At 34.4% G+C, this 143,413-nt stretch overlaps 7 protein-coding genes and 1 long non-coding RNA gene across 20 annotated transcripts; 3 read left to right on the forward strand and 5 right to left on the reverse strand.

Moving 5' to 3' along the window:
* The first annotated feature begins 33,008 nt into the window (after positions 1-33,008).
* On the forward strand, positions 33,009-44,147 carry LOC145943779 (mitogen-activated protein kinase 15). The gene is made up of 11 exons (XM_083051600.1): positions 33,009-33,301; positions 34,420-34,639; positions 34,794-34,924; positions 35,274-35,449; positions 37,052-37,191; positions 37,304-37,496; positions 38,235-38,375; positions 38,740-38,831; positions 38,910-39,038; positions 39,725-39,903; positions 41,161-44,147. The coding sequence occupies exons 1-11, from the start codon at positions 33,212-33,214 to the stop codon at positions 41,800-41,802; spliced, it is 2,133 nt and encodes a 710-aa protein (XP_082907726.1). The 5' UTR covers positions 33,009-33,211; the 3' UTR covers positions 41,803-44,147.
* Positions 39,858-74,798, reverse strand: Gr10 (gustatory receptor 10). 10 transcript variants are annotated; one of them, XM_083051614.1, is made up of 10 exons: positions 74,107-74,796; positions 72,699-73,593; positions 71,504-72,278; positions 65,141-65,283; positions 62,697-62,869; positions 59,939-60,134; positions 58,865-58,968; positions 57,038-57,161; positions 55,157-55,329; positions 45,237-47,775 (listed from the first exon to the last, which is right to left on the reverse strand). In XM_083051614.1, exons 3-10 carry the CDS (start codon positions 71,794-71,796, stop codon positions 47,386-47,388), a joined length of 1,596 nt encoding a protein of 531 aa, XP_082907740.1. In that variant the 5' UTR covers positions 71,797-72,278; positions 72,699-73,593; positions 74,107-74,796; the 3' UTR covers positions 45,237-47,385. The 10 variants fall into 10 exon arrangements, with proteins under 10 accessions (XP_082907745.1, XP_082907744.1, XP_082907743.1 ...); XM_083051612.1 differs by having other exon boundaries at positions 71,504-72,344; XM_083051619.1 differs by lacking the exon at positions 45,237-47,775 and adding an exon at positions 39,858-39,978 and having other exon boundaries at positions 71,504-73,593; positions 74,107-74,792.
* Positions 74,799-75,278: 480 nt separating this feature from the next.
* LOC145943791 (uncharacterized) lies at positions 75,279-81,119 on the reverse strand. Its single transcript, XM_083051625.1, has 7 exons — positions 81,025-81,119; positions 80,078-80,521; positions 79,126-79,274; positions 77,909-78,201; positions 77,754-77,822; positions 76,944-77,042; positions 75,279-76,412 (listed from the first exon to the last, which is right to left on the reverse strand). The coding sequence occupies exons 1-7, from the start codon at positions 81,036-81,038 to the stop codon at positions 76,359-76,361; spliced, it is 1,122 nt and encodes a 373-aa protein (XP_082907751.1). The 5' UTR covers positions 81,039-81,119; the 3' UTR covers positions 75,279-76,358.
* A 2,852-nt stretch (positions 81,120-83,971) lies between these two features.
* On the forward strand, positions 83,972-88,897 carry LOC145943777 (uncharacterized). Of its 2 annotated transcripts, none has more exons than XM_083051596.1 (5): positions 83,972-84,214; positions 85,063-85,292; positions 86,066-86,348; positions 86,554-86,737; positions 86,852-88,897. In XM_083051596.1, exons 1-5 carry the CDS (start codon positions 83,976-83,978, stop codon positions 88,433-88,435), a joined length of 2,520 nt encoding a protein of 839 aa, XP_082907722.1. In that variant the 5' UTR covers positions 83,972-83,975; the 3' UTR covers positions 88,436-88,897. The 2 variants fall into 2 exon arrangements, with proteins under 2 accessions (XP_082907722.1, XP_082907723.1); XM_083051597.1 differs by lacking the exon at positions 83,972-84,214 and adding an exon at positions 85,842-85,858 and having other exon boundaries at positions 85,171-85,292; positions 86,003-86,348.
* A 791-nt stretch (positions 88,898-89,688) lies between these two features.
* Atpsyndelta (ATP synthase, delta subunit) lies at positions 89,689-90,835 on the reverse strand. The gene is made up of 4 exons (XM_083051637.1): positions 90,701-90,835; positions 90,355-90,476; positions 90,067-90,264; positions 89,689-89,989 (listed from the first exon to the last, which is right to left on the reverse strand). Exons 2-4 carry the CDS (start codon positions 90,472-90,474, stop codon positions 89,822-89,824), a joined length of 486 nt encoding a protein of 161 aa, XP_082907763.1. The 5' UTR covers positions 90,475-90,476; positions 90,701-90,835; the 3' UTR covers positions 89,689-89,821.
* A 27-nt stretch (positions 90,836-90,862) lies between these two features.
* Positions 90,863-101,864, forward strand: LOC145943803 (uncharacterized). Its single transcript, XR_014426578.1, has 4 exons — positions 90,863-90,939; positions 91,038-91,099; positions 101,452-101,677; positions 101,763-101,864. It is a non-coding gene; the product is annotated as an uncharacterized LOC145943803 (long non-coding RNA).
* On the reverse strand, positions 93,761-96,575 carry Prdm13 (PR/SET domain 13). The gene is made up of 3 exons (XM_083051844.1): positions 96,331-96,575; positions 95,452-95,711; positions 93,761-94,650 (listed from the first exon to the last, which is right to left on the reverse strand). Exons 1-3 carry the CDS (start codon positions 96,573-96,575, stop codon positions 93,761-93,763), a joined length of 1,395 nt encoding a protein of 464 aa, XP_082907970.1.
* A 1,706-nt stretch (positions 101,865-103,570) lies between the features above and the next one.
* Positions 103,571-110,034, reverse strand: Rsph3 (Radial spoke head protein 3). Of its 3 annotated transcripts, XM_083051745.1 has the most exons (11): positions 109,927-110,034; positions 108,379-109,262; positions 107,612-107,692; positions 106,340-106,421; positions 106,093-106,266; positions 105,860-105,988; positions 105,571-105,774; positions 105,254-105,416; positions 104,989-105,075; positions 104,650-104,829; positions 103,571-103,703 (listed from the first exon to the last, which is right to left on the reverse strand). In XM_083051745.1, exons 2-10 carry the CDS (start codon positions 109,158-109,160, stop codon positions 104,654-104,656), a joined length of 1,878 nt encoding a protein of 625 aa, XP_082907871.1. In that variant the 5' UTR covers positions 109,161-109,262; positions 109,927-110,034; the 3' UTR covers positions 103,571-103,703; positions 104,650-104,653. The 3 variants fall into 3 exon arrangements, with proteins under 3 accessions (XP_082907871.1, XP_082907872.1, XP_082907874.1); XM_083051746.1 differs by lacking the exon at positions 107,612-107,692; XM_083051748.1 differs by lacking the exons at positions 103,571-103,703; positions 104,650-104,829 and having other exon boundaries at positions 104,990-105,075; positions 105,198-105,416.
* Positions 110,035-143,413: the final 33,379 nt, after the last annotated feature.

A 143,413-nucleotide genomic window follows, 5' to 3' on the forward strand; every position in this document is an offset into this window, starting at 1 on the left:
TTACGTATATTAGATCAAAAAGTTTGTACGCTGGTATGCTGATGGTACCATCATAATGTGCAGTCAATGTAATGATAAAATATATGAAAGAATAATTTTTGGCTCGCTTTAAACAATTGAAAATTAAAATTTTTAATCCGCGGATCCCATACGGCGCGGTTTCATTTTACGATATTAGATCAAAAAGTTTGTACGCTGGTATGCCGATGGTACCATCATAATGTGCAGTCAATGTAATGATAAAATATATGAAAGAATAATTTTTGGCTCGCTTTAAACAATTGAAAATTAAAATTTTTAAACCGCGGATCCCATACGGCGCGGATTCATTTTACGATATTAGATCAAAAAGTTTGTACGCTGGTATGCTGATGGTACCATCATAATGTGCCTATAATATATAGTTGAAATATATACAAGATTAATTTTTGGCTCGCTTTAAACAATTGAAAATTAAAATTTTTAAACCGCGAATCCCATACGGCGCGGTTTCATTTTACGATATTAGATCAAAAAGTTTGAACGCTGGTATGCTGATGGTACCATCATAATGTGCATATAATATATAGTTCAAATATATACAAGATTAATTTTTGGCTTGCTTTAAACAATTGATTATTAAAATTTTTATACCGCGGATCCCATACGGGGCGGATTCATTTTACGTATATTAGATCAAAAAGTTTGTACGCTGGTATCCTGATGGTACCATCATAATGTGCAGTCAATGTAATGATAAAATATATGAAAGAATAATTTTTGTCTCGCTTTAAACAATTGAAAATTAAAATTTTTAAACCGCGGATACCCTACGGCGCGGTTTCATTTCACGTTATTAGATCAAAAAATTTGTACGCTGGTATGCTGATGGTACCATCATAATGTGCATATAATGTATAGTTGAAATATATACAAGATTAATTTTTGGCTTGCTTTAAACAATTGAAAATTAAAATTTTTATACCGCGGATCCCATACGGCGCGGATTCATTTTACGATATTAGATCAAAAAGTTTGTACGCTGGTAGGCCGATGGTACCATCATAATGTGCAGTCAATGTAATGATAAAATATATGAAAGAATAATTTTTGGCTCGCTTTAAACAATTGAAAATTAAAATTTTTAAACCGCGGATCCCATACGGCGCGGATTCATTTTACGTATATTAGATCAAAAAGTTTGTACGCTGGTATGCTGATGGTACCTTCATAATGTGCATATAATGTATAGTTGAAATATATACAAGATTAATTTTTGGCTTGCTTTAAACAATTGAAAATTAAAATTTTTATACCGCGGATCCCATACGGCGCGGATTCATTTTACGTATATTAGATCAAAAAGTTTGTACGCTGGTATGCTGATGGTACCATCATAATGTGCATATAATAAATAGTTCAAATATATACAAGATTAATTTTTGGCTTGCTTTAAACAATTGAAAATTAAAATTTTTATACTGCGGATCCCATACGGCGCGAATTCATTTAACGTATATTACATCAAAAAGTTTGTACGCTGGTATGCTGATGGTACCATCATAATGTGCAGTCAATGTAATGATAAAATATATGAAGGAATAATTTTTGGCTCGCTTTAAACAATTGAAAATTAAGATTTTTAACCCGCGGATCCCATACGGCGCGGATTCATTTAACGTATATTAGATCAAATAGTTTGTACGCTGGTATGCTGATGGTACCATCATAATGTGCAGTCAATGTAATGATAAAATATATGAAAGAATAATTTTTGGCTTGCTTTAAACAATTGAAAAATAAAATTTTTAAACCGCGGATCCCATACGGCGCGGATTCATTTTACGTATATTAGATCAAAAAGTTTGTACGCTGGTATGCTGATGGTACCATCATAATGTGCAGTCAATGTAATGTTAAAATATATGAAAGAATAATTTTTGGCTCGCTTTAAACAATTGAAAATTAAAATTTTTAAACCGCGGATCCCATACGGCGCGGTTTCATTTTACGATATTAGATCAAAAAGTTTGTACGCTGGTATGCCGATGGTACCATCATAATGTGCAGTCAATGTAATGATAAAATATATCAAAGAATAATTTTTGGCTCGCTTTAAACAATTGAAAATTAAAATTTTTAATCCGCGGTTCCCATACGGCGCGGATTCATTTTACGATATTAGATCAAAAAGTTTGTACGCTGGTATGCTGATGGTACCATCATAATGTGCAGTCAATGTAATGTTAATATATATAAAAGAATAATTTTTGGCTCGCTTTAAACAATTGAAAATTAAAATTTTTAAACCGCGGATCCCATACGGCGCGGATTCATTTTACGTATATTAGATCAAAAAGTTTGTACGCTGGTATGCTGATGGTACCATCATAATGTGCAGTCAATGTAATGATAAAATATATGAAAGAATAATTTTTGGCTCGCTTTAAACAATTGAAAATTAAAATTTTTAATCCGCGGATCCCATACGGCGCGGTTTCATTTTACGATATTAGATCAAAAAGTTTGTACGCTGGTATGCCGATGGTACCATCATAATGTGCAGTCAATGTAATGATAAAATATATGAAAGAATAATTTTTGGCTCGCTTTAAACAATTGAAAATTAAAATTTTTAAACCGCGGATCCCATACGGCGCGGATTCATTTTACGATATTAGATCAAAAAGTTTGTACGCTGGTATGCTGATGGTACCATCATAATGTGCCTATAATATATAGTTGAAATATATACAAGATTAATTTTTGGCTCGCTTTAAACAATTGAAAATTAAAATTTTTAAACCGCGAATCCCATACGGCGCGGTTTCATTTTACGATATTAGATCAAAAAGTTTGTACGCTGGTATGCTGATGGTACCATCATAATGTGCAGTCAATGTAATGATAAAATATATGAAGGAATAATTTTTGGCTCGCTTTAAACAATTGAAAATTAAGATTTTTAACCCGCGGATCCCATACGGCGCGGATTCATTTAACGTATATTAGATCAAATAGTTTGTACGCTGGTATGCTGATGGTACCATCATAATGTGCAGTCAATGTAATGATAAAATATATGAAAGAATAATTTTTGGCTCGCTTTAAACAATTTAAAATTAAAATTTTTAAACCGCGGATCCCATACGGCGCGGATTAAATTAACGTACATTAGATCAAAAACTTTGTACGCTGGTATGCTGATGGTACCATCATAATGTGCAGTCAATGTAATGATAAAATATATGAAAGAATAATTTTTGGCTCGCTTTAAACAATTGAAAATTAAAATTTTTAAACTGCGGATCCCATACGGCGCGGTTTCATTTTACGATATTAGATCAAAAAGTTTGTACGCTGGTATGCCGATGGTACCATCATAATGTGCAGTCAATGTAATGATAAAATATATGAAAGAATAATTTTTGGCTCGCTTTAAACAATTGAAAATTAAAATTTTTAAACCGCGGATCCCATACGGCGCGGATTCATTTTACGATATTAGTTCAAAAAGTTTGTACGCTGGTATGCTGATGGTACCATCATAATGTGCGTATAATATATAGTTGAAATATATACAAGATTAATTTTTGGCTCGCTTTAAACAATTGAAAATTAAAATTTTTAAACCGCGAATCCCATACGGCGCGGTTTCATTTTACGATATTAGATCAAAAAGTTTGTACTCTGGTATGCTGATGGTACCATCATAATGTGCATATAATATATAGTTCAAATATATACAAGATTAATTTTTGGCTTGCTTTAAACAATTGATTATTAAAATTTTTATACCGCGGATCCCATACGGGGCGGATTCATTTTACGTATATTAGATCAAAAAGTTTGTACGCTGGTATCCTGATGGTACCATCATAATGTGCAGTCAATGTAATGATAAAATATATGAAAGAATAATTTTTGGCTTGCTTTAAACAATTGAAAAATAAAATTTTTAAACCGCGGATCCCATACGGCGCGGATTCTTTTTACGTATATTAGATCAAAAATTTGTACGCTGGTATGCTGATGGTACCATCATAATGTGCAGTCAATGTAATGATAAAATATATGAAAGAATAATTTTTGGCTCGCTTTAAACAATTGAAAATTAAAATTTTTAAACCGCGGATCCCATACGGCGCGGATTCATTTTACGTATATTAGATCAAAAATTTGTACGCTGGTATGCTGATGGTACCATCATAATGTGCAGTCAATGTAATGATAAAATATATGAAAGAATAATTTTTGGCTCGCTTTAAACAATTGAAAATTAAAATTTTTATACCGCGGATCCCATACGGCGCGGATTCATTTTACGTATATTAGATCAAAAAGTTTGTACGCTGGTATGCTGATGGTACCATCATAATGTGCATATAATATATAGTTCAAATATATACAAGATTAATTTTTGGCTTGCTTTAAACAATTGAAAATTAAAATTTTTATACCGCGGATCCCATACGGCGCGGATTCATTTTACGATATTAGATCAAAAAGTTTGTACGCTGGTAGGCCGATGGTACCATCATAATGTGCAGTCAATGTAATGATAAAATATATGAAAGAATAATTTTTGGCTCGCTTTAAACAATTGAAAATTAAAATTTTTAAACCGCGAATCCCATACGGCGCGGTTTCATTTTACGATATTAGATCAAAAAGTTTGTACGCTGGTATGCTGATGGTACCATCATAATGTGCATATAATATATAGTTCAAATATATACAAGATTAATTTTTGGCTTGCTTTAAACAATTGATTATTAAAATTTTTATACCGCGGATCCCATACGGGGCGGATTCATTTTACGTATATTAGATCAAAAAGTTTGTACGCTGGTATGCTGATGGTACCATCATAATGTGCAGTCAATGTAATGATAAAATATATGAAAGAATAATTTTTGGCTCGCTTTAAACAATTGAAAATTAAAATTTTTAAACCGCGGATCCCATACGGCGCGGATTCATTTTACGTATATTAGATCAAAAAGTTTGTACGCTGGTATGCTGATGGTACCATCATAATGTGCAGTCAATGTAATGATAAAATATATGAAAGAATAATTTTTGGCTCGCTTTAAACAATTGAAAATTAAAATTTTTAATCCGCGGATCCCATACGGCGCGGTTTCATTTTACGATATTAGATCAAAAAGTTTGTACGCTGGTATGCCGATGGTACCATCATAATGTGCAGTCAATGTAATGATAAAATATATGAAAGAATAATTTTTGGCTCGCTTTAAACAATTGAAAATTAAAATTTTTAAACCGCGGATCCCATACGGCGCGGATTCATTTTACGATATTAGATCAAAAAGTTTGTACGCTGGTATGCTGATGGTACCATCATAATGTGCCTATAATATATAGTTGAAATATATACAAGATTAATTTTTGGCTCGCTTTAAACAATTGAAAATTAAAATTTTTAAACCGCGAATCCCATACGGCGCGGTTTCATTTTACGATATTAGATCAAAAAGTTTGTACGCTGGTATGCTGATGGTACCATCATAATGTGCATATAATATATAGTTCAAATATATACAAGATTAATTTTTGGCTTGCTTTAAACAATTGATTATTAAAATTTTTATACCGCGGATCCCATACGGGGCGGATTCATTTTACGTATATTAGATCAAAAAGTTTGTACGCTGGTATCCTGATGGTACCATCATAATGTGCAGTCAATGTAATGATAAAATATATGAAAGAATAATTTTTGTCTCGCTTTAAACAATTGAAAATTAAAATTTTTAAACCGCGGATCCCCTACGGCGCGGTTTCATTTCACGTTATTAGATCAAAAAATTTGTACGCTGGTATGCTGATGGTACCATCATAATGTGCATATAATGTATAGTTGAAATATATACAAGATTAATTTTTGGCTTGCTTTAAACAATTGAAAATTAAAATTTTTATACCGCGGATCCCATACGGCGCGGATTCATTTTACGATATTAGATCAAAAAGTTTGTACGCTGGTAGGCCGATGGTACCATCATAATGTGCAGTCAATGTAATGATAAAATATATGAAAGAATAATTTTTGGCTCGCTTTAAACAATTGAAAATTAAAATTTTTAAACCGCGGATCCCATACGGCGCGGATTCATTTTACGTATATTAGATCAAAAAGTTTGTACGCTGGTATGCTGATGGTACCTTCATAATGTGCATATAATGTATAGTTGAAATATATACAAGATTAATTTTTGGCTTGCTTTAAACAATTGAAAATTAAAATTTTTATACCGCGGATCCCATACGGCGCGGATTCATTTTACGTATATTAGATCAAAAAGTTTGTACGCTGGTATGCTGATGGTACCATCATAATGTGCATATAATAAATAGTTCAAATATATACAAGATTAATTTTTGGCTTGCTTTAAACAATTGAAAATTAAAATTTTTATACTGCGGATCCCATACGGCGCGAATTCATTTAACGTATATTACATCAAAAAGTTTGTACGCTGGTATGCTGATGGTACCATCATAATGTGCAGTCAATGTAATGATAAAATATATGAAGGAATAATTTTTGGCTCGCTTTAAACAATTGAAAATTAAGATTTTTAACCCGCGGATCCCATACGGCGCGGATTCATTTAACGTATATTAGATCAAATAGTTTGTACGCTGGTATGCTGATGGTACCATCATAATGTGCAGTCAATGTAATGATAAAATATATGAAAGAATAATTTTTGGCTTGCTTTAAACAATTGAAAAATAAAATTTTTAAACCGCGGATCCCATACGGCGCGGATTCATTTTACGTATATTAGATCAAAAAGTTTGTACGCTGGTATGCTGATGGTACCATCATAATGTGCAGTCAATGTAATGTTAAAATATATGAAAGAATAATTTTTGGCTCGCTTTAAACAATTGAAAATTAAAATTTTTAAACCGCGGATCCCATACGGCGCGGTTTCATTTTACGATATTAGATCAAAAAGTTTGTACGCTGGTAGGCCGATGGTACCATCATAATGTGCAGTCAATGTAATGATAAAATATATGAAAGAATAATTTTTGGCTCGCTTTAAACAATTGAAAATTAAAATTTTTAAACCGCGGATCCCATACGGCGCGGATTCATTTTACGTATATTAGATCAAAAAGTTTGTACGCTGGTATGCTGATGGTACCTTCATAATGTGCATATAATGTATAGTTGAAATATATACAAGATTAATTTTTGGCTTGCTTTAAACAATTGAAAATTAAAATTTTTATACCGCGGATCCCATACGGCGCGGATTCATTTTACGTATATTAGATCAAAAAGTTTGTACGCTGGTATGCTGATGGTACCATCATAATGTGCATATAATAAATAGTTCAAATATATACAAGATTAATTTTTGGCTTGCTTTAAACAATTGAAAATTAAAATTTTTATACTGCGGATCCCATACGGCGCGAATTCATTTAACGTATATTACATCAAAAAGTTTGTACGCTGGTATGCTGATGGTACCATCATAATGTGCAGTCAATGTAATGATAAAATATATGAAGGAATAATTTTTGGCTCGCTTTAAACAATTGAAAATTAAGATTTTTAACCCGCGGATCCCATACGGCGCGGATTCATTTAACGTATATTAGATCAAATAGTTTGTACGCTGGTATGCTGATGGTACCATCATAATGTGCAGTCAATGTAATGATAAAATATATGAAAGAATAATTTTTGGCTTGCTTTAAACAATTGAAAAATAAAATTTTTAAACCGCGGATCCCATACGGCGCGGATTCATTTTACGTATATTAGATCAAAAAGTTTGTACGCTGGTATGCTGATGGTACCATCATAATGTGCAGTCAATGTAATGTTAAAATATATGAAAGAATAATTTTTGGCTCGCTTTAAACAATTGAAAATTAAAATTTTTAAACCGCGGATCCCATACGGCGCGGTTTCATTTTACGATATTAGATCAAAAAGTTTGTACGCTGGTATGCCGATGGTACCATCATAATGTGCAGTCAATGTAATGATAAAATATATCAAAGAATAATTTTTGGCTCGCTTTAAACAATTGAAAATTAAAATTTTTAATCCGCGGTTCCCATACGGCGCGGATTCATTTTACGATATTAGATCAAAAAGTTTGTACGCTGGTATGCTGATGGTACCATCATAATGTGCAGTCAATGTAATGTTAATATATATAAAAGAATAATTTTTGGCTCGCTTTAAACAATTGAAAATTAAAATTTTTAAACCGCGGATCCCATACGGCGCGGATTCATTTTACGTATATTAGATCAAAAAGTTTGTACGCTGGTATGCTGATGGTACCATCATAATGTGCAGTCAATGTAATGATAAAATATATGAAAGAATAATTTTTGGCTCGCTTTAAACAATTGAAAATTAAAATTTTTAATCCGCGGATCCCATACGGCGCGGTTTCATTTTACGATATTAGATCAAAAAGTTTGTACGCTGGTATGCCGATGGTACCATCATAATGTGCAGTCAATGTAATGATAAAATATATGAAAGAATAATTTTTGGCTCGCTTTAAACAATTGAAAATTAAAATTTTTAAACCGCGGATCCCATACGGCGCGGATTCATTTTACGATATTAGATCAAAAAGTTTGTACGCTGGTATGCTGATGGTACCATCATAATGTGCCTATAATATATAGTTGAAATATATACAAGATTAATTTTTGGCTCGCTTTAAACAATTGAAAATTAAAATTTTTAAACCGCGAATCCCATACGGCGCGGTTTCATTTTACGATATTAGATCAAAAAGTTTGTACGCTGGTATGCTGATGGTACCATCATAATGTGCAGTCAATGTAATGATAAAATATATGAAGGAATAATTTTTGGCTCGCTTTAAACAATTGAAAATTAAGATTTTTAACCCGCGGATCCCATACGGCGCGGATTCATTTAACGTATATTAGATCAAATAGTTTGTACGCTGGTATGCTGATGGTACCATCATAATGTGCAGTCAATGTAATGATAAAATATATGAAAGAATAATTTTTGGCTCGCTTTAAACAATTTAAAATTAAAATTTTTAAACCGCGGATCCCATACGGCGCGGATTAAATTGACGTACATTAGATCAAAAACTTTGTACGCTGGTATGCTGATGGTACCATCATAATGTGCAGTCAATGTAATGATAAAATATATGAAAGAATAATTTTTGGCTCGCTTTAAACAATTGAAAATTAAAATTTTTAAACTGCGGATCCCATACGGCGCGGTTTCATTTTACGATATTAGATCAAAAAGTTTGTACGCTGGTATGCCGATGGTACCATCATAATGTGCAGTCAATGTAATGATAAAATATATGAAAGAATAATTTTTGGCTCGCTTTAAACAATTGAAAATTAAAATTTTTAAACCGCGGATCCCATACGGCGCGGATTCATTTTACGATATTAGTTCAAAAAGTTTGTACGCTGGTATGCTGATGGTACCATCATAATGTGCGTATAATATATAGTTGAAATATATACAAGATTAATTTTTGGCTCGCTTTAAACAATTGAATATTAAAATTTTTAAACCGCGAATCCCATACGGCGCGGTTTCATTTTACGATATTAGATCAAAAAGTTTGTACTCTGGTATGCTGATGGTACCATCATAATGTGCATATAATATATAGTTCAAATATATACAAGATTAATTTTTGGCTTGCTTTAAACAATTGATTATTAAAATTTTTATACCGCGGATCCCATACGGGGCGGATTCATTTTACGTATATTAGATCAAAAAGTTTGTACGCTGGTATCCTGATGGTACCATCATAATGTGCAGTCAATGTAATGATAAAATATATGAAAGAATAATTTTTGGCTTGCTTTAAACAATTGAAAAATAAAATTTTTAAACCGCGGATCCCATACGGCGCGGATTCTTTTTACGTATATTAGATCAAAAATTTGTACGCTGGTATGCTGATGGTACCATCATAATGTGCAGTCAATGTAATGATAAAATATATGAAAGAATAATTTTTGGCTCGCTTTAAACAATTGAAAATTAAAATTTTTAAACCGCGGATCCCATACGGCGCGGATTCATTTTACGTATATTAGATCAAAAATTTGTACGCTGGTATGCTGATGGTACCATCATAATGTGCAGTCAATGTAATGATAAAATATATGAAAGAATAATTTTTGGCTCGCTTTAAACAATTGAAAATTAAAATTTTTATACCGCGGATCCCATACGGCGCGGATTCATTTTACGTATATTAGATCAAAAAGTTTGTACGCTGGTATGCTGATGGTACCATCATAATGTGCATATAATATATAGTTCAAATATATACAAGATTAATTTTTGGCTTGCTTTAAACAATTGAAAATTAAAATTTTTATACCGCGGATCCCATACGGCGCGGATTCATTTTACGATATTAGATCAAAAAGTTTGTACGCTGGTAGGCCGATGGTACCATCATAATGTGCAGTCAATGTAATGATAAAATATATGAAAGAATAATTTTTGGCTCGCTTTAAACAATTGAAAATTAAAATTTTTAAACCGCGAATCCCATACGGCGCGGTTTCATTTTACGATATTAGATCAAAAAGTTTGTACGCTGGTATGCTGATGGTACCATCATAATGTGCATATAATATATAGTTCAAATATATACAAGATTAATTTTTGGCTTGCTTTAAACAATTGATTATTAAAATTTTTATACCGCGGATCCCATACGGGGCGGATTCATTTTACGTATATTAGATCAAAAAGTTTGTACGCTGGTATGCTGATGGTACCATCATAATGTGCAGTCAATGTAATGATAAAATATATGAAAGAATAATTTTGGCTCGCTTTAAACAATTGAAAATTAAAATTTTTAAACCGCGGATCCCATACGGCGCGGATTCATTTTACGTATATTAGATCAAAAAGTTTGTACGCTGGTATGCTGATGGTACCATCATAATGTGCAGTCAATGTAATGATAAAATATATGAAAGAATAATTTTTGGCTCGCTTTAAACAATTGAAAATTAAAATTTTTAATCCGCGGATCCCATACGGCGCGGTTTCATTTTACGATATTAGATCAAAAAGTTTGTACGCTGGTATGCCGATGGTACCATCATAATGTGCAGTCAATGTAATGATAAAATATATGAAAGAATAATTTTTGGCTCGCTTTAAACAATTGAAAATTAAAATTTTTAAACCGCGGATCCCATACGGCGCGGATTCATTTTACGATATTAGATCAAAAAGTTTGTACGCTGGTATGCTGATGGTACCATCATAATGTGCCTATAATATATAGTTGAAATATATACAAGATTAATTTTTGGCTCGCTTTAAACAATTGAAAATTAAAATTTTTAAACCGCGAATCCCATACGGCGCGGTTTCATTTTACGATATTAGATCAAAAAGTTTGTACGCTGGTATGCTGATGGTACCATCATAATGTGCATATAATATATAGTTCAAATATATACAAGATTAATTTTTGGCTTGCTTTAAACAATTGATTATTAAAATTTTTATACCGCGGATCCCATACGGGGCGGATTCATTTTACGTATATTAGATCAAAAAGTTTGTACGCTGGTATCCTGATGGTACCATCATAATGTGCAGTCAATGTAATGATAAAATATATGAAAGAATAATTTTTGTCTCGCTTTAAACAATGGAAAATTAAAATTTTTAAACCGCGGATCCCCTACGGCGCGGTTTCATTTCACGTTATTAGATCAAAAAATTTGTACGCTGGTATGCTGATGGTACCATCATAATGTGCATATAATGTATAGTTGAAATATATACAAGATTAATTTTTGGCTTGCTTTAAACAATTGAAAATTAAAATTTTTATACCGCGGATCCCATACGGCGCGGATTCATTTTACGATATTAGATCAAAAAGTTTGTACGCTGGTAGGCCGATGGTACCATCAAAATGTGCAGTCAATGTAATGATAAAATATATGAAAGAATAATTTTTGGCTCGCTTTAAACAATTGAAAATTAAAATTTTTAAACCGCGGATCCCATACGGCGCGGATTCATTTTACGTATATTAGATCAAAAAGTTTGTACGCTGGTATGCTGATGGTACCTTCATAATGTGCATATAATGTATAGTTGAAATATATACAAGATTAATTTTTGGCTTGCTTTAAACAATTGAAAATTAAAATTTTTATACCGCGGATCCCATACGGCGCGGATTCATTTTACGTATATTAGATCAAAAAGTTTGTACGCTGGTATGCTGATGGTACCATCATAATGTGCATATAATAAATAGTTCAAATATATACAAGATTAATTTTTGGCTTGCTTTAAACAATTGAAAATTAAAATTTTTATACTGCGGATCCCATACGGCGCGAATTCATTTAACGTATATTACATCAAAAAGTTTGTACGCTGGTATGCTGATGGTACCATCATAATGTGCAGTCAATGTAATGATAAAATATATGAAGGAATAATTTTTGGCTCGCTTTAAACAATTGAAAATTAAGATTTTTAACCCGCGGATCCCATACGGCGCGGATTCATTTAACGTATATTAGATCAAATAGTTTGTACGCTGGTATGCTGATGGTACCATCATAATGTGCAGTCAATGTAATGATAAAATATATGAAAGAATAATTTTTGGCTTGCTTTAAACAATTGAAAAATAAAATTTTTAAACCGCGGATCCCATACGGCGCGGATTCATTTTACGTATATTAGATCAAAAAGTTTGTACGCTGGTATGCTGATGGTACCATCATAATGTGCAGTCAATGTAATGTTAAAATATATGAAAGAATAATTTTTGGCTCGCTTTAAACAATTGAAAATTAAAATTTTTAAACCGCGGATCCCATACGGCGCGGTTTCATTTTACGATATTAGATCAAAAAGTTTGTACGCTGGTATGCCGATGGTACCATCATAATGTGCAGTCAATGTAATGATAAAATATATCAAAGAATAATTTTTGGCTCGCTTTAAACAATTGAAAATTAAAATTTTTAATCCGCGGTTCCCATACGGCGCGGATTCATTTTACGATATTAGATCAAAAAGTTTGTACGCTGGTATGCTGATGGTACCATCATAATGTGCAGTCAATGTAATGTTAATATATATAAAAGAATAATTTTTGGCTCGCTTTAAACAATTGAAAATTAAAATTTTTAAACCGCGGATCCCATACGGCGCGGATTCATTTTACGTATATTAGATCAAAAAGTTTGTACGCTGGTATGCTGATGGTACCATCATAATGTGCAGTCAATGTAATGATAAAATATATGAAAGAATAATTTTTGGCTCGCTTTAAACAATTGAAAATTAAAATTTTTAATCCGCGGATCCCATACGGCGCGGTTTCATTTTACGATATTAGATCAAAAAGTTTGTACGCTGGTATGCCGATGGTACCATCATAATGTGCAGTCAATGTAATGATAAAATATATGAAAGAATAATTTTTGGCTCGCTTTAAACAATTGAAAATTAAAATTTTTAAACCGCGGATCCCATACGGCGCGGATTCATTTTACGATATTAGATCAAAAAGTTTGTACGCTGGTATGCTGATGGTACCATCATAATGTGCCTATAATATATAGTTGAAATATATACAAGATTAATTTTTGGCTCGCTTTAAACAATTGAAAATTAAAATTTTTAAACCGCGAATCCCATACGGCGCGGTTTCATTTTACGATATTAGATCAAAAAGTTTGTACGCTGGTATGCTGATGGTACCATCATAATGTGCAGTCAATGTAATGATAAAATATATGAAGGAATAATTTTTGGCTCGCTTTAAACAATTGAAAATTAAGATTTTTAACCCGCGGATCCCATACGGCGCGGATTCATTTAACGTATATTAGATCAAATAGTTTGTACGCTGGTATGCTGATGGTACCATCATAATGTGCAGTCAATGTAATGATAAAATATATGAAAGAATAATTTTTGGCTCGCTTTAAACAATTTAAAATTAAAATTTTTAAACCGCGGATCCCATACGGCGCGGATTAAATTAACGTACATTAGATCAAAAACTTTGTACGCTGGTATGCTGATGGTACCATCATAATGTGCAGTCAATGTAATGATAAAATATATGAAAGAATAATTTTTGGCTCGCTTTAAACAATTGAAAATTAAAATTTTTAAACTGCGGATCCCATACGGCGCGGTTTCATTTTACGATATTAGATCAAAAAGTTTGTACGCTGGTATGCCGATGGTACCATCATAATGTGCAGTCAATGTAATGATAAAATATATGAAAGAATAATTTTTGGCTCGCTTTAAACAATTGAAAATTAAAATTTTTAAACCGCGGATCCCATACGGCGCGGATTCATTTTACGTATATTAGATCAAAAATTTGTACGCTGGTATGCTGATGGTACCATCATAATGTGCAGTCAATGTAATGATAAAATATATGAAAGAATAATTTTTGGCTTGCTTTAAACAATTGAAAAATAAAATTTTTAAACCGCGGATCCCATACGGCGCGGATTCATTTTACGTATATTAGATCAAAAATTTGTACGCTGGTATGCTGATGGTACCATCATAATGTGCAGTCAATGTAATGATAAAATATATGAAAGAATAATTTTTGGCTCGCTTTAAACAATTGAAAAATAAAATTTTTAAACCGCGGATCCCATACGGCGCGGATTCATTTTACGTATATTAGATCAAAAATTTGTACGCTGGTATGCTGATGGTACCATCATAATGTGCAGTCAATGTAATGATAAAATATATGAAAGAATAATTTTTGGCTCGCTTTAAACAATTGAAAATTAAAATTTTTAAACCGCGGATCCCATACGGGGCGGATTCATTTTACGTATATTAGATCAAAAAGTTTGTACGCTGGTATCCTGATGGTACCATCATAATGTGCAGTCAATGTAATGATAAAATATATGAAAGAATAATTTTTGGCTTGCTTTAAACAATTGAAAAATAAAATTTTTAAACCGCGGATCCCATACGGCGCGGATTCATTTTACGTATATTAGATCAAAAATTTGTACGCTGGTATGCTGATGGTACCATCATAATGTGCAGTCAATGTAATGATAAAATATATGAAAGAATAATTTTTGGCTCGCTTTAAACAATTGAAAATTAAAATTTTTAAACCGCGGATCCCATACGGTGCGGTTTCATTTCACGATATTAGATCAAAAAATTTGTACGCTGGTATGCTGATGGTACCATCATAATGTGCATATAATGTATAGTTGAAATATATACAAGATTAATTTTTGGCTTGCTTTAAACAATTGAAAATTAAAATTTTTATACCGCGGATCCCATACGGCGCGGAATCATTTTACGATATTAGATCAAAAAGTTTGTACGCTGGTAGGCCGATGGTACCATCATAATGTGCAGTCAATGTAATGATAAAATATATGAAAGGATAATTTTTGGCTCGCTTTAAACAATTGAAAATTAAAATTTTTAAACCGCGGATCCCATACGGCGTGGATTAAAATAACGTATATTAGATCAAAAACTTTGTACGCTGGTATGCTGATGGTACCATCATAATGTGCAGTCAATGTAATGATAAAATATATGAAGGAATAATTTTTGGCTCGCTTTAAACAATTGAAAATTAAAATTTTTAAACCGCGGATCCCATACGACGCGGATTCATTTAACGTATATTAGATCAAATAGTTTGTACGCTGGTATGCTGATGGTACCATCATAATGTGCAGTCAATGTAATGATAAAATATATGAAAGATTAATTTTTGGCTCTCTTTAAACAATTGAAAATTAAAATTTTTAAACCGCGAATCCCATACGGCGCGGTTTCATTTTACGATATTAGATCAAAAAGTTTGTACGCTGGTATGCTGATGGTACCATCATAATGTGCATATAATATATAGTTCAAATATATACAAGATTAATTTTTGGCTTGCTTTAAACAATTGATTATTAAAATTTTTATACCGCGGATCCCATACGGGGCGGATTCATTTTACGTATATTAGATCAAAAAGTTTGTACGCTGGTATCCTGATGGTACCATCATAATGTGCAGTCAATGTAATGATAAAATATATGAAAGAATAATTTTTGTCTCGCTTTAAACAATTGAAAATTAAAATTTTTAAACCGCGGATCCCATACGGCGCGGTTTCATTTCACGATATTAGATCAAAAAATTTGTACGCTGGTATGCTGATGGTACCATCATAATGTGCATATAATGTATAGTTGAAATATATACAAGATTAATTTTTGGCTTGCTTTAAACAATTGAAAATTAAAATTTTTATACCGCGGATCCCATACGGCGCGGATTCATTTTACGATATTAGATCAAAAAGTTTGTACGCTGGTAGGCAGATGGTACCATCATAATGTGCAGTCAATGTAATGTTAAAATATATGAAAGAATAATTTTTGGCTCGCTTTAAACAATTGAAAATTAAAATTTTTATACCGCGGATCTCATACGGCGCGGTTTCATTTTACGATATTAGATCAAAAAGTTTGTACGCTGGTATGCCGATGGTACCATCATAATGTGCAGTCAATGTAATGATAAAATATATCAAAGAATAATTTTTGGCTCGCTTTAAACAATTGAAAATTAAAATTTTTAATCCGCGGTTCCCATACGGCGCGGATTCATTTTACGATATTAGATCAAAAAGTTTGTACGCTGGTATGCTGATGGTACCATCATAATGTGCAGTCAATGTAATGTTAATATATATAAAAGAATAATTTTTGGCTCGCTTTAAACAATTGAAAATTAAAATTTTTAAACCGCGGATCCCATACGGCGCGGATTCATTTTACGTATATTAGATCAAAAAGTTTGTACGCTGGTATGCTGATGGTACCATCATAATGTGCAGTCAATGTAATGATAAAATATATGAAAGAATAATTTTTGGCTCGCTTTAAACAATTGAAAATTAAAATTTTTAATCCGCGGATCCCATACGGCGCGGTTTCATTTTACGATATTAGATCAAAAAGTTTGTACGCTGGTATGCCGATGGTACCATCATAATGTGCAGTCAATGTAATGATAAAATATATGAAAGAATAATTTTTGGCTCGCTTTAAACAATTGAAAATTAAAATTTTTAAACCGCGGATCCCATACGGCGCGGATTCATTTTACGATATTAGATCAAAAAGTTTGTACGCTGGTATGCTGATGGTACCATCATAATGTGCCTATAATATATAGTTGAAATATATACAAGATTAATTTTTGGCTCGCTTTAAACAATTGAAAATTAAAATTTTTAAACCGCGAATCCCATACGGCGCGGTTTCATTTTACGATATTAGATCAAAAAGTTTGTACGCTGGTATGCTGATGGTACCATCATAATGTGCATATAATATATAGTTCAAATATATACAAGATTAATTTTTGGCTTGCTTTAAACAATTGATTATTAAAATTTTTATACCGCGGATCCCATACGGGGCGGATTCATTTTACGTATATTAGATCAAAAAGTTTGTACGCTGTTATCCTGATGGTACCATCATAATGTGCAGTCAATGTAATGATAAAATATATGAAAGAATAATTTTTGTCTCGCTTTAAACAATTGAAAATTAAAATTTTTAAACCGCGGATCCCCTACGACGCGGTTTCATTTCAAGTTATTAGATCAAAAAATTTGTACGCTGGTATGCTGATGGTACCATCATAATGTGCATATAATGTATAGTTGAAATATATACAAGATTAATTTTTGGTTTGCTTTAAACAATTGAAAATTAAAATTTTTATACCGCGGATCCCATACGGCGCGGATTCATTTTACGATATTAGATCAAAAAGTTTGTACGCTGGTAGGCCGATGGTACCATCATAATGTGCAGTCAATGTAATGATAAAATATATGAAAGAATAATTTTTGGCTCGCTTTAAACAATTGAAAATTAAAATTTTTAAACCGCGGATCCCATACGGCGCGGATTCATTTTACGTATATTAGATCAAAAAGTTTGTACGCTGGTATGCTGATGGTACCTTCATAATGTGCATATAATGTATAGTTGAAATATATACAAGATTAATTTTTGGCTTGCTTTAAACAATTGAAAATTAAAATTTTTATACCGCGGATCCCATACGGCGCGGATTCATTTTACGTATATTAGATCAAAAAGTTTGTACGCTGGTATGCTGATGGTACCATCATAATGTGCATATAATATATAGTTCAAATATATACAAGATTAATTTTTGGCTTGCTTTAAACAATTGAAAATTAAAATTTTTATACTGTGGATCCCATACGGCGCGAATTCATTTAACGTATATTACATCAAAAAGTTTGTACGCTGGTATGCTGATGGTACCATCATAATGTGCAGTCAATGTAATGATAAAATATGTGAAGGAATAATTTTTGGCTCGCTTTAAACAATTGAAAATTAAGATTTTTAACCCGCGGATCCCATACGGCGCGGATTCATTTAACGTATATTAGATCAAATAGTTTGTACGCTGGTATGCTGATGGTACCATCATAATGTGCAGTCAATGTAATGATAAAATATATGAAAGAATAATTTTTGGCTTGCTTTAAACAATTGAAAAATAAAATTTTTAAACCGCGGATCCCATACGGCGCGGATTCATTTTACGTATATTAGATCAAAAAGTTTGTACGCTGGTATGCTGATGGTACCATCATAATGTGCAGTCAATGTAATGATAAAATATATGAAAGAATAATTTTTGGCTCGCTTTAAACAATTGAAAATTAAAATTTTTAAACCGCGGTTCCCATACGGCGCGGATTCATTTAACGTATATTAGATCAAAAAGTTTGTACGCTGGTATGCTGATGGTACCATCATAATGTGCAGTCAATGTAATGTTAATATATATAAAAGAATAATTTTTGGCTCGCTTTAAACAATTGAAAATTAAAATTTTTAAACCGCGGATCCCATACGGCGCGGATTCATTTTACGTATATTAGATCAAAAAGTTTGTACGCTGGTATGCTGATGGTACCATCATAATGTGCAGTCAATGTAATGATAAAATATATGAAAGAATAATTTTTGGCTCGCTTTAAACAATTTAAAATTAAAATTTTTAAACCGCGGATCCCATACGGCGCGGATTAAATTAACGTACATTAGATCAAAAACTTTGTACGCTGGTATGCTGATGGTACCATCATAATGTGCAGTCAATGTAATGATAAAATATATGAAAGAATAATTTTTGGCTCGCTTTAAACAATTGAAAATTAAAATTTTTAAACCGCGGATCCCATACGGCGCGGTTTCATTTTACGATATTAGATCAAAAAGTTTGTACGCTGGTATGCCGATGGTACCATCATAATGTGCAGTCAATGTAATGATAAAATATATGAAAGAATAATTTTTGGCTCGCTTTAAACAATTGAAAATTAAAATTTTTAAACCGCGGATCCCATACGGCGCGGATTCATTTTACGATATTAGTTCAAAAAGTTTGTACGCTGGTATGCTGATGGTACCATCATAATGTGCGTATAATATATAGTTGAAATATATACAAGATTAATTTTTGGCTCGCTTTAAACAATTGAAAATTAAAATTTTTAAACCGCGAATCCCATACGGCGCGGTTTCATTTTACGATATTAGATCAAAAAGTTTGTACGCTGGTATGCTGATGGTACCATCATAATGTGCATATAATATATAGTTCAAATATATACAAGATTAATTTTTGGCTTGCTTTAAACAATTGATTATTAAAATTTTTATACCGCGGATCCCATACGGGGCGGATTCATTTTACGTATATTAGATCAAAAAGTTTGTACGCTGGTATCCTGATGGTACCATCATAATGTGCAGTCAATGTAATGATAAAATATATGAAAGAATAATTTTTGGCTTGCTTTAAACAATTGAAAAATAAAATTTTTAAACCGCGGATCCCATACGGCGCGGATTCATTTTACGTATATTAGATCAAAAATTTGTACGCTGGTATGCTGATGGTACCATCATAATGTGCAGTCAATGTAATGATAAAATATATGAAAGAATAATTTTTGGCTCGCTTTAAACAATTGAAAATTAAAATTTTTAAACCGCGGATCCCATACGGCGCGGATTCATTTTACGTATATTAGATCAAAAAGTTTGTACGCTGGTATGCTGATGGTACCTTCATAATGTGCATATAATGTATAGTTGAAATATATACAAGATTAATTTTTGGCTTGCTTTAAACAATTGAAAATTAAAATTTTTATACCGCGGATCCCATACGGCGCGGATTCATTTTACGTATATTAGATCAAAAAGTTTGTACGCTGGTATGCTGATGGTACCATCATAATGTGCATATAATATATAGTTCAAATATATACAAGATTAATTTTTGGCTTGCTTTAAACAATTGAAAATTAAAATTTTTATACTGCGGATCCCATACGGCGCGAATTCATTTAACGTATATTACATCAAAAAGTTTGTACGCTGGTATGCTGATGGTACCATCATAATGTGCAGTCAATGTAATGATAAAATATATGAAGGAATAATTTTTGGCTCGCTTTAAACAATTGAAAATTAAGATTTTTAAACCGCGGATCCCATACGGCGCGGATTCATTTAACGTATATTAGATCAAATAGTTTGTACGCTGGTATGCTGATGGTACCATCATAATGTGCAGTCAATGTAATGATAAAATATATGAGAGAATAATTTTTGTCTCGCTTTAAACAATTGAAAATTAAAATTTTTAAACCGCGGATCCCATACGGCGCGGTTTCATTTCACGATATTAGATCAAAAAGTTTGTACGCTGGTATGCTGATGGTACCATCATAATGTGCATATAATGTATAGTTGAAATATATACAAGATTAATTTTTGGCTCGCTTTAAACAATTGAAAATTAAAATTTTTAAACCGCGAATCCCATACGGCGCGGTTTCATTTCACGATATTAGATCAAAAAATTTGTACGCTGGTATGCTGATGGTACCATCATAATGTGCATATAATGTATAGTTGAAATATATACAAGATTAATTTTTGGCTTGCTTTAAACAATTGAAAATTAAAATTTTTATACCGCGGATCCCATACGGCGCGGATTCATTTTACGATATTAGATCAAAAAGTTTGTACGCTGGTAGGCCGATGGTACCATCATAATGTGCAGTCAATGTAATGATAAAATATATCAAAGAATAATTTTTGGCTCGCTTTAAACAATTGAAAACTAAAATTTTTAATCCGCGGATCCCATACGGCGCGGTTTCATTTTACGATATTAGATCAAAAAGTTTGTACGCTGGTATGCCGATGGTACCATCATAATGTGCAGTCAATGTAATGATAAAATATATGAAAGAATAATTTTTGGCTCGCTTTAAACAATTGAAAATTAAAATTTTTAAACCGCGGATCCCATACGGCGCGGATTCATTTTACGATATTAGATCAAAAAGTTTGTACGCTGGTATGCTGATGGTACCATCATAATGTGCCTATAATATATAGTTGAAATATATACAAGATTAATTTTTGGCTCGCTTTAAACAATTGAAAATTAAAATTTTTAAACCGCGAATCCCATACGGCGCGGTTTCATTTTACGATATTAGATCAAAAAGTTTGTACGCTGGTATGCTGATGGTACCATCATAATGTGCATATAATATATAGTTCAAATATATACAAGATTAATTTTTGGCTTGCTTTAAACAATTGATTATTAAAATTTTTATACCGCGGATCCCATACGGGGCGGATTCATTTTACGTATATTAGATCAAAAAGTTTGTACGCTGGTATCCTGATGGTACCATCATAATGTGCAGTCAATGTAATGATAAAATATATGAAAGAATAATTTTTGTCTCGCTTTAAACAATTGAAAATTAAAATTTTTAAACCGCGGATCCCATACGGCGCGGTTTCATTTCACGTTATTAGATCAAAAAATTTGTACGCTGGTATGCTGATGGTACCATCATAATGTGCATATAATGTATACTTGAAATATATACAAGATTAATTTTTGGCTTGCTTTAAACAATTGAAAATTAAAATTTTTATACCGCGGATCCCATACGGCGCGGATTCATTTTACGATATTAGATCAAAAAGTTTGTACGCTGGTAGGCCGATGGTACCATCATAATGTGCAGTCAATGTAATGATAAAATATATGAAAGAATAATTTTTGGCTCGCTTTAAACAATTGAAAATTAAAATTTTTAAACCGCGGATCCCATACGGCGCGGATTCATTTTACGTATATTAGATCAAAAAGTTTGTACGCTGGTATGCTGATGGTACCTTCATAATGTGCATATAATGTATAGTTGAAATATATACAAGATTAATTTTTGGCTTGCTTTAAACAATTGAAAATTAAAATTTTTATACCGCGGATCCCATACGGCGCGGATTCATTTTACGTATATTAGATCAAAAAGTTTGTACGCTGGTATGCTGATGGTACCATCATAATGTGCATATAATATATAGTTCAAATATATACAAGATTAATTTTTGGCTTGCTTTAAACAATTGAAAATTAAAATTTTTATACTGCGGATCCCATACGGCGCGAATTCATTTAACGTATATTACATCAAAAAGTTTGTACGCTGGTATGCTGATGGTACCATCATAATGTGCAGTCAATGTAATGATAAAATATATGAAGGAATAATTTTTGGCTCGCTTTAAACAATTGAAAATTAAGATTTTTAACCCGCGGATCCCATACGGCGCGGATTCATTTAACGTATATTAGATCAAATAGTTTGTACGCTGGTATGCTGATGGTACCATCATAATGTGCAGTCAATGTAATGATAAAATATATGAAAGAATAATTTTTGGCTTGCTTTAAACAATTGAAAAATAAAATTTTTAAACCGCGGATCCCATACGGCGCGGATTTATTTTACGTATATTAGATCAAAAAGTTTGTACGCTGGTATGCTGATGGTACCATCATAATGTGCAGTCAATGTAATGATAAAATATATGAAAGAATAATTTTTGGCTCGCTTTAAACAATTGAAAATTAAAATTTTTAAACCGCGGTTCCCATACGGCGCGGATTCATTTAACGTATATTAGATCAAAAAGTTTGTACGCTGGTATGCCGATGGTACCATCATAATGTGCAGTCAATGTAATGATAAAATATATCAAAGAATAATTTTTGGCTCGCTTTAAACAATTGAAAATTAAAATTTTTAATCCGCCGATCCCATACGGCGCGGTTTCATTTCACGATATTAGATCAAAAAATTTGTACGCTGGTATGCTGATGGTACCATCATAATGTGCATATAATGTATAGTTGAAATATATACAAGATTAATTTTTGGCTTGCTTTAAACAATTGAAAATTAAAATTTTTATACCGCGGATCCCATACGGCGCGGATTCATTTTACGATATTAGATCAAAAAGTTTGTACGCTGGTAGGCCGATGGTACCATCATAATGTGCAGTCAATGTAATGATAAAATATATGAAAGAATAATTTTTGGCTCGCTTTAAACAATTGAAAATTAAAATTTTTAAACCGCGGATCCCATACGGCGCGGATTAAATTAACGTATATTACATCAAAAACTTTGTACGCTGGTATGCTGATGGTACCATCATAATGTGCAGTCAATGTAATGATAAAATATATCAAAGAATAATTTTTGGCTCGCTTTAAACAATTGAAAATTAAAATTTTTAAACCGCGGATCCCATACGGCGCGGATTCATTTTACGATATTAGATCAAAAAGTTTGTACGCTGGTATGCTGATGGTACCATCATAATGTGCCTATAATATATAGTTGAAATATATACAAGATTAATTTTTGGCTCGCTTTAAACAATTGAAAATTAAAATTTTTAAACCGCGGATCCCATACGGCGCGGATTAAATTAACGTATATTAGATCAAAAACTTTGTACGCTGGTATGCTGATGGTACCATCATAATGTGCAGTCAATGTAATGATAAAATATATCAAAGAATAATTTTTGGCTCGCTTTAAACAATTGAAAATTAAAATTTTTAAACCGCGGATCCCATACGGCGCGGATTCATTTTACGATATTAGATCAAAAAGTTTGTACGCTGGTATGCTGATGGTACCATCATAATGTGCATATAATGTATAGTTGAAATATATACAAGATTAATTTTTGGCTTGCTTTAAACAATTGAAAATTAAAATTTTTATACCGCGGATCCCATACGGCGCGGATTCATTTTACGATATTAGATCAAAAAGTTTGTACGCTGGTAGGCCGATGGTACCATCATAATGTGCAGTCAATGTAATGATAAAATATATGAAAGAATAATTTTTGGCTCGCTTTAAACAATTGAAAATTAAAATTTTTAAACCGCGGTTCCCATACGGCGCGGATTCATTTAACGTATATTAGATCAAAAAGTTTGTACGCTGGTATGCTGATGGTACCATCATAATGTGCAGTCAATGTAATGATAAAATATATCAAAGAATAATTTTTGGCTCGCTTTAAACAATTGAAAATTAAAATTTTTAATCCGCGGATCCCATACGGCGCGGATTCATTTTACGATATTAGATCAAAAAGTTTGTACGCTGGTATGCTGATGGTACCATCATAATGTGCAGTCAATGTAATGTTAATATATATAAAAGAAGAATTTTTGGCTCGCTTTAAACAATTGAAAATTAAAATTTTTAAACCGCGGATCCCATACGGCGCGGATTCATTTTACGTATATTAGATCAAAAAGTTTGTACGCTGGTATGCTGATGGTACCATCATAATGTGCAGTCAATGTAATGATAAAATATATGAAAGAATAATTTTTGGCTCGCTTTAAACAATTTAAAATTAAAATTTTTAAACCGCGGATCCCATACGGCGCGGATTAAATTAACGTACATTAGATCAAAAACTTTGTACGCTGGTATGCTGATGGTACCATCATAATGTGCAGTCAATGTAATGATAAAATATATGAAAGAATAATTTTTGGCTCGCTTTAAACAATTGAAAATTAAAATTTTTAAACCGCGGATCCCATACGGCGCGGTTTCATTTTACGATATTAGTTCAAAAAGTTTGTACGCTGGTATGCTGATGGTACCATCATAATGTGCGTATAATATATAGTTGAAATATATACAAGATTAATTTTTGGCTCGCTTTAAACAATTGAAAATTAAAATTTTTAAACCGCGAATCCCATACGGCGCGGTTTCATTTTACGATATTAGATCAAAAAGTTTGTACGCTGGTATGCTGATGGTACCATCATAATGTGCATATAATATATAGTTCAAATATATACAAGATTAATTTTTGGCTTGCTTTAAACAATTGAAAATTAAAATTTTTATACTGCGGATCCCATACGGCGCGAATTCATTTAACGTATATTACATCAAAAAGTTTGTACGCTGGTATGCTGATGGTACCATCATAATGTGCAGTCAATGTAATGATAAAATATATGAAGGAATAATTTTTGGCTCGCTTTAAACAATTGAAAATTAAGATTTTTAAACCGCGGATCCCATACGGCGCGGATTCATTTAACGTATATTAGATCAAATAGTTTGTACGCTGGTATGCTGATGGTACCATCATAATGTGCAGTCAATGTAATGATAAAATATATCAAAAAATAATTTTTGGCTCGCTTTAAACAATTGAAAATTAAAATTTTTAAACCGCGGATCCCATACGGCGCGGATTAAATTAACGTATATTAGATCAAAAACTTTGTACGCTGGTATGCTGATGGTACCATCATAATGTGCAGTCAATGTAATGTTAAAATATATGAAAGAATAATTTTTGGCTCGCTTTAAACAATTGAAAATTAAAATTTTTAAACCGCGGATCCCATACGGCGCGGTTTCATTTTACGATATTAGATCAAAAAGTTTGTACGCTGGTATGCCGATGGTACCATCATAATGTGCAGTCAATGTAATGATAAAATATATCAAAGAATAATTTTTGGCTCGCTTTAAACAATTGAAAATTAAAATTTTTAATCCGCGGTTCCCATACGGCGCGGATTCATTTTACGATATTAGATCAAAAAGTTTGTACGCTGGTATGCTGATGGTACCATCATAATGTGCAGTCAATGTAATGTTAATATATATAAAAGAATAATTTTTGGCTCGCTTTAAACAATTGAAAATTAAAATTTTTAAACCGCGGATCCCATACGGCGCGGATTCATTTTACGTATATTAGATCAAAAAGTTTGTACGCTGGTATGCTGATGGTACCATCATAATGTGCAGTCAATGTAATGATAAAATATATGAAAGAATAATTTTTGGCTCGCTTTAAACAATTGAAAATTAAAATTTTTAATCCGCGGATCCCATACGGCGCGGTTTCATTTTACGATATTAGATCAAAAAGTTTGTACGCTGGTATGCCGATGGTACCATCATAATGTGCAGTCAATGTAATGATAAAATATATGAAAGAATAATTTTTGGCTCGCTTTAAACAATTGAAAATTAAAATTTTTAAACCGCGGATCCCATACGGCGCGGATTCATTTTACGATATTAGATCAAAAAGTTTGTACGCTGGTATGCTGATGGTACCATCATAATGTGCCTATAATATATAGTTGAAATATATACAAGATTAATTTTTGGCTTGCTTTAAACAATTGAAAATTAAAATTTTTAAACCGCGAATCCCATACGGCGCGGTTTCATTTTACGATATTAGATCAAAAAGTTTGTACGCTGGTATGCTGATGGTACCATCATAATGTGCATATAATATATAGTTCAAATATATACAAGATTAATTTTTGGCTTGCTTTAAACAATTGATTATTAAAATTTTTATACCGCGGATCCCATACGGGGCGGATTCATTTTACGTATATTAGATCAAAAAGTTTGTACGCTGGTATCCTGATGGTACCATCATAATGTGCAGTCAATGTAATGATAAAATATATGAAAGAATAATTTTTGTCTCGCTTTAAACAATTGAAAATTAAAATTTTTAAACCGCGGATCCCATACGGCGCGGTTTCATTTCACGTTATTAGATCAAAAAATTTGTACGCTGGTATGCTGATGGTACCATCATAATGTGCATATAATGTATAGTTGAAATATATACAAGATTAATTTTTGGCTTGCTTTAAACAATTGAAAATTAAAATTTTTATACCGCGGATCCCATACGGCGCGGATTCATTTTACGATATTAGATCAAAAAGTTTGTACGCTGGTAGGCCGATGGTACCATCATAATGTGCAGTCAATGTAATGATAAAATATATGAAAGAATAATTTTTGGCTCGCTTTAAACAATTGAAAATTAAAATTTTTAAACCGCGGATCCCATACGGCGCGGATTCATTTTACGTATATTAGATCAAAAAGTTTGTACGCTGGTATGCTGATGGTACCTTCATAATGTGCATATAATGTATAGTTGAAATATATACAAGATTAATTTTTGGCTTGCTTTAAACAATTGAAAATTAAAATTTTTATACCGCGGATCCCATACGGCGCGGATTCATTTTACGTATATTAGATCAAAAAGTTTGTACGCTGGTATGCTGATGGTACCATCATAATGTGCATATAATATATAGTTCAAATATATACAAGATTAATTTTTGGCTTGCTTTAAACAATTGAAAATTAAAATTTTTATACTGCGGATCCCATACGGCGCGAATTCATTTAACGTATATTACATCAAAAAGTTTGTACGCTGGTATGCTGATGGTACCATCATAATGTGCAGTCAATGTAATGATAAAATATATGAAGGAATAATTTTTGGCTCGCTTTAAACAATTGAAAATTAAGATTTTTAACCCGCGGATCCCATACGGCGCGGATTCATTTAACGTATATTAGATCAAATAGTTTGTACGCTGGTATGCTGATGGTACCATCATAATGTGCAGTCAATGTAATGATAAAATATATGAAAGAATAATTTTTGGCTTGCTTTAAACAATTGAAAAATAAAATTTTTAAACCGCGGATCCCATACGGCGCGGATTCATTTTACGTATATTAGATCAAAAAGTTTGTACGCTGGTATGCTGATGGTACCATCATAATGTGCAGTCAATGTAATGATAAAATATATGAAAGAATAATTTTTGGCTCGCTTTAAACAATTGAAAATTAAAATTTTTAAACCGCGGTTCCCATACGGCTCGGATTCATTTAACGTATATTAGATCAAAAAGTTTGTACGCTGGTATGCCGATGGTACCATCATAATGTGCAGTCAATGTAATGATAAAATATATCAAAGAATAATTTTTGGCTCGCTTTAAACAATTGAAAATTAAAATTTTTAATCCGCCGATCCCATACGGCGCGGTTTCATTTCACGATATTAGATCAAAAAATTTGTACGCTGGTATGCTGATGGTACCATCATAATGTGCATATAATGTATAGTTGAAATATATACAAGATTAATTTTTGGCTTGCTTTAAACAATTGAAAATTAAAATTTTTATACCGCGGATCCCATACGGCGCGGATTCATTTTACGATATTAGATCAAAAAGTTTGTACGCTGGTAGGCCGATGGTACCATCATAATGTGCAGTCAATGTAATGATAAAATATATGAAAGAATAATTTTTGGCTCGCTTTAAACAATTGAAAATTAAAATTTTTAAACCGCGGATCCCATACGGCGCGGATTAAATTAACGTATATTAGATCAAAAACTTTGTACGCTGGTATGCTGATGGTACCATCATAATGTGCAGTCAATGTAATGATAAAATATATGAAAGAATAATTTTTGGCTCGCTTTAAACAATTTAAAATTAAAATTTTTAAACCGCGGATCCCATACGGCGCGGATTAAATTAACGTACATTAGATCAAAAACTTTGTACGCTGGTATGCTGATGGTACCATCATAATGTGCATATAATGTATAGTTGAAATATATACAAGATTAATTTTTGGCTTGCTTTAAACAATTGAAAATTAAAATTTTTATACCGCGGATCCCATACGGCGCGGATTCATTTTACGATATTAGATCAAAAAGTTTGTACGCTGGTAGGCCGATGGTACCATCATAATGTGCAGTCAATGTAATGATAAAATATATGAAAGAATAATTTTTGGCTCGCTTTAAACAATTGAAAATTAAAATTTTTAAACCGCGGTTCCCATACGGCGCGGATTCATTTAACGTATATTAGATCAAAAAGTTTGTACGCTGGTATGCTGATGGTACCATCATAATGTGCAGTCAATGTAATGATAAAATATATCAAAGAATAATTTTTGGCTCGCTTTAAACAATTGAAAATTAAAATTTTTAATCCGCGGATCCCATACGGCGCGGATTCATTTTACGATATTAGATCAAAAAGTTTGTACGCTGGTATGCTGATGGTACCATCATAATGTGCAGTCAATGTAATGTTAATATATATAAAAGAAGAATTTTTGGCTCGCTTTAAACAATTGAAAATTAAAATTTTTAAACCGCGGATCCCATACGGCGCGGATTCATTTTACGTATATTAGATCAAAAAGTTTGTACGCTGGTATGCTGATGGTACCATCATAATGTGCAGTCAATGTAATGATAAAATATATGAAAGAATAATTTTTGGCTCGCTTTAAACAATTTAAAATTAAAATTTTTAAACCGCGGATCCCATACGGCGCGGATTAAATTAACGTACATTAGATCAAAAACTTTGTACGCTGGTATGCTGATGGTACCATCATAATGTGCAGTCAATGTAATGATAAAATATATGAAAGAATAATTTTTGGCTCGCTTTAAACAATTGAAAATTAAAATTTTTAAACCGCGGATCCCATTCGGCGCGGTTTCATTTTACGATATTAGATCAAAAAGTTTGTACGCTGGTATGCCGATGGTACCATCATAATGTGCAGTCAATGTAATGATAAAATATATGAAAGAATAATTTTTGGCTCGCTTTAAACAATTGAAAATTAAAATTTTTAAACCGCGGATCCCATACGGCGCGGATTCATTTTACGATATTAGATCAAAAAGTTTGTACGCTGGTATGCTGATGGTACCATCATAATGTGCGTATAATATATAGTTGAAATATATACAAGATTAATTTTTGGCTCGCTTTAAACAATTGAAAATTAAAATTTTTAAACCGCGAATCCCATACGGCGCGGTTTCATTTTACGATATTAGATCAAAAAGTTTGTACGCTGGTATGCTGATGGTACCATCATAATGTGCATATAATATATAGTTCAAATATATACAAGATTAATTTTTGGCTTGCTTTAAACAATTGATTATTAAAATTTTTATACCGCGGATCCCATACGGGGCGGATTCATTTTACGTATATTAGATCAAAAAGTTTGTACGCTGGTATCCTGATGGTACCATCATAATGTGCAGTCAATGTAATGATAAAATATATGAAAGAATAATTTTTGGCTTGCTTTAAACAATTGAAAAATAAAATTTTTAAACCGCGGATCCCATACGGCGCGGATTTATTTTACGTATATTAGATCAAAAATTTGTACGCTGGTATGCTGATGGTACCATCATAATGTGCAGTCAATGTAATGATAAAATATATGAAAGAATAATTTTTGGCTCGCTTTAAACAATTGAAAAATAAAATTTTTAAACCGCGGATCCCATACGGCGCGGATTCATTTTACGTATATTAGATCAAAAATTTGTACGCTGGTATGCTGATGGTACCATCATAATGTGCAGTCAATGTAATGATAAAATATATGAAAGAATAATTTTTGGCTCGCTTTAAACAATTGAAAATTAAAATTTTTAAACCGCGGATCCCATACGGCGCGGATTCATTTTACGTATATTAGATCAAAAAGTTTGTACGCTGGTATGCTGATGGTACCTTCATAATGTGCATATAATGTATAGTTGAAATATATACAAGATTAATTTTTGGCTTGCTTTAAACAATTGAAAATTAAAATTTTTATACCGCGGATCCCATACGGCGCGGATTCATTTTACGTATATTAGATCAAAAAGTTTGTACGCTGGTATGCTGATGGTACCATCATAATGTGCATATAATATATAGTTCAAATATATACAAGATTAATTTTTGGCTTGCTTTAAACAATTGAAAATTAAAATTTTTATACTGCGGATCCCATACGGCGCGAATTCATTTAACGTATATTACATCAAAAAGTTTGTACGCTGGTATGCTGATGGTACCATCATAATGTGCAGTCAATGTAATGATAAAATATATGAAGGAATAATTTTTGGCTCGCTTTAAACAATTGAAAATTAAGATTTTTAACCCGCGGATCCCATACGGCGCGGTTTCATTTCACGATATTAGATCAAAAAGTTTGTACGCTGGTATGCTGATGGTACCATCATAATGTGCATATAATTTATAGTTGAAATATATACAAGATTAATTTTTGGCTTGCTCTAAACAATTGAAAATTAAAATATTTATACCGCGATTCCCATACGGCGCGGATTCATTTTACGTATATTAGATCAAAAAGTTTGTACGCTGGTATCCTGATGGTACCATCATAATGTGCAGTCAATGTAATGATAAAATATATGAAAGAATAATTTTTGGCTTGCTTTAAACAATTGAAAATTAAAATTTTTAAACCGCGGATCCCATACGGCGCGGATTCATTTTACGTATATTAGATCAAAAAGTTTGTACGCTGGTATTTGGCTGATGGTACCATCATATTGTGCAGATAATGTACTGTTGAAATATATAAAATACGGCGCAAATTCTGTAACGAAGAATTATACTAAGTGCGTATTAAACGAAAAAATTTGTACTCTCGAATCTGTTTGATATAAAAGTAATCTGCATAAAATGTACTATTAAAAAAACAAGCCATGAATTCTATGCTTTTTTTAGAATAGTTAAAGATGAAACTTTGTAGCCGGGGACCCTACACTGCGCGGACTTATATTATGTATATTATATAAAATAATTTGCATGCTCGTATTTATTTAATATAAAGAGCCAATAATTTATCGCTTGTTTATTTCAATAGTACGTTGTTTGCAGATTATTTTTATACCAAATAGATACGAGCGTGCAAATTATTTTATTTGATATACATAATAAAAGTTTGCGCCATATAGGATCCGCTGCTACAAAGTATCGATTTTTAATATTCAAAATTTATTGCTTGTATACTTTGATAGTACATTGTATTATATATATAAATGTTATATGCAAACAATGAAATATATTATTCGAGTTTTAAGTAGTAAACATATTAATTGTATTATTATTTGTAACATTTTTAATATTTACAACATATTTTTATTTTAAAATTTAATTAACAAATTAACGATTTAATTATCTGATTTCTGTCAAAAAATGTTAATCAAATTTAAACAAATTTTATATAAAAATATCATTTTTTTTTATATAAAATCGAGAAATGGCGCGCGCGTAGCGCGCGTTTGTGTTGTTCTAGTATTAAAATAAGATATGAAAAGAGAGAAGAAGCATATGTTAGATATTTATCTTAATTAATCCCTGAAGCTAAAAAAATACTTTCTGTTTTATTGTTACTGTGCGTATCCCTTATTATTATAATTAAGTATATATATGAGATCTGTGTGTACTTCTTACATCTCTCGCTTTTTCCTACTTTTATATATTTTCGAAATGTAATGTGTTTTTCGTGTCTTCAAAATCGTATATGTTACGTTTCGTTTCAATGAAAGAAAACCTTTACAGATGAGTCAGACCTACACGTATCGTATATACACGCACCCCGTTGCCACCGGGTTATATTGAAGTGCGCGGTTTCTACCGGGTGAGCGCAACGCATCGTTTGACAGTCACGCGACATTGTTGGCAGCCGTGGACACGGTAGCCTCGGCAACAGACATCAATTTCGTAAACACAAGCACGCATTGTCGTCTGCCGAGGGTTTGCATGAAAAAAAGCCGCCCGCCCGATGTATGAAGATGTGAATGCACCGCGACGGCTCGCACTTCCTTCCGCGTACGCCCGAATTCACCCTCGTGCAAGAATCTCGCGTCTCGCCTGGGATCGCGTCATCGGCGACCACCAGGTTCCGTCGTCGGCGCCGTTTCGACCATGTCGGGGAAAAAGGCCGTCGAGAAAGTCTCCGAGATTGATGCTCACATTAGCAAACAGTACGACATCGTGAAGCGCCTCGGCAAAGGGGTAACGTTATTCTCTTTCTCTCTTCTTTTTCTCTCTTTTTTCTGTCTCTATCTTCCCGCTTTTTGCCTCTTTCTTGCGCGCCTCCAGGGAAATTTGCACATGATGAGTGTGGTCGCGAATTTGCATCTTTTATCAATGAAATAAAGATTTGCGGTTTCATATAAAATGATAATTTCGCACATCGGAAATTACATTGTATTTTATTTCCACATATTGCGACGAGTAATTTTTTTAAATATGTAAATTGTAGGAGAGACATGTATATAGTTGTGCGAAATGCATATATATATATAAATATTTCAGACATAAATGACAGTTTTTTTTATTAATTGGAAGCAAGATATAATTTTATCTGCATTGAGATTAAAGATTTTTGTTAAAAATAATAAACAAATTATCTCTTATTTTATCAAAATTATTTAGGACTACACATTGCTTTTTTATATGCAATCTGCTTTAGACTCAAGCTTCATCTTTTTCAAGCTATATCTGTATTAAAATTTTTTTATAACCAGTACCTTGAGGAAAAAGATTATTAGCACATGTATGGTATGATACTCAACGATATAAAAAGTTTAATTAAAGCTCTGCAGTTCGCGAGGAATATCAATAATCGTCATGACTGTCTTTCTTGCCAGGAAAAGTTGCAGATCGATAGCGATGCGGTTAAAAGCCGTCGCCGTCGCAACGATGACAAACGGATCATATGGTACCATAAGTCGATTTTTGTCAGATACACACACACATATTCCCATGTATTTGTGTAATTTAAAACCTGATGGCAGGCTGCAAGGCAATCTCATTTATATCGTAATAATGCAAATTGGCATAATGCAATATTCATACGTTGCGGTTGTGTACTCATATTTCACGGCATAATCACTATTTGACAGAAATCATTTCCAATTATGAATGTACAAAAGATACAAAATGAGAGAATGAAAAATCCGATAAGACAATTACGTTAATGTACATTCCTTCAAGTTCTTTTCTATAGGAAATATAGTCTTCTAGGAAATATAGTCAATTGAAATATAGATAGAGTTTAAAAGTTCTTGTTCATTTCTTGACGTAAAGATTTCCTTCAACGTAATCATAACGTATAACTTTTTTTACAGGCTTACGGTATAGTATGGAAGGCGATCGAGAAGAAAAGGAAGGACACCGTCGCGGTGAAGAAGATCTTCGATGCCTTCAGAAACCAAACGGATGCTCAGCGCACATTTCGCGAGATTATGTTTCTACTGTCGTTCGCCAATCACGAGAATATCATAAAGCTGATCGGGCTCCACAAGGCGAACAACGATCGGGACATTTATCTCGTTTTCGAATATATGGGTGAGTTTTACTTGGTACGAAGAAATTGCACACACACATATAATACACATATATACACACACACACACACACACACACATATACACAAAAATCACATTATGTGTACCGATTCTCAGACTTTTAGTCTAAAACACATTTCGGCTCGTTTCTTCAGAAACTGATCTCCACAACGTCATTAAGCGGGGCAACATTCTCAAGGACATCCATAAAGTCTTCATCATGTATCAACTCTTTAAGGCGATCAAGTATATACATTCGGGCAACGTTATCCATAGAGATTTGAAGGTGATGCCGAGTTTTATGATTTCAACACCGTAAATTAAATAATAAAAAAGTCTTAAACTTCCTTGAACTTTTGAATTCTTGAAAGAGAAAACAACTTTACAACATTTTTTAATTATAATTTCAGTAAATTTGTTAAATGTACAGAATACATTTTTTAAAAACATATTTTTTAAACAGAAAAATAAAATAAAGGATCCTTTATTTGGATATAGTGGAGCCTTATCTCCATCATAAAAAAAATTAAAATTTGTGAAATATATTTTCTTTTCACTTTTGCAGTTTCATTACATCAGTTTCTTCATTTTCACTGCTTTCGCGTGTCGAGTTTTACGTTATCTTTTTATTGCAGCCATCCAACGTGCTTCTGAATGCACAATGTCATTGCAAGATCGCAGATTTCGGTCTAGCAAGGTCGGTGACGCAGATCGGTGAGGGTGACGGCGAGACTGGAAGCGATCCCACCCTGACGGACTACGTCGCCACTCGGTGGTATCGCGCGCCAGAAATTCTCATAGCTTCAAAGAGGTACGTTTATTTAGCTTACGCATTTCCCTCGACGCCTTCTCCCAGCGTTGCTGACACGTTTATTTCCCTCTGACATTTTTATGATCTTTCGCGTTCAGATACGTTTCGAGTAAAACTCTCTCGCAGGACGTTCACAAACGCCATTTTAAAATAAAGTTATTTTTTTTTTTTTGTTAAAAATATATGTGTATATTTTTCTGTGCAAAATTTAAAAATTTTTTAAATATTTAATTAGTAATATACATGTATATCGTGCGCGCGTTATACGATAGCTTGCAAATTAGCATTCTATTCTAATTTCTGTTTGACTGATTATAAATCAATCTTTTGATCACTCGTCGTATCGAAAAGATTAATTCAGATAGTAGATTCTAAACTTAATGTGAAGTATATATTCAAAGTTCCTGATGGATATTGACACCTATAACAAACTGATATTTAGAGCTTTCAATCTGGTTATAGTCTTAAAGTACTTTATGCATCAGTTAAAAGCCAAGATTGTGGGTATTACAGTAAGCTCTTGGAATTACCAAAAGTTCTTGACTAAGAAGTTAATCTTGAGACATAATTTATAAGACTTTGGCGGATAATAAAGTACATATTTTGATCAGGTTGTCATAAAAATACATTCAGGTTGTTATGCAAATACATTGTGTCATTTAAGAAAAATTATGTGAATAAAATTTTAGTTTTATTTAATCGAGAGAGAAAGAGAAAAGGAGAAGAAAGGCATTACAATTATTAATTTAAACATAATCTAATTCATCAAAAAGGAATAAAAATATAAAAAAGTTTAAAATACTTTAGAACAACACAAGCGCGCGCTATGCTTATATATTTTGATAATACATTGGTTACAGAATATTTTGGTACCAAGCAGACACCAGCGTACAAATTCTTTAATTTAATATACATAATATAAGAATGCGTCGCATAAGGGTCCGCGACGACATAGTGTTGACTTTTAATATTTTATATAAGACGAGCCAAAAATTTTCTCTTGTATATTTCGATAGTGCATTGTTTGCAGAAAATTTTGGTACCAAGCAGACACCAGCGTACAAATTCTTTTATTTAATATAATAAAAGAATGCGCCAAATAAGGTTCGCGGCCACATAGGCCCATATTCTAGATTTTCTTTTATCGATAAAAGAAGATCCAGTATATGGTTGACATTTAATATTATAAGACGAGACGAAAAATCCATCGAAATATACAAGCGATGAAATTTTGGATAGTCTTTAAATATTAAAAAAACGACACTGGGTCGTTGCGGACACTAGGCGGCGCATATTTATAAAGTATTATAACTTATAACATATTATATTACTTACAAAATATTATTTTAATTTTAATATGCTGTGTAAATGATATAATATATTAAATATATATTTTTATATTCTTATATATAATATATACTTTGCCCGCGATTAATATTTTTTGACAGAATATATATATATATATATATCGAGGATATATGTCTCATATTTTTATTTCATAAGTGCGCAGACTTTAACGTCAGCCCTTAAATTTTCTAGGTTTCTTTTATCTGCAAAATTGCGGGAATCAGATTTTATTCGCGACAATACGAATGTTCTCAGGTATACAAGGGGAATAGATATGTGGTCTTTAGGCTGTATTCTCGGCGAAATGCTGCTGGGGAAGCCGCTCTTTCCCGGTTCATCGACGATAAACCAAGTCGAAAGAATAATGGCGACCCTGCCCCCGCCGACAGACGAAGGTAATTTTTCCCAGAGCTCTTTTGGTAGTAAAGAGATAAAAAAAAAAAAAACGAGAAAAAGGAAGAGAAAAAAAAAGAAAACGGCTGCACTACTTGCGGATTATTTTTTCAGATCTAATATCGGTCAGCGCCGGTTACGGAACCAATCTGTTGGAGAAAACACCTAATGGTCCTAGAAGAGCTCTAAAAGATTTACTGCCAGAAGTGTCGGAGAAAGCTTTGGATCTTATCAGCAATTTGATAGTCTTTAACCCTACACAACGGCTCACCGCCGTCGAAGCGTTAGAACATCTCTACGTCGCCGAGTGAGTGCATTTGTCATATATACATATAATTTTGAAGAAGCTAAGTAAGTTTAAAGAAACAAGAATTTATTTATTTTTTTTGGTAAAATTAAATTTCTTATTTATGCAGAATTATTTAATTAAAAAAAAATCTAATTAATCTTTTCTGATAGTCGATTGCTTGTAATTTGTTATTTATTGTTTGTAATTTATTATTTGTAAACGCATGCAAAGAGCATAAAACAATCATTTTTCTCAAAGTATGAAATTTCAAATAGGCTTTCATTTTGCTACATATAAGAAACATATTATTATTCTGTCATATTCGGAGGTCACACCTATATTATCTTACTTGACAATTTTTAACGCGAGGCTAATAGCTCTTCACGCAGCGAAGGATTTTCCGTTCCCGTTATTTTTGTCATTATCTTTTATTAGAGAATCATTTGCATACAGAAGTTATATGAAAATATTGATTTTCGATAACACGGGGCAACGAAAACTTTTTTAAAGAACAGTTATTGGAAATGTGTTTCTTTCTTTGGATTCTTAGAAAGAATCTTTCATACAAGAAAAAATCTCATCGATCTTGAAATATCTGGATTAGATCTTTCCGAATAGAATTCTCTCGCGAAAATTTCGCGTTTAATTTGTTTGTCTGTATCTTTGTGTAGTTTGTATTTTTATTTGAACAAAGAGAAAGAGAGAAAGAAAATGTAAAAGCACGTCTTTCGAAATGAGAACTTTCCTTTTCGATAGTTTTCACCGAAGGGGAAACGAACCGGAGAGAGGCTCCAGCGTTATACCGCTGCTGAGCGATGATGTGCAGCTTTCCGTCGACGAATACAGAAATAAGCTTTACGCGATGATGGACGAAAAACATAGGAAGCATAAGAATATGTGAGCATATACACGTATACTTATACGCGCAATCGGTGTTTATTATCTCGCGTAATCGAGATCATATTGCATTATTAAAATATGCTTTTAATGATTTTCACATTTACATCTGATTTAGTTTATTAGTTAATTTAGTTTATCATGAAGCATATAGCATAGCACCTTTAACGTGATTAAGAACTCATAAAAGAATTCAATTCTCTGGATGTATATTGAAACTCTTCTGTCTCTCGTGTTACAATTGATTCCCAGTTTGCTTTCAAAGTTTCATTTTAATGAATATTCAGATACGGAAATTATCGCGCAATATATCTGCATATTTCGTATATTAAAAATTGTTATCACGTCGACAACTTTTTCGCAGGTCAAAGTCTAGACTACGACGATTATCTGAAAGTATCTGGAAGGAAACCGGTAAAAGTAATCCGGTAATTGGCCAAGGTGACGCGATTGTCGGTAAGAGAAATACATTAATTAAATAATATTTTTTTAAATTTATTGTAATCTTATTATAGCGATTTCTTTTATCTTCAGCGTGCCCGTCATTGCTAAATAGGAAGACAATCAGGCCGTCTCAAGGCGATAATACTGCGCGCGTTACGAAAACACAGATAAATGTTACGGCGCCGGTACAAGAAACTTTAACAAATTCCCGACATAATGGTAAGTATTTCACAATAATGACATTTTATAATTCATTTTAAAGCCTCTCTCAAAATCATTTAACTTAAATCGCGCCTAATCCAATTTCAAACAAGTTTATTTACCGCAGCGCGATACCTTTTCTTATTCTAAACGCCTACGCGCGATTCGAAAGTTTCAATTAAAACAAATAGCATTTTCCTGAACGGACTCAGGAAAATAGATTGCTCTGATTATCGTTCAACATCGCACGATCACGTCCGCCCACGTAATTTCGCCAAGTATATACCATCGTCCTACATATATATCGTTATCTCGTAAATCTTTTCTCCGGCGTGCAAAGACTCCTTTTGCACTTGTTTTTTTCGATGTATATACGAGATGACCCAGATATTGCCGTATTATCCTTTTATCCACGTATTGTTTGCTCGGAATTAATTTGTACTTAACAAAGTTATCAATTTTCAATTATTATTGAACGACAGAAAAATACATTTTGTAGACGCGATAATATCCACCTCGGGCGATTCTCGTTGCTTCCAATTAATTGCTCGTTACATCTCGAATCATTAATTGTTACGAATAAATATGGAGCTTATTAATTGGCGTGTGTCTGTAACACTGTCGAAACTGAATTCTGCACTCGTCAGATATTATTATCCGCTTACAAATAAGTTTCCATCTCTGCATTTGCGGTCGATTGACAGTCAGGAACGTAGCAACGCAGTACGCTTGTAACTTGACAAACAGCAGCCTGAGAAATGTACCTCCAGCGGCAGCCAAAAGCTGTTTCTATCTTAATCAGCAGCAGCAGCAGCAGCAGCAGCAGCAGCGGTCGCAGTTGTCAAAGTCCCAGCGTTCCATACAGTCTGATCAGATAACAATGGTGAGCGTAATCTTGTAATTCTCTCATTTCGCTTCTCTGTCTGATTTCGGTGTTTGCTCTTTCGCGCTTCACCGTCTTCTCGCGGTTCACATTATGCAAGAAGGTAAACGGAGAATTCTGTTATTACAGGCTACATGTCGCGTGGGATTTGCGTTTAGTAGGTACTGTAACTACTGATCCATGCATCACCTAACAAATTGCATGCAACTCTAATTTATGCATGTTGTTCACCGCGCTTCGATACTCGTTTACGAGTGAAACCCTTTAGCTTCGCAGTAACGTGGTCATCAAAACTTACACGCAATTAATAGAATTTTGACAATTTATTTATTTCAATATGAAAATAAATAACGATAATGATAAATTTACATTTCTAACGCATTAAATACTATTTCGTTGTATTAAAAAAAAAATTCTTAACGCTGAAAATGCTGCGGTCCGTTTTGATGGCACATTATTAAGCGCGAGATTAAACGCGCCGTGTTCCGAGCCTTTGTCATGCATATAAAGAAGAAAATGACAACATGCAGTTTGTCATACTTATCTACATGTTTCCTAGAACTGCAGATACGTAGACGCGTTTCATATCTAACGTCGGTATTCTTTTGTTTAGTAGCGATAAAAATTTATGATCGCATTACCTAGTAACTGAAATAGCAATCGCACTCTTGTATGTCTGACAGATATGTACTATTTGCAAAATCTCCAACCGGCATCATTTTTCTACTTTATGTTAATGATGTTGGTATGCTTGCATATCGTACCAATATTATATAGAAAGAAATTTATCATATATATGATAAATAAATAATAAACATATATATATATTATATATTAATTTATCATATATGTATATATGATAAATACATAATAAAAATATATAGACATTTTTTATCGTATATGTATAATGATATACTTGTCAACTTATACAATCGTTCACATTTTTGTTGATATATGAAAATTATTTTACTTTCACGGTGCACATGTTCGAGGAAAAAGCAATTTAAAGGAAGGTTTAATACATTAGTGCTAACGCAAACTTGGAGTTTGCGGTAAATGCGAGCTATTATCCGGAAATCTCCCGCGTCATCTGCTCGTCCGCTTCATCGCACACCCATCACACGCAAGCAGACCCGCTAATTACCTTATATCAAGGCCGCAGCGTCGCCATGTATCGCGTGCGTCGCGATAATGATTTTCGCGATACTGTGCGCCTGATAGGGGTCTGTCTCCGATTTGAAAATTGTCCAATTTCAGCGCGGTGCCGGAAGCAGATTGAATCAATTAGCGGTATCGGCACCTCGCGCCAAACTGCGACGGGCCTGTAGACAGCAGATCTTCGCTCATGCACCGAGACTTCTCACCTCAGCGACCGCTCATTGCCGCGGCGACCTAGATCATCGACCTAGAACGATACCGGCGAAGTCAATCAGGATCGACGAGAGTCCGAAAGGTATCGGGCAATCGCTGATGCCCAACAACATCACAAGACACTTTGCGAGGACGAGGACCGGAGGAATCAGCAGCCCGGAGTCGCCGTATGTCGTCAGTCATCATCAGACCATCCGCAACTACCTAAATCAAACGATGCCATTGCCGACGCAGCAGCATCTTCGTGAACGAAATCGCGTGTCCTGCCAGAACAGGAGCAACCTCGTCGATAGATCGTGCACCAGTGCGGATACCGAGACGATCAACAATCGTGTGAAAAGCGCGGCACGCAATCAGGTGAGCCGGTTACAGACGAGGCACAGTTTCGATAGTGGCTGCAGCTTCCAGAAGAGATCGTCGACGACGACGTGCGACAGAGCGGGGTTTCTGAACAGTCACAATCAGAATCACGGCGTGATAGCGGCGTCGATCTACAAGGATCTCTGTAACGGGACTGTAAACTGGTAAGCGTGCGGTGGGCGAGTTTCTCTCATGGAAGAACGAAAATTAGACGAGACAATCGCGTGACGATCGCTCTGCTTCTTCTTCTCCGACGAGATCCCGCGGGATTCGGGAGCGAGATGCGTGAAAGTTTCGAGCATGTACACGAGTCCTTTCAGTGGGATTTCGACCGCGAGGATACGATTGAATGTCCCGAGGACTTTTGTGGAGAGTTTGCAATCGTATTCAGCGAGATAAATTTGCGGTTCAAATCTCTCTCTCTCTCTTTCTCTCTCTTTCTCTCAATTTACGCCAGAGGAGATACAAAACGTGTAACGTTTTATGTGGTTTCCTATATGTTTCCGTCTCTAAGTCCCTTTTCTAAATCAATTTTTTGACAATTACAATTTATATATTTGATAAACCAACTTTTCTGGTAAATATATATATAATATTTTGTTTTATAATTTACTAACTGCAATATTGTAAATAATAATTTTACAACAAGAGAACAAAGAGAAAAACTGTCGGAATTAATAATTTCGCGATAAGAAACCGACGATCGTCGCAAAGAGCTCTTTCGTCCAGAGTTCGTTCGTTCATCATGTAAGAAACAAGCCGCCTCGCGCGAACGAGTAAGGTTCCTAAGTAAATAAGCAAATTTTGCACGAAGTAAATGAATAATTAATGCTATCAAACCGCGCAGTCGATGCTTCGGGCATGTTCTTACGGGGATAATCGATCGGCCAAGAACGGCCCCATAAACATCAAAGTTCGGAGGCAAATACGATCTGTAAGGCTACTACGACTACCTCAACTTTTTATACCGCGTAAAATATTGGAATAAGGGAAGCGGGAGATAAGCGCCGTGAAACATTCTCTTTCCCCTTTTCGATAACGAAAATGCGACAATAACGAGATCAAATAAGAGATCGAATTCTTTCTCCAATTCCGGAAGGGAAAGAGACATTCATCTTAACAAAGGAAGAGCAAGGGTAAAGTAGAGGGCAGAATTCGCAGAATTCACTCCGTAGAAATTCGAAAAACACGTAGGAGTGTAGGATATAAGGTAAACGCGCGCACAATGCAAGTCGATTCATGTGGGGCCATATAGTGGAATGCGCGCGTGACACACATTTTTCTATAATATTTTATTTATACGACGCGGATATATATGTGGAACACGTATACACATACACATATACACGCGATATCCGTCGATTTAGTATACAAATCTCATTGTACTCATTGTACATACTTGGTGTCGTGGTACTTTTTTGTCAGCGACGCTCGACAGCGTTCAGACTCTCGTGTATACTATACGTGTCGTGAGAGAATAAAGTTTTAGTAAAGAAAACGAACATGTCCAATTATATCCAGTTATATATTATAGGATTAGCTATTTTCCCAATCAATCAATTAATTTTTAATCAAAGATTTTACACCTTTGATTATAACGTGTGTTTCATATATATGTATATGTGAAGAGAGCGATTGTTAAAGGTTCTCGGGTTCCTGTTTAACACTGTCAATTCGAAATCAATTTAAATTCAAAATTATTCTGTTCGGATTCAAATTTTCGCGTTGCACACGCGATCGGAATACGGGCTCATGAATATTGCTATTAATTCCAATCCCTATGGGATAGATCGTGTGAATCGAGAAAGCTATTAGAGACTGCAACTGACATCTCAGATCTGAATTACTCGGCCGAGACTAATTGAGTTCTCTTTATCCATTGAACCGTCAATAGCTTTCCCCGATGAAGAGAGAGTTACGTCCGTCTTTTGTTAAACGAAAATCGGATCCGTTTTCATTTTCCCCCGGACGTGTGCGAGAACGCTAGCTGGACGAGGTTCCCATCATCTGCAAGATGAGCTTAGAGGAGAGTGAAAACGGATCTTGTCTGCCTCTCGTCTATGTTCCTCGCTAAGGGCATTTCATTGCATGATAATATACACATCGACTTCTTTTTTAGCCTTTTCGCTAAAATCCATCTCTTTTCCTTCCTTTGATATCTTCGTCTCATGGAGAGATATTCCGTACATATGCAAACGCATACTGCTCATATTATACCATGAGTTCATTTAAAGGACCTATCTTATTTTTCTTTTAATAATTACACGTTCTTTCGAGAAAGTTTTTTTTTGTAAAGAGCAGATGAGTTAAACAAGAATTTTCTTGGAAAGTCACGCATTCATAATTTGCCTCCCTATCAGCGTAAAGTGTATACAAATATTTTTATAGTCTTTTAATTTTCCTCATCTTTAATCTTTTAATGAAGTGAGATAACTACACACTTGCGCATAGACGAAGTTTACGAGTTTTTATCGTTAATGTTGGCATTTAAAATATTCCCCAGCCCTTCTCACTATTCACGAACATATAAACGAGCTGTTTTAATAATTTATCTATTAATTCATAGATAAGATTTTTCTAAGATTTTCTAAATCTTAATAAAATGCAAAATTTTCTACAAATTATTTATCAAATAATTTTATACGCATCAACAGATGAAACTTTGTTTTTTTTTATTAGCCATTAATAAAATTGACTCCTTGACCTAGGCAATATACGATCGGAGGATATAGGAGAGATGTTTCAGAAAAATCTATATACAAACTCTCCACATATAAAGCGTCTCTTTACAGCAAACTACCGGATCGTTCTCTGTGCGCTTTATAAACTGCGATCTAAGTAAACCATCGTTGCGGTCGGTCGAGTCGCGCTAGCTTCCGACGGTTTTCAACCGTATTTCCTGTCGTACCAATTCCGAGGCTCCAACGACTCGGCGTGGGTCGGCGTGAAAGAGCTGAAACATGAGAGATCCTCTCGGTCCATGCCTTGCATGCCATCCACTGAGGCGAGCAAAATCCCGAGCTATTTCATATTCATGCTGTAAACGCTACGCCTTCATATTCTGCTTGTTTTCCACCAAGCTCATATCCTCTATGTCACCGAATCTCTAAATAATCAGATCATAAAGAGCGTAAAAAAATTGCTCCATCCACCTGCTCACTCTTTCGTGACAATTATTATTAATTGTCGCACATTTACGAATCTCATAGCGTCTTATCAAGAACATTTATCGATGTGTCACGATAAAATCGAGCTGGTATAGGAAAAAGAGCGCCTTGATAAAAACCGTCATAAAATTACCGAATTGTTTCAATGTCACGGGTCATTTAACAACCGGAACTTTGCGAGGGGTAAATGCTAATGGAGGTAATAAAGACGGAAATCGAAAAGATAAAACTTCTTCCGTTCTTTCCGTTCTTAGCTTGAGTTTTCCTATTCTTAAGGAAAAAGTATATAGTCATAATTGTCGTTTTTTAAACATAACATAATTAATATAATTAAGTCTCTCTTCACATTATTCAAATGCATTTTGCGGAAATAATATGTGCTAGAGGAAGACTTTTAATAATATTTTGAATTTTTGTAGGCATTTTTCTAAGAGTTGTGACAATGGAAAATATTAATGTATAATTTACTCGACACAATTTATCCAACAATTTTCAGCCATTTTTTATTGAAAATACACGTAGATATAATTTACAGCGTTTGAAACCCGCAACCTTTCAGTAGTTACAATTCTAGCAGCCCTTCGATGTATCGACCTTCGCCAGGCGAAAGGTCAAAGATTTTCGACGCGTAAAGAAAGTCTCATTTTAATGCTTTATTATGACTTATCGAAATTTCCAAGTTGGTTAATTGAAATACGTTCTGTTTTATCATGTGTCTTGTCGCGTGAAGGAAATTCATTTGCGACGACCAAATATTTACAGAACGCACACACGCGATGTGTATTATTGGCGAGGTGTCTTCAATAATTCCCCGTAGAAAATTGATCTATCTGGAATTAAAGTGGTAGTCTCACCATTAACGATAACGAGCGCCAGACAGTCACCGACGCGTTTCGAATCATTTTATTTTATTCCTGTACTCCCTTCTTTTCCTACTTTTACAACGTACTTTTCTCCCGTCGAGACTTCTCAAAGAGCGATTAATTAATAGTCGTCCCATCATTTATCAGCGGTACTATTATATGGTATGTATATAGGGCTTCCGACTCGCCATTCTCTTTTTCCCGCAGCATTCTAACAGCTATTATCAACTAAAAAGCTCGTTCTCGCAGTATCAAACGATATCTCGCACGCTCTCGTGAATCATTCATACGTAGTTGGTGAAAAAAAATCATTTGCAGTAAAACGATCACGAGAGACGAGGAACGATACGCGCGACATTGGTTTGCGATTGACACATATCTCCTTGATTTAAATATTCCTGGCGTATATTGTGTTAAAAAAATATGACAAAATATTCGCCTTGCGTATCTAGCCTCCTAGAGAGTTTACGCAGAGAAAAATTCATATTTGATTTGACGATTCCGCAACAAACTGTGCCTTCACTTTCCCACTTTAGTGCCAATCTACTCCGACACGTATTAGGGACAATTACAGCTGATTATCACTGATGATGACAAATAACGAAGATGTACTACATACGATAATCACGCTAACAGTGACTTATGATTAATTAACGCTAACGAAAATGCTATTAGCACATACAGTTACACGTATGTTCAACACGAAATGCAACATGAACAACATGAGCAGATAAGCTTAATAAAATTTTATGCTTATGTTTCAAGCGAGACAGATATTTCGCGCTTCAGTAGAAAAAATGCGTTTTAGCCAGACATATGTATATCTCCATGTACCGAATTGCCGAGGTGTCGTATATCGTATTAGAATACAGTCATACCATGTTTTTCACTCACAGAGCAATTTTGGAGCCCTTGATATAAAGTTATCGTAGGCTCTGTCTTTCTTTTCGAACATCAAGTTTGACTTTATGTTCGAAAAGAACGACAGAGACTTTAATCTCTTGTTTCTAAACATAAATTTTTCGAATACTTTGCTGATTCCTATTTTAGAAGATATTAACAAATAAGCCTGTCACGAGAAGTTGATTAATTTTCGTTCCGTTTGGTCCCATCGAATCTCAATTCATAACTCTGCAAACTGTATATCGCAGTCAGTCAGAAATAAAACTTCAACGAGTAGTCAATAGAGTAGAGCGCATTTCACGTTCGTTGCATATATAACGCTTGATAGCTTTCGGTTCATTGTGTTCGTAGCTATAACTATCGGAACATACAGAAATTTCTCAGGAGGATACATCCCCTATAAAATTGTATCACTTTTGCAAAATTGAATCTCTTGCGAGCACCACGTTTAACGTCGTATACGTGATACAAGTGGTAATCTTGGTAAATCCGAGAGACTTCCAACTTGTGCGAAATGAGACTTAATTCACTATTTATTTACATTAAATCTATTACGAATCATCGTGATATCCGGCAATGTGTGCGATGAAAGCGCAAGGCCAAAAATTCCCCGATGAAATAAACTTGAGATTAGCGTCGTAACAAAAATGATTTTCTCGTCATATATTACGTATACACAATATTATGCGAATATATATATATATATATATATATATATATATATATGCACATATTTAGATACATCGCAGAGGAATAAAAATCGTACATAAAAACATGTAGCGTCGCGCATCCGGTTATCCCTTCGAAACCCCTCAGGTTCAAGGACAAGGACGTCGCTCGTCCGTGGTGCACAGGGTGCTCGGCCGGGGTTGGCTGGTCTCCAACCCGTTGTTCTCGTCATACTTTCGCTGCTGGTCTCGCCTGAGGTCGGAAATTTCCGGCGGATTGACCTGCGGCCGCGGCGCGTCGCGGATGCTCCTCAGCATGTAGCAATGCAAGTGCGGACTGTGACGGCTGTAGAAGGTGTCGTAGCCGCTGCTGGACGTCGCGGTGCGTCGTAACGCCAGGACGGCGTTGCGATTCCCGCGCATGGGAATACCGCAGCCGCATCCGGGCAGCATTCTTCGCTGATGCAACAGACCGCGACGCGCGCCGCCGTTGACAGCCGGCACGCTGCATCCACCGCAGGCGTCATCGATCATCGCGCTCTGCAACAGTGCCAAAGACCGATCGGCTTTCGACTACGAGATCCTCGCGAGAGATGAAATTGATGGCCGCAAGAGTGTCAGCTCGCGTCCAGCCGGATTAAATTGATGGAGAAGAAGCGTCGTTGTGGATTTGTACAGTCGATATAGCTGAATGAAATAAGAATCTTACGAGAAACAGTAATTGTGAAAACCATCAGTTTGGGACGAAGCAGAAAAAATGACGCGACTTTCCTTCACCCGTAATTAATATACGTCGAGCTGCCTAATTGAGCGGATAGATATTGAGATACTCCTATACTTACTACTAGAATTTCGCGTCGATAATGCAACGTGAATTGTGCTGCATAGCTGTATTATAATTCTATTATCTTGATCCATTTATGCGGTGAGGTCACACCGGTATAGCTCTGTGATTCAATAATAATGCTCTCGCTTTACGTCGTGCATTTATGCCGCCTCATATAACGTCTTTATAGCTTGTGGATTTATTTGAGAGATTTTGGAAGCAGATTTTCCCAGCTCCTAATTCTTAATCAAACATCAGTTAAAATCCGACCATTAATTAATCCAGATTTCATTATGGATAGTAAACCGATGGATTGCATTAAGCGTTCAGTATACTCATTATCGCTTTAATGATTTTATCGAAATAATAATAATAATCAGGATGATCGTAATATAATGCGAAATTGATTATGATTAATCAAATAAGGGCAACTAAAACCGCGATCATACGTCGTTACGAAATTTCGTGAATTTTTATTTTCTTTCGTATATTCGATGAATGAATTTCCTTGCCGGACGAGATGCTGCGACTCGCGATACAAATCGCGTCGCGTAAACTTGTCACGCGCGCGCTATAATTTCGCATGCTTACGCGGGGAATTCATATTGGGTCACTTGATGGAATCACACGATACTCTTGTGCGTACCCTAGTACGTGAATTCGTAAATTGCGCGGGGTTACTCGCCGGTCATATAAATTCCATGACGGAGACACCCTCTGTATTTCAGAATAATCCACCGATATTGGATGCGTGCGTTTATCCTTTGCCCAATTTCACGTGCAAACGTGTGCGCGAATGTATATGTTACCGTAAAATGCCTCGTGCATATAAAAAGTGCATGAATATGCGACGGGGGACGCATGACAACGTTGGTCCGAGCTTTCCTCGCGCACCTGTATTGGACGATGTATAAATTATTTTATCACGACATTCGATAACGAACTGCACATACACGTTGTCTAATTGTGAATTTAATTAACAAATTTCAAGCGCTTTGTGTGGAATAATTTATTGTAAACATTTTTGACATTATTGTTACATGGATGTATGCACGCGAGTACAAATTGCAGTTAATCGCTCGCGTAATTAATGATCGCGGAAAAATGCACTTGTAATTATTCCCGATTGAATTTGATGCATTGTCGCCCGTGATCGCTGCAATTGGGCGTCAATCATATACTTCATATTTCACGAATACGTGTAATAAGCACGATTTATGTGTTTATATTGCGGGTTTACAATCCTCGTTTCGAGATTTTTACAAAAAAATCAAGGCTGACAAGTTTTATTGCAATTTTTGTTTAAACCGCATCATCGAATATTCTCTCGTAATCCATATGCATCTGTTGCGCTCGTGCATATATCGAATTGACGCATATAACGCAAGAATTTGTCCATATATATATATATTTTTTTTTTTTTGTTTAGGTCTGACCTTTTTAAAATAAATTTTGAAGGAAACTATTCATGTAAAAACGCAGACGCAGATCCTATTTTATTATCACGTAGAAATGCTATATCTTCCCCTTATTATAAATGACTGTTTTAATTCCCGTTATATAGAAGTTTTTTTACGACGATATACATAACTACATTTTTTTCAATTTCGTTATATATCTCTTTTTACGGAAACGTTGCAGTGGAACCGACTTTTAGCCGAAGCCGTATTGCATATTTTCAACTTCGCTGGAGTTAAGGGACTTCATCCAAACCCCAACAGCATCTCTCCATTCACGGAAAAATTCCATCCCAATTTCCTGCATTGCTCAAATTTATGAAATAACAAAGAACATAAAAAGTATATTACATAAAAAAATGAAAATTTTATCTTTCGTAGAATATATATTTTAACTTTACATTATTTTTATACGCTCTTGAATATGCACGATAAATTAAAAAGAAAATAGTGAAACATTATATCATTTATATCTAATATATAACAATAATTGTATATATAATACGTATGAATATAAAAACTTGATAATACAGAACTCAGATACAGAAAAATATCTCTTATTTGTATTTTATAATTAATATAACATGACATATATATATATATATATATATATATATATATATATATACATTAATTGAGATGCATATAAAATTCGAGGTGATAAATATTATGTCAGATGTATATAGGAAAATGGGAACATAGTTAATTGTGTCCCACGGGGTTGAATAAACTAACAATATGAAATATGAATACGCGATTCTGGCGTATATGGAATAAAATTAATAATTTGAACAAGTAACGTATAGCAATATATAGAATTTGCGAATCTCTCGTGCATATATGTACTCAAGGTACAATATTGCACGTATATATACGTATTGCGTGCCGTATTGGTTTTTTTATATAAAAATATGAGTTGTTTATTTCAATCGACTTTTTTTGTAAAATATTAACTTTGCAATATAACGATATTTTGCAAGCCGTTGTTATGAAATGTACATATATATGTTCTGTATAATATCCGGTAGAAATTAGGGAAAATACTGCGAGATTTTTGAGCTTTTAAATCTTTCGAGAAATAATTTAAATTTCATAATTTTAATTGCTCTTTATAACCAGACATGTTTTAAAAAGAAATGTTTATGAATTGCGCGATGAAAAGCGGACGAATTTTTGAAAAGCTCGAATTAGTTTGGCCGTAATAAAAATATGTTCGAAATATTGCACAGACAGTACTTATATAGCAGAAAGTTTGAATTAAGAAAAATTAGACTAAACACTTGACGTGGAATGAAGGACACGTAACAAAAATATTCCGTATTTAACTGCGCATTGCTTTTTTGCTTGGTATACGCGGTTCTCTCGCGTTGTAATATAAATGGATTAATTAACTTGAGTTTACTTTACTGTTATAGTTTAAATACTTGAAATTCCGGCCGGAAATTTTTGTCTCGCTTATCATATAGGTCTCTCTTATGTACGAAAGGAAGTAAATTAAATCTGGTTTCAACAGCAAATTTGCCTCAAGAAAATAAAAGAGCTGTAAGAGGAATTTTACAATGAGAGCAGCTCTTTGAAAGCGAGTACCATGGCAATCTGTTTAGTGCAGAAAGTTACACTTTGTAACGGAAATTCTAATTGACACCAAGAAAGAAATAGGCGTGAAAAAGTATTAAAATTGAATTGTCCGCTTAAAAAAAAAATCCGTTATAAAATCGCGGTATTGATTGCGGTTTTACGCGTGGAATTTCAGAGATTCAATAGCGTATAGCAAAAATATTCGTTATAGTCACTGTAATTTATTGCGATAATTGCAAATATGCTACTTTTATTTTATCGAATTACAAAGGTAATTTCATTAAATTATAGGCAGGAAGATAATCAATTATAAGAGTATTTTTGTGTCGCCAGTGAAGAATAAAATTAAGCAATTATTGTAAACGACCCAACTGGCTTAATTGATCTTTATTAATTCGATATCATATATAAATATACAGACCGCCTGTATATTTATCCTGTCTATACTTGTCTATATATTTATATATGATATCGAATTAATAAAGATCAATTAAGCCAGTTGGGTCGTTTACAATAATTGCTTAATAATCAATTATGTTATATAATTTAATATAATTTAAATTAGTATTATAAAAGAGAGATTTAGGATATCATCTATAATATTTTCACGCATTATCATTAAATTTTGGTCTCCGATCTAAAATCTTTAACTTGTTGTATAACTTAGTTTTTTGATTGGATATTTAATTCTAATGTTTAAACAAAATAGAATATCTTAAAATATTATATATAATATTATATATTATATATATATCGATAATATTTTAGCTTCCAGTAAACATATTATCGTTTTTAAATAATAAGCTATTGAAAATGAAAGGGTCGGCTTTAAAATCTATATATTAAATATTATCGAGATCATTATTCATATATCGTGAGAGACTTTCAAGTCAGACGCTACACATAAGGTGTAAGAGATTAGTATCCGATACTTTGCAAAACGGATTATATTAAATCTTTGTTAAATATCCCAGCCGATATTCCAAAACGAACAATTCAAAAAATAATTAAAATCAGTCAAGTTAATAATTTAATCACAATATCGATTCTATCGAATTTTAATTAAGCAGCTACTCTTAAATTTTCTCGCAATAGATTATATATACGCGAAAATTGAATACAAAATATATTTTATTATTCTTAATTTGTTTCCCAAAAAATTTCAATTATATAAAAATTACATAAATAACAAAAGTTATTCATCTCTGTTTTATGTTATGTTATTTGCTTTATTATTTAATATTGAGTCTCAGTTTTATTATTCCCTCGCGTTGATAATTGCAATAATTATAATTATACACGTACGTTTGAGACAGTTCGGAGAATTAAATATACACACGATTTCTATCACTGCTTATCATCACGATTTTATTATTATAATATACCGGCTACACATCTACTACATTTTTATAAATAGTCTTAATGTATGACACCACGAAAAGATCGATATTATATCCAAATATATACAAATTATATATTATGTCCTCGATAAGTTTGAGTTCTTACTGGCCTTGTATAAGTTTTTATTACATCGCATTACCGATCTGGCGATACAATATTTATTCAAATGTTATAGTTAACTATTAACTCGAAAAACTTACTTCTCACCGAATTTCTGAAATAAAAAACTGACATAAATCCACGAAGAGAAAACATCTTAGAGATATTACCGCGAAATTCGATTTCTTTCAGTTTTATTTCGAGATATGATCGTGATGAATAAGTTTGAAAGATATAAATTTATGACAAAACGATAAAAGAATTTTTTAAACTCAGTTCTTGTAAAGCTCTGTAAAGCAGTACATCTCGAAATAAGAAAAAGTAAAAATGTTCATGGCAAGAGCGCTGTTATTAAGTTTTTCATTGCTTTGATTCCTAGAATTTCATCAAGAAAATTGGAGAAAGGGAAAATATGTGATAACATATTTTCACAAACATGGGACTTTATAAGGACGGGCTTTAAGAATTGATTTGTCGTAAATTAAAAAAATGGTCTTCTTAAAGCAGAAAATAACTGTATATAAACTATTTGCGAAAATCTGTAATCTCAGATTAACTTCAAATTTATATAGTCTTTTCTTTTAAAATTATTGTAATCGCGCGAGTATAAAATAGAAAGAGAAGAATATAAAAAAGCTCAAGTTATATAACATTATTCATTTAAATAACGTGCCAGTGGAAGGATTCATTTGCCATTTATTCTATCCATGGTAAAGGTCGCATTAAAGATCAATTTAAAAGTTGTGTAGAATGCACACTGAATTTTCTCTCATTTTATCCATCGGTCGACAACAGTCTTTAGCAGAGCAGAAGCATTCAACTGGAGAACAATTGCGAGTTTAATGTTTTAATTGTAATCGTAGCACTTCGTAATCGTCATTGCGATATAACTTATATTGAATGTGGGATGTGCTTGAAGTAAGACGAGAACGCACTTGCATCTATTTGGAATAAGGAACTTGCGATGAAGTATCCTACTTGGCGCAAGTTCAGTATTCATTATAGTTAAACGATTATTGCCAACAGGCATATCAAACATACGTTAATTAGCATTTCAGATCTATCTTCAGTCTAGTTAATTATGACGTATTGAATATAAACCATCATTTATTCCACTACAAAGCTTCACACAAAACTTAAGAGATTGTTATTATTTCATTAAGAGAATGATATATATATAAAATTTAATATAATTTATAGTATTGCATTTACATCTCAGTTGCTTGGTATTAAACATTAGAATATAATGGGGGAATAATTGGATTTGTTTTTATTGTGCTCATATTTCCAATGTTGATTGCTTGTCTTAAACATTTCCGTAAGTTGCGTAATTGATTCTGTACGGTGAAGAAAACCTTAGAATTGAAAGACGCAAACTCGACGAGTTTCCATTGCATAAAAATTGTAAAAAATTGTTATTGCCATGAAAGATGAGTAAACAAAGTGATAAGGGAAAAATCTAATTGAAAGATATGTGGGAGGTGCTCGTAGACGTTCTCTCAGGTGAAACATAGAAATTCGCTCAGGAGTACACTTGGATAGTTCTATAAATATCTATATGTATGTAGTGACACAAGAACATTTTTTTTTTCTTCTTAGAAAACGAAAGAAATCGCCAGTTGGATTCCAATATAAAAAAAAAGTAATTCTTTTAAAACTGTATTAGACTGTATCAGTAAAAATATACAAATAATATACGGATATAAAGGATTTGGATATTTGTTTTGAAATATAAATTTCATTTTAGTGACATTAAATGTTTTTTAATGATAACAAATAACCGGTACTTATAATTGACAGAATAGCAAGTTTATCTGTTAACGCCAGCGATTTATTATTGGTTTACACATTGAATCTCTCTCTTTATTTACAAATATCATTTGTTTCAATTAGAATAGAAACATTCAACAATCTATATTGTTTGCAATAACATGAAATTTGAAACGTATATATAAAGTTCAAAATATATATTGCAAAATTAAATTTCGAATTCTAGTTATCTCGTATCAGTTATTATTTATAAATAATATTTAAAAAAGCACTATTTTCCATAAGAACTTAATTTTTTTTATTTGAGACTCATAACTAATGGCAAATATTCAAGCAATCCTGAATTCGCGATCGTTATTTCTTCGACATTGTAAAACGAGCTTATGCAATCAGTCGCAACCGTGCGTTCATGCATTAAATGATCAGCTAATATTATGATCGACGAGAGAACTATAAATGGTCGCTCTGTTATTACTACAGAAACATCTTCCTCTAGTAATAAATAAGTATTCCAGTGAGAGTATCAAGTATATATTTTTCAATAGTAGAGTATTGAAAAATATACTTTCATCGCGAAATATTTATCGATACAGAAAGATGTTCTTATATAAGAGAGAAATGGGTTTTTTTTTCATCTCTGATGGACTCAGTTTAGCGATGCCGCGAAGCGAAAAGTTCTTTTTGTTCTTCCGGTTGGAAATATCTCTTTTAACGTAAACACCATGCATAAACATATTATATACATATTTATTCATGCACTCACACACTTCCGTATATAACTGGTACTTACTTTGCGGCGAGGTTTACGGCGCGCCAGACCATGAAAAGTGCGACGCAGAATCTCTGAAACACTGCGTCGAAAATTGCGCGTCATGAAGCAGTAGACAACGGGGTTTAGGGCGCTATTTGCGTGTCCTAGGAACAGGCAGTACGTGAGAGCGTCCGTTATCGATCTCCCTTCTTCTGCGAACAATTTCCAATAGTCTCTTTTCTGATGCGTGTGGAGAATTAATTAAAATTTAATCATGCGTCGTTGTATGTTGTCGATATGAAAATGATCGTACTTTTCTTTTCCGAGAAAGGATAGGATTATGGGAGTATTTAAATGCTGCGAAATATTAAAAAAAATTATGAGAGAATTTATAATGATTTGATGACAAATTTTTATGGTCACGTTACATCATAAACTAATTATTACAAATAAAAATCTGCTTTGGGAACTTTAATCGACAATTTGTAAAATTGTCTATTTCTTTACAGGACTTTACATAGACACGAATGAAGAAAATTAGTGCAATTCAATTTCAATTATAGAGAGAATACACTATTGGTAAGAGCATCTAATAGATAGAAGAAAGAATGTTAAAGTATCAATTCCAAAAGAATAAATACATTTGTGCTGCAACGATATAACAGAAAATTCATAGGCAATCGATTTTCAAAAGTTCGTCAACAAAGTTTTAAAAAAATTTAAAATTTAAAGTAAATAACGAGTGACAATATGAAACTTATGCTCATTTCAACAAACTACAATATCATTGCTTACAATAAAATACAAGGTAACTCGGAAAATTAAGCAAAAACGTATTTCATATGTAGTTTGTAAATTTTGATTATGTCTATAAGCACACATGCATATACAAAATGTAAAATGAGGATTCTTTTTCAATTTCAAAGCTTAAAAAGTTTGAAAAGTTCTATTATATTTTCCGCGTATTTACATAATTTAATTCGAATACAATTTTAAATTCGGAATATGTTATCCAAGACTCATCTTTGCAATGAATGTATTATCATCAGATTATTTATTATCGGCAATTTTTATACTTTGCCTTAAGTAAAACTCTACCGAAAAGAAAAAGAGGAAAAGAAAGGGTAAAAATGTAAAATTACACAATGTGTGTAAATACTCCTTTTTTTTTGAAAATTAAATTGTATCATCGTAGTCATTGCACATGGTTGCTTTCTAATTTCATACGTATAGTAATATTCGGGTTTCGCGTATCTAACAATAAGCAACAGATGCTAAATTATTGTGGTATTTAGAGGCTTCTCGAGTAATTTCGAGGATTTTATCAACCGAACATCCTCTACCCACTCGCAGATGTCAAAATAACATACTCGCTTATATCGGTTCATTAATTCGATAAAATTTCTAATAATTCACTCGTAGAAAATTAAAAATCTTTGCAAATTTCTCTACATATATTTTATTTATCCATATGATCTATGATTTAAAAGATATATTTACTTGTTTGCGTGGAAAAATTAATATTTTTCTACAATATAAATAATAGAGCAGAAGCCTATAATGGAGATAAATACGCGATTGATCATAAAGAATGAATGCATGGATTATAAAGTATAATATAGTAAAATTGGAAGTGGACAGTATTTCAAATGCATGTAAATATTTGAACTACAAAGTGCAAAAAATCATGAAAAATACAGGTTCGTAAAAATCATAGAGCCAGAATGTTTTATAGAGTTCGTTTCGTAGTCTATTTGTAATTAAACCATCGTAATAAAATTTAAAAATCAATATACGCATATATATAGTCAGGAAAGTGGAAGGTATATTTCAAATATATACGCATTGACACTAATGTATTTTATAACCACAAGATATTATTTTGGAAAATAAAAAAATCTTTTAAAAGGTCGCACTCACTGATAACGCCAAGATCGATTAACAATCTGAGCATGTTGTACGGTAGCCAGCACAAGGCGAAGAGTACAGCAAGGAGGAGCAATATCCAGGCGATTCGCCTCCTCTCACGTACCAGTCTGAAGCTCTACGAATAGGAGGTATCATCAATGCGTCTACTGAATTTAGATTGGAATTAATCGTATGCCTAATGGATTCCGCAGGGATTAACGTAGATAGATTTCGAATAATTATATAGAATGGATGAAACAAGTTTGTCCGACCGGCCGGTTCAAGCCGATCGATTGTTACAATTCGTCGAATTTCATCGGATGACATTTAGGCGGATGACATTTTTTGCATTGATTTGCGTTGCGAAAAAATCATTGGTAAGCACTTTGAGAAGTTTCGCTCGTGCCATCAGAATAATTTTGCAGAAAGTAAAGGTCGTTCTACGCATAGAAATTATGTTATTAGCCGTTATTTATACTGTAGAAGGTCACTAGTAGTCACGAGTATGTATGTATGTATGTACACGTGTATTCTTTAGCGATATCCCGCTGCGGAAATTGCGCGGTGTCACACGGAGAGAGAAATTGTACATATATACAATACAATCTCACCAAGTTCGTGGAGCTCGTTTATAGTTTATTTGTAACTAATTTCTCGCACCGCGTGGCGCAGATGGTACTGCGGCGTAGGGAAAGAATCGCATCAGTATTACGAAACAAAGAGTTAATTTCTATTGCAATTTTCCTTCGTCTTCGTTAGTTTTAATTCAGAGAGCTATAATAAATTGTAGCTTATGGGCCAAATTGCTTTCATCTTTTTTACGTTATATCCTATATCGACAAATTGATTAGCGACAAAGTAAGAAAAGAAATGTCTTAAATCAAACATGATTGCCTATTCTTTTAAAGCGATAGGTATATATATATATATAGATATACATATATATCTTCCAAGTTATAATTAGAAATTATTTAAATATAAAAAAAATTATTTTACAGCTCTTTTTTTACGCAAGAGAATTTTAATAAAGTTTTCATTAAGATTGGATTTTAATAAAAGTTGAATCGTATTTAACACCTCTCAAAGAGTGAACGCGAATGGTGAGAGAGAATAATATGGGATGGCAAATTTCCCGTCATCAAATTGCAATTATCGGCGACGAGCTCACGTACGGATTGAGCGGACTTTAACAAACCAGAGTGGGATTTCTGTTATAAAGCATCTGGAATGACGCGATTCGATTAAACTCGACGGGAAGATGTCTTTCGACGGACTTTCGCAATCGGCAGTTGCAAAATAGATTTACGACAATGATTCGTGCTCGCGCAAATCAGGTATCGCTTTGTAAATACATACACAGACGCATCGTGTAACGATTTCACATTTATTCCACCCGAGCGATTACAATCGCGCGCCATGCGATTGACATATTGCGATACGACAAATAAACGAAATTGCGCGGATTTTTTTATCGAAAAAATAAAATAATTCTATCGCGATCAGGGGAAGAATGCAAAATATATGTACGCATATAGCGTATTTTTAGATACAATATATATATATATATATATATATATATATATATATATTGTATTCAAAAATAAGCTATATGTTCAATGATCATTATCATTAACATGAAGCGTTTATTGAATTCGTTGATTAAGCTGTTATTAAATTGTTTTGCATTAGCTATTCCCGCTCGACTCTTTATTCATCAAAAGATACAACGCAGTTTTGGATACACACTGCAAAACTATTGACAGCTTAATTAATGAACATTTTATGTTCATTAATCATCATTGGGCATCGTATATTACATTAAAGACAATTTGATCTAACCTGCTGTGAGCTGGCGCTTCCCTCGCCACTATCACAGTCAAAGGGCGGCTTCCTAGAGCAGAGGGTGCGGCCCATCATTGAGTAGGCCACTATTACGACGAAACCTAAATCGGCCAAAACATCCAATAAGAAAGAGCATTATAAAAAAAAAATAAAAACGAAGACAAATGATTGATCCTACGTGCCCGAGTCATGGGGTGTTGAGAGAATAATAAATGTGCAATTAACATCGTAAATGTCAAGGCTAAAATTTGCTGTCGCATTATCACATCTAATTCTCAATATAACAATTTCTTCATAGATAATAACAATAGTGGATCTTGGGATTTTATATTGAATGAGTGTGGGAGGCAAAATGCGGAAGAAAAACGTCACTGGTGGTGAACGTATATTAAGGATATTTAGGTACCATGTCACGTGCGGAGCCCCGTCACTCTTTTTAAATTTGAATCAATTAGCGATTATTTGTTTTTGACCTACCTTCATAGTTGCAAGAATGCATATTTTTTTATTTCTAGGCACGACGAAGTGATTCGCGCACGACGACAGGTTCGCGAAAAGTGACGGGATATAATATATCTCGGAGGTGATTTGAGATATTAAGAAATTCCTCTGAGCCGTTATAAAGAAACGAGATAAGAGAAGGAAGGACTTTAAATTCTTAAAAATTTTCTCGTTAAATTAAAAGCGAAATGATGATCGTTTATAATCTTATATAAATCTTAGGAATTCGATAAATCTAAAATATTATGTCATATATAAATTCATATCAAATTGTAAATTTATGTAGCAAATATGAGCGTGTATAATAATTAATTAATACCGCGCATCATTATAATGCGCGATAACAACTGGAAGTGTTGAATGCAATGGTAAAATAATTACATTTGACCTATTGTAATACGTGACCGACATATTCTCGTGTCGATGTTCTCCCTCGTTCTATTCCTCGCCTATAAAGTTTGCTCGAAGCAATATGACCAATATTACTTTTCTTGCAACGAAGCCATAAAGGAGAAAGAAAAGGAGAGAGAGAGAGAGAGAGAATATTCATTATTAATCATGCAAACTTACCCGGAATAGCATAAACAAGGATGAAGCATGCAGTCCCGAAGACATGCGCTCTAATGCCTAGTGGCCTGAAATCCTCCGAGCAAATGTAGAAGGCCGGTGGCAGCCGCGAGATATCGCGCGAAAAATTTCCTCTTATCGCCCAGGAATCGTGGAAAGTTATGTTGAAGAGTTCCGCGGTCGGACTGTGAAGAGTCATCTACGGGGAGAGATAAAATTCATAGAGCGGATGTAACGTTGCGTTGCATTTTGCAGTATGTAGTTTTCTACATAAAAGTTTCTCTTATAAAATACACGACACTTTCGACGTATCAAGTAGCTTTCAATAATTCATTAATGAAATTTTTTCAACAATTTTTCTTCCTTAGATGCACATTTTCCACAGGCGATTAATTATTATTGCACCGCCATTAAGGCGCTAAATAGATCGCGGATTGAAGAACTTCAATAATCAATAATCTCGCCCCATGATGTGCACGTGATTAATTTAACCAATGGACATGCGAATACTCATTTGCCTGCTATTCATTTGTATTATGTTCCTCTCAGTAATCTTTGATCATTTTGTGGGGTTAGAATGTATTTGGTGACAATAAACATGATGTCATTCTTCAATCGTTGCTGCAAACAATGTTTCGTACATTTAAAAAAATGGCACTGCCATTATTATTTTCAATTTTAATTTATGCACTGTATTCTTTATTCTTATGCACTTTTATTCTTTTTAGCTCTATAACAAAAACAGTAATGAAATTTGGTGATCGATAAAGTTTATGATATTTTGTTAATTAGTCATATTAATTATAGTTTATTATTTATAATCAAATTAAATGTCATTGCATTACATGAATTAATTCGATTATTTATCCTATTAAAGGTGAGTAACGTCAATTAAATCGTCAAAATCAATTAAACGATTCGTTGAATATAATAATGTTTTAAACACAAATGTGAAGGGAGAAACACATTTTTCTTTGATCGCACCCTCTCAGCAAAGAGATGATACTTTCCTAGACCTAGACTTTATATTTCCTAAACAAGATAGCACTTTGGTTGTATCAACGTTTAATAATAATCGATCATCCGAATGATATCATGCTGACGTTCTCACTCACAAGTGTCTCGTTGCAACGTATATAAGTTAGATAGTAAAATGTATATTTAGCGTGTAATACATTTCTCATCTCTGCAGAAATTTTGCTTTTGAGATTTTGGTTTTCTCGAGATGTTCCGCATTGCACGGTGACTTACGGATTCAATGTCGGATTAAAGGATTAAAAGATTCCGCAAGCATATATAAATTGATCCTGACTGAGATGCAATAGGATGACAAAATATTTGCATTTATAAAATATAAAATAATTTTACATAAAGTATAGTTATCTAAAAACTGTTTATATATTTTAAAAAACTCATTATTATTGCACATATATATTTTCAAACATATAGGACTTTAAGATGCAGGTGCACTATGAGACGATTCTTTAATAATTTCTCATGTATTTGATCTCCCGATCCGGAATCTGTGCGTTGCCATTTTCCCTGCTCGAAAGGCAATCGGTTTTCATATGATTCGCGAAGAAAAACTGCGAGAAAAAAAAAGAGAGAGAGAGCGGCTTACTTTGCCTTACGTTATACCTACATTTTACGTTCGAGCGATCGTCAGTCAGATGGAGTACGTGCACAATGCACCGCGAGTGTATCGGGCAAAGTGATTGCTCTGGAAAAACGGGAAACGCGGATGTAAGCACAGACGCAGCTTTGTGCGAAAGGGCGGTACTAATGTGGCTAAGTCGGGTCACGGAAACTTCGACTTGCGTTTCGCACGCGACGTCAATTTTAGCATGCCGCACCGTCGACGGCGTTTCCATTCTGCAGTGTATGCACTTCTCTCGTCTTGTTTGAATTAGTTTAATCTAAGCTATATTTGTCGAGTTCTATTTCCTCTTTCCCTTCTTGGTATGAGCCGACCTGCTTGCTAATCCGTTATTTGTTATTTGCGCATCCGATTTTCGCGAGTATCCCTTCGATAATCTCGCAAACGTTGCGCACTTTCTGAGGTCTCCGATGGACGTTATCGTGTTTCGTTGCCTCTCTTTGAGAATCTTATCCCAAATTTCTGTTTACGATAGATTCTGTTTACGGACAGATCAGATGCCGAAAGTTTTATTTATGCGAATATTTATGCCGTAAAGCGCAGAAACGTGCCGAATCGAACGGCCGCGAATGTATCACGTCGTGAACAAATACATTCTTTTTTGACAGGCCAAAAAGAGATTTGCATGTAGGAAGATAAATATATCCCAGCGGTGCTATAGGGCCCTCAAAGTACGGTCTCGCACGAGATTCTGTCCCTCCCTAAGGAATCAAAGTACATCCCAATTCGCGTGTATATCATTTATACTCTTCGCGAGGGTGTAGATTCGCATTAGCAAATGCGACGATTCTTCCGACGTAAATCCGCTTGTAAATTCATTTTCACGATCGGTATGTCGTACAAATTCTCATTCTTATTTCGCAATTTCATAAATGGCAAATACAATTTTACATTATTCCGAAATAAAAATAATATTCGAAAAATAAAACTAAAAAAATATATTTTATTTTCACCATTTGTTTGAAGCGAAAGATCTCGCCATGTGCGCACACGTCGGCGAAATTTATGGGCTACTTCATACTCTCTTTGTTGCGAATGTCAATATGTTCGTCAATTAACGCACGCGGGAGTTCAATATCGATCAGTAATCAAGATTTCACTTACCCCTCTGAGAACGGGGGCGAAGATAACCAAGGCCACCAGCCAGAGAGTGACGATAACGAGTACGGTACTCTTGCGATTGAATACACGACGAAACGCCATGGGGCTCCTTATCGCTAGGTATCTGTCGATACTCATGGCTGTAATGGTGAATACCGAGGCAGCAACAGCAACACCTATATGAACACGAGTGATTATCTGGTCAGGACGGAAATTTCGAGTACCATCGTCGCGTTTTCTCCATCAGTCGCATCCTCGTTCATCTAATCTAATTTCGCGAACGTGTGAGGTGGATCTCGATCAAATCGCTACAAAAGGAGGGACAATTGCTCCAGTAATTTATTCTTAGTCAAATTTTATTTTCCAAATTACTCTTTTAACACAGCTGCGATTGTTTAGTTCAAAAGAGCTACTTTTTAATGTTCTTTCTATTGTTCTTCTTGAATTGTTATATGTATTGTAAATTACAACTTCGTATCTCTCTCATTCATTTATATTATGGAATCTTTATAAAATATTTGAAACACAACGAATGTGCAAACATTAATGTGTATATGAAATATATAGTAGTAACATTGTATTGTTTTCATAATATGTGTTTACTTCTGAAAAATTAAAAGCTAATTTCATGTATAATTCTCGTATCATAAGTAATAAAATAACATTTTTATATACGAGTTATTAAAAACATATATGTTGCATGTCCCTCTTTGACCATCTTGTCAACAACAAACATTTATGCACTTTGATTTTCACATCATTAACGGTCCTTTGAAGAGCTTGTTATAAAGAGGCAGACTTAGTTATAAGGTAATATGCGCATACGTTACATTATTTTACGCTTTTGTCAAGAGATTCGTTTGAGATTGTCACCAGCTTTACTTAAAAGATCAGCTATATATATTGCCACGCGCGATATTATATAAAATGAAAATTATTTGGAAAAGAGGAAGAGAAAAAAGTCGCAAGGAGATGTACCTTAGCGAATAAGTAAAACCAATTATAATTATGCGCTTCTGCTTTTTAAAATCGCTATACGAGATTAATATATGAAAAATGCAAGGTCATGCTAAATCAACCCTCTTATAAAATAATATATATATTCATCGTTCTTTTTTCTTTTATAATTAAACTTCACAAATGTGCGTTTAAAGAAACAAAATCGATAATTTAAAATTAGAAATATCAATTCGTTCGTATCAGTATCGTGGACTTTTTTGCGAAACGCCGGAAAACACATCAATAAAAAATATTAAAATAAACTTTAATTATTCTAGATCGTATAGATTATTGAAATAAAAATCAAAGCTAAAAGTATATACAATAATGTCAAATTTAAGCAATTATGACGTTAATATTTTATGCAATCAGTTTTTTCGTATCGTGCATAATGCATGTCGTTTTGAATCATAATTTCCATAAATCTTCGCTCCATTAATAATGCGAAAACTGTTTTTATAGTGAAGTGCTTTCTGATTTTCCTTCACCTACTTTTCCATTCCTTGTTCTTTCGCGTGTGCATGCACGTGAACGGTAATAGCATGTCTAGTTAAGATAATAATGACACGTATAACAAATGTGAAATATGAACATGAGTTGAATTTTGGATGTTGGAACGCGAGCTGTTAAAGAACTTTGCCAACACTGCATCACATATTTGAAATTACATACGTATGGCATTTTCGCGTTCTATCTGGGTGACGCGAGAAATAAATCATTTTGGCGAGGATATATTTGTCACATCTTGCTCTTTTATCATCCGAACAAGAAACGTTATTCTTTTCTAAATTGTCTGAGAAAGAAAGTTTCTAAATTAAGAGCAAATGGTTATAAATGTTTCGAGGCAAAGAAAAATGCTGGCAGATGCTTTGAAGAAATGCGAATATGCGTAACTTGTTTGCGCGCTTTACGCCAGGATACACGCGTGCAAATGACAGTGATATTATTTTAGATGAAAATATAACGAGAGCTTTTTCCATATTGAATGCTGGGGAAACGTTACACGAATGTATTAAAACCGAACGCGTTCTGCAAAACAGAAACCCATTACCGTAAAACGATGCATAATCGAGTTGCTTACGTAGATACCCGAGTTGTCTGATAAACATCCGACGTGGTAAACGATCGAAGCAACGATAAAATCAGCGCGTAATTTTTATCGAATTGATTCCATATTTTTTGTCATATGGTGGAATAATATGCCATAGAAGTTTGCTTGTTATTTACAAGTCTGTGTAAAATATTAAACAAAAAAAATATTAACACGCACTGACAAAAAAGACAAGCATAAAAGTGATAAAATCAACAACCATATATACACCGTTGCGAAAAATGGAACAGTAACATATCGCGAAAGATTTTAAGTGTGATCAGATCGGATAAGAGTAATTGGCTAATCGATTCTTTTTTTTTCGAAAATTTTAAACGTAAAACATACTGTCTCTCACCTTGAAGATAAGAAGAAAGTTTGCACATGAGTTCACCGTGACGCCACACAATCGACTTCGCTTGGATGACAGCAACCGGCATGCATATAATGGTAACCAATAAATCGGCGACGGAAAGGTTCACCACAAAATAGTTTGTAACACTGTAAGAAAAAATGTTTCATCTTTATTTTTGCGTAAATGTAAACATTGTAATATAATAATTAATAATAGTAATAATATAATAATTAATATATTATATAAATTGAAATAAATCAACAAACTTAGAATTTGATTATATTTTCTACTAACACATTTCATATTTTTAACAATATTATATCAATTAAAGTAATATCTTACTTGTATTTTTAAAACATATATACAACATATATATATATATATATATATATATATATATATATATATATATATATATTTAATTGTGTGTATGTGTGTAGATTTTTTTGTTTATTTTATAGATTCAATTTCTTATAAAAACATGGACAGCCCATAAGATATCGTGACAATAAATCAGCAATAGAAGGTTGACCCACAATATAGTTGGTCATGTTTTTAAAAAATAAACTCTGCCTTCCTATTCCTTTTTTATAAATATACACACGCGTTGGAAATATTGCGCAATCTACTTCCATATCCGTTAAATATAATTACTTTGCTATCTATAGTTTCTCCATTGGGAAATTTAAATCACATTCCTTATCAAATATCCTATAACATCACTATCCTTTAGACGGAATGCAGTTGAAGTACAAAGATCATAATGAAGATCAAATAAACGACAAGCGCGTTCTCCTTTGTTAGTAACATCGACGGTGATATTATCAGAGAATGAAGGTAGTTTCTTGTTACATTTTGCAAGTGCTAGCCCATCAAAGGGGCAAACATCATTGTCATTTACCGAAGCATCTGGGAAGTTCGTGCGATCTTTGAATACCACACCTACGCCCCGTCCTCCTTCTTCGTCACCCGTTCAATCGTTCTGTCAATTCACTGACATAGTCAGTGACATAGTCAGTTGTCGAGAATAGTCGCGAAGAACTTGTTCAATTTTTTTTATCAATGATGAAGTAGAAAGTTGGTAGGGACTTTTGATGAGAACTTTGATTTTAATGAGTATACATCTCCTTTAAGAAAATCCAGTTTATTTTGTTAATAATTAACGATTATTAATTAAGGATTTATTGAGAGGGAGAGAGAGAGAGAGAGAAATACTAAAAGGATATTCATCAAAAATATTCATCAAGCGAAATATTATTGCAACCTCAAATATATATTTTTTTATTGATTTAATCTTTTATTATTTAATGTGCTCTATTATTTTATAATATATAAAAAATATATATATATATTATAGAATAATAAAGCATATTAAATAATAAGAGATAATATAAAAATATAAAAAAGTAATATGGTACAGTAATAAAAAAATAATATAATAAAATTGCAGAATAAAAAATCTTTTATGTGTTTAATTTTTCGAAATTTTATAAAGCAAAGTCAAATAAAATGTATCGTCAAACAATTCGATTGTCTCTCTTTCTCATGAATTTTTCATCCTTTTGAGGTGTCACTGAATCATTCTAGCTTTGTTTGAGTTTACAATCCTCGTGTGAAAAAATGACGAAAAATAATACACTACGCGTTGTAGAAATGTCCCAGAGACGAAATGAACAACACACAGCAACCGGGCAACCGAATCTATCGGTGACAGGATTGAAAAGCAGACAGCTTTTTCAATGGCTGATTGTGGTCTTATTGTATATACGCGAGTCTCGTGCATCTCGCACGGGAACCAAATCCTGGACGAAAAATAATCGGTGAGCTTCGCCCAGCCGTTATGTATACGTTCATCCATTATGAGTGGCTCACCGGTGGTTTATTTGTACGACGCGATGCTGCTGTGCGCCGTCAGAAATAAGCGACTACGGATAACATCCGTGCAGCTTCGCGAAATGCTTGAACACCGTACCCGGAATACATTCTTCTTCGTTAGAGCAATAGTCTGCATCTTCTTTTCAGACGAGACTAGACAAGCTACCTCGCGGTGAAAATTAATGTTTCTCTTGAATGTAACGCGAGCGCCTGTGTTAAATATTCGAGTAGTCTTCTGTTTTCGAGAGAATGATATATTCTTGAAGAATATATACTAGAATGGAGAGACGGAAAAACGAACGAAGTTGTAACCGCAACTGGACGCTGCGAATGTTTCTTTGTGAAAATTTTAAAACTAATCACGTTGGTCCACACATTGCTCTCAGATTCCCAATCGAGTGCACGTTTTCCCTCTGCATCGAGATATATAAACTATGTAGCGCAATCCTTTTTTCGAACGTTCTACACATATCAAACGTATAATAAATTTATGATTTCAAATCTGTTTTGCATACGATATAACAATTTTTGTTGTCACCAACGATCGTGTTTATTGGCAAATATAACCGAAGCTGTCGCAATGTAAATTGCGAAAGAGATTGCAGAGATGTATAATACACAAGTTTGCAAAATCCTTCACTTGAAGCAGAAAACATATGATCACGAAAATGTATATGCAACGGCCAATTCTGTTCACTCTCGGAGAAATTATTATGCAATGTGATGTATATGTTTATTGACATTGTAACATGAGAATGTCGTGTATTCAATTAACCAATTCAATAATTTCATAAAATAATTAAGATACCAGCGTGTCAACATGCATATATATGCGACGCACGTTGAATTTCAGCTGTAATTCGGAAGAGGAATCACACATAATTGTTACTAATATGAGATTATCACGTCCGCATGTTTATAAACAAATTATCCGTAATGCAGCCTCTAGGAGATGCATCATCATATGCGCGTAGGAATAATTACGAACTTCAAGGTTGTCAACATGAATATTCTCGAGTAAACATAATTATAATAACCAAATTATAACGGGGTAAATAATTGAATCTCGGGTTGAAAGTGTGAATACCGCAATCACGAAACTTTGGATAATAAATTGCCACTGTAAAAGCTTTAAAAACAGCGATAAAGATGGTAATGCCATTCCGCATTAATCGCGCGGTTCCTCGTAATTTGACCTTTATCTAGATTATTGACATTCTGCTAACTCAAGGTTTTAATTACTGTCGCTGCTTGATTCGGTCATACTATACACAACGAAGGTAATATCTTGCGGTAAGCCAAGCTGCGAATGAAACGATAGCTTGACCAATCAAAGTCCATGTATTCGGGGATCGTTATATTCCTCCCCCGGACTTTCTGCGCGTTATTTACGAAAATCTCACGTGATTCAATTCGAAATCGTTTCATATGTCGCGGGTGACGTACGAAATTGATATAGTATTGATACATCACATCTAGTTAACTCCTGATTATTAATCGTTTTCAATGTCCGTATACGTACGTATATAAAATCTCCGTTATATATAAAATAAAACTAAAATGTAATTTTTTTTTCCGTGATAAAAATAAATATAAATGAAAAATTGATGCGTGATATATATTTTAATAAATGGTATTAATGTAGAAATTTTTCATATCTCAATATATTTATATCTATAAAGAATTATATGATATAAGGATTATAATAAAAATATCACATTATGTAGATATCTTTCTCGAATTATTATAAATTTTTCAAGTGAAACAAGTGTTAAGTAAACTATAAAATATTAGGTATATAAGTCAGCATAAATATCTCATCTGCTTGATATGAATACTATTCGCTGATCTCACTTTATCCGAAAAATCCTATATAGTGCGTGCCTCCATTAAGGTAATTCTGTATAAGCGTATCCGTCCAGTCGCGTTTACATTTTTGTCACGTAGGATCTCTTCGCCCTTTCGTAATTTCCATATACGTTAACGTGATAATCATGTGCACATGTTTATATCATTGTTTAATCAGCATTTCATAATCATGTAATGCAATTTCATTATAATTTACTGAGATATTCTATACAATCTTCTCAAATATAGAGGGGGGGGGGGATATTTATGACATATGTTAAATTCAAACATATTTATATGACATGTAAAAAATTTTATGTTTACGATGTTGTTTTGTCATTCAATTAAATAAATATTGAAAAAAAACTATCAAATAAAAAAAGCTAATAATAAATACAAAAGATAAAGCTACAAAAAAATGTTTAATGCGTGAATTTTGTGTGATTGATCGTCGAGATAACGTTGAAGATAACTAAAATAATTGACCGCCAAGCATTTTACGAAATATATGATTTTACGTTACGCCATAAATATAATGTATCAAAAGAGTAGAGCATACAAGGGGAGATAGAATTGATAGATTGGGTGAGTGCACATATATTATTCAATATCGTTTGTAAGAGTTCAGGAAGACAAAATATGTCTTCCTATATATGTATAAATATTGCCATAAATTCACGATGGCTTTTGTCAGTCGTTATAGATAGGTATCTATTTTTTTATTTGAGTAAATATTATACAACAAACAACTAAATAACACGCATTTAATATTTTTGAACAACGCATTTATCTCATCGCGATTTTTTTAACATTGAACAGTTGATATCAGTTCACGTTGAAACTACGGCAAATGGAAACCATAAATTTTGTTATATGCCTAAACATACTATGTAACGTTCACATAATATCTCTGTAGTAGTTCATTAGGAGTATCCTTCTATCTTGCACAAAATAATGATGCGCGCACACACATAACAAACGGAATAATATCAGGGAGTGTCAATATCAAAGGGGAAAGAGTTTTACTCGAATAATACTGTTATATCACGTGTGATGCATATTGAAAGTAACAAAATTGTTACATATCATACAATACATTATCAAAAATCGATAAATAAAAAGAAGAGATCGTTAGCATTGTTTATTCTTTATAATTTTATAAATTTTTGATTTTGATATTTCTAAACTAATTTCTAATTTTGAAGATTGTGAATTTAATTTAATTTTGCCGAATAAATTTGTGTAATTAAAACAAAAATACTAGAAAATAGATACAAAGGAGTATATGTTATAATTCTGTTTTTTAACAAAATTGTATTTTTTAACAGAAGTATTTGAAGTATATTCAGCAAATTTTGATTTGAATACTACATCATTCTATGCAGCAAACTCTGAATTATATCTAGCCTGAAATGTGCAATATGCAATGCAAACGTTATATCACTAGAGAATCTTGCTTTATTCACTGTTATTGTTTTATATTGCCCTGTGGTAGTTACTGCTTTCTCTCACTCTCTCTGACTATTTCGCGTACATATACGACGTAGAAATGTACATGATACACACAATTAACGAGAAACTAAAGCATGCAAGACACCCATCACGTCAGATTTTTTTATTTATTCGAAGCACCTCTGATTTTAAATAACAATCACAATTGTTATTTAAATAAAATTTATATCTCTAAATATATGCGCCTATTATTTTGAAAAGATTATGGTTTGCTTTCGCGATATCTTATGTTTTTCTTTCACGTTCACTGAGAAAAAAATACTGACAGTATTTGATTAGGTTAATAATATCATTGAATTAATAAAATAAAATTTAACTACATCGACGTTGTTGATTCAACAGTATTTTTTTCTCAGTGTTGTTTTAATAAAGCAATTAATTTTATTTAATAATAATAATAATATTCAATTTTTTAATATTTCAAGATCTATAAATAGTAAGATGTAATAAGATGTTCAAGATCTAATAGATATATCAAATCTATAATTAATATTTAAATGATATAACTTAATAAATAGAGTTATAAAGGAAACAAAAAATAATATTACGAAGAAAGTAACTTTACTTTCTTCTATTTTTTAAATTTTTTGGTTGCGATAAACTTGAAAAATTATAAATATATCGCAAACTTTATCTAACATTCACAATTAGAGGCATCCCTCTTGAGAAACTCAGCGCTTGCATTACTGAAATACTTTAGCGAAATTCAGGTAACCGAAGGATATCAAGCCGTCTACAAGTTTCAAATTATTGTCTTATACAGGCTGTAATAGAGGAGTTAGTTTCGCAAAATGGCACTTAAAATCAAAGCGCTATTGTGCTATATCAAGAGATATCATAACAATACATAAAATATGCAGACAAAATAATATCCCATTAAAAACTTCTTTTATAGTAAAAAATTACACATACACACACACATATATATATATATATTATATATATATATATATATATATATAATATAATTAATAGAACAATATCATTTAAAGATTTTTTACATTACTAGTTTTAGCATTATTTAAATATTTCCCATTTTAAACCCGATTAATTTAATCATCAAAAAATTCTCTCTCTTTCTCTTTTGCAGCACCCACACACATACACACAAACAAGATATTACGTACATACCTTCTCATATAATGATACTTGAAGACCACCGCGATTACAAGAATGTTGGCCGTCACAGCGAGCGCTATCACTGGCACATAGAGGATGATCAGCAAGTAGTTAGTGTCGCTGTTGAAATTTTCATAGAAATCCCACAGTATGTTGGTCATGACATCTATTTCCATTACACTGTCGTTGTAAGGGATCGTCGTAGATATCCCATTGTTGTGCGCGACCTCGATTCTTGATGTCGCGGTCGCCTGCGACGTCGACGTCGTTGTCGTCGACGTAATACCGATCGTGTTCACCCCCATCGTTGCGGTCTTTTCTCCCGTGGGAGAGTAAAGCAGTGATGGACCGGGTTAGGAAGGGGAGCTAACTGGTCTACGGTATTTTATCGCCCGGCTACGTGAGCGGAAAAGAGTACACGACTTCCAACAAGCATACGAAATACTTCGGTCCTCGGGCTGTGTCTTGAATCAACAAAGGAGAGCGCGTTCAGAGGTTGCGCGGAAATGCCACACTTAATTGTCGCTCGGGGGTGCAATCGGAAGTCCGCTTCTCCATGAACGAGGAGAAAAAGTCGCCCGATATATATATAAAAGCGATGGTTTTACTTCATTACTCTTTTCTTCATCTCTTCGTGCAGCCAATGTAATTCGATTGCGCGGAAGACGCGTGTTCGTCCAAGTGATGTTAAGATTGACGTAATTTCAGTGAGCCCAATCTTTGCTTTTCGTTTTTTTTTCCCCGTATTTTTCGGGACGTCTCTCGCTTCTGCCGTTGAAGGCGAAATCTTTGAATTTAGATTCGATTAGTATTTATAGCAGAGGGAGAACTCTCGTTGAGATTAAACCTGTCTCTAAAAAAAAATATTTTTCTTCAATTATCGTATATGCTTTTTGATAATTTATTCGACGTTTCTTGAGTGGAGAACAATCACATGGATAGAAACACAAACGCACGGATGAGATTACAGAGTTATCGTTCAAATTTCCTCCGAGCTGTAATTAATACATAATAAGCGTGCTTCTCTCTCATCTTTCGTCGCGGAAGCAAGGACACCTTTCCGTCCGTTCAATTAAATTGTAACTGATATCACGCGTATTGTACATAACAGTGAGAAACGTCGAGGTACTTGAAGCTACTTCAAGGGACGCGCGTATTGAGTACATCAAGTAAGAAGTATGCGGGCGTAATATATATAGGTACGTACGTAGCGCGTAGCGATTGCAACTTTTGTCTTCCTTCGTGGAAGCGAAACGATGACGGTGAGTTACGTAATGAGATAAATCTTTTACGTATAATCAAGAACGGATTAGCGTAGAGAATCTGCTTCTTCCATTTGCCTTTATCAAGAACGATCCTAGATACGTCGAGACGGTTTGACGATTGATGTCTGTAGACTTTGGGATAAATCTCGAAATGGATTTCTCGCGTCTTGACATAAATCTCGAGCGAACGCATGCGGCGAGATTGCTTGCGATGCTATTGTGATGCATCGATATTATAGTGCAATGCCGTGAATGTAATTGAGATTAAAATCTCGAATGTATTGGTGTGAGTTGTGTCATGAACTTTATTTACGTCATCTACCATTTGCCAGAAAAATCGCAAAGAAATGCGTGCCCGCGCATACAAATGCAAAGTAGTCCTTTTTCGACAGAGCATCAATATGTACATCGATAAATCTACTGCTTCCGCTATTACGAAAGCAAAGGTCGTATTTTATTGGCCTAGACACCTGAAATTACGCTTTTCCCTTATCGACCTATTTATAAATTAATAACGAAGAGATCACATTTCTCAGAGATCGCGATCAATTTCTTATGTACGCTAATTGTAAAAGTACATTACATGTACATTTTCAATTTACGTTAAAATTTTTAATTATGTGAATTTTATTTGACATAAAAGCATCAGTATAATGTTAAAATAATTTATAGATGGACCGAAGTTAATGGTTTAGAAAAATTTGAGGCATAAGGACGAGAAAAAAATTATTTCTCGCGATTTTTCGAAGCAAAATGTTTACATATCAGTCAGTCGTTCTATAGTATTTTTTGATTTATTATTAAAAAGATAGTTTCCGCGAAAAACATTACGTATTGCTGAAAATAAAAGATGAATGATTAATTATCACCATAGAATGCAGACAATGCACACCAATGCAAATTTTATATCTCTGCTTTTTTACTTGTTTTACTGCGATGGTGCGGCGCACCGCGTATTATTTCTAGAATTTGTAGAAAAGTCTACTGCGATGAACGGCGATTCATCACTATATCGATTTTTATCTCGGTAATCCGGATTTGCGAAATAGAAAATAATAACCGCCCAAGTAAAAATCGACAACTGATGCTATTGTATACGGATTAAAAATAATCGTCAAAAAAACTTAATCAATCATCTGTCTGTGATGATATCCTTTCACAACTATTACATGTTGTTACGTGATTCAAAACGTTAATTAACACAAATTCGGAAATTGACACAACTGTTTAATCTCGACAAGCGCGCTTTTCTATATTATATTATATATGTCAATTTTCGCATTTTTATAATCGCATTATTATACGAGTAAAATCATAAAAATTGTTGCAGTATCGAAAGTTGAAACTCACCGAAATTATTTCGCTTTCAATCCTTGCAGACACGAAATCAAAGACAAACCAAGTAAAATTAATTTTCGCTATATAAAATTTCACATCTCTATTTTCTTCAACGTCGTGGGATCACCATATTCGAGATCGATCGTCACAATCACACCTGAGCTTTCCACCATTGATAGGTCCGTAACATTTTCATCGATCGGTTCGCGGCATGTTCAGAAAAACGTTCTGTCGTTATCGATTTCTCAAACTCTCGAGATCGTTGCGTAAGGGATCTAGATAAGCGTCCACCACGGTTCTACGGCCGAAAAGTTGCGGATGCGGGTCTACGGCAAACTGGTCGGGAAGAATCGCGGCTCCCGCCGCCGGTCTTAAAGGCGCACGTTGACGAATCATATACGGCGCGCTTGCGTCCTTCCGTTCTTCCGCCTCCACGCTGCGCTGCGCTCTTCGGATGGAAGGCCGAATTTCGTGTATGTGCCGAAACCGCAAATGCTTTGGACAACTTTCGTCAAAGCCTTTGCGACGAAATGACAAATTCCACTGAAATTAACTCAAAAGATGAGCAAAAGAACAATTCAATTAATAATATCCTATTCGACTGAAATGGGAAAATACCTTGCTACGAGAGCCAATTTGCAATGTCACAGTTCGTTATGTGTATGTTAGCACAGAAAAAAATTCACGTTTTTTTCCGATGAAAATTTCGATTTCAGAAAATAATTTGTCGATTCTAATTTCTTGATTTAAATTTCGAAATATCATGTAATGCACTTTTTTTTTAATATAATTTATATTTGGTTTGCAAATTGTTTTATTATCCTCTCAATTCTTTAACACAAAAAGATTAAACAATTTGATCATTCTTCAATTAGTAAGTTGAAGCAAAAGCTTTGTCATATCTACCAAATAAAGTTTAAAATAAAGTTATAGCAAAATCGAAGCAAATTGTTACTAACTTCAATATACTTTTTTTCATTCAAAAAGAAATTTTTCAAATTTCGAATTTTATTGATACTTAATAGAATATCGATAAACCTTTTGCACCGACGTAACGTCAGTTTATTCAAAATGCAGAAAGTAAAGAATTTGAAAATGCTATATAAAAGAATAAACATAATAATTGTATAATGAGCACAACAAATATAAATAGCTAAATATTGAAGTTCTCTTGCTCTGTTTATTCTCTTAAATATCGTTATTTCATAATTAATTTTATAACGTTAACTCTCTGACAAACTATTTTTGGAGCGCTTCAGTTTTTGCAAATAAAATCTAATTTTGTTTGTTAATATATTATGCATCGCGCGCCGCCGCGCAAAGTTGTCCGAAATTGCGATTTTAACATAGTATCGTCATAATATCAAAATAACAGCGGCCTAGAATTTTTCATCGGACCTTGCCTGCTCAACGAACGGTTATATTTTCCAGCTGTCAGCGAGATTCATCACTAAGAGGGTGCGATCCTTTCTTTCCTCAAATAAATTCAACGTCCTCCTCAATCTTTCCTACTCTAAGCCATTGAAAGCGTCAGCTCGTAATCGCGGGAAGCGAAACTTCTGAAATCTTTGTAATTCTTATTGTACGAAATAAGTACTCGCATCAACTATGTTACGTACTACGTCGCAAAAGTATTCATCAGGTTTCTCATCGAGTTTGTAAAAGTTCTCGAAATAAAAAAAAAGAAAGAAATCCACAGCGTCCTGAGCGAACGCAGATTCTTCGAGTTATTGGAGTGTTTTTTACGGTACAAAGAAACACTCCACAATTATCTCGCCGTTGTTCACAGTAAATTACTAACCACCATCGTATTATACCCAAGAGAGAGAGAGAGAGAGAGGTGATGTTAACACCTTTTCAGCATCCACTACCGGCCGATCGATGAACAAAACGACGTGGCTGCGCGCTCGGGATTCGTGTTGTGACAACGTGCTCTCGATGCAAAAAGGGCCGCGGCCAAATTTCAAGTGTATTCTGTTACAGACGTTAAAGCTCGTTTTTCTTCGCGCAGAGTTGCCTGTACAGTTTCATGTCAAAGACTAATCGAAACGCGACAAAGACGTTAAATCGACCCATTGTATTTCTTTACCTTTTATGTGTTTTTTCTTTTTTTTTTTTTAAGAAGCACTTCTTTTCAACCTGTTATTCATCGCCAATCCAGCAAAACCGTGAGAAAAGATGAGACTGGAATTAACGGACGAACGATGAATCGGTCGATCGGTCGATTGATCGCGCGAACGTAAAGTTGTATGCCGTAGATTACGCTAGATGTTAGCGCTATGAAGGATCACTAGATACGTAGTTATACCGGAGGCTATCTGCGAAAGTATATAACGGATAGAAGTTATGAAAACACGTATTCCATAAAATCTTATGCAGACGATTTTACGCAGCGGATTAAAGTATTAAATAGAAGCCCCAAGTACAAACTATGATTTTGCGGCTTGTTATCCGAAGCGTTATTGAAAGTTTAAAATCAAGAAAGTTTCGAATAGGAATTTAATATAATTCTTAGTAATCGATAAAATTTGAAGTAAAATTTGACGTTGTTTGAACGTATTACAATAAAAATGATCAAAAGAGTTATAAATGTAGTTCATGGAAATCTAAATAATCACTTGAGCGTCGAGATAAAGAGCGTCTTGCAACGAAACTGCTTAAGTGAATAATCGATTTTGAGTTTCAAAGCGATGCCTCTCTTCTCAAGCTTGAAATAGTAGAGATTATTCTTACACAGAACTGCAACCTCCTCGCACGATTAATCTATTCTTTATCTTTATTGTGCCATGCAAATACTTTCGATATTTTAAACGGGAAGATTGATTCGCGCTATTATTTTCGAGACTCACCGAGAGCAGCAATGGAAGATCGATGCGTATGATTCCGAAAAAGGCATAGTAGTGCACTTGCTGTAGCTGAAAATACGTCACAGCTTCCACATTGCAGTCCTGCAATCATACAATATTTATATATTGATTAATATCTGATAGAGAAAATTAGCTGTATGAAACAAAACCGATAAAGAGAAAAGAATTTTTATTTATATTGTTATTTATTTTATTTTCTAAAAGTTTCTTATTTTAATAATTATTCAAGCTCCACTCTCTGATATAACAATTATAAATATTCGCTTATTATAAGTTTTAATTGAAATGACTAATAATAGAAGACCTTTTTTGCTACTTCTCGTAAAATAAGAACGTTCGAGAAAAATAGGTATAGAGTCGTCGTTAGCTTGATGCAATTAGTTTTTAAGCGGAAATGAAACTTTATTACGTGATAATAAGATAGAGACAACGACACAATAATATTGCTGCAAGCTCGCAGTTAATTATGCACCTCAGTGCATTTATTCGATTAGGTGCTTTTTAAGAAACTAATACTATTAAATTTGTATTTAAAAATGACGATTTCTAATATGAGAGATTTGATGTAATAAATTTATTGATTTTTATTAATTATGCAATTAAACTTTTAACTTTGAACCACTCTGTTTGTACTTTCCGTGTTTCAATTAACTAGTCACAATTTTAATTAAGTCAAAACTAATATTATATTTAATTACTACTTTTTTAATTATATATATGTATAATTAAAGAAGATACTTTCTAAAAGATTGAAATTATTATAGATTTACCGTAGAATAAATTGGCATTTACCTGAAGGAAACTTCGCTTCGCTAGAACAGCCGACGACGGAGCAAAGGCGATCTTGCCGACGCGATTTGCCTTGAAGGGGGAAAAAAAAAAAAAAAAAAAAAAAAAAGCGAAATTAGTCAGTGAGAAAATTTCTGTTCGAATATGAATCGACATACTTGATTCGCGGTCGCGTGACAGACGATGCTGATGATTAGTAAATTCGTCACGCAAGCAGATACCAACATTACTTCTCTTACTGTCAGTAAGGGTAGTGAGATCGCACCACCGTCGTTAATCGTATAAATGCGCGTCAGGGTGTTGAAGGACATACTGGAGATCCACAACAGCAGCTGCACCGCGTATACGGAGTTTATCATCTCTGTCGCGTTGGTGAGACACGAATGTAACCACCATACCTCCTGCAAGCGAAACTGTCTGCTCGATCGATCGACCACCATGATTTTGCCATCTGTTTGAACACGCATTATCGCACTAATGAGATAATTATTTGATGTTGAGAACAATTTGATTTGTGTACTTACAATATTTTTCACGTACAAAGACTCATTAAACATTATAATGTTATAATTTATGGCAATATAGAGGGCAATTGTATTTGTATAATGTTATATCATAATTACATTTTATATATTAATAAAGAGCAAGCTTTTATATTAATCAACAGGGTAGTTTTATATTAATGTTCTAATAATTTTACTAAACGTTCAATTACAAATATATTTTTGTCGAAAAATCTATTTATTCGCACTTGTAAGTCGAGCGATAAGTCAACATCAATATTTATTTGTCAGGCTTTCGACTCTCACGACTATTCTTCAAGACAAGTCGCGTGAGAAAGCAGACGTGTCGATACACACTCAGACAACAAATCTCGATAATAACAGGTGGATATAAGTGTTCACAAAAAACAAAAATAAAAGACAAGTTGGTGAGAACAGAATAATTGAAGAATTGGCAGAAAATTGCAGAGTTGTATTATTAAATTTTTCAGATAATAATGCTAGAGACTGGTTTAAAAAAATTCACATGCTTCAAATAGCAATCTCTTTTCACATTTCCACGTGATTTATGTATGAATGACGAATGGGAAATGTATTAGAGAAGCTTTAAAAGCGCTTTTAGTAGTAATACCCTATTCATAATCAGACATGATGAATATAGTACGTATTAGCTTTTGAAAAAAATATTAATTAAAGAGTCATTAATTAAATTCTGTCTGTGACAGAAATTTTTAAGATTGCTGCAGTCGAAACTGTGGTAATTTACACAAATAATTGTTTATCAGTAAATCAGTTATTGGTGTATTAATCGCTGTAAAGAACGCGAGAGAGAGAGAGAGAGAAAGAGACATTGTTCTTCGCAATTAACTCACCTTCGGGTAACAGCAATATTTCACAAAGACGGCGAAATCTCTCGTACAGCAGGGATGATAAACTGGCGAACGTTATCAGTTGCATCGACAGTGTCATATTAACGATGGCGTAAGTTATACCGTTGAACAGAGAATATCTGGGCTCGACTCTACGGATGACGAAATTGTGAATGACGGCATTGTTACACGATGAAGAGCATTAAAGTACGAAGTAGGCTTATGTCTGCGAAATAAAGAAATATTGATATTGATTCTTTTTAATTTCTTTTCATCTTTAATTTTTTACTTATCAATTTTGGCATTTATTGTTAATGAATTAAATGTGTTGATGAACGTACTGATAAAAAATTGATAATTGATAATTTTTCTTCCACAATGTGCAATGTGTCATTGGTATTACTATGTATACTTGTAGCTAATTTTACGATATAAATAAATTAATTAAAATTATATAATAAATTTATATAATAAAACATATATGTATCTTACTGTACAACGAAAAAATATCAAATAAAGATTTTTCTTTTATCGAAAGAATGTGAAAAGATCCATTAGATTTTTAATATTTACTTTAAAATTCGTGTATCAAAAATTTCATAACTTATATAATTATTTATATAATTAAGACTTACATAATTATGTACATAGGTCAAAAAATAAAAGAAATATTACTGAGGGACTGGAAAATCTGTAGACTGTAGAAGAACTTTAAAAGCGCTTTCAGTAGTAATACTCTATTTATAGTCAGACACGATGGATAGCGTATGTATTATCCTTTAAAAAAATATTAATTAAAGTCATATCATATTAATTAAATTCTTTCTCGCGTGGGTTGTGTTTTTATGTGCACAAGAAAGAATATATTTAATTAACATATTATTATTATTATTATTGTCCTTTTCCTTCATCAATATTCGCTGGCGGATATTAGATGAAAATAATTAATACTCACTGAAATGTTATACATCCGACTATCAACCAAAACGACAAAATAATGAAGGACAAGGCCCAACAGCCATAACGTATTCGGTTAGAGCGTTTACCCTCCTTGTATTTTGTCGCTCGATCGAAGATGCGTAAGTGCGAAAGTGCGGCTCGTATCTTCCAGTTATACCACAAGGTCATCGCAATGTCGCTCAAAACGCAAGCGTACGAGAGCAACGTTCTGATCGCGGTGAGCATCCGAAGTCTCGGCCCTAACACGTCGTCCATCCAGAGCATATAAAAATTCGTTATACAGAAACTTGAGAATAGCAACGCGAACAGGGCCGAGTAAATGGCACCGTATTTCATCACCCTGATGTCGTCCTCGCTGACGACGTACAATCCGCATCCGAACAATCTCGCGGTGTGCAAAAGCGGTCGTATATCACTCGGAGACATCATCGTATCGATCCTGACGGGCAAAATAAAAAATAGGAAAACACCTTTCCCTTTTTTCTCTTTGCGAAAAAAATATCGCGAATCTCGCAAAATCCGCGACACGACATCTCTGTCAGTATTCTGATTTAAATGCTTCTTAATACGGCGCGTTCTTATTCCGCTCTTAATGAGATTCTTAAGAAACGCGTGGGAGAAACGCGAAAAAGTCGTACTTGGAAAAATCACGTTGACATGACAAGGACTTCGTATACATTAATGTGTAAAAAAGAGCATTTTTATATAATGTTCTACGGAGCGGTGAAAAACAAGATAGAGATATGTAAGAATAGAAATATTTGAGTCACCGAGATGTGATTTCTGACTTTTTTTTTTCCAGAAAAATGTAAAAGTTTTCAATATCTCGTGCGGTTTGTATAATTTGCGTTTTTTATACATATATGGTTGAAACACGCATAAAATTTCAAATGAACGTAAAATGAATGCATAGCTCGAGCTCTTTATGCGTTTGAAACATACCAAGTGTATCTCATATTCCTACCGATGTTCGCGACAACGCACAGACGAACTAAATGTTCCACTGGAATCGGAAGTAGTTCTCATACTGATAGCACTCGATCCTAAATTATAGCAATTCGATGTTAGTTTCGATCTAAACGGCGGTAGAGTACATAAATTGCTGAAAAGCGATTTAGAAAAAATTATAACTATGCTAAAACTACATTATACTAACTATACTGAAACTAGTCTAAGCGACGGTGTCCGCCTTTAAGCGGCCGTATACATACTACTGATGTCGGTCCGTAAACTAAGTTCTTCCACTTGTTAGCCTCTTTAACTGCGATGTCGGTAAGATAAATGGAAAAATATGTGTCTGACACATTATGCGTGCATGTATATGTACGTGTGTGACCCTTTTCATGCTTCGTTTCACGATATTAATCTGCTACCGATAGTGTAAATATTAACGTTACGACCGAGCAATTAACGCACAATCGTGTCCTGTCTAAGAATTTGACAGCGTGACAGACTAACGTTCTAGCCGTCACTGTTAACTATCTTCCGACGTCATAATGACGATTCTTTAGATAACTACTGCCTCTTCACGAAAAGAAAATAAAGTCAATCGACAAATTCGCGAAGAGTACGTGCGAAACGTATAGAGCACTACGTGACATTTTATAATCGTGATTAGATGTTAAACGTTCCGAGATTATCGAGACATGAATGGAAAATATTGCACGTATTTTCATGTTCGCCGTAGAGACAGATGAAAAGATACGCGAAGGACAATGATAGAATACTGATATCTTTTGAATTATATATATATATAAATAAATTATAATCAGATAATGTCATCTGTAGTCTGAAAAGGTATATAATTAAAAAGAAATCAGTTTTTAAAAGGAAATAAAACGGGAACATTATAAATATTTAATCGTTAATTCCTCTCTTTATATATATGTATATCACGTGAGCATTGTGTGCGAAATCAATTACAATCATTGATAAGACTAGTAATCTGCTCACAGGAAGAATTTTTTATATGTAAATGCTATGCACACATCACATTGTAAAACTTAATATCAAGGTATGCAAAACGGAAGCTCAATAAGCTATGATGACATCGCTCAAACAAAAATGTCAGTGTTTCCATTTGTGATATGTAGCACAGATAAACATTCAGATACGAAATGAGAAGTATAGGGCGTAAATATAGATCATTAATAATCTATGAGAACTAATACAAATATTTGGCTTGTATGTAATATATAATATATAAATCGCTTTGAAATGTTCAGATCCCAAAATAAAAAAAAACGGAAGGATCATATAGACAAGAAAGCGAATATGTAACGATACGTTTTTTACGAAACGCGATATTATCTCGTTTATTAATGATTGGCAAAGTAGGTCTTCCCAACGCAAACTAAGTAAATCTTACATTTACATAGTTTACACACAGACACTGAAGATATAATAATAGACGAATCTATCTGTTAATTTTAAACGACCTCATTTTTCGTCTCCTCACACTATAACGATTCGAACATATGTAACCAGTGTTATATATGTTATGTGTAAAAAATGTGTGCCCGCTCGTTAAATAAAGTAATACCTCGTTAAATAAAGTAATACCAAAAGCACCAACATTGTAATGACATAAGCTTTTACGTATTAGATAAAAATTCTGAAATTATTACATTGCAAAAAAAAAACAAGAAAATCGGTAAATTTTTTAAATTACTATTGTTGTGAGAAATGACAAAAAAGAACTGTGTGTGTGTGTATCTCTTGGATTTTATATTTTTTGAGACACACGTTATTCATAAAAATTAAATTTTTTTGAAATTTTGAAAAAATTTGGGAGGAAGAGGAAATATGAAAAAATTAATATGCAACAAACAGGATTCCATTAAAACTATTAGCAGTATCACATGGGTAATTTGAAATTTCCTGATATGCATTTGAGATTATTATAAGGAGATACCATATCGAGAAACATTGATTACAGCATTAAGTTCAACAAGATCATGATTCGAGCATGTGCTACTTGTGTTGGTTAAAGGATAGGTCATCAGTAATGAGTTTGATACGTGTATGTACATACATAATAATTAATTACGAGCTGCTCGATAATAATTATATATACTTACACATGCATACGCGTTAGAATTTAGAATATCATATGAATCAGCGAAAATAACATAAAAATCGAGCACTTCTGTAAAACTTTTTCCTTATTAACTTATCAAATTTTAATTTTAATTTTAATTTTAATCATAATTTTCATCTTTTGTTGAATGGATGAAACAAAGTTTTTTTAGGCGACAAGACAGATTCGTAAGAATGATAATAAAACTGTAAAATATACTTGCGAAATATTTCCATGAATTCTCGAAGTGATTCAAAGTCGACTTTTCCTCGATGAAAATTCGAGACGAATTCGCTCGTCAAATATTCTGGCAACTGCTTATAACTTTCGGCTCCATTTCTTGTCAAGAAAGTTCTGTGAATAAAACATTCATTTTTACTAACTAAGCATATAATTATAGACAGCAATCGATTTATTTGACTAACGAATTATTTGACTATATATACTTTGATCTTATTTCTGTATGAAAGTATTGCGGTTATGGTTGTTTGTATATATATGTTTTCACAAAAAACTTTCTCATAGATATTTTTCTGATAATTAACAATTGTACATCAACAATTACGATAGATGGTGATTCCTTTTACCTGAATATAAAAGATGAAAATGGAGCCGGGGCGGTTGATTGTTCCTATCTGAATGTAAATGACGAGTGAAGTGAGGCATTCAAACAGTAGCATTAACGCGACATCTGGTTTACTAGACTAATAATAATGTTGCCGCTTGGCAACCTGTCTTACCGACCGTAAGTCGTGGACAGAGAACGGGGCGATTTGTTTGTCGCGTGTCGCGCAGGCGCGCAGCCCGAGAAAGTATGGCGACGTGGGAGAGCGACAAGTTTCGAGAAGACGAGGATGCCGATGAGATCGGGGGCAATTTCGACAACATCCTCGTGACGCACGATCTGCAAGACTGCCTGGACGACACTTTAGACCTGTCGACCTTCGAGAAGGTCTACGAACAGAGTGCGGTGTTCGATTACGCGAGATACTCCGACGACGATGTTCCTATCAACGAGAGGCTGCCGATACCCGCCGATGACAACACGATCGAGTGAGTTTCTCTACCTTTCAAACTTCTTACCTCGACAATCTTCACCTTGTCGTTCTTATGTTTCGATCGCTTCGCTCGCACTGACGCTATTTTTGCCATCGGATCTGTGAGTCTTGATGCGGATACTTGTTAATACTTGGCTTCCTCGTCCCCTCCTTATAAGGCTATAACGAATTTTGAAACAAGAGCCTTAATTCATAAATCGTCTGAGAAAAATTCATGTTCGAATGTGTCCGGTTGTACATGTTTCTGAAAATTTTCACAATTTCATTACTGTATAATAATTTCAAAATAAAGCCATATGACACATGTATATTATATATATGTATATATGTTTTGTTATATTATAAAATATAATTTATTATGGAAGCGATTATAAAATATATGAGTTACATATAATTATGTGATTTCTTATTATTATTGTTATTATTCTGATGATTATTTTATCAACAATATTATTTGATATCATTATTGACAATGTGAGATTTTTGCATTCTCTTATTGTACTGAAAATAGAAGCACCTGTTTGTTATAAATTTTGATGTTATATTCACATATAGCAAATGTCTATTATTCATATCTACTATTACATATTTCTAGCAATAAAATTGGCACGCTTGTGTTTATGTACTATTTCATATATGAGAAATTTGTAAAGTTTTAGAAATGATGAAGCAAATATAAATTATCAATTTAGATATTATATTACATAATTAAACAAGAAATATGATTTAAATAATTCTTTTCTTAAATATATAGACAGAAATATAATTTATTAAGGAAGATCAAATCTAATATAATTTAAAGGGAAGTAAATCTAAAACATGTATGTATATATGTATATACAGGCATATTCAGCACACAATCAGTCCAGATGAAATTTTTATGCGAATTCATCAAGAGCAAGACGATGCATTACTTGAAGATTGTGCAACTTCTTATGAAACTGTCACACTTGAGAGTACGGATCTCGATGGCAATCAGAAACATATCAATCGCTATAATTGTCAATATGAAGGCTGTACCAGAACATATAGTACCATTGGAAATTTGCGTACTCATATGAAGACACATAAAGGTGAGCTTTTAAAATAATTTTTTGTTACAAAATAATTATATCTCATATTTTCGTGATTTTTTAATAATAAATGTGATAAAAAAATCAATCGGTATAAAACTTTCACATTAAGTAAAATGTCTTTAACATATATATATAATTTACTAAGAAATTATTTAATAATAAAATATTATTTAATAATTAAAATAATAATGTGTATATAATAAAATAAATAATGTAAATATATAATACTAATCATATATTACAATATATAATTATAATATATTATATTATAATTATATATTGTAATATATTATAATATATATTATTAATATTTTTTAATAACAATTTACAGTTATTATATTAATATTTTTAAGATTTTTTGTCTTATTTAATATATTTATTTTGGCAAAGAAATTGTCATTATTTCATAATTTTTATTGGCTGGTTTATCCATATTTGTTTGACTTATTTTTGTTAAGAAAATCATGCTTTGCATGTTGTGCTTGTTTGGTACGCAATTTGCTTTATGTACCATACTAACACGTGCTCTTGTTTTTACATATTCAGTGGATGAAAGGATTCAGGTAAGTGTCAAAATCATATTATCATGTGTTTACGTGCTGGCAATAAAATCACATATAACTTACATATTTTTGCTGCAACCTGATATTATTAAAAAGTCATCAATGCTGGTATAAAGGGAACGCTTCGACCTGCATGGCTTTCAGATACTGCAAGAGATAGGTAGCCCTGCAATCTTTTTATGTGGAGGGAATTCTCAAAACTTTCAGGCGAGTATCGATTTAAATGCGCAGAGCCGAGTTGCGGCAAGGCCTTTCTCACATCCTACAGCCTAAAGATCCACATTAGGGTACACACAAAAGTAAAACCGTTTGAATGCAATTACAAAGGCTGCGAGAAAGCATTCAATACCCTTTACAGACTGAGAGCTCACCAAAGACTTCATAGTGGCAACACATTCAACTGCGAAGAGACTGGATGCGTTAAATTCTTCACTACTTTAAGCGATCTCAAGAAACATATACGTACTCATACTCAAGAAAGACCGTACAAGTATGTTTCCTTCGGTACTTCTTCTATAATATTGAAGAAAAAAACATTACAGTCATATTATCTTATAAACACACTAAATAAACAGAAAAAAAGAAATGAATCATAAGACAACTAATTTCTTTATACAAACTGTTACACATTATGTACACTTTATATATATTAGAATTATATATGTGGGATTGTATCATTTTTCATGTATTTTAAGGTGCAGAGAAAAGGGTTGCGGAAAGGCTTTCACAGCTTCACACCATTTAAAAACGCACAAGAGAACACATACGGGTGAACGGCCGTATGTTTGTACTTTCGAAAATTGCAGACGACGTTTTACTACTCCTCACAGTTTAAAGAGTCACATAAAAACGCATAATAAAACTGTGAATAATGAATCGGTGAGTATTAGATACAATAAAAAATTAAATGTAATTTCAGGATTTTTTCAAATACAATAGAAATATCACATATAATTATAAGTCCTATTTTTCTAATTTTCTAATTTTTAACAGAAGCGTAAAGACAACAGAAATGACGATACGACTGAAGAACAAAACAAGTTGAATCAATTAGAATTGAAACTTGTGAAAGTTAGCGCAAGCAATACCATTATACCATCGTATGCTGTTATACCAATATCTTCAGATCTCACACAAAATCATAAAAACATGTCGTACGTTTCCGCGAAAAATGATACAGCAGGACAAGTAGTTCTCACCAATGTAACAATGGACATTATGAGCAAGTTGGACGTAAAACTCGGCTATATTTCTACCAAAGATACGAAAGACTCGAATAATAAAACCACCGAAGTTGCACTTCTCGCAACAGATATCGTCTTAGATAATTTTGACGAACACGCGGTTGACGCTTTTAACAATAATGAGGACTATCACGAATTTAAAGTATTTAATCAAATGACCGAATCGAATATGCAACATGATAATTTAACGGATATAGTTGGGCATCATCAGCACAAGTCAGCTTCGTTATCGGAAGTGTATAACGATAGTATAGATAGGCAGGATCAATCTATCCCGATAAATTTAGAGCAGAAGATTATGCAGGATGGTTTGCAAAACGCAATGGCCCGTATTTCGGAAGGAACAGATTTCACAAGTGATATAAAACAGTACAAAAACGAATCCGCCACTATTTCTGACGATGTATTTGCAAATCGATCGAATGCAGGAAATATAGATAACGATAACAACGCTTTATATAGTGCCAATTGTATTACTAGTCATATTCCCGATATTATAAGTTCCTCGAATGAAAGCCATCTTTTCGAGAATGGAATGGACGCTCTCTCGTTCATCAATGATGCGACTTTACAAAGCGGAGATTCTCTCAACGCGGTTTCAAATCACGATCTGTGCGCAGACACTGTAATTGCGAACGCGCAATCAGAAGCTGTTGAACTCGCTATAGCTACTGAAGAGGAATTACCTTCACCTTGGATAGATGTTACAGCATTGGCAACCGCACCCGCGTTAAGAACACAATCTTGGTCCGAGTTAAACGCTTTTCCCATAGCAGTTCATTCCCTGGTCGATCTAGTAGGCCCGGAACCTTATCCATTGGAGATAGACTCTCAATATCCATCTATGGAAAATTTGAAAAATATTAACACAGTAAATACGGAACATACTTTAGCAAATACTGAGATTGTGCAATCTCAAAAAGCTGCCGATTATGAGGCTAAGAGTATAAGTAATATTAAGAACAAAAAAGATAATAGAAATGTTCTGCAGGAGATCACGGCAGATGCTGATATATGTAAATGTGTCGATTGCAAATGTGATAATTTACAAAATTGTCAAAACTGCACAAATAGTCCCGTCGTGGATATTACGAAAAAAGATACGATAAAAATCGTAGATGACTTTGTGTCTTACTTGCAAAGTGGATGTTCCTGCAACACTGAGTCGGGTGGTTGTGATTCATGCTGTGTTGTAATTTGCTTAAAGACACTGCAACAACTACAGAAAGTATTTAGCAATTGCTGTAAGAATACTAACAATACCACAAGTATGTGTTGTAGGGAAAAGTTGCTACCATCCTTAATGAAGTGTCAATTAGCTAGAAATCCATGAATCACATATTTTCTTCATTAACTAGTCACGCAAGAAAATAATGCTATATTTTCATGTTAACCCCCCTATAAAGATGTGATTTTGCACTTGATAGCTTTAAAATTGTCTTGGGCAATTTTTGCCTTTCAAAGTTTTATCTAGGACAAATTGAGAATATATGACTGTACATACATATATGTGCTATATCTATATTTAATAGAATCTTACAATATTGATTCTATACATATGTTATATAATTTGTGCCAAATATTTGTAGACTTTTTTACAAAAAATGTTTATATAAACAAAAGTACTCTATCGCATAATTTGTGATAATAAATAAAATGTCCACAACTTTGAAATATTATTCAAATGTAATAAAAAAAAAAAGATAAATTAAACTAACGATACACAAATACAGAAGTGCAAGGAAGTAAATGCACAATACATAATTATTTTTATACAAGTTAACTATGTTGACATAATATGAATAAAAAATGTTTTATAAATATTGTATGAAGCTTCATAGCTTATGCAAAAATAAATAGATGCCATATTTTTCGATATATTTCAGTCACAAATATATATGCTGTTTCTTTCATATAAGATTGGTTTATAATTTTTGCTAAAAAACTTGTTAAAAAGATGTACAGCATATATTGTTGATAATATATTAAATATTTAATTATAATATAATACCCTAAAAATGATATCTATATCATATTTGTATATTTAAGAATTTTATTTATTTAACAATTGAATGTATGTTTCTCCAAATAATATGTTATAGCGTTAATTCTAGGAATATTATTCTATTCTGTTACTGTTTTATGATATTTGCAAGAAAAACTTTATATTCTTTGGGTTAATTATGAAGTATTAAATACTTATAAACATCTATTTATGACGTAACGACAATTACAGTACTACTAGAGGTTTCGAATTTTAAATATTTGCTGTTTTTATGCATTATTATAATGATAAGTAGATTGAAAAAAAATATTTTTAACGGTTTTAGAGCGTGAAAATTTTTATGGCTGTTATAAGTACTTGCAATAAAATCAATGTACCTAAATAACTTGTAAATGACAGGATATTTATTGTTAATGAACAAATATCAGAACTAACATCAATAAAGAATTTTTAATAACCACTTACATTTATCTATAATATTATCCCGTTTTTGTTTTTATTTACTTTACTTTTAAACATATAATAAAATACAAATTAGCACAGTGATCTCTCTTTTATGTGTTTTTAATAAAAAATATATATATGACTTAATATATTTTTATTTCTGTCACATTGTTATACAGCTAATATGATAAGGGTGTATTGAACACAAGCTTTCTCCTAAAATTCTTAATGTGAAATGTGTATATATAATTTCTATATTACTTATAATATTTATTGTGTAGCTTGTACGAGAGCCTCTCCAACTTCAACTGCAATAGCTGCTTCGGCCTTATCTTTGTCTGATGTTGCCGAGGAAAGTTGTTGTTGAGCTTTACTTAGAATATCTCTTGCTGCTGACTTATCGAGATCATCTACTGGATGAGCTTCCTCCGCTAAAATCTACAAATAGATAATGTGATAGACTTGATACTTATCTATTTTGAATTTTTATTATTTTGAAAACAGCTAGTATGTACCTGTACACTGTTGTCTTCATTTATGGTAACTGTGCCAGACGACACAAAAATTTTCTTGGTTGAACCACCATCTTCATATACTGTAACTACTCCAGGTTTTAATACCGCCAGTGTGGGAACATGTTTTGGTAGAATGCCAAATGCACCCGAGAAGGAGGGTACGTCAACTTGACGAATTGCAGCTTGATCGTAGAATACCTGACGCAGAAAAAGAAAACACATTAATTGTTAGTGTTAAAACATGATTGTAATATTTTATCACACAGCACAATTTTCACTTTATTATACCTGATTAGCACCAGCAAACGTAAACTTCATTTGATCACTGGCTGCAACATCTGCATAGGTTCTTCTTTGGTTCTGGACGCACCTTAAGTAAGAGCGCAAAGTACGAGCAAGAGTGGCCATTTCTGCAGGATGAAAACAAATAATCTTTTTTAAAAATGTATCTTTATATTATAATTGAAGTGATATTGTGTGGACAAGGTTGTTACATCACAAGTATGATACACGATATAATTTTGTTTCTCAGGTTTCTCTCTCGATACTAAATGACTCGTTCGAAAATGAATTTAAATTTTCTGAGATGTTTTTTTACATTTTTTGTCGTCAATAAAATTATTATTATACTCACTAATCGAATATTCGCGTTTAAAGTCCCAATATTTTAGATGTGTAGAAGCAGAAGACAGATGCGATAGGAATTTTGACGAAAGTGGCGCTGGCGTCGCTTTGGAGATTTTTGTTTCTTTCAGTTGGCCACACTGACGCCTGCTTCAAATTTTATGCGTAGTGTATAGTGCAATATAACGCGGGTGTTAAAACGTTTAGCGCGATGAAAAAGATCTTGGTATTCGATCTTATTTCGCCGATGTATGTTATAAAAAGTCATCTTTGAGATTTATGTATAATGCTCTTTATAAATCTTCCTGAATTTATAACATTTAACACTTGTTTTTCTTCTGTTTTAGCATTCGCTGAGAGGGCCGGCAAACGACAACGATGCAGCGACTGTGCAACGATGCAACGATCGGTGAGTGAATTCATTGATTCATGTGATTAATTATATATGACTGATTATAAATAAATTGATTATCATGTCCATAAGTGGACGCATATTCATCGGCAAAAGTATCTTTCGCCTATAAAGCCGACTGAATCGCAGGTTATAAAATATATATGTATACGTATTAAAAGAAAGAAAAAAAGTTTCGCATCCATATGAATGCGTTAATATCTGAAATTAATTTAGAGCTCACGTAACTCTAGTTTTTTGAGAGGAAAATTATATTAATATATTGTTTGTAAATGTTTTCTATTAAATTATAACTTTGCAGTTTTATGATACTTTTTATCACAATGATAATAAGATAATATAAATAAGATATTAATGATTATATATATACCTATATATATATATAAATATATGAAATTAATTTAGAGCTCATGTAACTCTATTTTTTTGAGAGGAAAATTATATATATTGTCTGCAAATGTTTTCTATTAAATTATAACTTCGCAGTTTTATGATTATATTTTTTATTGAAATGATAATAAGATAATATAAAGATATATTAATGATTAAATATATGAAATTAATTTAGAACTCACGTAACTCTATTTTTTGAGAGTAAAATTATATATATTGTTTGCAAATGTTTTCTATTAAATTATAACTTTGCAATTTTATGATTATATTTTTTATCGAAATGATAATAAGATAATATAAAGATATATTAATAATTAAATATATGAAATTAATTTAGAGCTCATGTAACTATTTTTTTGAGAGGAAAATTATATATATTGTCTGCAAATGTTTTCTATTAAATTATAACTTCGCAGTTTTATGATTATATTTTTTATTGAAATGATAATAAGATAATATAAAGATATATTAATGATTAAATATATGAAATTAATTTAGAACTCACGTAACTCTATTTTTTGAGAGTAAAATTATATATATTGTTTGCAAATGTTTTCTATTAAATTATAACTTTGCAATTTTATGATTATATTTTTTATCGAAATGATAATAAGATAATATAAAGATATATTAATGATTAAATATATGAAATTAATTTAGAGCTCATGTAACTATTTTTTTGAGAGGAAAATTATATATATTGTCTGCAAATGTTTTCTATTAAATTATAACTTCGCAGTTTTATGATTATATTTTTTATCGAAATGATAATAAGATAATATAAAGATATATTAATAATTAAATATATGAAATTAATTTAGAGCTCATGTAACTATTTTTTTGAGAGGAAAATTATATATATTGTCTGCAAATATTTTCTATTAAATTATAACTTCGCAGTTTTATGATTATATTTTTTATCGAAATGATAATAAGATAATATAAAGATATATTAATAATTAAATATATGAAATTAATTTAGAACTCACGTAACTCTATTTTTTGAGAGTAAAATTATATATATTGTTTGCAAATGTTTTCTATTAAATTATAACTTTGCAATTTTATGATTATATTTTTTATCGAAATGATAATAAGATAATATAAAGATATATTAATGATTAAATATATGAAATTAATTTAGAGCTCATGTAACTATTTTTTGAGAGTAAAATTATATATATTGTTTGCAAATGTTTTCTATTAAATTATAACTTTGCAATTTTATGATTATATTTTTTATCGAAATGATAATAAGATAATATAAAGATATATTAATGATTAAATATATGAAATTAATTTAGAGCTCATGTAACTATTTTTTTGAGAGGAAAATTATATATATTGTCTGCAAATGTTTTCTATTAAATTATAACTTCGCAGTTTTATGATTATATTTTTTATCGAAATGATAATAAGATAATATAAAGATATTAATGATTAAATATATGAAATTAATTTAGAGCTCATGTAACTCTATTTTTTTGAGAGGAAAATTATATATGTATATTGTCTGCAAATGTTTTCTATTAAATTATAACTTCGCAATTTTATGATTATATATTTTTTATTAAAATGATAATAAGATAATATAAAGATATTAATGATTAAATATATGAAATTAATTTAGAGCTCATGTAACTATTTTTTTGAGAGGAAAATTATATATATTGTCTGCAAATGTTTTCTATTAAATTATAATATTCGCAGTTTTATAATACTTTTTATCGAAATGATAATAAGATAATATAAAGATATTAATGATTAAATCTATGAAAATTGTATGGAAATTGATGCGTATAATTTTTTATTTTTAACATTAACAATTTTATAAAAAATATGTTTTTCTTTTTTTAATATAAGGAATTTGTAATAAAAAAATCGTCTTTTATTTTATTTTATTTTTTTTTTTACTTTTTTAACATGCATATAAAGCTATATTTATAAACAAGGATGATTTATATTTTAATTTAAATTATGTACATATATATAGCCAATTAATATTATTTATAATTAGAGGTTTTTCTAATGATGAAGAATTATAATAATTGCTATAAAACTGTTGTGCGAAGTAGTGAGAAACAATATTATAGTTTTCAAATATCTTTTCGTGTGCTTAACATTTTAATATCTATACATTTAAATATGATTTTAATATCTACAATCGTTTGCTTGATTTATCGCAAACATCTCTTTTAGCACCGTGAGATAAATGCATATTATTATTAAACGCCAGAGGTAGGTCGTTCGCGAAATATCTCGTTCTTAAATCCCGTCGTTGACTGCGATATCGGAAATATTGCCATCGTTTCTTTCCGAGTGCCAGGAATTTTTATGTCTCTCCAGGTCTCTCCTCCTGACTAGCACCTTTCCGCATATGTCGCATTTATAACGGCTGTCATCTGTCACGTGCAGTCTCACATGTTTATTAAGATTACTAGGATCTCCGAATCTATGCTCGCACACTTTGCACGTCAAAGGCTTGTAACCGGTATGCGTTCTGATATGAATTCGCAGACCATACTTCCTAGAGTAGATCTTGTTGCAGAAAATGCATCTGTAACCTTCGTTGCATTTGCCGATCTCGCTTGCGCGCGTCTCTACTTCCGCGGGATCCGTTTTCTTCACAGATTCTGCTGGTGCATTTGAAGGTAATATATCGTAGGGTATTATCCGATTTTGGGTTTGATGTATCAAAGCATTGTACGATCTTAAAATCAAGCGGTGGTCCATTAGATTCTCAACGGACGATTTGTAAGTCGACGAACTCGGTAAGATTTCCGTTGGTAAGGAATATGTAGGGATCGGCGAGGGATTATTTGAGGACAGAGATAGAGGCGATAGTTGATTTGACGAACACGGCGAATCGTTCTTCAGCGACCGATTTGTGTCCTTCGTTTGCGCCGAATACGATGGAATATTGACCGGTAACGTTTTTGGCCTGGAAACAGGCAAAGGATTCAGCTTGAATGTAAAACTCCTTTCTGAATATTGATTGAAGGACAGATCCGTTCTTGAAGAACTAGCAATTTTATTCGCCAAGAGCGTCCAAATGTAACTATTGTCCTTTTGATTGCAATTTAAGACCAAGTGCAGCTTCAGAGGATTCGGAGAATCAAAACAGCTGTTACAAATGTGACATGTGTAGACTTGACCTGTAATCATTTAAAATCGATAAGCATTTAATAAATATCCAACTATTTAATATTGCATTTATTATTTTATATTAGTATTATATATTAATGTAATTAAAAATTATAAATATAAATTTATTTGCTATAAAAACATTTTAATTAAATTTGATTACGACGGTTATTTGAGTCAATGTACAGTTTAATACCAGTCACAATTAAAATATTTGCAACAAATAAACTTTAATATTTATATAATTTTTAAGTGCTTTAATATAAGACAACAATGTAAAATAATATAAATAATATAAATAATATAAATCTTGTTTATATTATTTTACATTATTGTCATATATTAAAGCACTTAAAAATTATATAAATATTAAAGTTTATTTGTTGCATATGTTTTAATTATGACTGGTATTAAACTGTACATTGATTCAAATGACCGCCGTAATCAAATTTAATTAAAATATTTGTATAGCAAATAAATGTATACTTATAATTTCTAATTATATTAATATATAATACTAATATGAGATAATAAATATACACACACGCGTATTAGAGAATTATTGATGTAATTTTACAATAAATTGACTGATTGTTACACATTTCATATTTAAAGATTAAGCGGATAAATGTATTCTTATAATTGAGCAAATAAATTTATACTTATAATTGAGAAAAGTTTTTAATTATCCAATATTGGTACAGTTGGTATAAAATTATTAAGAAACAATAATCGTCAAAAAATTAGTAATAGTTTACGATTAACAATTTATCGTTGATTATGAGAAAAGCTTTAATAAATCGTGCTTTTACCTTGAATATTGCAATTTGCCGGTGTCAAAAACGGAATATTCAACACATTCAGAATACAATCTGCGAACCACATGAATAGCGGTTCTCCTGGTAATATTTCTCTTGTCGTTTTTAACATGAGTCCGCTATTGTTAATCATAAGTAAAACGTTAGCATTTTGAAAGTCCGTCGCCAACGTGATCATTTTCAGCCAATATGACGAACTTATAGGTTCATTGAGGCAATGGAGTCGATCGCCAATGTCAATAATTTCGATGACACTCTATAGATCATGAATAATTTTAGTAAAAATTAGAAAATTAAAATTTTGTGAAATATATTTTTTTATGCGTATATTGAGATCACTCTATTGTGAACATTGAATGCGAAGGTTATTCAAAATGAATGAAAACAGAAACTGTCAGAGAAATTTAACTCATTCAAATAAAATAAAATTTTCATGCACATTGAAACTAAATCAAAGTCAAATGTTAAATTATTATGGAATGATAAAAATAAAATTAATTTTCATTAATTTATTCCGAAGTAAAAAGAGAGTTTATATTATAGAAATAAAATAAAATACAAAAAATTGATGGAGATATTAAAAAAAAAGAAACATATCGCTAAAATCCTAATTCATGAAATTGAATAATGATCATGTCATGATTAAACATTGATTTAATTGATTAGAAACATTATTAAAACATTTAAATGATTAGAAACATTGAAATGAAGACTATTTAATTGATAATAAATTTTTCTGACAGACTAATTTTATTACAACATATTATATCTTTTTTAAAAATTTTTATCCTTTTAAGTAGAACACATGATAAACAATTTTTCATTTCGAATATTAGAGAAAATTGCGAAACATAATTTTTTTATATTCTATACAAACATTCACTACATACATTTCGAATGATCGATGTATTTCTTTGAGGCAACGTATTGACATCGATAATTTCTGTCGTGGAATTTCCTTTAAGAAGTCCAGCGGCTCGAATGAGTGGTCTGCTTATAAAGAAGTTAGGTCTTTCGTTCATAGATAAATTAATATAACTTTGCACTGGGTGTCTTTCTCCTTGCATTGTATATCTTTGTGATGAATTAGCTCTTTCCAGTCTTCCGCTTCTTGTCATTATTGTTTCCATTTCGGTTGTTACGGGATGTATTAATGGGATTATACCTTGGTTCATATTGAAAAAAACGTGTAATTCTTTTATAAAACCCTTACAATTCTCTTGTAAAGCCCAGCTTCTTTTGTATCCTCTAGAGAGACTGCCAATTCGGTTTCTTGTTATCTTAAAGTTTTTTTTTTTTTACAAACGGTTTCTCGTTGTCTTTAAGTTTTTTTTTTACAAACTACATTTTCGAAAGATGCATCAGAGAGTTGACGGTATTTTTATGATCACACTAAAAATATCGATATAATTATGTTAACCAAAAAAATAAATTAAAAAACTTCGAAACGTTACACCATAAAATTTCTAAACAATCACATTATAACATTTTCGAAATGTACGCGTATGCTTGTCATGACATAAAATTTTTTCAGAGCATACCTTGAATTATCGAACGTTAATGATCCGTATAGTCATGTTGTCACCAAGTTAAGATATCAACTAACATAGAGACGATTTCGTGCACGCTTTAAATATATACTGGGGGTGGTGCCTAATTTTGATCATTGGTAGCTGCTGCATTCTCCCCTCTATGCTTCTCTGTATGAGTAAATATATATACGTAATTGTATTTAAGAATCGGTCATAAATGGGCCCTTCGGTTGCTTCTGAACCATGTCGTTGGTGCAACCATGCAGGGTAGGAGGAGCTAACTGGTTGTAGTCTCCTGGGGGTTTTTCTATTTGTTGCAGTAGGTGCTACTTTTTCGTCACGTGGTATTATGGACACCTTATATATCGTCAATATATAAAAAAATAATATAATAACAAAAAAAATTAATATATATATTTATTTATATATAATACTCTCATTTAATTAATAATTAATTTAAGTAAATCGGATTACACATTTAAATAAATACAATGCAAGATCTATTTGAATTAATTGTTAATAAATATATATTGTATCTCTGAAAATTTAAATGCAATGCGTTGCACTATAAAGTGTGTCTTCGTAAAAGTAGTGAACGTATATCACGCATTTTGATTTTGATTATATTATTACAAAGAATGATAAATAAAAATGTGGTATATCCTTTTTTGCGATTTTGACGAAGACGTAAGCTTGAATCGCGGATCGACAGGATTGCGGACCAGGAGCGGACCTTCAGTACGCTCAATAGGGCTATAAAAGCCTCATGTGAAAGGACATTGTTTGGCTCAGCTGCGGCCTACTATGTGTCTCCGTATTACGGGGGATCGGTCGAAAGGTGCATCTGAATCAACGGTTGATTAGGAAATTAAGTGGCTCATTCTTCTCGGCTGTCCAGGCCGTCGATCGCGTAGGCGCGATATCATCTGAATTTGCTTAATCTTTCGTCGATCTTGATGCATTCAGCACGATCTAGCTATATCCATCTCTCTCTCTCTTTCTCTTTTTTATGTTCGCGCGATAGATGATCTCGTAAAACGCTTCTCGTTGCACATGACACTCTTCTCGTTTCAACGACAAGATTAATTGTTCACGTGATGATTGACTATGCGCAATTGAATATCAACGTGACTGTTAAAGTGATAAAGTTTGCACGAAATAATCAAATTTTTTTTCATGAATGGATAAATAACTTATTATATACGATTTTTTTTATCTGATTATTTATTTGTAGACATTTTTAGGTCGATGTCATTTTAAATATGGAGTAAATATCTAAAATGTATTTCTTACGAACTATTTATGAAAAGACACGATACCGTTTCTCAATATAATTCGATAGAATTTATTTTAAACCAAGTATATCTAACAATTTTGCATAAAATTACGGTACATTTTTTAAGAATTCTTTTTAGGATTAGGACTTGGATTTCACTCAAATTTACAAGTTAAACAAGTCTAAGACTTTCAATCTTTTATTATTTTATTAAATTAAAAATAATATATTAACATTTTCGATGATTGATTTTATATCATAACATTTTTCTTGCAATAAATTGTCATATTTTTGTCAAGATATTGCTAATTTTTTCAAGATTTTGAAAATTATTTGATTCAATAATTTGAACATTTAGCTGTCACGAAACAAAAATATAGAAACAAGTGATTAAATTAAACGTGATATTAAATTAATATTTATCTATTATAATAATTCTATATCAAATATACTTCCCCCCTTTCCATTAATTACGTTCGATCTTCGCGTGAATTCTTCTAAGACAAGCTTTGAAAAGCTACGCGTAGCTTACCAGTCTGATCCGGAACCAGAAGAAGGGCATGGTCCCTTCAGACTACGGATCTCTTACACGGGCGACGTGATTCATCCACGTGTACGATGTTGGAGCAGGGAATGACACGAGTGTTCACAAGCCGCACCATCCCTTGCAACCCCTCTCTGGTCGCTGGAAACTCGAGCACGAGTGTTTCGCCATTCTATCGTGCCCTAAAATGTACGCGGCAAGTGTTCTAGCCCCCCCTGCACGATTCGTGGGTAGTAAACAGAAGTACGAAAGACTCAGAAACCTTGCTAGTAAAGGCGTAACTATCGGGGGGGGAAGAGAGAGAGAGGGGGGGGGGGAATATGGATTGTACGCAAAATTTACAAAATCTTTCTACATTTATATATATATATATATATTTTCTTTTTTTGTTAAAATTTATTAAGATCAGATATTTATTGAAATAATATAATTATAAGATAATTTAGTAAATAATAGATAATTATAATTATAATAATAATTATATAAAATATGATTTGGTAAAGATTTTTTAGCAAATAGTATTGTACAAAATGTTGGCGAAATATTATATCTTTCTTGCAATTTGTTGATAAATTTGTGTCTGTCGCCCGCATCGAGGAGGGTTGTACCCTCTAGTCGTCTCTTTCTAAAATCAGGGTGCAATTCAGAGAACCACGAAGCCAGCAAGCGCAAGCAAGTGTTCCGCCGTGACCAATGGGCCCCTTGCACGCATGTGTGCGCTTCCCAATGCGATATTAATATCGCGATTATCATCTACGTATTATCGCTGCATCCCCAGGGTGGGATGTTCAAAATAAGCCCACGCGGTAGCACCCTCCACGATCTTGTATTCGCGTACCAAGCCGTGCACCAAGCACCCGGTATTATGGTGCACGAGGAGACGCAAGTGCATGTCGGTCTTGTACTGGAGAATGTAACATTATTGGGTTTAATTAGTAAAATCTCATGCATTTTTATGTATTTAAAACATAATAGTTTTATAATGAAAGAAGAACCTTTAATATATTTTTTATATATTTTATATATTTTTAATAGTTTAATATAAAAATTTCTTATATACTATTGTATATACTTATATACTATCTTATATACTATTGTATATATGTTATTTTATTATATATAAAACTATTAAAAATATATTACTTTAACGATACGCCATTCTCACATTTTTTTTAAGATTAAATATTTGGTATCAAGAAGCTATGGAGCTATTTAAAATTAATCATGTACCTTATTATAAAAATACTATCTATATTATATCGTCATTATCGATAAGTATATTTTGCATACATTTAAAAATGCGTGAACGTGGTATATGCGAGTTCGGATTGTCGTCGATGGCAAGAGATGCGCGTAGATCCTTTTGCTATTTAAAAAGGGAACCAATGCCATTGTTCTGCGTCCCTTTACTACAATCCTGAGTTATGGTCGCTTTTGCGGGGAGGTGGCCATAAAGGTGATTCGTCTCGGTTCTGCAAGTGTCAAAAGTCTATCCCTAATGGTGCCGCGCGTGAACGAGACGGTGGTCTATGTATTATTAATATTCGCGTCATTCAGATCTGGCGTCATCTAAATCTGACGATTTCTTGTTCATTCAAAAATTTCGCTCAAAAAACTTTATTGATTGTTTCTTAGGTTTTTTCCTTATATTCAATATTATATGAGATCTGATTAAAAAGTATCCAATCTTTGAATTAAATAAGCTAATTTTTTCTTCAAGGTTGAATACTTTTTAATCGTATATTATAATACTTTTTACTTCATGGGTAGACAGATTCTACATTATATTTATTGTATCACTTGAAATATTAAAACAGTAATTATATTATAATGTTGTTAACAATCATTATAATAGCAATAATTAGTATCAGTTTTGCATAATTTTTATATGAAAATTATGCAGAGAAAAATTTAAATGTAATATATATTTCTCTAAAGTGTTGCAAATCTCTTCTTGCATTCCACGTAAGAGAAAAATTAAAGTGCACTTCCGCTGTTCACGTGCCACATCGACATATTGTCCTTGTCCCGCAGAAACGAGTGCCATGTAACATGACACGTGACCATTGAATACCCCACAGATATTCTCTATCCCTGATCATACGCCCCGCGTTTAAGGCAGTATATTTAACCATTAGGAGCTATTTACTTGATTTTAAGAGTCAATCCAATCTATGATTGTTCATGGGTAAACAATAAAATATGACAGTCTCATTTTCACTCGAGCGAATAGCCGAAAGGAACACTTTTTTTACAAAATATAAAATTGTGTAATACTAGAACAATACAAGCTACGCTACGCGCGCGCTATTCTTCAGGGTTTTATGTTAAAAAAAGTGATATTTAAAAAAAATATATATATAAAGAAGCTTGTTTAAATTTGATTAATATTTTTTCACAGAAATTAGCTGATTAAACATTTAAAAAATTAAAATAATACTATGTTTTAAATAATATGTTATAATACTTTAAACTCGATTAATATTTTTGACATTATCAGCTGATTTCTGTCAAAAAATATTAATAAAGCGAACATTTGCTAATTAAATATTCTAGCTTACATATTTATATTTATATTGTGTATGTTATAATGCGAAATAATAAGATAATTCTAATATATGTATGTATTTTATTTGTTACAGGTAGCATTGCGTACACAGTGCGATTCACGCGTCGTGTCGGGAGTGTCGTGTAAAGTATCGCGCGTCGGGAGTGCCGTGTAAAGTTTCGCGTATCGGGAGTGCCGTGTAAAGTTTCGGACAATCGTAATCGTATTCGTGTTTTCGCGAGTGTCGTGAGTGCTACGAAGGACCAAGAGAGGAGGAGGAGGCCCGGGGAGGCATCGGGCGACATCGGGGCAACTATGAGGTATGTAATATAAAAATATTTTTTCTGCATTGTTTATGAGATATTCGACACACATATATACATAATTTGAATATTTTGTTTTCAGATCAATGTGTGCTGTGTACTACAACTTCGCTATTGTACGTATTGGTGAGTGAGAAATTATTTATTTTATAATATTTCTATAGCGGTAATGGGGGTATATAATATGTTGAAAATATAAAAATAATAATATTTAAAAAAATTTTAAATAATATGTTATATCTTACACGATTAATATTTTTTGACAAAAATAAAAATTGTCAAAAATATTAATCGAATTAAAAATATTATAACATCCCTTTCTAAAAAAGGCATGTTAACGTGCTTTTTTTTTAGAAAGGATAATAAATTGTATAAGGATTTTTATCGTTTTAAGTAAAAGTTCTGAAATTAAATTTAAAAAAATTTAATAATATATTTCGTTCGTAATAATATGTTGACTCGAGCTATGTTTATTCTGTGCAATTTTACAATAAAAGCGGTCTTAAATTCGCATGTGTCGTATTCGCAGCGAGAAAAAAACGCACATGAAAATGCAGGTGACACGGCTCACATGACAAAATAATGTCAGATCCCTTGCGGCATATACCGGTCCTCGGTCCGGGATGCATCGGACACCTTTTACCCCTCTTCGTTCTTCCCTTTATCCCTCTGCGTGATAGACTACCCCCCGCCCCCTCCCTAGAAAACACGACTCACTTGGCACACAAGTTTTGTGCATATAATGCTCGGTACGAGAAAGTAGCCCCCTGTTTAATTTAATCCAATACAATATGTTCCCTTGTCTCACCCCGCTCTCTCAGTGTCGTCAGGGGTGAGTTAAAAAGGGTGGGTGGCTTTTTAAAACTGTGCCGATCTCAATTCAGCGTGAAACCTCATCCCATTATGATTGATCTAATCCTGATTGGAGCGGACAGGTTTTTTTTACTTTCGCGGTGTACCGGTGATCTATGCCCCGTGTCTGCAGATAGATTTCGAAAATGATCTCTCGTCACATACATAGTATCTGTCATGCTCAAAGTGAACACACAGGCATACTGATTTTAATAATGTATTATGTGAACATCTTGAAAAATTATTTAATTCAAGATGTTCACATAATACATAATTAAAAAATTATTTATTATTTTTTCACGAATAAATTTATCAAGAAATATTAAATATACTTTCTTAAATATAATTTCTTTCTCAATTTAATATTTAACATATTTGTTGATATAATTAATAATGTTAATTCCAACTTGAATAACTTTAACAATAAAAAAATAATAAAGATTTCTTTTAATTTATAGTACACACAATATTCGTTTGTTCTATCACTATTTTTTTTCTTGACTTTCTCACTTTTAACTTTTTCTTTACCTAAAATTTTACTTAATTTATAACTCTGAATTTTATAATTTTTATACAATTTATACAATCTATACAATTATACACAGTATGTACATCATATAAAATCTAATTTATTGATCATCATCCCACTGGTACTCGCTTTCATTTCCGTTTTTATTTCGTTCTTGTTGATATAATTAATCTACGACGCTCGGCACTTTGTATTGAAAAATTTTTGTTATTTGAAATAATAGTCTAAATAGTGATAGCAAGAACACACGTTCTGTTTTAACGATGTTACATTTGTTATTTTCGACATAAGAGAAATATTTTCAGCTGCGGCAATTCTTCAGCGTGGATTAGGCGATAATCCACGAAAATCGATTTACCAGAGCCTACAAAAAGTGATTTTTAAGATACCGACTAGGATGCATTTTATCTTGAGATTTCGAGAAATCATTAAACAATACTGTGATTTAATAAGCGGAAATAATTCGAGAAAAATACTCTCTGCTTAAATTCTTTTTGTTTTTATTTATTTAATATATACTAAATTTTTGGAGAGAAATATCTTTGGACTGGTTCTAACAATCGTAAATTACATCTTGTAATTAATTTCTTAAACTGTCTTGAAAGCGTTGTGCAGCATTATTCATTCCCAAGTCAGTCTAAACTGTGCAGACAAATAAGTAATAAATCATTAATATCATATGTGTATCACGAATAATATATATCATATAAGAAAAATATTAAGTTTTTTTTAAAAATATGTGTTAAAATTCTCCAATATAATGGATAAATTTGCCTAAGATTGCCTAAAGATTATTTCGGGATAAATTGTTCTGAGCAAAAAATAGCTTTTCCTTTGCATTCTATGAGAGATTACGTCGCGCTGACTTCGAGAATCGATAATTAATTTCCGATGGCTCTTTCGCGTTCTTTCGACAGTTACTGTTTGCGATAGGGATTGCGAGCCTTGCGGTGACCTGTCAGGGGGTGCAAGCGGAGGAGATGGATTTGTTGCACAGCTGTGTACACTGCTTAATGTAGGAGGTACCGGGCTCGGAAATTACTTTTGTGCTGGTTAAGGTGAATCCCTAAATCCGAAAGCTAACTATGATTTGCTCGTTTTTTAGTCAAAGTGATTAACGCCCATCGAATTGCGCGATAATGAAAATTATTAGCGGATTGTACATATTACTAAATATTGATGATCCGGTAGTAATTCTCATTTTTTGACGCTTTCGCTCATTCTCTTAGATTTTAATTTTATCTAGTTTGTAATTTTGATTTAACCCTTAAATAAAATCTCCTCTGATCTTCTGTCGCATATATATAATTCGCTCTATCTGCACACGAGAGATGCGGAATATTAAATTATATAAGTATTTTAAAGCATATAGATTAATTATTTATTAGACGATTAATGTATCACGGAGGGCTTATCCTTCCTTTTATTTATTCGATCCGAATTATGTATTAATTATACATTAAACGTCTAATAAATAAATATCTATACTTAAAATATCTGGATAATTTAATATCCCGCGTATATGTATATAGAGTATCCGGTAAAATAATCACCGTAATAATTGTATAATATATACAGGTATATTTACCATGTTAAATCATGTCATTATTTTCCATCGTAAGCGATTCGTAATTCACGAAATTGCTGTCAGTTTCATCTTCTTCTAATTTACCCACGCCCATTGGTATTTTTTCTTTTGAAATATCATATTCTTCACCGAGTTGTCTGTATGTCTGTGCGCGGTTTTCCAAGATTTCTTTAATGATCTCTGTAAAAAATTGTGCGGTTAAGTTATTATATATAAATTGATCTATAGCTATTATCGCAAAAATAAATCTCTGTCCAGTCTATTTTACTCTGACATTTCAAATGATAATTGAGAAAGGATAAATATATTTTTGCCGGTTTACTTTCAGATCAGCCTTACCCATTAATAATTCTCTACTCTCGATCATGTTGCCCATCTCCTTTTTAACTTCCTTCATCAACCACGGCATAAAACCTTCTTCGACATCTGCAACAAATCATATTCGCGGCATTTTAATAATTATAGATAAAATAAAGAATAAAATAATCAGGGACGAAAAGAAACTTAATCAAAAGATAGACTCGACAAATAAAGAGAAATTAAGAAACCTTTAGAGTTAACAAATTCAGAAAAAGTAGTCAGTGTTTCTTGCGAGCTCACGAACCGGCCTTGATTTCGTCCAATAAGTAGCCAGACATTTTCAGGCCTTCCAGAACTGCAGGTAAAAGTTCAGCAATGTATCCCGTTAATAATACCGCCGCCGCGACTCGTTCCTCGGTTTCCTGTTGAGTCTTCATCGCTTCTTCGTGTTGTTTCAGGCGTCGATCCTGAAACGAATCGTTAAACAGATTTGCTTTTTAATCTTTTCATATACGTCGCGCGCGATATACGTCTTTCATACCTATGATAATTAAAAAAAAATAAGCGAGATATTAAAAGATCGAAGAATGCCGAGATATTAAAAATGCAAGAAAATAATACCTTCTCTTCTCTACGTCTCCTCTCCTTTTCCGCCAATCGTTGCTCTTCAGCTTTCTCAGCAGCGCGTAGTTCATGGAATCTTCTCTGCTGTTCCTTGAGAGTAGCTATTTCCTCTTCTTCTAAAACCTCGATTAGGGATTGCTCGATAGTCTTGCCTACTAACACCTCGAGAATCGGTTGAACTTCAGTGTCATAATCGAAGAGCTAATATCATAAGAGGAAATATCATAGTATACACAAATACTGTGTTCTATAAAACTAGTATCGTGATAAAACATTAAGTACATACTTCTCCGGGTTCAATTTGAGTACAAACGTCTTGACCAATCTTGCCAGGATAATAACTTGGTGGTTCCGGTCTTTCCAAAAAGTAATCGGTTTGCGTGGCTACTTCGGATTCGTCCGGCTTTTCGGCCAGCTTAAATATAATGTCAATATTAAAATTTGAATTTATGCTTTGTCGTATCGAGAAATAATAATTAATTGTCATAACGAAAAAGAGATATACGAATTTTAATTAACCTCCTCGAGAAAGATGTCGGTTTGCACTGGTTCGTGCTTTCTCCCAGGAACCGGAGGAGGTGAACCCGTCCTCGCAACGAGTGCTCTGCAAGCTTGCATCTGAGCACGTTTCCTCGCCAAGTGTCTTCGTCTCGCTTCCGTTTGCCTCGCTGCTATCGATTGTTCCCCATCGATCTAGATGAACATGCGAATTTAATGAAAAAAGTTACCATTCTTTTACCTTGAAAGATACCCGTAGAATACTCACTAGAGCAGGAACGGGAGCGAATGTACTTCCGCGAGCCACGCGACGGTCAAACATGATGTTCCCGAAAGGAACCGATTGTTCCCTGAAAAATAACGATCGATTATAGTGAAACGCGGTTCTTAACGGTCACCAAACAAATCTGAGAAAAGCTCAGGTCAGTTTAACGTGCTGAGTAATGATTGCTGCAAGACCGGTCACTCTTGAGCAAACATCGACAAATTTTGCAATAATATAAGTTTGAAATCGTAATATTCATAATAATTTTAATATATCTAATTTTCCATTAATCGTCTATATTTTTGAATTATATTAATTTATTTCAATTTATTTGGATTATCAAATTTTGAAAATTTAAATATTTCGCCAATCTTTTGATTGAACCATTTTTTATTTAATTTACGAGTCAAGATATATAATAATACGAAATCCAACTGCTCTCTCGACTATTGTCTCGACGAATATACTAACTATATATATTTATATAAAATAAAATAATTAAAAGATTATGTCACGCTATGCAGCAAATTATAAATATAATAAAGAAATGATTTTTAAATATATACGCAAACTGTTATTAAAAATTATATACGTGACAGGTACATTTGCCTACTCGCATTTAATGAAGCATGGGTTTTAATCACATAGTAATAAAATATCGATGGTGTCTACGACCCTGCTGCACGCAAATGTTTCCGATAACAATCATGACAATGTCCATCGCAAGCATAGTGAAATTTATTATATATTGATGACATACTTTTAAGTCTGTAAATATTATACGTAGATCAACCTAAATAGACATGCGCACAGCACGTATATTTAGGTTGATCTACGTATATTTATCAGACTTGCGATAACTTCTTAAAAGAGCACAAATTGCTTTTTTACATTTATAGCAAAAAGCAATTATTAATATATTCATCTTTTAATCAAAAAGATGTTAAAATTATTCTAGAGTAAAATCGATCATTTTTTGTTTGGAAAATAACGTAATCCTATCGATGTATTTATGTTAGTACAATATAATAGTTATGAAAAACCTTCCGGTAGTAAAAGGTAAATAAAAGGGAAATAATATTTCCGTTCTACGAGTATTTAAGAATGTGGTGCATCTCGAGCGACAATAAGAGAGAGATAACTCGAATGCGACCGCAAGCGCATGAGAATAAATCGAGCCGACGAGAAGAAAAAAAAGCGGGGAGAAAGCAGCTGCTATTAAATAAAAGATCAGTGATAAGTGTAGTGCCACTTGGTATAAGGTGTTTTCGTTACCCGCGGAGTCTCGGCAGCATATTCATCATGCCCTCGATCGGTGCCAACTTTTTTGGTAAAGCTCGCGGCGTCTGCGGGAATCTGCTAGAAAAACAATTCCCGCTCTTCTTATACTTTTCCTCCTCTCGAAGTGCCTCTCGTCATTTTTCATTCACGCGCTTCAATCGAGCTTTCATCGTTGCTTTTTAAGTCATCGCGTGTTCATATTATACGCATATACGTTTATTGAGAAGACGGTGAAATCTTTTCGCACACTTCTTTCGGCCGGTTTCTTTCGACTGATCGATTATATTTCAGCAACATCTACGTTGTCTTGGACATCGAATTTTCGGCGGGGATGATATGAAACGAACGTAAGATTCGATATCGCGATTTGCATCTGCGGAAAGGTTCGAGGTCGTATTACCGCACGTTTGTAAACTAAATTCAGTGAACGGAAGGAAACTCTTCAGGGTCAATAATTATTAATTTTAAACTGATAAAATTTTTTTCGTATTAAAACATAATTCTACTTAAGAAGATATTTGAAAGGAAAGAATAATCCTTTTATTTTATATAATATATAACTTTATAGAAAATATTGAGATAAAAATGTTTCTCTGAATAAAAGCGTTTTGCGGAATAAGAGAGCATAATGAATTCCGCTCCTATAAATTTTACCCTGACTGATAGTAAAAGGACGTAAGTCACGATATGTTAATTGAACAGCCGGGGGACCACGGCTATGTCTATAACGCGACCGTGTTACGTCACCTTACGTCACTTACGGAGGTTCACTCCTCTTGAATCTTCTTGTCCGCTCGTCTAAGGTCGAGGCCGTGGCGATGGTAGTGGCGTTCATCATGCCAAGGGAGAAGTCCACGGTAGCCTTGAGGGCGGCCGGACATCTGGCATTATGACTATTGTGACGTACCTCCGGTCTTTTGGCCAGCGACACCAGCGGCCTGAATCTGCCCTTAAACGGGCATCCGTCCGCCACATCTTCGTCGTTTTCGTTGGACGCGATACCGAGCAGAGCCGCCACTTCCGGCGGAGGCATCAGAAATTCTCCTGTCTTTACGGTCGTGATGAACGGCTTTTTCTGTGGCGGGATCGATTTCTTGGGCGATCTGCGCCCTTGCTCGGCCTCGGTTTGCTCCTGTATCTTTTTCAATTTCGCATTGAGTACTTCGTTGAAGTCCTCCGTTGATAGGATGACGCTGGGCTTAATAGGCGGTCTTTCCTCGTTTAAATTATCCTGACTCTTGCTCTGATTCTTGTTCTTCAGAGGATTGGCTTGATTCGATTGTAGACTAGCCAAGACCAGATGTTCGTTGGATTTGCTGATCCGTCTACGGTTGTAGAGATCATCCTTCATCGTATTTTTCATGTTCTTGAGATTGGTGAACCGCGGCGCGTTCATTCCGTCGTCCTCATTGATGTGTAGGAGCGGCAAACTCGAGTCCAGGCCATCCTTTTGTAGGATCGTGAAGGCCGGCGGATCCTTCGTCCCATGATCGAAAGATCCCGCGTCCGTCGACGGCGCCAAAGCCGAAATACCGGCTGGCATCCTTCTAATTTTTTCAGATGTTCGATTGCGCGACGAACATTGTGAATCGATCGAAGACAAACAAATTTACGTGACGTGTTTTGCCTTTCAAGCGTGGTTTCCCTTTAAAATTTCAAAAATGACTTCTTATTCGAGTAACTTTATTTGTTTGACGAAGGGAGATGTGCATCTCGAAAATCTTGGCTAAAGCAATTATGATCCATTGATCGCTTATTGATCATTTTCGCGAAGTGAAAACATAGTAAAGTTCACGCAAGCGTGATATTCGCAATTATTTCTTGAATTATTCACCGACAAAGTCACGATATCTAGCTATAACCAATTTGGTTTAATTGCAAAATATGAGCAGTAATTTCGCGATACTTAACACTCACGGCGAAAAAATATGTTTGTACTAATTTTGACAAAATAATATATAAAAAAAAGATAAAGATTTTTTTTTGTGCAAATATTATTTGAATGGTTAAATACGTGACAAGATATTACAAAAAGCACACAATGTTATTATCAAGAAAAATTATTTTGCTTTAAACAACTTCTATTTTTATTATTATTTAACCAATTTTAATTTTCGAATTTGCATCATTTTTCTATAAATAACAGACGCGTTTATTATGTAAATTGTATCGCGCTTTTATCGTTATATGAATAGATTATTTTTGCGTATTTATATGTAGCATATGAAAGTTACAACTCTCTCCGAAATTATATATTTTATTATTATTGATCTCAATATCCTTGTCAATCGGTTTGCATTAATACGTACTGTGCGAAATTTGCGCCAAATCGGCGATTTTGCTGGTCGCGGAAGATCGAGGAAGGAAAATGTAGTCGTTCGTCGAGTACGGTCGCGACATTACTGACCATTTCGCGGGGGAGTTCAGAGACTGGACAATGTCCTTAGAATCGACCGATATAGGCCGCAGTCAGGTTGCACATACATATATATTCTCGCTTCGTGTGACCGGCCACTCAATAATGCTGACCACCGTGAATGTTGCGCATGCTTAAGTTCCACCGACAGAGGGTAGAATACGGTTGGAGTTTTGCCACACTCGCCTAGGGAACCTGACCGGGAACTTTGCAAACCTTAGCAACACTTCAAGGTGAAACTTCGCGTATTTGATCGCGTCGGTTTATCGCGAAGCGATAGCGACTCAACTTATACGTTGAATCACGATTTAGATGATTAAAATATGCGCAATTCTTAATTTTTTTTAAATAAAAAATATTATATATACGCATGTGTATATGTCACATTGAAAAAATTGCTCACAAATAATCTCTTGATGAGATTTCTTATTTTTTTAAATTCCCTCGAAGATATAACTGATTAAGCTTTGCTTCGTAGCTGTAATAAGAATATGCATGCGATCGAACGATAGGTGGAAAATGAATTATGAGATGAGTAAGGCATTTTGTTATCACGCGATTTAATGCAAATAATGTGCATGAAAAATAAGATTTACAGTATGAATATATAGATTATATTTTATGTAACAATATCACGCTTGTAATATAATTTTTGCAATTATATTAAATTATAATTGCAGTTTTTCAAAACAAGTATACATATAATCATACATAAAGTACAATTACATCGTAACTTTATGTATGATTATATGTATCGCAATAATTTGTAATGGGGTTTCGTGTTTCTCGAAGATATATCCGACATTTTACGTAGGGCTTATTAATCTAACTATAAGATCTATTCTCAGTAACAAAGTTAGTTGAGTGGTACTTTTTGGGGAAAGATCTCGTACAGAGATTGTCGTTTATATGAATTCTACACGAATAGCATAACTTTTTCTTTCTCTCTTACGTTCTATCGTAATATCCAGATTTATGATGAAGTATTCTTATCAATAAAGCTTTTGACATATTACAAGAAAATATTGATCTAACGAATTGACCAAAATTCAAATAATGATAAGAAAAATTTGACAACATAGAAGTTTGTTGCTGGGTTCGTGAGCGGTGTAATCGTTTTTTCGTCCTTGCATGAGCGTAATTGCCTGATTGATCGATTTATACTCGAATAGTGCCACAAATAGTGACCCACGGCTATTGTATTTACGATTGTCAATAGTATTTTATCATACGTTATTGCTTCATCAGTTTCTAAAATAGAAATTACTGTATGTTTCAAAATTATCTTTTATATCTTAAAATTTGCCTTTTCTGCGCTAATTGATCAAGCAAATAAAACATTTTTCAATTTTATTTAAAAAGTTATTTTGAAATTAATCGCTGTTGAATTTCTACTATATTTTGCATTAATACATTATGTGTAGCAAATATGTGAAATTTCACCGTATTTTGTATTAATATTAATATGCTGCGGATATCCTTGAAGAAATTTCTTACTGGTTTCTCGCGCTTTGCGTGAAACGCGTCACGTGCAATTATAAACTTAAAAAGTCAATATTTGCTGTTAGAAAAATGATAAAATAAGTAGGACATTTTTACGTGCATATAGTTTAACTATAAGTAGCCTTTTTTTTTATTTTTCTAGTCCACTTAAATTATAGTTTTATATTCAACGTCACGATTTTTCACGATAACAACATTTATCGATCTTTTAATTAATTAAGAAAGAATTGATGTTTTCGTTTAAAGCAGCTTTATGTAGGTCTTTATTGTTAATTCATGTTCGATTGTTTCCTCCGAATGCAACATAAAGCGTGCGCTTCTTTATTCTAATCAATATCATTCGCAAGTCATATTTTATTATGCGAAGGGCTAAATATAGTACCTAGCCAACAGTCAGAGAAACTGTTGTTTAACAGAATAGTGCTGTGCACTGACTTTATAAAACTTTACAGAATGGTAAAGTGGGTCACTTTTGTGTTAGTTTCATGATGACATATTCATATAAATAATTTTTCAGCTTATCATGTATAGTTTTATTTGTCTAATATTTTTCAAATCAATAGTGAGAGTTAATAATAAATTTATTAACATTAAACAATTTATAAAAAAGCTATAAATGCAAAATTCGAAAGTTTAAAATTGTATTTAAAAGGCTAATTTTCTTTTCAAGAGTTTTTATTTTCACAAAAATATTGTCCTCAATCGTCAGTACGAGATTTTTGCGGAAGGGCTATTTTTACAGCATAACTATATTTTGATATGGAAGTGAAAATCGCGTGAAGCGAGTGCATAGTACATCATACTTTGTATTCTTCCGTGTACGATAATCAACGATAAAATCAACTGCTACTGCGGTCATTCCCTTTTCGTCTATAAGCGCAGTAATGTATTAAATAGCTGTTGCATTATCAATGTGCTGTGCTTTTCCGCTTATCGATATTCTTCTTTTGGTTTTAGAGAATAGAGAGAGAAGAGAGAGAAAAAGTATACTTTTAATAATTTTCTTGGAATAGATAAATTGTCAAAATTTATTCTATAATGGAAAAATTAACAAAATTATTATCCATAGTAATAATGATAGCTAATTTTCTTTAATGAGATCACTTGAAACAAGTTTATTGTGTGAGAGCAGTGAAAATTTTCTGATTGCCCTACAGCATTAATGTTTGAGAAATATAAAGAGTGAAAGAAAAACCAATAATAGACTAGAGAAATAGAGTGACTCTACTTTTAATATGTATCTGTATGTCTTTTGTGTAAAGTTGAAAGTTCACACACTTTCGTATAAGCTTAGCACAATGTTAAATATGTAGCATGTTTTATGTAAAGAGGCGAACACAATCTGTTTTCCGTTATCGTACGTCTGTTTCGATGTTCATTAATTCAGGGAATGATTAGGGCGGATTACAATTTGCGCAAGTTCGTTTAATAGATAGGATAGTTTACAAGAATATCGTACACTCGTTACGTCGACAATAACGTGAAAATATAACGTGCAATGTATCAATATAAAAAGTTTTTTTTATTGTTTTTTATTAATTGCTAAGTGGGGGGGCTTGCGCAATTATCAGTAGCATGTGCAATTATGATTTTCGTTACGTTATCTCTTCGGAAACAATTTAAGTTGCTCGATAATAAAGATTAGGAAATATTTCTGGTATATCCTATTTAAATAGTAATCTTTTATTCATCAGTTATATATGGTCCAATAAAAGATAAGCATACAATATTTTTTCCTAATACTTTTTTTGTGAAAAAATCACATTTATAAGTTCTTAAAAGCTTAGATAAGTTTGTTGATGTTTACTAAGAAATTTTTCAGGTTGCAACAAAATTCCTCGTTAGGTAAAGAACGCGCAACATTACGTAATGTTAATTGTACTTACATCGGAGGACTTCTGTACTTCTTTTGAATGTGTAATATCGCCCTCGGGCTCTTCACGAAAGTGTAGGTCTCCTTTCTTTCGCATGTATCGAGGGGTATATTGTAAGATTGCAATCCACGACTGCACATCCGACATTGTTCCGTCACCGTTCTTGTAGCCATTGTTATTTATTTTACACGATTTAATTGCGTAGAAATTTTATTCTGGAAATCGTCGCGCGGCTTCGAGCCTTTTATGAGATAACCCGACTTCTCAGGGCGGATCCCATTCATTACTAATTGTAAGCTCTTACATCTGTTGCTATAGAAACGGATCAATTCTGAAATTCCTTTTATTGACATAGCGACTTGCAGTTTTCCGTATCTAAGGTACGCAATCCTTAAATTCTCATGATTCAGTTTTATTTAGAATGCAAATTAGATTTTTGAATTATTATTTATACAAGGATATAATATTTTAGTCAAATTTTTCTCAATTAAAATTATATACATGTATATGTAATTAAATTATGATATTTATATCTTGATTTGTGTATAAATATTATTTTTTGTATTTTTTCTTAATGTAACAGAAGTGTAATCTAGTAATACAAACCTAATTTAATATTACAATATTAGGAATATTTTTTAATATATGTAACATTTTAAATATTCTTAATTTTATTTAATTTTATAGTATATATTAAAACATTATTTAACTAAAAAAATGTATTACTTTTTTATCGGTACAGATTTAACTATTCTAGGAAAAGTTGATTTCTACCAGGAAGACAGTCTGTCAAATTAATACCTATACTAGATACGACATACGACTAAATCGATATTTATATCGGGTGAGACTTTTCTACTTTATCGAGTTAGGCACAGAGTTGCGTCTATTGCCAATAGGTGCTTTGTTAAGTGATAAACGTTAAATGATAAATATTAATTGAATATTAATTAAATAAAAATATATAATATTAAAAATATTTTTTAACTTTGTAAATAATTTCATATAATAAAACTGTTAATATTATATAATATAGTTTAATACAATACAGTTTAAATAAATATTTTTTTAAGAAATAAAATCAAAAATTTAATAAATTAATTAAATAAATTAAATAAATTATATAAATTTTTTTTCTGAGATTAATGTTAATTTTCAGTTTAAGAATAAATATAATTGACAGTGAGATTAAATTGAGATTTGTAATAACCATCTACATGCATAAAAATCTAGAGTATTTTAGAAGAATATTATCTTATCATAATTTAATTACATTTCCGAAAATTTTTGGAACGTTCTGTCAAATTCTAAAAATTTAATTAAATGCAAAAATTATGTTATTAAAGTTAATACGAAGTCGTGTCATTAAAATAGCATCATGATTCAATTCATCAAAGATACTATTCACGGGGAGATGTAATGACGTTTCTCTTGATGGCGAAGAGCCCATCGAGGAGACGCAGCCCGCCGAAGAAGTAGTAGAAGAGAAGAAGGAAGTGTGGGCGTAGGGAGGTGGTAGTTCGATTTGGGAAAGAAAGAGGAAGAGGGCAGAGATTTTGGCACCCTGCTGTGCCTCCTAATTGCCTCGCCTTCCTTGCCTCGACAACGTCCACGTCCAGCACGCCCTTGAACCCTCTCGTGGGTCCACGTAAGGCCCCTAAAAGCCCACCGAGTCTTGATTCTTCTTTCCTTTCTCTTCCTCCTCCTCCCTCATCTATCGTATCGCTTCCTCCGACTACAGTCTCTTCTTCTTTCTCTTCACTCAGAACGCTGAATAAGCAACATCATCTATCACACTGTGCGAAACGATATATTTGTTTTGTCGGACCTTTTTAATTATTTATAACCAGCCCACGAGCGGAATCTTCCGGGACCTATCTCGAGAAATTTTTGCTGCTTTTAAGGCATTCGGAAATTCTGGGGAAAATTGAGATCGCGCACCGTCTAACGATTAAGTTTTCATTCCTGTCTGGCTATTTATATCGATACTAATCAGCCATATGGTATTAACCAGCTTTGTTTTGTAAAAGAATTTATATGACAATAGAGTGTATAACATGTTTATTAAATTGTTATAAACAATTCTTATATTGATTGCTACATTCTTCTAAAATTAAAAATTTCAGAAGAATTTTTTGTGATTTATGTTTTGAATATTATTTTGCCCCATTTTATGATACATAAATTTATTCTATAATTTTCCTCTTACAATATTTAACTTCAGAACTAACATATTTCTTTATATATTAATATATCGGTATAAATGTAAATAATGAATGACTAGTAATGGTCTCATAATACATTATCAACAAAATTTATAATTGCGCACATATTCAATGGTTTACACCGGCAATTGATTGAGCGTTAATGATAAATACGGCGCTGCGTAAAGTGCACATAATTTCGTGAAATTATGTAAAGTGCATTATTTCGAGCATAAAAAAAATCGAGATTCCACGAGAAAAGACTTTGCACATACGGGCAAAGGACGAGGTATGATTATCCCTATGGAATGTCAGTGTCGGGATTCCTGATGAAATTCGATCTCGGTATTGGAACCACCAGATAATGACTAGGAAGTCTGGAGGCGTGGTAATGAGGGTTGGCCCGGGGCCCCGAGGGGCCCGAAAGAAAGGAAGAAGAGAGAAAGAGAAAGAGAGAATGTAGCGCAGCGCGTTCGTGGTCCCTTTTTCGTGTCTCTCCTCTTTCTCTATTTTCCGTTCGCGTTCTTCTCTCTGGGCCCGTGTCCACATAAGATACGAGCGAAGGAGCGAGCGAGCGCAAGTGGCCGGGCCCGCCAGTTTTCTAGCTGGTCTAGCTGGGTGATAAATTACGGTTGAGATATCGGCACCTCCTCCTGTCCATTCGTCAGGGGTACGTAACGTTGCTCCGTTTAAAAGACAACTACACCATCCCCTTCCTTAGAGCCGTTCGAAGCACGTTTGCCATCCTTCAGGTCTCTCATTCTTCTTCTTAACCCACTTCGTCTTCTTTGGCAGTCTCATCTCGTTGAGGCTGACTCGAGATAAGACATCAATCTTGCGCGCCGCGAATTAGCACCAGCCGCGATTATCGCGCTCGGTACAATTCGCAGGTAGAAACATATTCGATTTACTCGAATGTTATCCGAAAAGATGTGCATTGTAAAAAAAGTATAAGTAATATAAAAATAATATATATTTTTCTCTTTTTAGCAATAATTAAAGCATGTTCTTATGGAACCTACATAATTTTGACAGAAAATATTAGATATTAAATATTGAAGAAAAATATTATTTGTTTTTTTCTTAAATTTAATATATATGTAAATGATAATACAATAATATATAAAATAATTTATAATAAACGGTTCATATATTAAGATATAAGAATCTAGAGTAAAAACTTCGTTTTCGCATATCAGCTTCGTATATCTGATTAAAACATGACTTTTGTTGTCATCAGAAAGTCAAAATATTTTTGGAGCCTCGTCGTTGCACACAAACACGGTTAATTGGAGAACTGGGACGAACCCCGACGAATCGGTCCAAGCCCGCATTTGCATTTGCACCGGTACGGTACAATATTTTGACGCGGTGTGAAAACGAACTGCTGTTTGTTTTACCGCGATGTAGCCGATTGTTCGCGCGAAGGTAAACAGATCAAGCAGGTCGAACAAACGAGACGGAAGTGTGCCCTGCTCGTGGCGCAACCCTCGTCTTTGCCACCCGGGCGATCTCGTTTACAACGATAGTTTCCACCTTTACCCGTTGTCTTCCATTTTGGTCTCATTCTTGCTTCCTCTTGCTCCTTTTCTCTTCTCGTCCTTTCTTTTCCTTGACCGTACGCCCCTTGCAGAACGAACCTTTGCATTCCTCGAAAGCGGTAGATCGCGCGCACGTTCCAGCTCGAATTTGAAAAAAGGACGATCTAATGCTACGGACAATGTTAACTGATGAGCGGGGAACTGGACCTGTTGTAAGGACAATGTTAGGGTAAGAAAACAGTGGGGAAAAAACAATGGGTGCCCATTAGTATCTACCTGGATCTCTGGGGACTCTATCGTTGCTTCTTCTTCTGCTATATATCCCCTTTCGCTTTTCTTACATTCGATATCTGTGTCCTGGTTTTTCTCTCGCTCTATTGCCGAAATTACATTGTAAGGAAGGTTTGTCTTAACATATCTTTATTTGTGATTTTTATATATTTGGTTCTCTTGGGCGGCTTGATGTTTTCGACGTTCTTGTCTTATAATTTTTCTTCGAGTTGTCTTCCAAAGTTTCTTCTCACTTTTTTTTTGCAATGAATAGTCATCCGCATGAAATTTTCGCATGAAATTTGTTGAATTAGCATCATTTTTATAAAATAAAAATTTAATTTATATAATCAAAAATTTAATATTTAATATATTAATGATATCACACGGAACAAAAAAAATGCATCTCTTATCGAAAAAAATTGTTTAAAAAAATGTTTTTATGAGATTAACAAGAGATAGTTATATATTTATTATAGAAAATTTTGGTCTAGTCGATGTGATTTTGATAATCCCGACGAGTTATGGAAGAGCATCTCCAAATGGGATGGGCGACGAAATTTATGAGAAAGTTGACGCGACGCGGCTATTGTTTAAGAGTTAAAAGGATCTTCGGTGTTGCGCTTAAGCAAATGAAATCTCGGCTTAAGATGTTGCCCGCCAATTTTGACGCGGAATTATTATGGAGGAAATCCAACGGTGTCGATTAATGCAATATTTCGTGATACTCTGATGTCTATAGTGTCAGTTCTTTTCTTGCGATCGAAACTTATAAGACATATTGAAAATTCACATTTATGCTGTACAATATTTAATTTTATTCTTAGCTATTAAAAAATTTTTTTTACATACGTGCATGTATTTAGACGTATTTTCAGAAGGTTTTCTTATCAATCAAACAATTCTATCTATGCCGAAGACGCGTTGTTCACAAAAATGTATGTTTATTAATGGATTTTTTGTTCTTGAATATTTAGCATGAGTCAGTTATTTACATAAAACAGAACTTTGTATTCTGTGTAAACGCATTTTTTTTTGAACTGCCAATCAGTAGTCTGAAGTATAAAATTTATTGCTTATAACTTTAGCGAGTGATAAAAATGTAACAGATGTTTATTGCTTCTCGTTTATTTTAACATTTAACTATAATTTAATTATTGATTGTACAATAATGAAATGACAACTACATTTGCACCAATGTGTGTCATGGTTATACAAATCCATCTCCCATGCTTTTTTAAAAACGATTTCGCGTCACATGTCTAGCCGCGTTCTCTTTAGAGGTTTCTAAAAGGCACCTGGTGGCGCCGATGATATATCGTTTAACCGCAGTAGGAGTCTCATGGAAAGCCATTGATCGATTTTGAAAATTTCATTCTGGCCGAGCCTCTTTACGAGCATCAAAAGGGCCCGAATATTCTAAACACCGGATGCTATTTTTGTTCTCGGAACACGCTACTTTTCAATGATTCGCTGATCGCTAATATAATGAATATACCATGTTAAAGAAAAAAAAATATTTTGCATCGAAGGCGAAGAAAGGCGGAAGACTCGACTCATGACTACGCAGGGTCGTACCAAAATAGACTAGGTAGATAATGTCCGACAGATAACGGTCACTAGATAAAGCCATGACTGACGTACGATGTACGTGCGCTTAGCGAAAAATTGATAGTCCTCGAAAAGTGAGCTTAAACATTTTCCATCGCTCGACTGCGCTCGAGCGTAGTTTATTATACATGCGGACTAGTAGTTTGCGGTTAAATTTAACGCATTTCTCTAAGTACGTAATAGTTTATTCGAGAATTAATATATAGTCCAACATATAGTCGAGAAGTATTTCTTTCATTAAGAAAGGTATTTTTTTACTGCAAAAAATCTCCGAAATGGATAATGACTATCTTCGAATGTTGAGATAAAAAAAAAAACATATTCGATCCATTTATCTCATTTAAAATGATTGTTGCTTTAAAGGCAACGACGTTCGTGAATTACGCAACAGGAGATTAATAATCTTTACGAGAGATTACTTTGTATCGAAGAAGTTCCCAGACTCGCGGAAAACGTGAAATGGTAACAAACAGATAATGCCTAGGAAACACGTTGAATTCTGTAACAGACACGGAGCGGTTCGCCTTGCATAAGTGATCCCGCGGAATTCGACGAACGTCAGATCCCGTTGGGTTTCATTTCGCTCGTGTATCTCCTTCCCTCGCGATTTCTCACGATCTTTTCCCCCCGTGATCGACCTGACCCACGAAGAAGATTAGATACCTCCGTCGTGTCTCCGAAAGCCCGCAGCACGCAACGGACAATCCACTTTTGTCATTGCATCGTCGATTCCACCTTCGGCAGCAGCAGGATCGGTTTCCTCGATCGTATCGTATCGGTGTTGTCAGTCGAGTATCGTGGCAGCATAAAACGTGCTCGCTTTGAGGCACGTTGAGCAGCCTCACGCCGAAATGCACTTAATCGCCAGACATCCTTCTTCAGATATTTTATTTTATTTTATTAACGATTTTGGGGAGGGTATAAAACCGCAAGACTGACATGAGTGTTTTAAGCGATTGCTTTCTGACGTGCGACGTCAGATTACTTATTTTCTGAACGCATAGCGCGCAATGCTTCTTCTTTCTTTCTCTTTTTCTGAAAAATGTTTTCATCTAAAAGATTGCTATGTTTTGTAAAATTGCTGCAAAAGACACTTGCTTTTAAATTTTTGTAACTTTTTGAATTGATATTTTCTTGCGTTCATCACGAAAAAATTACAAAGCGGATGCCTTTTGCATAGCAATTTCATAAAACATAATAATTTTTTAGATGATAAATACAACGTTAAAAAAGCAAACATTATCTTTTATCAAGCAAAAAGTATCGTATTTTATAATTGAATTTTTTCCCGTTAAGTTTTTCATTAATAGAATTGAAGTATAGGCCTTAAATTAGCGGAGCTAGGTATAAATAAGCTGTATTATTAATTGAAAGTTTGCCGGCATTTAATCATAAAAAATATGACGGATAATATAATTTCCCCCACAATTAGATCCGGCGTCAAAGATAATTTTGATTCATACTGAGACTGATGAAAAGACAGCCTCGAATATATGTTCCATTCTCGAGTGGGTTGGATCCACTAATGGAACGAAGAAGGGCGTTTATCACTGGCCTTATCACACATTTGACGGGCGCGCATGTCGTCTCTGTGGTAGGTGCGATTTCCGACGCGCGGCATCGCACCTGTACGATCGTTTTTCTCCCTGCGGGGTGCAACAACGTGGGCTGAACTTTTCCGGTTTTACGCGTCACGCCGTGACGTTGCTTTATCCGTGAAGGAAAACACGGATAACTTGTGCGTCGGTGATGCTGATGCCGCGACATCGCACCCTCGGAGCGTTAAAACTGACGGACAGGTATATCGCCGTAGAGCGTGTTATTAAAATTAATCGAATCTCTCACCGGTCTCTCTCTCTCTCTCTCTCTCTCTCTCTCTTTCTGTCTCTTTCTCTTTTCGTGACAGATTATTAAAATATTAAGCGCGCTCGCGCGAGTTGCTTAACGTAACGCGTATTCAAGTGCATCATTATTCATTTTTATTAATTTCGTTATGTCATTTCTGGGTTTCATATACGTCGTTTATAAGATTTATGTCCGTGAGGATCTCTGTTTTACTGATCATAATAATTAGGTTAAATTAAGTATTTAATTTTTTCTTTGGATTTTACTTAAAAATGTATGTAATGTATGATTTATATTATAATACAAAACTATAAGCAAATACTTAAATAATACAACGTGTGAGATTTCTCTCTCGAGTTTCCGCAACACGCGCAAAATATTGTCGACGGGGAAAAGAAATCTGAACAATAACGGGTGTCTTTGTTTCCACCGAAGGCAATTAACATGGGGGCAGTTCTTGTAGAACAACGGATCGCGTGCAAGCGGCACATTCATTATATCTGTCGCTAGCTTGCAAGTTGTACGTGACACGACATACGGGGCACGATCTCGGCAAGATGGTAGCCGTGGTCCCGAGGGATGGAGTGTGGAAGAGGTTCTCTCTCTTTTTCGGGGACCAACAATAAGTAAGTATCCTCGATCGGCGCGAGATAACGGAAGCGGCGCGTAGATCATGTACCACGATCGCGATGGTGGCCGGATAGGGTCACTCGCGTTTTGTTCTTTCGGCGATGAGAGCAAGGATCAGATAATCCTGTCGAGAGTGGCGGACGCACAGGGAAAGCAGAAAGAAAAAAAAAGAAAAAAAATATCCCGAGACTCTCCGCTCTCTGCAGCCGATGATTCCGGAAAGCGAGAGATCGGCACATTCGCCGTCAACCTGTCCGCTTTTGTCTTTCGCCTGTGTTCTTCGTCACAGGTAAAACGCACGCTACCATCCTGCCACGATCTTGTCCTCTTGATGAAAAATGGATTTTCGCCATCGTCTCACGGCCGTACGTGCCATAAATAGTTACGAACAGTTTTCGTATACGAATATCTCTCGTTGGTAGGTTTATAGAGCTGGAATATATGAACATAATAATTTTTAGTTCTGTCTTATTTATTATACGTAAACTATATTCTTTTTAAAATTAAATTTTAATGTTCTTTAAATCCGATTCTCTCGTGAGATTCTTTCTGTTATTTTTCTCAATTGATATTTCGAGATGCCAAGACAGAGTTCGCATTGCAAATGATGTTCGAGATGATCTTTATCGAAGTAGCTCCTTGCTATGACTCGCGCACGGGCGGAATTTTTCCCCGAGATCGATCGTTCAAATCGATTTGTCCTCTCTTCGATGTCCGCGTGACGATACGCAATGTAAATTCGTATCGATCGGTTGCGATACAGTGCTGTAAAACGAGTCTTCGTGAATACATCTCGAGCGATCGATGCCGCGGTTTTTCGACACGGTTTGTAAATGTGATCGTACGACGCAATGCCGAAAAAAAGACCGAGTTGCAAGACGAAGAAAGATAACCGATGATATCAGTCCGTATAACAAAGAGAAAGAGAGAAAGAGAAAGAGCAAGATCGGTTCTAATATCTATTGATAATTGCATTTTGGTATCTTGAAAATTTTACGATTAATTTTTATTTCATATTTAATTTTATACGAACCTTTCATATTAATTTTAAAAAATTATGGATTTTTTAATTCTAATGAATCAACTGTGATTCGTATTTTTAATCATATTTTTAATTAATAAACTTTAATTAGTCAATTCTGACTTATTTTTAGGTCATTTTTCTATTTCGCGTACGATATAAGTAGAGAAGAAGCGATTCGACTCTTTAATCGCGACAAACTTACGCAAAGTCTGTTTATACCACTGCGACTGGTTGCATGTTTACAACTGATGCGTTTTAAGTCTCGTATGTCGCCGAAGTGGCCCTGGGTGAGACTTACTCCTGCGGAGAGACGAGTACACCTCGATGGATCACGATCGCGTGTAGATACATAAATGCATTTACGATTTCTTTTCCTTGTCTTTCGTCTCTCTTTTTCTCTCTCCCTCTCTTTCCTTCACACATTTTTTTTCTCTCCCTTCTGTTTTTCCTCCTATTCTTTTAGTCGTGCCACATCTGATTTCGCCGCCTCCGATTTTTTTCTTTTTTTTTTTTTTTTTTCTATTTCGCTTATCTTTGCGGTAGCCCGGGACATCGGGTCCGATTCTGTCGTTTCTTTTCGCTATATGTATCCCGCGTTCGATGGCGAATGGTCGCCACATAGATAACAACGAGCTACATACATTATTCACGTGGTTACGCCGAGCTCGCGCATATTACGTATCGCCGCGACAATGCATGCCCTCCCTCCCCTTTCTCGCCCTCTCGCCTTATCGGCGTCACCGTATCGGTACCTTTACGTAAGGGCCTTGTCGACGACGAGCTTGTTGTTGCGCGTTTGTCGCACACTCTCGGGAACTTCGATTGGGAAAACGAGATTCGGCAGCGATCGCGATGATACGCGTAAGTACGCGCGATCTGCGATTTTTACGCAGTTCAAAACGCTTGTGAGTCGGCGATCGTTCAGTCTGTCAACTTAAACATGAAAGAAAATCAGATAATCATGGATATTTTTTTAATCTGCATTATTCATGCAAAGCACGATAAACGTGCGCGGTACTGATTCGCACGATGTAGTGACTTGTCAAAGTTTTGTCTTCTCTCTATTTTTTTTTTTTTTTCATGTATATATATTAAGAACTTCCCTTATCTTTTCGTGTTCAATTTTCTAAAAAGAACATTTCGTGTATCGTTCGAAAGATTCGTAGAACTTATTTCTTGAAATTGAATTTTGATAACATCTATTTCTCGTTTTCAAAATGTTAGTTAACTTACCTTTAATTGCAACAATATTAATTTTTCAACGTTTTTTTGGTAATGCTAATGTATTCGCTCGACGTGAATGGTTTCTCGTATAATTTCGATGCAGCGGGATGCATTTGAAGGGTGTATTTGCGATTGTAAAATTATCGGAGCATCTCGGAGCAACGCATCGAAGTCTAAAGACATTCGTCTTGGCACGATTTTCCTTCGGCAAATAAAATATTCTGCATCGTGCTCCGTTTTTCGCCCAAATCGTCATAATGTAATATCAATCGATTAATCACCAGTGCAATAACATAAAGATGCATACGGTCAGCATCTAAAGAATTTGATCCGACACAGCTTCCGCGCGATCGAGTCGACATAATCTTCGTCACAATCTCCATAGCTTTTTGTTTCGTTCTCTGACGCAAAGAATCCTCCCTATTCGTTAGTTTGTCTATTTATCGAAGTGTCCATCTAAAGTGCGTTTTTCTCTTTTAGAAAAGGTGCGGGAGCAAGAAGATATACGTTTCGTGTATTTTTTACCGTAGAAACAACGATCTTCCTCGTCTTGTGCTTATCATATCGCGAGAATCGACGTGTATCGCATCGAAAATCTAAAAAAAATATAATCTAATAAAAAACGAAAAAATAACGAGTGCAGATATATCTTGTTCCCGATTAAAGTACATGCACTTTTTATCGTCTTTTCTCGACTGACACGCAAATTAGCTGTTAATTTATGAGATTATTTCCGAAAGTAGATGAATGAAAAATTTGTCTGAATTATTTAAACATATTAGACTAATTGTAAGTCGAAAGATCTGAAATAGAAACTGTCTTCTCTTTCTATCGGTAAGATAATTCTCGTAATCGTAATATAATGATCGATATTTATCGGTATTTGACACATGCGTTTAAGTAGGATTCGTTGCGATGATATATGTCAAAATATGCGCAGTAGCGCGTAATTGCGCAACAGACATTTGCATGTCCAAGGAAATATTATATCTATTCACGCTTTGTCTGCGCGCTTTGTGCCGCTCGAGAATCCATATTGTCGTCGCTATCACTATAGATACTACCTTTGTAAAAAGACTCCATGACATAAAGAATAAAGAGAGAGAAAGAGAGAAAGAGAGAGAGAGAGAGAAGGAGACCCCCGAACCCTCGATTGCACCGTCAGGAAAGTGTGTCCAAATGATAAAAGAATATCTGCCGTTATAAAGGGAATGTGTCAAATTTCGTTGCATTCGAGAGGGGGAGTTTGGAGATACCCTTCATCGATGAAAGAGGACGGAAGGGGGTAGAACAGGGAGAGGCAGAGAGGGCGAGAGAGAAAGTTTCACGTTCGTAGAGAGAATTCAAAGGCGTGGGATTTCACCTGCATAGACGCGTCGCTCTTGGCGAAAAAAAAGGGAGAAAGGGAGGAGGAGAGGAGGATCCTGCCACCGTCCGGGGTGACGTTCCACCTCCCTAGGTGGCAGACCCATAAATAGTCCGGTTTTAGGTATTTAAGCGATAGATCATGTTTTAAACAAAAGTCGCGCTGATCCGCGCTGCAGGATGCAGGTCGGAGGGGGTTGGAAGAGGAGAGGCGCGAACGAGGAGAGAGGCATCGAGAGGAAAGAGACGGCACGAGAGGTGGTACGGGGGTACGCCCTCGCTTTTACGTCGACCCCGGTACACCGGACCGATCCCATAAATCCTTCATCCAGCACCGACCGCTTGCATCCACGCGGCTGTTTTCTAATATTTTGATTTATGCCGCTTTCGCTGGGCTAATTTGGCGGCTTTTATCCTTTATTTGCGCGTTTAGGGGTGAAATTTGTCCCTCCGACATGCTGCTCCGAGAGTCACTGTACGGGAGGGAAAGCGGGGGGGAGGGAGTTGTTCCCAGAGTGCAGCCACAATGCCGAAGAAACCGAGGATCGTTTTCGAACGTGCCATTGTGTTTACGCGGCGTGCGTTTTTTTTTTGTCCGCCGACCACGCATCGCGAAGGAGAGATGGAGGAAGAGGGAGTTGCGAAACCACTACTAACGTCAATGGGATACCAAAATATTTTCCAGCCGCAGGCCTCGCTCCTTCGAGGAGATAGGCTCCTCGAGAGGCAGGGATGGACGCATCGAGCATCTCGATCATGCTTCACGGTCCAACGCTGCCTCTGAATGCACTCTATTTCGGTTAGCGTCGAGCGGGATGATCGCGCACATAGAATTTCGAATCGTGCGAGCGCGAGGACGTTGAATACGAGAATGTTGAATAGAATTAGAAGCTGCAAAGCACGATCGTCCAAGTCAAAAAGCGCGGAAGAGAGAGAGAGAAAGAGAGACGCGTTGAATATTTTGCTTCAATCGCCATTTATCGAATGGAAATGGCTTTAAACATTAATATAATATAGGAAGTGTTAGCCGTCTACAATTTTAAGGCCAGATAATGGAAACTGATCCAGTCTCAGATATTTGTTTCACAAAATTTTAAACCACGAAGTTTACTTGAATTATGATAATTTACTAGATTTTTATTTAATTAAGAAAAATATTTTTGTTTCTCTGATTTTTTCTACAAGTCAATAATAACGTTTACAAAAAATACACGTTGTTTCTTTCATATTGGACAATTTCTTCATCGGCTATGTACATATAAAGCCGGGAATGTATCCGGCGCGAGGAGAGAGACCGGAATATCAGGACGGAATAACAAATCGTAAATTATTCTTGGTAATATCGTGGATCCGCTTTCGTTCCGGAGTCGCGGATACTTAGATTTAGACATCACGTGTACGCGTTGCAGGAGAAAAAAAAAGGAGAGCGGCGGGAAGCATCGTCCTTCTCTGTTCGGCGCTTCTTCGCAATCTCCGCCGCATTAAACTTCCTGAGGGTCCACGTGACCGTGCCATTGTGTCGCGACGACACTAATGATTCGTTCTGATCCGGCGTAGCCCCCTTCAGGGTCCGCTTCCGCAACATCGCCAGCCGAGTCCCGCGACGTTTCGTTAGGATGGATCGCGCGCTAGCGTCCTGGGGTGACTTTCCGGCGGGGTGATGAGCGATTTTTAGAGTACTGCCTGTAGAAATAATCTCTGTGACTTTTGGTTGATAGTAAAGACATATCGTGTATTACGAAAATAAATTCGCAAATTAAGCTATGAATAAATAAATAATTTAATCATTTTTAAAAATAAGATTCATACACATAGAATGAATAGAATTTATATACTTTTTTTTTACAATTCTTCAAAATTTAATTTATGATCCTGAAAAAATCTAATTTCTAAATTCTATGAGAAAATTCTCCTTAAGAGAAAAATGATTTTAAATTTATTTAAACGTGAATTTATTTTCAGAATATTTTGAAATTATTTTGTTATTAACTATTTATTTACAATTATTGATAAATATTAGTGACATAAAGCGAGCAATGAGTTGAGTGTACTTTCACTCTTGTGTGATCTTCTAGCTTCTTTAGCAAACTCAGGGTGGGTGACTGGATGCTGGGTTGTCTACCGGGAAGTAATGGCTCGGTAATATGACAGGGGAGAAACACGCGTCGACCGGAAACGATTCAATCCAGGAATAGGGTCTCCTTTCGCTGTTACTGTTAATTTATCGTTCGATAAATGACGCAGCTTATAGTGTAGCGAATAGCAGTATTAAGTCGTATCAGGGGTATATATATATATAATCTATGACAAACTACTCCGTTATTCTTGTCAATAGCACTCACGAAATTAATTTTTTATAGTATTATTATGCTTATGTATTCAAAAACTGAAAAAGTCCATTTAAAAAATTTATTTAGATTTTAAATGTGTGTAATAAAATAATTCTAACAAAAATGGTGGCGCATCGAGAAATATAAAACAATATTACAAAATTTTATATATTGCAATAGCTGGCATATTGCATTTATGAGCTAAATTTATCTTGTGTTATTGTGAGAGTTCGTTCTATACAATCTTCGTTTGCGGCTGCTTTTTACAGACTAGCGAATAGACGACATCTGTCCAAAGATCCTTTTTGTCACGTCATTTTCTGTCGTATTGCTGCGAGCGATGTTCCTAAGCCAGAAGATTACGCATCGAAGATTGGCATGACAAAAATAAGGCAATATATGTCTGTCGCATCTGCCTGTCGAAATTGACGAAAGGATTCGTGAATGATTAGACGCACATCGGTCGACTCTTTATCAATAGTTAATAATATTCTTATTATCTAAATTAATTGAAAAGTAAATAATTGTGGCAAGAAAAAGGCTTTATTTTAAACAAAAACAATCGGGCGCCGTTAAAGTTTCTCGTATTAAATTGACTTCCACATTAAAGTGCTTGATATATCTGAACAATTTTTTATGCCGATTTTGCGGGACGTATCGATTTTAGTGGTTAAGAAAGGGCGCGTCGTCCGAGAAGGATTAATTCCACTGACCGATGATCTTTTATCCTTTAAACGACGATACCGACTCACCAACTGCCACGACGAGAAAAGAGAAAATCCTATTTGGATTCGAGGAGAGCATTCCATGGGCCCGTCACGGCCCGCAGAAGAATGAGCCGTCGTTTATCAGCTGGGCGTGGGCCGCGCGGGCGTCCGTAATAAATTATTTAATTAGTACGGTATTTAATCAACGCTCTTCTCGCGCGCCCTCCGTGAATATTGGACAGACCTCTCGTGGGTCATACAAGAATGGTAGAGGTCAACGATTGCTCGATACCGGCGGGACCAGTCGGATATGTGAAAGTGATAGGTTCGGTCCAGCGAGGTGCCAGCAAGTACGAAGTGCCTCTATCGTTTCGTCTCGATAAAAAAATCACCGTAATTTATATTCTATATAACTTCCTTCTGACACAGTGCATATGCCGATGCTACAGTTAATTAAGATGAATTAATTTACTGTTTTAAACAGAAGCATAATTGCTCCGAAAATAAGTTCTTTATTGCTGGATTTTTCTACTTGTTCTTCTGCTTTTTCTCCACCGTAATATATTATATTTTTGATTTATTTCACATGCTTTTTTAATCTTCATATTATATCTATTAGTTAATTTGCAGCCGTATGCATAATCGCGAATTAAAAATGCGCCGTGAGAATGATCAAAACGCCGATTAGTCCGCGAACACTTTTTTCGACGAGTTCTTCGATCAAAGGCAGAAGAGTGCAGGGGTGAGTCGCGGGGGAAGAGGATGCGGGCGCCGTCGCGCGAGTCCCGAATCCGGCAGGCTGAGGCAGGAATATCGGTATATAATGCATTGGGGCCCAGACAGGCCTTGTTTATAATGGGTTGAACAAGGGTGCTAGAAGCCAGTGGGGGCTCCGGCCCCCCTAAGGCGCGGGTCTTATGGGGCCCCATAGGGATCGGCGGTGTTAACCGGCGGGCAGTCTCACTGCGGTCGCTGTTTGCTCATGAGCCGCGCGTGGTATTTAGGGATAACAAGAGGGCCACTTCATCATCCGCAAGAACGACGACCCCGCTATCCTTCGCCCCCTTTCACTCTTTCTCTCTTTTTGTTTTTTCCTTCCTCCTCTTTTCTCTCACTCCTACGATCGCGCTCTTATTCGTCTCGCTTACTATCGTCTCGTTTGTCTTGTTCACTATCGTCCTCACGGTATTTTCCGAATCGTCTTGCCTATTTCTTCACACCAGTTTCTGTCTTCCATGTTTCAAATAATCGCTAAATTTTTTAAGTAGAACAAAATCTTTATTTTACTTTATTAAAATCTAATTAATTTCACGAATTTTTTAGATATCCTTAATAATCGTAGAAAATAAGCTCATGATTCAACAAGTATCAATCTAGATTGATATTTTTATGATAACATTTTAAACAGAATCGTATAATTTCGGAACAAATTAGACATTGTTAATTTATACCCCCATTTAGCAATCTACTAAGAGCATCGCTATTCACACAGGCTAGAAAGTGAACTCGGGGGCACAGCTTGACCGGTCTGGCTTGGCCGAAAAAATGGATCGCTCCGGGGATAGGGCCCTCTTATGGTAATCCCGTGTTTATGCGTTGACAGTCGTTCGAGCTTCCGAAGCGCGGGGGAAAGTATGCAAATCCGGCGTAGTCAAAGATTGAATTTCATTCCGTGCCTACCGCCGGGGTGAGGAGGCTGCGGGAGGAACTCGGCCGGCCACCACCTCGGCGTTTGACACATTCGCGTCCGCCGCGCGGGAGATAACCTTTCGTCACCCGGCGAAATGCCGGCTGACCTTTCGACGTCGTCGGCTTCCTGCTTCCATATGCATTAAGCCCGGACGTCGACGACGGGCCTTTTGATATCGAGGCGTCGCGCCGTATCGGCCGATTAAAAACGGCGACAAATCTGCTCTCCACATATATTGAAATAGAAATATATTTCGTCAATGTTTACTTCCGAGCAAGATTTCATTTGTCCTCCTTAAAGATGAGGCTTTATCATGAATTCACTTGTTTTTATGCATCTTACGCTGCATTTTCTGCAGCAATCGGTAGTCTCTTTCCACTATTTTTTTTCTATATTTAATAAGAGCTACATATCACACACATTTTTTGCAAATTCAATTTTTTGATAAAAAAATTAGAGTTCTTATAAAAAGCTAATTTACAAAGATTCGGTGTTTTTTATTAAAAAAAGATACAAACATGAGACTTTCCAATTTGCTAATATAAGAATCTCTTGACATAGTAATCTGTGTGAGAGCTATATACGTAAAACATGTGTACCGTGCTGCTTTTATAACTTGAATAAAAACATGATTTACTTCACCGATTGATCGTCTTCGATGCATAAATGTAAGAATAGACCTATTTGACCTACAGCTAGTTGTCTTATCAGCAGTGATATCAGCCTTTCCGGTATACATCGTCTAAAATTTGCGAAGGGCCACTTATGCCCTCTGACATTTTGGAACTTTGTTCGCCGGACGCTGTAACGCCGGACGTTTTGACCCGCTCTTCTAATTTGCATTCGATAACATGAAATCACATGCTTTTATTATACATAGTATCATTTCATCAGATCATCTTTACATACTAGATAAAATAATATGCATTTTTTCTTTAAAAATTATTTCCGAAAATTCTCAAATTATCGTGTAAGTAAAATATTGCAAATCAACACTTTCTCTTATTATTTTTATCACATTTCATCAGGTTAGATTATATAATTTGTCGCGAAATTACAAATGATGAGTTTCTAACAAGGATTTAAACAAGGAACACGTATTTTAAATCTAACATTATAAAATTATAAAACTAACAATGTCGTAATTGACACGTTACTTTCATTACGCATACGGCGACTCTTTAATTTCACTACAGAATATACCGTATTATCGAATTGCGCTCCAGAATCGCGCCCGAAAATAATGGGTATCCGTAAAGTGCAGCCTATATTTATCCCGAGTCGGATCGAGTCGAGAATTACACCGGTGTTACGTAAATTTCCGTGTGCGCGGACTAATGTCGGTGCGATACGACGCGGCGTGGCGACACTCGCACGCCTCGATCGAACGATCGAGATCTTCGCCGGTGGTTCATGAATTTCAAGAGTTCCGTGCACACGGACGGAGGAGGGACGAAAGAGGGAGGAGATAAAAAGAACCATTTCCACGAGCATAATTTTTCCATTTAGCCGTTGCATGAGTTCGATCGTGAGATTGTTCGATTTCTGTCCGCGCCGACATACGTATATGTAAACAAAACGTGTACTAATGCGAACTAATGTGCCACCGGTTGTAAACTAATGACCCGCTTAAAACGTCACCATCCTATCGGGGATACGTGCCCTTCTGGTAGTCGTTGTTTTCCGTCGATCCTTTCGATCGTTACCGATCTCGAAAGGTAGAGCGGCTCTTCTCTCCTTTTGCATTCCTCCTGTAGATCACATCAATGATCTGTCATTCAACGTTCTTACAGCCCTAGATATCGGCGATATCGTTCACGGACGGTCTGTTTCATCTCGATCGCGAGTCGTGTTCTGTCTACACAAGGACCGACTTGTTAATGTCTTCAAATCGATGGATCTCTCTCGTGTTGCGCGCGAAGCTTGCCAGATCATCTTAAGATGCACATGATAATTTATCTGGGGGCGAAGGAATAGCCGTCGTGACGCGCTTTGGGAAAGTATTTTTTTCACGTCCCCTACAGTAGGGCAGAATTATGAAAATTGATGAGGTCAATTCTACATGCATCCGAAAAATGTATTATTTCGATAGTTTCTACATGATTTGACAGGAACGAGAAAGATATATCGCAAGCTTAAGAATTGAAATTATATCCATTTATTTTCAACATTTTTCATTTATTTTATTATTTAATAGTTTGAAAAAAAAATATTTTTCTGTATATTAATACATTTGGCCCCTCAATTCTTGTCCTTGACGACGATAAATCGCGCGAAGCTCCTGTATTTAAATTATACGATATATATGCGAAACGAGATCTCTCTCACCGAGTCCTTTCGAATCAAGAGAGCGCGATATCGTTTCCATCGACACGTTTTGCCAACACGTGTATCCTTCGAGGAGCCGAGTCGTTTGCGACGATAACATCGATATGGACGATCGAGAGAGATCTATCTCGCCGGCATCTCTACCTGTCGACGATTCACCGATCGTACACAACTCCGTATTGAACGACGTTGACGATCTTACGAACCCTTCGAACGACATCGCGATACCCTCGATCGCTACCCGTCGGAAAAAATGTCGGTGAGACGGTGAGACTGATTTCAGATATTGCGCGAGCTATTTCTCACCGTTTTTATTAATACTCGGAACGCGTTCCCGGGCCCCCGGAAAGAACGCTGCCCCGGCAAATTAGGGGGCGAAGCGCCGCACCACTCGTGAATCTCTCCGACCCTTCGTGAAAGAGGAGATGACTATCGTTTTGTTCTTGAAAGACTACCGTTGCGTTACCGGCGTGTCTTGTCGACGAAAACTCATGAATTCACCGCTAATTTATCGTCGAGAGAGCCGCACTTCCCGCTTTTCCTCCAGTCAGCACGTCCCTGCATCCGGGATGATTGTTCTTCTCTCTATCTCCAAGTCGAGGCTCGTCGTCTACGTCGACTCGTGTTTTCTAAACAGCGACACTGAATTATTATACAATAATCATATATATACGAATAAATAATCTGTCGCGCGCGGCGCAGACGACGCTTGTTATATTTTTTCAAAGTATCCAACGTTAATTCTGCGACCCGTTCAAGAAACTGTCTTTCGCAGCAAATCTTAAATGGCAGATGATTCTCGCGGAGGCACTAAAGAAAAGAGGAGAGAAGGAAAGAGAGAGAAAACGAAGAAGAGAAAGAGCGGTGCGGCGCTCCGTGACGCGCTCGTGATTCCCTTTAGGCTCGAACTACGGAGCATCCGCGATCCGGCGCAGCATCACAGGTACATACACACGGACGCGCACATACACGATACGGGGGGATAATAACCAATTATTTTCGAGTATATAATTAGAAAATTACGGAGTCAGCTCTCCGACACAACGCAAGGGACTCGGTCGAGCCTCGCTCCGTCGCTTCTTCTTCTCTTCCCCCCCCCCCTTCAGTCTTCTCTTTTCTTTTCCTTTCCTCAGCTTCCTTTTCTCGGCTCCTTTATCCTGTCTCTCTTCGTCCTGTGTGTGCCACCTTCATACGTTACGCCGTCAGAATTGAGATACAGATACCACGGCGCAAAGTATAGACCATGTAAGCTCGAGTCGCATGTGGACGATCCCATCGTCTCTCTTACTCTCCTTCTCTTTCTTCCTCGTTAGTTTTGTTGCCTCCCTTGTCCGCTTCTTCGTCTTTGCTACTCGTTGCTCTTCCTTCTCCTCCTTCAACCTCCTGCGCGTGTAGGTGAGGGAGTAGAGGAGGGCCGACCTTATGGCCCTGGGCTACCGGGCTTCGTACCTATGCTGGTCCTCCGTATATGGGGTGTCCCGTGTCAAAAAATACGAGTGCGTGCATATATATTTTTTTAGATGTTTAATTATGATGCATTAACAATTGCGCACCTTGTACATTTTCAATTATTTAAAAGCTTTAATTTCACACATGTAAAATCATTGATCCAAAATGAAATTAAGATACCAATTAAGTGTGGCATAACATTGCATTTTATTTTTATGTAAAAACACTTGTCATTCACTGTTATTTTATTTGGCACGATTTATTTTCGAATATGTGTGAATTGAAACGATTAATACGAGATAATTTCAATGGAACAGATCTTGTTATCTAATCCAACAAGTATCGATTTTTATATAACATAAACTTATGATGTTATTAAAATAGCGAAGATTTTTGAAGACGTTTTTTTAATTCTAATAGGCTAATCATTAATCCTAAATTCTTTAGTAACCGTAATTCTTGCCGAGCGATTCGTTCTCAAATTAGCTTCTATTAGGTGATGGTCGAGCGGATTAATTCTCAGATGAGATCTTACGTGCATCCCGATGCACTTGTAATTTAGACTCGACTTGTCGTCAGTAGGTCTCAGCACGACCGTTCGTGAATGGCCAAACGGGTTATTAGGCGCGTTTCGTAACGAAGAATCATCGCTGCGGTGCGATTAGAGAAGAAGAGCGGCTTGTTAGCCAGGAGGTAATCGACCGATATTCTCCAAGTCGATTATCTTATCGCCTTATTCCCGATTTCTCGGGCACAAAATTGTGTCGACCCCTCGTAACTCACGATTTGTCCGAAATCGGTCGCGCAATGATCGTTTCAAAGCCAACTCCGCCAACGCAGTCGTCTCGATCCGTCGCGAAATCTCATCGATATAATTTAAGCCGATTTTACAGGATGATTTAAATCCTGGGAAACTCGAAGGATTAGAATGAATTTAATTTGACGATATGTTTGCCTTCTCTCTCACTCTCTCTCAACTTCTTTCTTTAGATTAATTCATGATATTCAATTTCTCATTCCTCAATATTCTTTGTAAATTATTTTAATCAATCTGAGACTCTCGATGAGATTCTCGATATCTTTGATACGTTTTACGAATGTTTACGATGAGTTATACACCCGGTACAAGAGCTCCGCCACCCACTCGACCAGCAGCCCTGGCGGATCGTGATACCCCGCGGACTAATGCCGATAATTACATTTTGCAGTTCGTGAATTTCTTCTTTCCTTCCTTGTTTTTTGCCGCGGCCGTGTGTTCAGCTTCTTCGCTCACTTTAATCTTTGAAAAGAAACTGGCTATCGCTTGCTATCACAACTTCGCACTTTTGCTTTTCAATGTCAAAACAATAAAGAAGCATATCGACAGATGACAAAGCTTTTTTCAATATATCCAGTTATCTAAATATATGCATTTTGTTTGTCGATAACTGTGTGTGTGTGTGTGTGTGTGAAGCTGGCGTCTTACTTCGTGGAAAGTCATGAATAATTAAGAGTTCTGGCTTTATTTTCAATAGTTCTACACGGAAAAAAAATTATCTACCATAGCTAAATTTTAGCTGTCCCTATATTACACATGAAATTTAGTTATCATGCCTAAATTTTAGCTATGATAGCTAATATTTTTTAGCTATAGAATTCTCCGTTAAACTATAGCTAAAATTTAGGCATGATAACTAAATTTCAGGTTTCAATATAGAGACAATTTAGCTATGGTAGCTAATTTCTTTGGGATAAATTCAGACCCCAATTTCACGCAGCGTCTCACTTTGTCCTACGGCATTTTATCAGTAATTATCAGGATTTAAAAAAAATTTATAGTTCTACATAAGTTCTAAAAAGAGTTCTGCCTTCTAAAAGCAAAAAAATATTTACAGACATTGTGATAAGATTGCTCTAATATATGTATGTATTTTATTTGTTCACAGGTTCTCGCAGTCAAACTCGCGCGCAGCTTATCAGATACCTATCGAACGAATCGTTGTTTCATGTTTTCGATTGTAGTTTTCTCATTGTGCAATGTACGCGAAATATGTGCGATTCACGCGTCGCGTCGGGAGTGCCGTGTAAAGTGTCGGGCGATTGTAATTATTCGTTTTGTAATTAATTAATCGATTGTAATTAATGTTTTCGCGGGTGTCGTGATGCTACGAAGGAGAAGGAAACGATCGACCAAGAGAGGAGGAGGAGGCCTGGGGAGGCATCGAGCGACAGCGGGGCAACTGTAAGGTATGCAAAATTAAAAAAATATCTATTTTTTTATTATATATATATATTTTTCTTTTATTATATATATATATACATATATAAAAATACACACACACATGTATATGTATACATAATTTGAATATTTTGTTTTCAGATTAATGCTGTGTATTACAACTTCGCTACTGCAAGTATCGGTGAGTCAGAAATTGTTTATTTTCTAATATTCCTATAGCGGTGATAACTTTACGGTAGATTATTTGATAGTTCTCCTTGCGAGTGAGAATTCAACTTAACTTTCACAGTTGTTTTTGCAATGCAATTTGAAAATTAGGATCAATTTGTATCCACCTCGCTTCGGTTAGTATATGTTGATATAATTCCTGTGCTCGCATGTCTTTTACAATCGCATAATTTCCATATCAAAGCCAACGATCTCGGCTAATCCCCGATGACTTACTCTATGCGAACACGGAGAGTACATATCCGCGATCATATTCCCTACTCGCCAACTATCGACTCGTTCCGACGACACTATATTAATCCCTTTCACAGACGCTATAAATAAATTGTGTACAAACGAACGCCAAAAATAAATAAGACGCTTCGAAGGAGCGACGATTCTCCGTTAATGAGCTATATCGATGGATATGACCATCTAGATTAAAATTTCGTGGATCCTCGAGATTTCGCTTGAATCAACGAAATGTAATGTGCTTTAATCTGTGACTGCATTCGCGTGAATAATTATTTCTTTCCTGCGTATCAAATATTGTTTTCAATACTACATTTCTCTAATATATCCTAATATTTAAATATATTTAAAAAAATGCAAATGTTCTATGTATAGGATAATTTATTGCTATCTTTTAACGGCAGATTCTTTAATCTGATCTTTATTTAACAAAAATTTTCAAGCAGTAATAATTTTATAAGCTCGCTGGAAGCTACGAGAGTTAAATACATCGCTCGAGAAGTGTATTTCTAATTATCTCAATTTTATCATTTCTTATCAAGCGATCAATTTTATACGCTGATCAGACCTTCATAAAACAAATTGAATCGTCGTCGTTGCCGGGAGCGTATCGAACGTTGAGAAGAATCGGCGTCTTCGAGTGTTGTCGAGGAATTTGATTTGTAATAACCTGCTTTCGTTCGTTTGAATTTATCGGGGAAGCCCGCTCGCCGATTAATTACCGTAATCGAAGGAGCATTTTATCGACGCGTTACCGATAAGGACAGGAATAAGCGCGATGAGGGTAATATTCTGAATCAAAAGACTAAACAAAAGGAATATAATTCGCAATTAGATTCAAGAGCGAGCAGTGATCCTTTAAATCATGTAACAATTAAAAGGGAATCGACAGTAGCTTTGATACTGCATTTATATAATTTTTGATTAATTAATTTTCTTTTTAATTATTCTAGTGTATAGAAAAATCTGTTTACCTATAATAATAATATAATAAATAATCTGTACCATTTCTCGAAATATTGATCTTTTTTACGAGACACTTTAAAATTGAGAGAAAAATATTTAAACAAAATTATTTTTATGTGACACTCCATCGGGAGTAAAAATTTTATTGCTTTTTATAAACGCATTCTTGACTGGGTTCGGCAGTTGTGGGAGCAGCTCGCGATTTTGATTCAGAATAGAGAATCTTTAAAGGAGATGAGGAAGAGGGCAAAATAGAAGACGAATAGAAGAAGGGGAAGTAGAGAAAGAAAGAGAGTACGTTCCTTCGTGTACGTGCGTGACGTCAATATGTCGAGGGTAATAAGATGGCCGGCGATAAAGTGGTGGGTGTAGATACAAGATAACAATCAGCTGCAGTAGCTCCTGGCAATCTCGTGATTACAGGCTTAGCCTCCAATCTCTCCCTCTTCTTCGCTCTCTTTGTCCCTCTCTTTTCTGCTCGTTTCGTCTCGAAGCTGCTACCTTCCTGATCGTGCCTTTTCGAACGACGTCCCACCTTTCTTCCTCCCCATCTTCTCCCTCACGAAGCTTTACGATATATTTCATAAGCGGTATAGATCTGCCCACGAGGGGTACACCGATCTTCTCCTCCCCTTCAACTCGTCGATCCTCGACTTCTAGTCGTCCTTCTTTTCTCTTATAATTTCTCTGCCTCTCCGTCCTCCTTCATCTCTCTCCCGACTTTCCGATTTTCGCACATCGAATATTATAGGCTGAGGTGCAAAGGAGCAGGAGCCGCCAGGTTTCGGTACGTCGGCGTCGACGGTGGTGAAAGGGGTACCGAGGGGGTTCCCGACTACCCGGGCTCTTCATTCCTCGGGCTCTCTCTCGGCCACAGGTACCTCTTAATAATAATTTCGATCGGTAAATTGGCGTGGTGCATATTTCAGACTCTTCGATCGTTATCTCTCGCGAGACTGTCGGTTGCCCGTGCTCTCGCCGCGGTTCCGTTTTCGTGGGGGATGGAAGAACGACGCAGCAGCCTCGGGGCTGCACACGGACGAAGGACGAATCGTTCTCGCAACTCCCGCCGCGGCTAGAACCAGGGATGGAAACCGCTGTTATGTTTTGATGAATGTAATTTTCGATGCAGATACCTCGCAAATACACCTTACGTCAATCTTGCGTTTTCACTTTGCTTTGCACGTGAGATGTTCAATTTCTCAATTTAATTGATTAACTCTTATTGCAACGTACACATATTCTTGTTATAATTTTTTATCGAATTTTTCTTTTTTTTCATTATCATTGTAAAATAATAATATCTTTATTAAATATTTCTATTAGTTCTTTATATTATTATTTTTTTAAATTGCCTGACGTTGTAAATCTGTCAAAATTTCATTCTCATGTTTCATCCTTAATTTTTTTCGTTAAATTCGTGGAATTACCTAAGCATACAAGAGCGAGTAGTGAATTATTCCGGTATCATTGTTACATCGTTTGATCAAGGAAGCAGCAGCGGCGGCGAGCGAACGCGCGCTAACTTTTAGCGGTAACGTCGCGCTGCTGGCTCGCTGCATTAGGCAAGAGCTCGAGCGCGGCGCTTATCGTCTCCTTAATCAACTCTATACCCAGAGCGTCGAAGTTTCCGCCACAGTTAGCGGGTCCTTAGAGTGCAAGGATCAAATAGTCTGCGTTAGAGAGAGCGTCGGGCTCGAGCGACGAAAGCCCACCCCTCGTATTCTCGATTTCAAACGCAAATTCGCGTACAGCGTAAGGTTTACCAGACCGGCGAATCCCGTGCGAGTTTCGTTCGCTCCCGCCAAGGATCCGCGGTCGACGAAGTTAGTCTCGAGACCGATTCGATCCGCCGGCGATTATAATCGAATCCAAGATGCCTAATCTATTCCAACGGTTGCTCCTCTTCCCCGGCCCTCTGACCCCTTCGTGACGCTTTAACGAACAGCTCCGCACCTTCCTGCTGTCCATCGGGAATTTCCGTCCGGTTGGTCGGACACTAGCGATGTAGTTGAGCATTGTAGCGGTCATTCGTGAATTACCCGTTAATTCGTAGCGTCTTGTTATATCGCGAATGTCTGACGCGCATGTAACAAAGGAATAATTTGTTACACAAAGTGCTGAAGCTATTCGGATTCATGACAAATTGCTTATATACAAATTTGATAAATGGTTTTTAGAAATCTCTGTGCGTGAGATAAAATTCATCTTGAATTTTTTTAAGTTGCATCAGAAAGACTTTATTAAATTAAACTAAAGATTGACATACGAAGCACGAGATTACGTGAATTAATTTTTTCGCTAGAATTTTTTTATTATTCTGCGAATATTCGGATGTTAATAGCCTAAGCGCTTTGCGCCATCATCCCCATTCAAAGTATCTACCCTACACTTTTATACAGGGTGTCATTGATCTGGAATAAGCGTAGATGCCCGTGTGTCACATTGCGTGTCAGATTCACGTGGTGACGTCACCACGGGAATGAATCGCACTTGGATACGGCGACCGCGATCGTAAAAATTCAGATCACGGACCGGCGGCAGTAAATAAAACCATCGTCTTCCCCTCCCTTCCGTGCGCTAACATATTTCTTCACGCTCCTTACATCCTTCCACGCGCGAGCTATCGATTCTCCTTCCGAGCGGCCTAACGGTTGCGCTGTGTGGCAGATCGAACTTTTTAAAGTGGAAATTCACAAGACGAGGGAGGAAGCTCATGGCTCTTCGCCACGACAAAGATCTTGACGTGCAGCTTGAAAAATCGTTTTAATCACGCAGTGATAGTCTTCTGAGGAAATAAAAGAAAAAGATAGATATAGAAATAGATGGGATATACAAAAATATGAAGAAAAATGTGATTTTTTTTTTATTTTTTCTAGATAATACTGAATTGTAAAATTATAATACATATCATTGACTTAATCACTGAAAAACTGTAATCAACAGAAGTAAATAATTTTATTTATTCTAATTTTGCTTAATAATTTCTTGGATTATATTTCTTCTAATGATATAAATCTTCATTATTTCCCTTTATAATTCATTTTATTGCTCATTTTAAAAGAGATTAATTCGTCGGATACGATTGCAGTGGCAATTAAAATTATCAGTAAAGGCATATCGTATTATCCTCGAAGTTCTCTTCTTTTCTATTCAACTCTCGGGATGTTCCATAGGTGTCACCGTATTTATCAACGCGTCCCTTCTTCGAGCAACCCTTCGAAGGGGTGTTCCACGAAGTTTCCCTCTCTTTACGATGACATAGCCGCGTGCTGCTGCCATCTCGTTTCAGTTTAGCTCACTATGCATCCCCCTCACAGATCCTCTTCTGTTCCCCTAAACAGCACCCATGGTACTCCTTCTTTCTGCCTCCTCGAGTTCTGTCCCCACTATTCATATCGCTGCCTCCCTTCTCTCTCTGAACATCGAATCTCGCTGTCCCCTCTCTCTATGTTGCCCTTTTTCCCCTCTCCTTACCTCTACGGGAGCAGATACCCACAATAGGGAAAAGCTCTATAGCGCACCATAAAATCCCTCATAGCTTATATATATTTCGTATTAAAATATTAAAATATTCATTTCGGGCATAAAGGCGGCCAAATTACGTCGGTTAACGTTCTCCATTCACGTACGGGTGACGTGGCGTTCCCTTCCGTTTTTTTTCTCTTTTTTTATGACCGCCGTGACCTACGGCACGTTCTAAATATTCGTTTTTATAGGCTCCTCGGCATGCACTGATTCGCAGATCGTTGCGGGTTTTATTTCGGCGATTGTTAAAATGTGGATACTGTGTGCATGTATGTGCATATATACATATGTATGTACATATACATATAGATGTACTATATGTATACGTATATACATGTATAGTACTATGTGTATATGTATATGTATATACATTTATGTATGTATGTGATCGAATTCACAACGACAGTCCACGTTGTCGCGCTGCACTCTGTTTTAACAAATGATCAAATCCGTGCGAATTTCGCGTGTGCTCTCATGCAGCATTTTCGGCTCACGCATATTTTGGAAAATTGATGCAACGAAATTTTGGCAAGCTTTTGCACCATTTTTCGGTAGGAACCGAAAAAAAAATTTACACATCATGCTCTATGCTTCCGATGAAACGTGTTTGCTAACGAATATCCCATGTATGATGTAATGCTAGCTTGTATATTTTCGTATTTGGTAGATGGTCCGAGTAAGTCCCTTTTTTATGATTGCCAGGACCTACGACACATTTCTACTATATTCCAAATATCCAGGTTAAACGGATTTTGAATGAGTATAGCTTAGTCGCTAAAGATCATTAAAACGTCGTCGACTATCTTTTCAAAAATTTTATTATTTGGACAATCGTCATCATGACGCGAGTCTCGATGACGACGCGTTAAGGGGGTCTACGACTGTATTTTCAAATGTATCCGAAAAAGATGACCCAACTAGGTTTTGTGTATATATTCTATTATCGTGGCCTTCCAACGTGGACGAGGAGTTGTAAGCGTGTTGTGTGTCCAGGAGTGTGTTCAATGCGTATTTCTCTTTTCGTGTCTACAAGCGGATTTCGTATGTAAATACGTTCTTTTAGCCATTGCGAGCATTGTTGCGCATCTCGACGGTTTGCTGGGGCGATTATTTGGAATTCGAGTGATATTTTCAAAGTGTCGTGGCTAATTTCGGTGCTTTGCCCGACGCGACGTTAGCGAGTAAATGTATTCGTATTAAAATTAGAGGGGAAAGGTCAAAAAGATATAGTTGCTTCGTGTATAGCGTGTATAAACTCTTGTTTGCCCCACGTTTTCCTACTAAAATACTTCATTTTAAATTCAATAAATTAATGAAGTTACCTCGCACGTGTGTGCGATAAAATTTTCATCAATTATTTTAAGATAATTTATATCAGTGAAATTAAGACGTGATACGTAGTGCAACATGTTATGAGAGACTCTAAATTATAAAGTCGGTAAACGAGGAAAAAGAAAGAAAGGCGGACAAGGAAAATTGGTCGTTTAACACATAAGTGGAATCGATTTCGATGCTGATGTTTTGTACAAATGTTTTCGCACTCCTCGATGGACCTCTGATCGTATGATCGTAGGACAAGGTGCAACCGGGCCGTGTATCCCTCAGGGTTGAGCCCTGAAAGGTGCGTCTAAATTATGCAAGCGAATGTTCAGGTAGTAAAGCGTTTTCGCGCAGAGTTAGGCCGTTGTGTGCTGGTTGTTTCCTGCGTTTCCTCGCACCTATCCTTTCTCTTTCTCCTCTCGTTTCTCGTCGTCCCTAATCTTCCTTCCTTCCCCCTCCACAAGTTTGTCCCGTGTACGCGACGTGGAAACCAGCTAGCTAGCTACCTGTCGGATCCTAAGCAAATATTTCACGGCAGCATTCAATCCAATTTGACACAATGGGTACACGAAATCGAATTAAGGGTGCATTATGACGGCGCGACCCACTCGATCGATCGACACGATTCCGCCAGGAAACTTCGCGAGACCGAGCAGCTATCTACATCGCCAAGATAACGATCGAACAGATAGGAGCAACAATATCGTGATCAATTAAATAACTAAAGCGATTATAAAAGAGAAATTTGCTTTTTTGCTTTGTGTCTCTTATACATATATTTAGGAAAGTCGTGTCTCTTTCTTTTTCCTTCTAAAGTATAAAACAATTAAAAGAAACATCGAATTTTTAAATTTTTGCTGTCTTCTTTAACTTGCCTAAAATCGATAATATTACTTTCGCGCAAGTTAGCGCTTGTGCGCGTTTTTTTTCCAGCCCCTTTCTGAAGCCCCTTCTCTATCTTAGCCGGTATTGTATATTTAGCCGAAGACGCGCGCGTCGCGTTAAAACCGTATGCGCGTCATATCACCTCGGTCGAACGAGCGCTTGAGATCCGTCTTCGGCATTTTAAGCAGCGCTATTCATAATCTGTCAGTTCACAGCGATACATATGTAAAGACGATTCTATTATTGCCCTCCCCTCTTTCCCTGGTCCCTCTGTCACCAACCTCCTGTTTACGGTGTCTCACGACAAGCGGTGGCACTTATGGCAACGTGCCACCGTTGCGCGCATAACGAACGTGAATTTATGCGCTTTGCGCGAGTCTTGTATCGGTCGCTCGTAGATCATCGGCGG

The sequence above is a fragment of the Prenolepis imparis genome, unplaced genomic scaffold (assembly GCF_030444845.1).
Source record: "Prenolepis imparis isolate NDT839.2.m4 unplaced genomic scaffold, iyPreImpa1.0 SCAF_12, whole genome shotgun sequence".
NCBI lineage: Eukaryota > Metazoa > Arthropoda > Insecta > Hymenoptera > Formicidae > Prenolepis > Prenolepis imparis.

Coding starts and splice junctions, on each gene's coding strand:
- LOC145943779 (XM_083051600.1), top strand. CDS start 33,212: ATGTCGGGGAAAAAGGCCGTCGAGAAAGTCTCCGAGATTGATGCTCAC. Junction 37,497..38,234: donor GAACATCTCTACGTCGCCGA/GTGAGTGCATTT, acceptor CCTTTTCGATAG/TTTTCACCGAAGGGGAAACG. Junction 38,376..38,739: donor CATAGGAAGCATAAGAATAT/GTGAGCATATAC, acceptor ACTTTTTCGCAG/GTCAAAGTCTAGACTACGAC.
- Gr10 (XM_083051615.1), bottom strand. CDS start 71,796: ATGGGGGTGAACACGATCGGTATTACGTCGACGACAACGACGTCGACG. Junction 60,135..62,696: donor TCGCCCCCGTTCTCAGAGGG/GTAAGTGAAATC, acceptor CTCTCCCCGTAG/ATGACTCTTCACAGTCCGAC. Junction 57,162..58,864: donor GAAGCGCCAGCTCACAGCAG/GTTAGATCAAAT, acceptor TCCTATTCGTAG/AGCTTCAGACTGGTACGTGA.
- LOC145943791 (XM_083051625.1), bottom strand. Junction 79,275..80,077: donor GTCGGATGTATAACATTTCA/GTGAGTATTAAT, acceptor CGTCATCCGTAG/AGTCGAGCCCAGATATTCTC. Junction 76,413..76,943: donor ATCTTCCATTGCTGCTCTCG/GTGAGTCTCGAA, acceptor ATACTTTCGCAG/ATAGCCTCCGGTATAACTAC.
- LOC145943777 (XM_083051596.1), top strand. CDS start 83,976: ATGGCGACGTGGGAGAGCGACAAGTTTCGAGAAGACGAGGATGCCGAT. Junction 86,349..86,553: donor ACTCAAGAAAGACCGTACAA/GTATGTTTCCTT, acceptor ATGTATTTTAAG/GTGCAGAGAAAAGGGTTGCG. Junction 86,738..86,851: donor AAACTGTGAATAATGAATCG/GTGAGTATTAGA, acceptor AATTTTTAACAG/AAGCGTAAAGACAACAGAAA.
- Atpsyndelta (XM_083051637.1), bottom strand. CDS start 90,474: ATGGCCACTCTTGCTCGTACTTTGCGCTCTTACTTAAGGTGCGTCCAG. Junction 90,265..90,354: donor CGTTTGCTGGTGCTAATCAG/GTATAATAAAGT, acceptor TTTCTGCGTCAG/GTATTCTACGATCAAGCTGC. Junction 89,990..90,066: donor ATGAAGACAACAGTGTACAG/GTACATACTAGC, acceptor ATCTATTTGTAG/ATTTTAGCGGAGGAAGCTCA.
- Prdm13 (XM_083051844.1), bottom strand. CDS start 96,575: ATGACAAGAAGCGGAAGACTGGAAAGAGCTAATTCATCACAAAGATAT. Junction 95,712..96,330: donor AATGTATGTAGTGAATGTTT/GTATAGAATATA, acceptor TGATCTATAGAG/TGTCATCGAAATTATTGACA. Junction 94,651..95,451: donor GGCAAATTGCAATATTCAAG/GTAAAAGCACGA, acceptor AAATGATTACAG/GTCAAGTCTACACATGTCAC.
- Rsph3 (XM_083051745.1), bottom strand. CDS start 109,160: ATGCCAGCCGGTATTTCGGCTTTGGCGCCGTCGACGGACGCGGGATCT. Junction 106,267..106,339: donor TCGCTCCCGTTCCTGCTCTA/GTGAGTATTCTA, acceptor ATGTTCATCTAG/ATCGATGGGGAACAATCGAT. Junction 105,417..105,570: donor GGAGACGTAGAGAAGAGAAG/GTATTATTTTCT, acceptor GATTCGTTTCAG/GATCGACGCCTGAAACAACA.